The following is a 144,179-nucleotide window of genomic DNA, read 5'->3' as shown; positions in this document are numbered from 1 at the left end:
GGAATGAGATCATAAAACTATCTCCTTTTGCAAATAATATGATGATATAATTGGGAAATCCCAAAGATTCAACTAAAAAGTTAGCTGAAACAATAACTTCGGTAAAATAGCAGGATATAAAATAAATCCACACAAACCATCAGCATTCCTATGTGTCATAGACAAAACTCAGCAAGAAGAGATACTAAGAGATACTCCATTTAAAAAACTAGACAGTATAAAATACCTGGCAACATTTTTTAGCACATGCCAAAAGAAACCCAGGAAGTATATGAGCAAAACTTTAAAATAATACTTTTTCTATAACTAAAATCAGATTTAAATAATTAGAGAAATATTAAGTGTTTATGAGTAGGCAGAATCAATATAATAAAAATGATAATTTTACCCAAACTAATTTATGTATTCAATGCCATCTCAATTAAATTACAAAAAAAAATTACTGAATTAGAAATAATAACAAAATTCACTTGAAAAAACAAAAAGTCAAGAATATCAAAGGAAATAATGGGGGAAAAAAGTAAAGGAAAGAAGTTTAGCAGTACCAGATCTTAAACTATATGTGTAAGGCAATAATTATCGTAACTATTTTAAACTGGATAATAAATATAAAGGTAGATCAATGGAACAAAGTAGACATACAATTTGTGGCAGCAAATAAACATAATAAATGGCTTGACATCCTGCTTGTCATTGCTTATATTTAACAAGAGTAAAAACTTAAGTTTTTTTTTTTTTCAGTTGTTGGAAAAACTGGAAAGCAGTATGATAGAAACTGGGCATAGACCACTATCTTATACCATTTACCAAGATAAGGTCAAAATGTATGCATGACCTAGATATAGAGAGATTTTACAAGAAAATTAGAACATGGAACATATGACATCAGACTTATGGATAGGCAAACAATATATGAATAAACAAGAGATAAAGAGCAAAGTTAGGTATAAAATGGATAATTTTGATTACATTAAATTTAAACATTTTTGTACAAAACAAATGTAACCGAGATCAGAAGGAAAGCAGAAAATTAGGGGGAAATTTTATAGTTTATCAGATAAAAGCCTCATATCAAAAATATATAAAGAACTTTGTCAAATCTATAAAAATATAAGTTATTCCCCAGTTGATAAATGGTCAAAGGATATGAACAGAGAGCTTACAATGAAGAAATCAAAACAATTTATACCTATGAAAAAATTCTCTAAATTGTTATTAAGTGCAAACTAAAACAACCTTGAGATATCATTTTACACCTACCAGATTGGCTAAAATGAATGAAGAAGAAAGTGACAAATGTTGGAGGGGATGTGGAAAAATTGGGACATTAATTCATTGTTGGTGGAATTGTGAACTAATCCAACAATTTTGGAGAGCAATCTGGAATTACGCCCAAAGAGTTACTAAACTGCCTATACACTTTGACCCAGTAATATCAATACTAGATCTGTTTCCCAAGATGATTAGGGAAAAGGAGAAAGAAGCTATATGTTCTAAAATATTTACAGAACCTCTGTGGTAGCAAAGAACTTGAAATTGCAGGGATGCCCATCAACCAGAGAATGAGTGAACTAGTTGTGGTATGATTGTGATGGAATACTACCATGCTACCATAAGAAATTATGAGGGGACAGCTAGGTGGCATAATGGATAAAGCACTGGCCCTGGATTCAGGAGAACCTGAGTTCAAATCCAGCCACAGACACTTGACACTAGCTGTGTGACCCTGGACAAGTCACTTAACCCTCACTGCCCTGCCCCCCCCAAAATGAGCTCAATAACTTTAGAAAAACATGGAAAGATTTGCACAAAATAATAAAAACGAAATGAGCAAAAAAACAAGAGAATATTGTATACAGTAAAAGCAATTTTCTTTTGAGAAAGACTTTGAACAAATAATTCATTTTGACTATTTTAAATATCCAAATTAACTCTGAAGGACATATGAAGATGCTATCTCCATCCAGAGAAAAAATAGAAATATGTGTCTATTGAGACACCTATTTGTGTCTAATAGAATGTGGAGAGGTGAGCAGAAAAAAGAAAATTACATGATAATTTTGTTTTATATTTAAAAGGAATAGCAACTTGTGCATAGCAGATTTGCAGTTTCATGTGTAATTTCCTTTTTTTATAGTACTGTTATGGAAATGCTTGTTTTATTCCACAAATTAAAAATTAAATGAAAAAAAACAGAGGGATTACCTCACACCTATCAGATTGACTAATATAACTGAAAAGGAAAATGATCAATATTGGAAAAGATGTGGGAAAACTGGGCCACTACTGTACTGTTGGTGGAGTTGTGAACTGATCCAACAATTCTTGGGAGCAATTTAGAACCATGACCAAAGAAAGGGCAATCAAACTGCACTGCCCTTTGATCCAGTATTACCACTACCAGGACTGTACCCCAAAGAGATCATAAAAAGGAGGAAAGTACCCACATGTACAAAATATTTATAGCAGCTCTTTTTGTGGTAGCAAAGAATTGGAATTAAGGGGATACACATCAATTAGGGAATGGCTGAACAAGTTGTGGTATGTGTAATGGAATATTAATGTGCCATAAGAAATGATGCGTGGGCAGATTTCAGAAAAACTTTAAAAGGTTTACATAAACTGATACTGAGCAAAGTGAGCAGAACCAGGAGAACATTATACACATTAACAGCAACAGTGTGTGATGATCAATTATGAATGACTTGGCTCTTTTCTGCAATAGTGATCCAAAACAATGCCAAAAGACTCATGATGGAAAATGCTCTCCACATCCAGAAAAAGAACTCTGGAGTTTGAATGCAGATCAAAGCAGACTATTTTCACTTTCTTTGTGTTGTTGTTGTTTTTTAAGTGGGTTTTTTTTCCCTTTTGTTCTTTTTCTACTTTTACAACATGATTAACGTGGACATTTCACATGATTACACATATATAACTTATATCAGATTGTCACCTTGGGGAGAGGAGAGAAGAGAGAGAAAGAAAAATTTAGAACTCAAAACCTTATGGAAAATAAATGAAAATTGCCTTTACATGTAATTGGAAAAAATAAAATACTATTTTTTTAAAAATGAGGATGGGGGCAGCTAGGTGGCACAGTGGATAGAGCACCGGCCCTGGAGTCAGGAGTACCTGAGTTCAAATCCGGCCTCAGAAATTTGACACTTACTAGCTGTGTGACCCTGGGCAAGTCACTTAACCCCAACTACCTCACTAAAAAAAAAAAAAAAATGAGGATGACAGGAGCACCTACCTACCCCCACCTCCAAGGGCTGTTATGAGTTTCAAATTAGATCACTTACCACAGTGCCTGGTACATAGGAAGTGCAATGTAAAGAGCAGTTACTACTACTACTACTACTACTACCTTAAAGCCATGACCAGAATAAGAGCCTAAATTTCAAGAAACCATTTTTTTTTTAAAAAGTCATCTCCTCCAACATTTGTCACAAGCAGAATGTATCAAATATCACATGAAAAAAATCACCAAGAAGAGTCATTTAAATCCAGGATATGGAGAGAACTGATAGCTATGTGTATCCAGAGCCATTCATTGCCAATAGATGACTGCAAAAAGGATAGGAAGTTTTCCAAAGTCCTGACACATAAATGACAATAAATTATACATGAAAACATGCTCCAAAGCACTGATAAGAGAAAGTCATATTAAGATAATTTTGCCATCTCTTGGCATGTCTTAAAAATTGATGAAAATGACAAAAAGGAAACCATCAGTATTTGACCTTTTTAATTTTGAAATTCACAAACATGAACTAAAATGAACATTTTTATATACACCATCCCAACAGAAAAAGAGGACTATGAATAAAAACAATTTCTAATATGGATAGCTTGATTTGCCAATTGAGTGATTTAAAAATTCAACATGATCCTTTCAAAACTGTCCTCATTCCTTCTGGTCTTCCTACTGTTCCATTATGTATTATTGAAATCCATATCTATTTTCTGCCAGACTACCTTCCAGTGTTTCTAGCATTTTGTAGTGGTTGGTAAATACTAGGACCATAATGGAGGTCTTTGACTGAACACAAGGTTACTATACCCATTTTCTTTTGTATATTACACATTTGATCAGTTTCTCAAGATCTTTATTTTTAAGTAGGACAAAAGAGTTCAGATGACAACTGCTTTCCTGTGTAGTTTCAGATTTGGTCCTGCTAGGCCTCCTTCCTGGAATAGAGGCTATGGGAAAGAGACATATGAATGTAGTTGTGATGAAAACATATTTAGAGTTGAAAGAGACCATCAAAGTCATTGAGCCCAACCTCCTTATTTTAGAGGGGAACAAAGTGAGGCACAGAGAGGTTTTTCCTTGCCCAGAGTTATACAGATAGGGAGGATCTGATTCTAAACCTAGTGTCCTATGCATTACAATTAATCCTTCCTTTGCTCTGTTCTGAATATTGATTTGCCTGAAAGGAAGAGTGACTAAACTGTCCATGTTATAGCCCACTGACTTTACTATGGGACTTAAAACCCAAGTATCATAATCATTAGAAAGCTAGTATTTCCATAGTAATTTGTCTTGCAAAAGCATTTTTAAAACAGTGTCTCATTTAATTCTCCCATCAACCTTAGGAGGTAGGTACTCTTAATACTGCCACTGCACAGATGGAGAAATTCAGGCAGGAATAGGCTAAGTGACTTGCACAAGTTTACATGACTACTAAGTCCCAGAGAATGAATATGAAATCAGGACTAGTGGCTCCAGACACAGTACTCTATCTACCGCACCACCTAGTTGCTTAAAGCAAGCATTACAGAAATAAACGGCCAACAGACACCAAAATACTTACATAAGGACTTTTTGTGCCATCAAACAGGAAACATAGTGAGTACCAATTAGTTAGGAAATGGTTGAAAAAGTTGTAGTATATGAATGCCATAAACTATTGAGAAGTGACAAACATTGGGATTTCAGAGACAAATTCCATTTATAGGACTTTATGCACAATACGAAGTTGGAGGTGTTTAATGGGATCTTTTATTTGAGGAGGTCTGATGAAGTCTGTGCTGTAGCAAATCTTCTCTTGGTAATTAGATATAGAAACTTTATCTCTAGCATGATTTTTCTAAAGTACAATCAAGTATGAACTCTAGGTGAAGAAATAAGATTTTTCCACAATTAGCGCTTTTACACGCCTTCATTCCAATATGAATATTCTGTTGCCTACTTACTACTGATCTCTGTCCTCCAGAGAAAAGCCTGCCCCATTTAACAACATTCAGAGTCATCTTCTCTGTTAGGAATCCTCTTATGTAAAGTAAGAGATGATCTCTGGTCTGACTCCATATAGAACTTCTTGTCAGAATTATTGTTCTAATGTTGAATAAGCTCTGTATTTCATTTCAATGCCTATTCTCATTCATTGCTGTGATAAGATTTCTATCTACTATTAACTCACTGATGGGAAATATAGCATAACTGTTGCCTGAAGGCTTTACAACATTGATTATATTCCTACAACTTCTCTTCAATGTGGATTCACTGATGCTAAGCAAGACGAGCTCAGTGTAAAAGCCTTTTCATAATGATTACATTAATAAGATTTCTCTCTAGTGTGGATTCTCTGATGGACAGCAAGACCAGAGCGGTATCTGAAAGCTTTTCCACATTGATTACATTTATAAGGTTTCTCTCCAGTGTGGATTCTCAGATGGGCAGCAAGATTGGAGTTACACTGGAAAGCCTTTCCACATTGATTACATTCATAAGGCTTCTCTCCTGTGTGGATTCTCTGATGTATAGTAAGACTGGAACTGCTTTGGAAAGCCTTTCCACAATAACTACATTCATAAGGTTTCTCTCCTGTGTGGATTCTCTGATGGGCAGCAAGATGGGAGGTGTATTTAAAAGATTTTCCACATTGATCACATTCATAAGGTTTCTCTCCGGTGTGGATTCTCTGATGGATAGCAAGCTTGGAACTCTTTCTGAAAGCCTTTCCACATTGACTACATTCATAAGGTTTTGCTATAGTGTGGATTCTCTGATGTGCAGCAAGACTGGAGCTGCATCTGAAAGCCTTTCCACATTGATTACACTTATAAGGTCTCTCTCCAGTGTGAATTCTCAGGTGTTTAGCAAGACTGGAGCTGCACTGGAAAGCCTTTACACACTGATTACATTTATAAGGTTTCTCTCCAGTGTGCATTCTCTGATGTGTAGCAAGACCAGAACGGAATCTGAAAGCCTTTCCACATTGATTGCATTCATAAGGTTTCTCTCCACTGTGAATTCTCAGGTGGGTACCAAGATGGGAACTCTGTGTAAAAGCCTTTCCACATTGATTACATTCATAAGGTTTCTCTCCAGTGTGAATTCTCTGATGGGAAGCAAGACGGGAGCTACTTTGGAAAGCTTTTCCACACTGATTACATTCAAAAGGTTTTTCTCCAGTGTGAATTCTCTGATGGGAAGCAAGACCAGAACAGAATCTGAAAGCCTTTCTACATTGAGTACATTCATACGGTTTCTCTCCAGTGTGGATTCTCTGATGTGCACCAAGATGAGAGCTCTGTGTGAATGCCTTTCCACACTGATTACATTCATATGGTTTCTCTCCAGTGTGGATTCGCTGATGGGAAGAAAGACGGGAGCTACTTTGGAAAGCTTTTCCACAATAAATACACTTATAGGGTCTCTCTCCACTGTGAATTCTCAGGTGGCCAATGAGGAGTGATCTGTAGCAGAACGCCTTCTCACATTGATTACATTCATAAGGTTTCTCTCCAGTATGAATTCTCTGATGGCCAATAAGGAGGGATCTATAGCAGAAGCCTTTCCCACATTCATTACATTTATAAGGTTTCTCTTCATTATGAACCTTCTGATGTCTAACAAGATCTGGGTTCCAGTAAAAGGTCTTCCTACACTGGTTACATGCATATGTTTTCATTCCAGTATGAAATTTAGGGTGGTGAGGAAGAGATGAGAAGGTTGCTGCGTCATCATTACATGGTTTCTTCCGAACATGAACTTTCTGGTGGCTAATAATCTTAGAGTTCTGGCTGAAGGCCTTTCTTCCTTCATTACTTGTATGAAGCTTTTTGCCAGTGTAACTTTTCTGATGTTTAATAAGGTCTGAACTCAAGCTCAAGGGCTTTTTCTGTTGACTACCTTGATCTATTTGCATTTCAGGACAATTCTCATGGGACTGAATAAGCTCTGCCTGTTCAGTAAAGCATTCTCCACAGTTACTGTACTGAAAACAGTCATTCCTTGGGGTCATTGCCTTACAGTGATTTAGGACTGAATATTGTGTCAAGCTCTTTCCAACTTCATCAAATTCACAGGGATTCTTGGGGTTTTTATCTACCTTGATATCAGAGTCACAGAATTCTATAAAGTTGAAGTCACAGGAACCAACATTCATGAATTTCTGCTGGCAAGATTCTTCCACAGAAATGCTGGGGTTTGCAGAAACCTCTTTCACTTCAAAACTGGTAACCGAATCTGATGGAAAAAAGCAAACAAATATATATGGAGACACACACAAATATAATTAAGTCATCTTTCCTCAGATGGCAAAAAGGAAATTGATTTTTCTTCTTTTTCCCCAGTCAAAAAAACAGAGTTTTAAAACTTGAATAGGCATTTGAAGATGCCATTAGTGATGTCATCTTCAGCATGATTTAAGTTGCAAAGAGCTTCAGATACAATAACACTAAGCTTTCACAACAGATTTATCTACAATACAGACAGGGCAGGAGTCTTATAACTTCACAGCTCAGTCCATGAGCTCAGGATAGCTGACTGGCAGGCCCTAGATCACTGAAACAAAGGAACAAGGAGGAAATTCCTTATCTTCCTTGCAGCAGTCACCAGTTCTCCTGGAAAGTCTCTGGTGTCATTAGGAGCTGCAGATCCTGACTTCACATCACAGGCCATGAGCTGGGCATGGCTGAATGACCTGACCCAAATCCCTGCAGCTGAGACTAGAATTCAAACCCCATGATGAGGTATCATCCTTCCATGGCATCATATGGATTTTCTCTATTGCACTTTAAATGCTTTTTTCAAATGCCTTTTTAAAAAATCTTACTTTTTATTTTGCCAATCTCAGGTAATCTTCCTGCTTTTCCGTACTGATCAATTTTGATGCACTATTATAAAGTAATTCTTTATTATTACATACTTAACTAAGAAATAAGTCTACTCTTTAACTGCCATTAATAATATTCAGTTATACCTGACTTTTCTTATAATTTATTAAGACCAACAGCTATTTTGCATTTGCTGCACATATACTAAATGTTTCCATTATATCATTATCTTTCTTTCTTTTTTTTTTTTTTTTGCAGGCAATGGGGGTTAAGTGACTTGCCCAGGGTCACACAGCTAGTAAGTGTCAAGTGTCTGAGGCTGGACCTGAACTCAGGTACTCCTGAATCCAGGGCCAGTGCTTTAACCACTGCGCCATCTAGCTGCCCCCATTATATCATTATCTATTAAATCATTAAGCATAATAATTAACCTGGTAAACCTTTTAAATGAGATTTTTCTGCTTCCATGTCTGGGACCACAATATGTCTGCCAACCATTTTTTTTTTCCTATTCCCAGAGGTATAAAGGATTCTATTTTGGCCCGTCATTCTTTAGGATAACCATTATCCACATACTTTTTTTTTTTAATTTACCTTCAGATTCCAAAATGTCACATTTAGGCATACAATGGTTTTGGTGTCCATCAAACTCTGTCTACTTCTAAGTGCAACAATTTTTTTTTTGATGTGCACATGCTTCATTTGCTTTCTCTAGACTGTACCAAAGTTGTTGCCTCATCCCATGGTTAGCTTGTAATCTCATCAGTGCCATAATTACTGAATCAATATGGTACCAATGTTTGCATTCTTCCAGTATGAATGGCAGGCTCTTTTACGTCCATGATCACTAGGAATGCACATTACAAACCATCTTGAAACCATCATGGACCATCACACACATTTTACAAAAACAAACCTTACATTGCTACTCATTGCAATGTTAAGGTTACTTTCTGATTTGAACTTACTTTCTGCTTATGTTACTATTCTTCTTTCTAGAGGATTTTCAAGGAAACTAGTTAGCAACATAGGTCGTTCATTCCATAGAGTTTCTGAGAGAGTGTAGCCATTATGCCAATAGTAGAAAGAAGAAAATTAAGTCTGAAGAGGTCTTTCCTTACAAAAGTTGTTTATCCACTCAATACACTCCCTGACATCAGACAATAGAAAAACACAACTTTATATAGCAGCCAGCCATTCATTTTATTGACTAGTTTGAGGACTTGAAAGACTGTAAAATTCTCCTGTCATTTTCTGCCTTATCCACGTGTGAGGGAGAGCATTTTCACTATATTGGATAAAGAATTGGACTTAGCAGTCAGGAAGGCTTGCATTCAAGTTCCAACTCAGACACTTGTGAGCACTGTTACCTTAAGCAAATCACAGCCTCTGACTCCCTGTTTCCTCTGCTGTAAAACAGAGATAATAATTTTACCTACCTTTAAGCATTGTTGTGAAGATCAAATGAGATAATGTCTACAAAGCACTTAGCCCAGGAAATGGCATGTAGGAGAAATACTCAAGTGGCTTGTCATTTCCTTCTCCAACTCATTTTACAGATAAGGAAACTGAGGTAAACTAGGTGAGCTGACTTACCCAGTGTCACATAGCTCATAAATGTCTGAGGCCAGATTTGAACTCAGAAAGAATGAGTGTTCCTAACTCCAGGCCTAGTACTCTATCCACTGAGCCACCCAGCGGCCCCACGATCTTTGCAACAACCCAAAACAGCTATAATTCTATATTCTGAAAATGTATCATTTTCCTCTTTCTGTGATCCCTTAAGTTTATCGGTCAAGTGGTAATCATTGAGTCAAAAAGCATACAGTGGGGTGAGTTTAAGGCCATATTTCAAAGCCTTGTGTCAAGTGTCTTTCTTACATATAACATGCTGTTGATTTCTGCTTTCTAATGCATTCTGCTACCCTCTTCTGTTTTTATAGGTAAATTCATTCCATTCACATTTTATTATGAGAATTAACCATGTTACCAGTGTGACACTGGGCAAGTACCAGTGTTGCCTCCATCTGACTCAGACTTCTTACCTAAAGGATAAGGAACATAATAATAGCACCTACCTCCTAGGCTTGTTGTGAGGATCAAATGAGACATTTGTAAATTGATTGGCACTTAGCAGGCACCATATAAATGTGAGCTATTATCATTCTTATTGTGTTTAATATTTCCTCACCAACTCAACTCCCCTTCTTAAACTGCTAGTCTCCACTCTCTTTCTATTGACTGATTTCTCTCTTGAACTTAATTTATTTCCATTACAAAACATCCACTTTTTCCTGGCTCAGCTAAGAGTAAGGTTCATGAGCTGTTGCTTCCTCTCAAACTATTTCCATGTTTGTATGGATGGTTGGCTCCTGAATAGCAAGATACTATCTTTTACCTTTCTTTCTATCACCAGAGGTTAATACAGTCCCTAGAACAAAGTAGGTAATTTTTCAATGTTTACTAACTGACTGGGCCCAGGGCTAATACAAGACCCAAACACTACCTCATTCCCTGGATTCTCGTTTCTTTCCTAGTCTGAAAAGGCAGGTTCTGGCTTTAGTCCTGTTTCTGTCTCTTTCTTATACCTTATCACTGACAAACAATTACCTTTTTCCATTTCTAACCAGAATAAGCCTAGACTAGACCAAATATTAGAGATCACAGAAAAGCTTCTAGGCTTACAGTGGGTCTGGTTCTCTAAGATGCCTGAGAATCTCCACCTCCCAGCTCCCTAGCCTTAAGATGGCTATCTACAATAATTGGGTGATTTATTTTCTGAGACTAGAGAGAGACTGGAACATAAATATCAGGAAAGGGAACAAGAATTGAAGACTTTTGCAAGGCTTAGTCTTTTATTCCTACTTCCAAGTAAGTCAGTGGCCTTCATTCCTACCCACATGATGCTAAATTGAAACAGAAAAAATTGTGAAATTGGACAGTTTGGGACAACTACAAAATCTCAGCTAGGTCTTCACTGTGCCAAAGGAATCCACTTATATTCCCTTAACTGACTCCCTATCCCATTCACCACAGCAGGTTTTCCAGATCTTTTCATTCCTCCCAAACTCTCTCACTTGGTTTTTCTGCCCCCAACCCATTCAGCTAAAACCTTGGCCTCCTACTTTGCTGAAAAAATTGGACGCTGACCAAAAATTTTCTCATCTCTTCCTCATCTCATATTAGTCAGATGTCTTCTTTTCCTTCATTACCCGGGTCTCCCATGAAGAGGTGGCCATTGTGGTTGACCCGTCAAACACCTTTACATGCGTAAATGACCTCCATCTATTCCAGCTTATTCCCTCCTGTGTAATCCCCATTTTTCTCTCGTTTTTTATCTCTCCTTGTTTACTGGATCCTGCCCTACTGACAGAAATAAAAGCAATGCCTCCCTGATCCTCAAAAAAGCTTTGCTCAGTCTATTTATCTTGACTAGATATTGCCTTTGATCTTTCCTTCCATTCATGGCTAAATACCTAGAGAGAGTTTTCCACAAGGGATGTTTTCAACTCCTTTCCTCTTACTCTCTTCAAAACTCTGCACTCCAGCTTCCAACCTCATTGTCCAACTTAAACTGCTTTCTGCAAAGTAACCAATACTCCTCTAACTTCTTTGTCTGATTGTTTTTTCTCAATTCTCACACTTCTTAACCTCTGCAGTCTTTGACACAATCACTCCCTTTCTGTTGATATTCTCTTCTCTCTAGGTTTTGTTGACAATACTTTCTTCTGATTCTGCCCTTGCAATGTTCAAAACTATCTTTTCCCCAACCTTCCCATCTTCTTGTTCTCTTTCCTATTACTATCCAGGGTACCACCTTTCCCATTGTCCAGACTCATAACCCAGATGCCATCCACTCCTCATCATCTCTCACACACTCAAATCCACCTCTTTCATATTCAACCTCATGGAAAGTACTGTTGAATCTACCCTTGTAAGATCTAATACATCATCTTTCCCAACATTGCCACTTTCTTGGTTCAGTCTCCAGTCACTGCACTCATGAGGTATTGCAAGTCTTCCGGTTGGCCTCACTGTGTCCGGTTTGTCCCTCATCCACTCAATCCTCCACCTAGCTGTCAAATTCATCTTCCTAAAATGCTCTTCTCTTCATGTCACTTCCTATTCAATAAACTCCCTTGGCTGTCTATCACCAGGATCAAAAATAGAATCCTGCTTACCTCTTAAAGCTCTTTATCATCTGTCTGTCTCCTACCTCCCCAGTCTTCTTTCACCTGACTCCCGCTCCATATGTACAATAATCAGTGGTACAGGCCTCCTCTTTATTCCTTGACCAGGACACTTTATCTCCTGACTCCATGTTTTCTCTGGCTTCCCCTCCTACCTAGAATGTTCCTGCTGACTTTCCTTAAGTCTCTCCAAACATCTCATATACAATGACTTCTGCAGTCCTCCTTACCCTTAGTGCCTTCCCTCTTTTGATTGGCTCCAATTTATCCCAGATGTAGTGGGTTCCTACATAGTTGTTTGTACATTGTCTTCCCCACTAGACTAAACTCCGTGAGAGCAGGGCTTGTCCCCTGACTTTCTCTGTATTCCAGGTACTTAGCATAGAGTCTGTCACATGGTAGGCACTTAATAAATGCTTATTGACTCGAAGAAAATCTAGGAAGGTGTTCATATTGGAGACCCTCAGCCCTTTTTGAATAATTTCAGGAGAGTTCTATGCCCCAAAGTTTCAAACAATGACTTTTTATAGGATCATAGACTTATCACTGGAAGGAAACTGAAAGGCCATGGAGTCTAAACACCTCATTTTACAGATGGGGAAACTGAGGCTCAGAGATTCAGTGACTTTCCCAGGATCATGTTGCTTAAGAGTATCTAAAAAGGGGCGGCTAGATGGCGCAGCAGATAGAGCACCGGCCCTGGAGTCAGAAGTACCTGAGTTCAAATCCGGCCTCAGACATTTAATACTTACTAGCTGTGTGACCCTGGGCAAGTCACTTAACCCCAACTGCCTCACTAAAAAAAAAAAAAAAAGTATCTAAAAAGGAATTTCAAGCCGGGTCTTCCTGTCCCCAGGGCTAGCACTCCCTTCACTATAACACATCAGTGCATCATGATGATAGCCCTCACACATGTGCTTTCATCTCACTCACCTGGACAAAGGTGCCTTGGGCCTTTTGGCTCCAGAAGCCATGGCGCTCCCCCTTCCTGAGAAGAAGAGGTCAGGTCTTCTCTGGAAACTGGAAGCCCTAGGCATGGGGAATGAGGAAAGGATGAGGATGGGGAGAAATGTGGAATGTGGGCCTCTTCAGGCAGTGGGGAGGGGCAAGCAAGGACCACAGGACGGTTCCCAGAACTCAAGGACGGTTTCCATGGTATTGATTTGTTGGGATCTTTGAAGAGGGGATCATGGGATCTTGCAGCCAATTAGGAATCAGAAAATTCTGGCTTTGTTCCTCTCTTTCACAGAAGGATGGGCACGCTCCATAGCTTCCATTATTCAGGAATTAGAGGCAAATGGTAGTGCAGTGGTTAGAGTCCTGGACCTGGAGTCAGAACACTTGATTCCAAACCCAGCCCCAGCCACTTACTAGCTGTTCAATCCTAGGCAATTACATCATCTCTCTTTGCCTCAGTTTCTTTGACTATAAAATAGAGATAATGAGAGTACCAAACTAGATGGTGCATGGATCAAATGAGAAAATATTTATAAATTACTTAGTATAGTGCCTGACACACAACAGGCCTATATAAATGCTTATTCTCTTCCCTTCCTTTACCACCATCTGGCTTGGAATTTGAGGGAAGAATAAAGGAAGAAAAAAAATTGCCATACTAGGCAGGGTTAGGAGCAAGGAGCTACCAATTTACACTTGTTAACAAGAAGACCTTTCAAATGTCTAGACCAATGCCAGAGAGGAAGGGATAGCCTTGGCAGGCCCGTCTTCATGGAAAAGTTGAATGAGTAGTTTCCAGAAATTTTGTGGACAAAATTCAGGCCCAGCTAGAGGTTAAACTAGATGACCTCTGAGATGAACTACAAGACCAAGAATGTTTACATTGGGATTAGACCTGAAACTACCTAAAATAGGAAAGAGACAACTTCAGGAGCCACGGAGAAAAGTCCCAGCTTCCCATCACATAATTGAAAGACCTTTCATAGGAAAACCAGGCAGCAGGAGGACCCTGTGGAAAGATGAGCACTTTTGCCTTTGGAGCAATTGACAGAAGCTCACACCCTGCACACTAAGGAGGAAATGAAGATATTCCTTTGACAGCAGATTCAGTCACCAGAGGCAAAGGTCCTTACCCAGGGAGAGCAGGTTCTGGACATTCTCCAGCATGACCTCCTTGTACAGTTCTCTCTGAGAATGGTCCAAGAGGCACCACTCGTCCTTGGTGAAATCCACAGCCACATCCTTAAATGTCACCAACTCCTAAACCATCAAACGTCACAGTATTTAGAGCTGAAAGAGAGGTTCCAGAATTCATCCAGTACAACCCTCATCAACTTACAGGAGGAAACTGAAGCACAGAAGAGATTTGCCTAAAACTCATATAACCTTTATGAGTGTCAGAGCCAACACTTAAAAACCACAGTCATTGAGGACCCAGTGGGATATTGAGAAACGCATTTCATATTTGAAGTGAAAATCGTGTTGGTATTATAAAAGTTGGAGAAATATCTTACTATGGAATACTCCATGCCATGGATTTGAAAAGGTATGTGCTCTGTCACTGAGGTATATGAATCTGCGGAGGAGAAAGAAAGGTGATGTGAAATTCCGCCTCATCAGAAGTGTGATAAGTGAAATATTAAGAAAATTTTAGGAAGAGTTTGTGAGAATCTCACAAATAGGGTATATTCGAGGGAGAGAATGGTATTTGTGATCGCTGGAGAGCAAAGTAAAAGCAATTATCTAGCTAATTTCCTTCAAGGCTGAAATAGTCTCATCTAAATGAAAGCATAAAGAGGATTCTTAAGAGATAGTACTCACATTCTGGCTGAACTGAGTGGTGTGGGACTGTTTGCAACCAAATGAAGAAGAGTTGTCTGTTATTTTACTGACGTGTCAAGGTGACACTAAGTACGACGCATCACAGCCAAAACATCTTCTATCTTTGTTTTAGAATTGCTTTCACTTGTTAATGGCATTTATTCCTTAATTTTCACATTTAGTTATATAGTTCTATAAATGAGGACCTGTGATAGGGACGGGATATTTATGAGGAATAAGTTAGCTAAGTAGACCCCTAGACCTCTAGAACATTGGGGATCAAGAGCCAAGAGAATGAGTTAAGACTCATGGTCACGGGAGTGGACACATCAGCAAAGCCTAATTCATTTTTCCAAACTGCTACATTTAAGCAAAGAGTTCAGCTCATCCATCTCCTCATTTCTCACCTGGCTCCTCTACCTTGGAACTTCACTGTCAGACTTCTCCATCATGCCCCAAGAAACTTATTGCTAGTATAGCCTCTTAAACCTCTAACATCTCTTCAGCCTTGGGACTCTACTGCATCTCTCCACTCTAATTCTCTGATGAGAGCACTACTTTGGGACTTCTGACCCAATGCTCCACCATGACCCAGGGTCTGACGTTTTCTCTCTCCCCTGCCCCCATTCCCATCCCAGCCCCTTTTCAGCTTCCTATGCTGTGCTGTCTCCCTCGTTTACAATGTAAGCTCCCGGAAGGCAGGGACTGTCTTTTTCTGTATTTGAATTCCCAGTGTTTAGGAAAATGCCTGGCACACATTTGGTGCTTAAATGCTTATTGACCATTGACTCCGCCAAACACTTTCTTACTTAGTTTTAAAAATTGACACCCGGGGCAGCTAGGTGGAGCAGTAGATAAAACACTGGCCCTGGAGTCAGGAGGACCTGAGTTCAAATCCGGCCTCAGACACTTAACATTTACTAGCTGTGTGACCCTGGGCAAGTCACTTAACCCCAATTGCCTCACTTTAATTAAAAAAAAAAATTGACACCCGGGGCAGCTAGGTGGCGCAGTAGAGCACCGGCCCTGGATTCAGGAGGGCCTGAGTTCAAATCCGGCCTCAGACACTTAACACTTACTAGCAGTGTGACCCTGAGCAAGTCACTTAACCCCAATTGACTCACACCAAAAAAAAAAAAAAAATTGACACCCTTCAAATTATACTACCTCTCCTCCCTATTTCCTTCCAGACATCTTGACAGGACGTCTAATAGAGCTCTTAAACTGAATATATCCAAGAGAACTCATTATCTTTCCCCCTAACGCCTACTCTACCCATCTTCCCCGTTTCCTGTAATGGGCAACACCATCCTCCCCATCCCTCAAACTCATGACCAAGGTGTCATCCTTGACTCCTCTCTCTCACCCCCTTATCCAGTCTGTTACCAATACTTTAGTTGTCACTTTTACTATTCCAATCAGACTACTACAGCAGCCTGCTGGTGGGTCAGTCTGCTTCAAGATACTCCCCACTCTGTGCTATAGGAAATGACAAACAGGATGATCCCAGAAAAACCTGGAAAGACTCATATGAACTGATGTAGAGTGAAATGAGCAGAACCAGGAGGACACTGTGTATAGTGACAGCACTAGTGTTCGATGAGCAATTGTGAATGACTAACTCTCAGCAATACAACCCCAAGGGACTCATGATGAAGCATACTATCCACTCCCATAGAAAGAACTGATAAAAAGAGCACTTGTGGATTGAACATATATAACCTATACCAGATTGGTTGCTGTCTTATGGAAGGGGGAGGAAGGGAGGGAGGCAGAAAAATTTGGAACTCTAAATCTTATGAAAATGAATGTTGAAATCTACCCTTACATGTAACTGGAAAAAATAAAATAAATGTTTGTTGTATTAAAAAATAAAATAATGGGGCAGCTAGGTGGTGCAGTGGATAAAGCACCGGCCCTAGATTCAGGAGTACCTGAGTTCAAATCTGGCCTCAGACACCTGACACTTAGTAGCTGTGTGACCCTGGGCAAGTCACTTAACCCCCACTGCCCTGCAAAAAAACAAAAATAAATAAAATAAAATAGAATACTCCCCACTCCAATGCATCCTCCATTTAGCCAACAGTGAGATGCCCAAATTGCTGAGCCAACCACGTTTCTTGAGTAACTCCAAGAAAGCACTCCAGTTACTGCAGTATACCCCACTGGCTCCCTATCACCTCCAGGGTCAGATACCAAATTCTGCATTCAAGGCCCATCAGGACCTGGACAACACCTGCTCGGATCCCCTCCCAACACTGGGTCTCTTTGATCCAATGCCACTGGCCTCCTGGTGATGCCAGCAAAGACACTCCCCACCTCCAGGCTCCAGACATTTTCTCTGGATTCCCAGCTTCGCTGGAACTCTCTCCCTCCTCCATGTCTGCAAGTCACAACTAAAATCTCACCTTCCACAGGAAGCCTTCCCCACTCCTTTTTAATTCTCCTTTCTTCCTGCAGTTAATGATTTCCCATTTATCCTATACATTCATTCCTTTGTATAGATTTGTTTATATGTTGTCAACGTGGGGCAGCTAGGTGGTGCAGTGGATAAAGCACCGGCTCTGCATTCAGGAGGACCTGAGTTCAAATGTGGCCTCAGACAATGACTAGCTGTGTCATTCTGAGGAAGATGCTTAACCCTAGTTTGCCTCAGTTTCCTTGACTGTGAAATAAAGATCATAGGAGCACCGACCCCAGAGGGTGGTTGGGAAGTGTCCATAGTAGATTCTGGGGAACACAAAACTGATTCCATTTTGTCTCCTGGTAATTCTAGGCCTTGAAGCCTCATGGACAGGCACTGAATGTCTCCTTCAGTACCTCCCCCAGCCCCATATTACAAAAATAGAATTCAGAGGATTTGGAAGAAATCCAGAACTCACTTCCTCTTTACCCTATCAAAGGAGGCTGGGAGCAGCAGCTTAACAAATGCTAATCAACCAAATGATTGATAAAGAAGATACGGTTTTCTTTGGCCAGGTGCAAATAGATATGCTAAAGGCCTCAGAAGAGTGGAAACACCTTCCTTTTCCTTTTTTCCAAAAACCCCAAAACCAGACATCCCTTTTCCAACCCTTTTCTTGTTTAAGGACCCTACCTAGGGGCAGCTAGGTGGTGCAGTGGATAGAGCACCGGCCCTGGATTCAGGAGGACCTGAGTTCAAATCCAGCCTCAGACACTTAACACTTACTAGCTGTGTGACCCTGGACAAGTCACTTAACCCCAATTGCCTCACTAAAAAAAAAAAAAAAAAAAGGACCCTACCTGATGTTCCCTAAAACTCTGCTTACTCTTTCTGGCTTAATGAGCTCAAGAAGAAAGAGTATACACACACACACACACACACACACACACACACACACACACACACACACACACACACACACACACACACACACGAGCTCTAGAACTGTAATTAATGTCCATCACTTACTGATGGATGATGTGAGTCACCCCCGTGAACGTATCCAAAACAGGGCCAGGCACCCATTTGTGTCTTGTCTTGTCTCATTCTGGCCGACCTTGGCAAGGACCCTAGCCATTCTGGCGACAATATTTCTAAGGCTCCCTGCAGACAGGACCAGTCCCAAGCCCCTTTCCAGTTTCCTTGCACCTCCCTCCCTCCGCCTCCTCTCTGGCCCAAGGACACTGGCCTCCTGGCTTCCTTCCCATCTCAGCTCACATCTCACCTTCTGAACACAAGCTTTTCCTGGTCCCTGACCCCGCTAGAGCCTTCCCTCTGAGGCTGCCTCCCATCCATACTGTAGAGAGGTAGTCTGGACACAGTTGCTCACATGTTTTCTCCCCATTAGACTGTGAGCTCCTTTGAGAGCAGGGACTGATTTTCCCACCTTCCTTTGCATCCCCAGTAGATTGACACAGTGCTTGGCACAGAGGAGCCACAACCTAAGAAATGGCAAATGAGAGGGATTCAGAGAGAGCTGGGAAGAATTGTGTGAGCTGAGGAAGAAGGAAATGGGCAGAACCGGGAGGACCATGTCTGCTCTGCTGACAGCAGGGCACAGGACAATGTACATCTAACAGGATAAAGCTTCCTTGGCTCTGCTGGATTCCACCTTAGCTGATGCCAGTCAGGCCTGTGGGTGGGCTGCACTCACCTGGGATGAGGGTCTCTGGGTCCCCGGGGTCATTCTCTCTGGCTTCGGGCTTTTGTCCTCTGCAGACTGAACTGGGGAGGGACAAGACAAGGATGGCAGAGGAGGGAACTTAATCTTTGCTTTCTCTTCCTGGCTGGATGCTGACCTGCCTAGAATTAGGGGGTGAGGTCTCAGAGGAGTTACCAGCCCTTGCCCTGAGGGGAGAGATGCCCCCAGAGGAGCTGGGCAGCAGGGAGGGTCAGGCTTGGAAATGAACTTGGTCTGAACACGTAGATGCTCTCTAACTCTTCTCATCCGCTCAGTTCTCCCCCTCCATCCTCCTACAGAAGGTGAGAGGCAGAAGGGCTTGGGATCCCATGTGGGATGAGAGCAGTCAGTGCCCTCCCTCCCTCTGAAGCTTGGACACCTGTGGCCCAAAGGTAAAGGTGGGGATGGCGCCCCAGGACCTTTGGGGTGATGGGGAACCTTGAGGAGAAGCAGAGCTGGGGAGCGGCCTCTGGAGGCAGGCCTGGGAGGGAGGTCTGCTCGCAGCATACCTGGCTGACACACTCACGAAGAGAGGAAGATGAGGCCTGATGGAAAAGGGAGCCGGCAGAAGCTGGGGACGGGGGGGGGGGGACTTTGTCACTCAGACCTACCTGGGTCCTGAACGTGCAGAGCTGGCTTCCACAAGACAGAGAGGTCTCAGCTCCAAGAGAAGGCAGAGTGATCTTACTTCCAAAGGAAGGAGAGAGAGAGAGAGAGAGAGAGAGAGAGAGAGAGAGAGAGAGAGAGAGAGAGAGAGAGAGAGAGAGAGAGAGAGAGAGAGAGAGAGATCTCTGCCCCAAAGGAAGAAGGCAGAGAGATCTCCGCTGCAGATAATGAAGAGAGATCAGACTCCAAGGAAAGAAGGCAGCGTGAGCTCTGGTCCAAGAATTCCTGCTTCCAGCCAGCACAGTCTGGGAGGGTCCCAGGAGCCCCCCTCCCCAGCACTTTGGCCCCCCAGGCTGGGCCCTTTCCTCCAATCACACCCAGGGCCAGGAGCGCAGGATCCTGTCTACCTCTCCTCCCCAAGCCCGGCCCTCCATCACGTGGAATGCCTTGGCCACTGGAATGACCCCTCTTCCCCTCTGCCCTCCCCCCAGGCTTCCAAACTCCACCCCAGGGCTCATATTCCAGCTGGGCCACGGCTCCTCCTCCCCAATCCCTCCACCACCTCTCCCCCTCCTTCCCTTACCCTGCTCTGGGACTCAGACCCTCTTCCTTCTCAGCAGAACTGCCTGGCTTTTTTCCAGCACAGCTCCTGATACACTCATCTTCCTCACAAGGTTATGCCCTCCCTACATCCATCCTGCTTCTCCCAGGCAACCCCCTTCCCTGCTACCCTCACCCCATCAGGTAAATGTCCCTGACCTCCCTACAGCCTGGACCCCAGACTTGTCCACCCCAACCGAACTCTCCAACCTAGAAACATTTACCAACTTGGCCTGTCGCCACTCTTGACTTGCCATGTTTTTGTTGTTCAGTCATGTTCCCATTTGGGGTTTTCTTGGCAAAGATACTGGAGTAGTTTGCCATTTCCTTTTCCAGATCATTTTATGGATGAGGAAACTGAGGCAAGGATGGCTAAGTGACTTGCACAGCTAAGAAGTGTCTGAGGCTGGATTTGAACTCAGAAAGATGAGTCTTCCTGAGTTCAGGTCTGGTGCTCTAGCCACTGCAGCAACCTCACTGCCCTGACTTGTCATACCCCATCCCTGACACTAAAGGGGCCTTTCCCTCTATCTTGTTACTCTTCCCTAAGAGACATAATCTTGCTGGAAGACAGGTGGATCCTAGGGAAATGCTGAAGCCAGGGAGTCAGGACACCTGGGTCCCACAGCAATGTTATAAACCTCTCCTCTACTCCCTTGGACAAACCTTACCCCTCCCTCCAAGAGCAGGGGCTTAGCTGCTCCCTGATGGAGCCACTGAAGTCCTTCCCCTGGGCAGTCCCACTATTTCCTTCTTCACCCCTTAAAACCTGGGTTCTAATGGAAAGAGGAGAGGTACAGAAATCTAGGCATCTTGATCCTGGGGCACTATGAAGTAGACAATTTCCCAATTGGTTAACACTAGAAGCAGAGAAAACTCTAAGATTGGTGGAGGGGCATGTCCATCAATTATAACCAGTTTCTCAGCCCACTTTTGAGTTATCAACTGAAAAAGGCACCTGGAAAAGGCATTTCACCTGCCACCTCTGTAGAGGTTCTCATAAGAAATCAAACATATGGTATTTCAATGAGTAGTTATCCCGGGAAATAAGGAAGTGGTAGGCATAAGGAAAGGTCACAATGGAGCAGTGAGCACTCATAAGGATGAGGGGTGTTGATGTTGCAAAGAGCAAACTTCAGGGTTAAATGTATTGTGCTCTTCTGTAATAACAGTTATAGGATTTTATGCTATAATCTACAATGATACCATTAATACAGAATAGCAATATCAGTAATACGTAAGTGATTATATGGTCTTAACATATTTAACTCTTATCCTAAAAGCATTAACATACATAATTTAAACTGAATCCTATTCTGCTTAATTCACTAATACAATCACTAATACCCATCAAATCACAATGAACTGAAAGACCACAGTGCTTCATGGATCACTAAGATGCACAGAGGACAGTCTGCTATGGGCCCTACAAACGACCAGAATAGGCAGTGCCCTACTGAGTTGCAAGGATGACAAAAATCCACTGGGGTCAGTTCCCTTCAGTAAGTTATCCAGGTAATACCATGATCAAGTGACTTTGTATTCTAGTAGCCCACTCCCACTGGCCACTTAATGTTCAGTTGAGCTTTGGAAGTCAGATGTCTCCAGTATCTGTGTGGTCACCGTAAACAACTTCTCGTGGAGTGGCTCTGGGTTGTTCACAATTCTAAAGGTAGATTGTCATAGAAGGGCTGGCTACCTGCAGAACCTATTCCACTATAACCTTTATACAAAGCAGATCTTGATACAATTGAGTATTAAATAAGTTCATATGGCCTTGTTATTTTCTCAAGAAATCTTCCCCCCAGGTATTCACTGGAGTTTGAGTACTAGGGAGCTAATCTTATTCACAGCACTGTGTGTCTGTCAATAGATAACTTCTTTGCCTAAATTTAATGGCTACACAGATGAATTCATCTTAGAAATGCTTATCTTACTCCAAGTGCGACAAGAGACCCTAAGTTACTTTCCTCTAAGATAACTGCTTGTTCCTAAATTCTTTTCTTTAACAGAAAAATGTTTGTTTTATCCTCACTAAATAAGAGATGTATACCTTGGTAGCACAGATTGCTGAAACACTGTCTAATTGTTCCCATAACACTCTGAGATACTTCAAGGACATTACTGTATACATGACAGATTAGGTCTTACATATCTCTATCTTCTTATAGTAACTAAAATGTATTTGCCTGAGATAAAGATTTAATCTCCTGACTTTAAACTACTTGCCACGATCATAGAAATCTGCTGTATTAAGAAAAAGGATATAGCTGCAGTAAGCTGAAAATACTTCTCTAACTTAATGTCAATTTCAGGAAACTGTCATATAGAGAGCTAAGTGTACTGACAAAGTGTCACAGCAGGCTTAGAATTTTAGCCAAGTGGGAAAATTTCCCATTCAAGAGGAAATGCTAGACTGAGGAAATCAAGCCAGGAGAGACCTACCTCAGCCCATGTCTAAAGTCACTCTCCACACCTTTCCCTCAGACAAAACTCCACCTGAAGTAGTTTGCAGATGCCTTTTTATTGGCTGGCGGCCATATAGATCACCGGCTCAATAATATTTCTCAATGAGGGTGGAAACAGACTCAGTCCTCAGACCTCTTATTAAATCACATAAGAATTCTACATTTTAAGGCAAAAGGCACTTCATCATTACAACTTAAGTTTAACATGCTTATTAACTGATGGAGAAAAGATTATTTCTTTGCTATGGCTTAAATAGTTATGCTAATCTTTTTTTTTTTTTTTTTCACGGCAATGAGGGTTAAGTGACTTGCTCAGAGTCACACAGCTAGTATACGGCAGTGTCAAGGTCAGATTTGAACTCAGGTCCTCCTGAATCCAGGACCCATGTTTTATCTACTGTGCCACCTAGCTGTCCCTAGTTAGGCTAATTTTGGTATCACTCCTAAGTTCCACACCCCATATCATCCTAAAGTTCTTAAGACTATGGTTGGTAAATTATGCTTTGAAACCCATTTGAAATGGTCTGATGTTCTCCCTTTGGCTTTATCCTATTTGTGTAGCAGACCAAAGAATATGACTAGATGAAATTTGAGGTTTGATTCTACTATGTGAAATTTTTTTTAAATTATCCTTATTCAGTTATTAAAATAAATCTGATAGTCTTTGAAAATTGTCAATTGCCACTAGAACAACCCATGTGTGTTTAATTTAGTCTATCACAGACTTGGCTCTTCTCAGCAGTGCAATGATCCAAAACAGTTTCAAAGAACTCGTGATAGAAAATGTTCTCAACATCTAGAAAAAAGAACTGTGAATTATGAATGCAGATTGAACCATACTGTTTCTACTTTGGGACTCTTTCTTTTTCTTTTTCTTTTTTGAGGTTTCTCCCTTGTGCTCTGATTCTTCTTTCATAAGATGACTAATGTAGAAATATGTTTAATGTGATTGTACATATACAACCTATATCAGACTGCTTTCTGTCTTGGGGAGGAGGGAGGAAAGGGAGGGTGGGAGAAAAAAAAATGGAACTAAAAGTCCTGTAAAAACAAATGTTGAAAACTACCCTTACATATAACTGGAAAATAATAAAATACTTTAAAAAAAATTTAGTCTTTCACCCCTTGTGTGCCACCACAGCACCCTTTAAGAAGGCAGATGTGGTGACAGAAACTCTGGGGGAGGAGTGAATTATTTTCTTCAGTCACCCAGAACCAAGAGACCTTGTACTGCTGTTTCTGCTTCTTCACCTCAGTATCAGAGCAGAGAACAGGATGCTATTATTGTCTTGATAGATATCAGGACCTGTACCCATACGTACTAAACAAGTTGACACACACACTGAACAATTAGGTTCAAAGACTAGTTTCCTGATTTTCCAAATAATCTTTTCTTTTCTTTTTCTTTCTTTCTTTTCTTTTCTTTTTTTTTTAGTGAGATTGGGGCTAAGTGACTTGCCCAGGGTCACAAAGCTAGTAAGTGTTAAGTGTCTGAGGCTGGATTTGAGCTCAGGTACATGAAATTCACTTATTATTTAAAGTTTAACTTGTGCATTTCTCCACTTTGGTTGGGAGAGGTCCTAGTTCCTCAAAGGGCAGTGCTACAGAGTTTTCCAATACCCTGTTCGGGAGGGTTGTTAAAATCTCATGATTCACAAAGACCTTTGAAAGGGACTCTGCCACTCTCTTCTCCCAGTGGTGTTACTCTAATTTTTAAAACAAAATATACCATATTAGACAAGTAGCAGTTTTTAAAGATATAGTTATATTATATAATAGACATATTTATAATGTAACAGTATTCAGTTTTAAAGGAGGAAGTAGTTTGCCTTAAAAGATTTTCCTAGCCTTCATAATACAAGAGAAAATTTTGCATATGAGATATCATGTATTTAAAACTTATCACCAATCAGGTGATAGTAACTTAGTCAAATGCATTACAAATTTCTCAATTCATAGAAAAGTCACATCTTATCCCTGGCATTTTCATCCTAGTCACATTTTAGTAGTCTATACAGTATTTACAATATTTCTAGGTCTTAAAAATTGCTGTAAGGGGGGCAGCTAGGTGGCACAGTGGATAGAGCACCGGCCCTGGAGTCAGGAGTACCTGAGTTCAAATCCGGCCTCAGACACTTAACACTCCCTAGCTGTGTGACCTTGGCAAGTCACTTAACCCCAATTGCCTCACCCCCCAAAAAAAATTGCTATAAGGAATTTCAAAGGCCGGTTTTCATTAGTATTTTAAAATGTTTAGTCTATGATTTTTCAGTTACAATTTGAATTTCTGAAATATATCAGTAAATTTGTTATGCCGATTAGGAAAAGTACCTTTAAGTGGGAGAGCATTTTTTGTCCCATTGAATTTCTATAAGGTCTGACCATTAGAATTCATCCCCTATGCATGCCAGGCAATGTATTAAGCACTTCACAATGTGTTTCTCCCAATAAGCCTGGGAAGTAAGTGCAAATATTTATTATCCTCTTGTATATACAAAGACTGATTATATTCTCTCATTTACTACAATTACAAAATTTTCAGCCCAATCAATTCTCGGTTTATATTTACTAATGGTAATAACTACACCTAATTTTTCACATTGTCCATTGTTTTTAGTTGGCTTATATTCAAAAAATTCATGGTAACACTCCTAGCTCCCATTACTGCTTCTTTGTTTCTTTGAAATCACTCAAAAAGCAAAATTAATTTCCTTAATTTTTCTAAATTACTGATAATTTAACATAACTATTTAAACCAGAGTAAAGAAATAATATTTTCTCTATCAATCAGTTTATATGCATTTGTTAAACTCCAGAGTCTGGCTGGTTTTACTAATGTAATGCTGATCTCCCAAGATTCTCTCCAGGAGCATGAGATGTTGCTCCACTTCTAAAAAAGATTCTCTCATTTGAAGAAAAAATAGTTCTCCTTCTTCATCTAAAAGGAACAGTACTATTTGCACTGATTTCCCTCCAAGTTGTCTAAGGGACTGCTTTGTATGAGACAAAACATCTTCCCCTATCTTTTTGGACTCTCCCATTAAAAAAAAATCAGAGTCGGGGCAGCTAGGTGCCACAGTGGTTAGAGCACTGCCCCTGGAGTCAGGAGGACCTGAGTTCAAATCCAGCCTCAGACACTTGATACTTACTAGCTGTGTGACCCTGGGCAAGTCACTTAACCCCAATTGCCTCACAAAAACAAAACACAACACACAAAAAAACATCAGAGCTAATTTGGGAGCTTTGGCAGTCTCTGGGAACTCAGTGAAAATTCTAACCTCTCTTCTAATCCCTTCTAGTTTTTGTAAAGGTTAGGAGTTAGGAGTCCCTGTTCAAAAAGTCAAGTAGTTCAACCTCTGGTCTCTGCCCTTTAGGTGTAGTCCTGGGAACCTAATGGGCTACCCTATGATCAGACCAGTTTAATAAATCTCTCCAGTAATCTTGCTAACCTCTAATGGGTTATGGTAGTCACAATCGATTTGTGGCCAAGCCATTTTCCTCCTATAGTTGCAGAGATACCTCTGGAAGTCTGGTCATGGACTTTGGCTCATAAATCTAAAAAGATCCCAGGTGTCCTTAACAGGTGTTCCTTACCATGGATAGTAATTTGGCTTAAACATAGTCATTGGTCTTGGCTTATAGATCTAAATGAAACCTATCATTATAACAGGTGTTTCCTACAGACAGCTTGAGGTGTCCTAGTTAGCAGCCCTTGCTTTCGAGATTGCATTCACTGCTAACCACTTTTAACAACCTCAAAGCGGCTGACACCAGCCTTTCACTCAGAAGCATCAGTTTATGGAGCTAGGGAGCCTCCTGAAGGGGCACACAGGATTCCCCAACCAGTAACTAGGGTGAGCAGCAGTTTAGGTCTAGTCCTGGTACCTCAGTCATGCCTAAAAGGCTAAAGTAGTGTTTTTATACACAGAGAGACCAGAGACAAATTCTGAATTAAGGAAGATAATATTATATTTGGAGGGGGGGGGGAGCTTCAGATTTGAATCAGTTTTTTAGTAAATCCCTACAGCTAACCCTGTAACAAAACAAAAAGGAAGTCCTGCAGATAGCTGGAGCTGGCAGGCTTCCCAGTCTGGCTGGCTTCCCGGACCTTGCTATCAGTCAACTGAGATGTTTAACTGGAAGAAAAGGGAAGTGAAACTATTATTGGAAAACCAATCCCTAAATTTTTTCAGACCCTCTTTTCCAAAGAGAAAAAAGGCAGGAAACATCCATTTGATGCACACTTTAAAATTGATGGCTGTTTTCTACAGCTTTGCAATTTTTCCTGATTACAAATTCACCCAACTACTCAATAACTTTTCTAATAAAAGAATCTAGCATGGCAATACCAAATTTGAAGACAAATGATTGCTAGTCACTTTTCTCAGGCTAAATAAGAGACCCCCCCCCCTTTTTTTTTAAGTGAGGCAATTGGGGTTAAGTGACTTGCCCAGGGTCACACAGCTAGTAAGTGTTAAGTGTCTGAGGCCGGATTTGAACTCAGGCACTCCTGACTCCAGGGCCAGTGCTCTATCCACTGCACCACCTAGCTGCCTCAGAGACCCCTTTCAAAATGAAAGTGGAAAGATAAATAAATATCCAAATTCCCTTTGGATCTTCACTCACCAAAAAAAGAGAAACCATATATGGCTGCTAGAAATGAATCTAAAATACATTTTTAGAAGCAATTTTTCTTCAACTTGCTTAATAGTCTATGGCTAAAGCAGATCACCTTACCAGCCTGGACCTTTATACCTGCAGCATATAAATGAGGCTTGTGCAAGCAGCAGTCTCCAGGACGGGTTCAGCTCCTCAGATGGAAGCTTTGCTGACTAAGTCCCTGGAGACTCAGAGAATTTGGGAAGTGGAAGATCAAGGGGAAGTCCAGCTTCCCAGGGCAGTCCTCTTCAGGAGAGCCAGTGGTGAACATTCATCTGGGTGGGAGGGGGCAAGGTCCTTTAATGCATCCATCAGGGTACCTTGAGTCCCATCTGAGTGGTTGGAATATGACCCCAAAATTCTTAACTGATGTGCAACAAAAAGATACCAAGGCACTCAAAGCATCTACAATTTATTAAGGAATACAGGGGTCCCAATTAATTGATACCAAGACTTTCCTAAGGATCAAGGACCCCTTCCCTTGGTGCTCACCATTTTTATATATTTAGGAGAGCACTAAAAATAGAATGGGGCTTGCAATTTCCAGATTGGTTAACAGAAACAGGGAAAACTTTATAACTGGTTGAAGGGCATGTTCATCAATTATAACCACTTTCTCAGCAGGCTTTTGAGTCATTAACTACACCTTTATGTACAGCATGTCCTGAAGTGCAGACAATTTACATACACAGCTTGCTTTAGATATGCATTGTTTTCTGTATATGATTTGGAATTAAATACTTAGTATATTTACACATCCTATCTCTGGATTTCTGTTACATTTAAAGTGGAATTAGCAACTTTTCAGTGAATTCATTTGTGTAACAGGGACCATCTACTTACAAAGACTGCTGTTATCTATGTTTTCATGTAAGGATTGGATCTTTATTAGTTTCTACTTGTCCAAAGGGGAAGAATTGGAAATAATTGGATGTCAGTACAATTATTAACTTATATCACAGGAAAGTAAATGAGAATGGCATTAATGCCAGTTTAGAAGAGCATTCTTAACCTGAATACTGAATCTTTAGATTCTTGGATTAGATTCTTTATTCAGCCTGTTATTGGCAGTATCTATAGCAAGTACAGAATTTAGATAAAGATAGGAACCACAAGGGGCATGTAAAAACTTAAATTCTCTTAAGTTTCAAGTGAACTATGGATTCCTAATTTAATGCTGATTTTCTTATAGTTCAATTGTTAATAAGATCAGAACAAGGTTTGAGCTGGTTCTCACTACATGAACTAGTTATTGGAGAAGTAAAATTTAATAGGTTGTATTAAATTATATTGAGATCTATTTTGCAAAACATTTTAGCAATAACATCTGAGACTCTCTGTAAGTGATATGGAGCCAGAGAAGCCAATATATCAAAAAGAAGGCCCCTTCAGAGCTGCCCTGAGAATGAGACCTAGTCCAGAATGTCCAAGAAAAGATGCTTCCAAAGATCATATGACTACATGGGATATTTGGGATCCAAGATGAAATGTGCTGATTAAATGAATATTAGGAGTAGATCACTGAGATGCTGGGAGACCTGATTAGTTAATGTTGGTGATCATTCTTGTGTTACTTTGGCCTTTTGTTTCATGATATGTTTGCTGAGCTTTTGTGCTTATCTTGATGACATGTGAATCTTGTAAGAAATACTTATTAATATTTGGGAGCAACCAGTGACCTCTCCTCAATTCTGAGTCTTTTCTGCCCTCCCCCACTCCAAAAAGTTGACTTCTGTTTGAGAGATTCCATCAAATCTCTCCATCTGGGTCAAGCCCAAGCCAAAGTCCCAAAAGAAGCCTTGGATAGAGACAGATTCTTTTATTCAAATAAACTGAAGGATTTTACTGATGAGATTTGACCTTTAGGAACCAGTTCTAGGTGGGAACCATCAGCTTGGGGGGGGGGTCTCTACATGTTCCCTTGATGTCATCTTTATTTCATTTTAATATAACCCACCTCCAATTATGTCAACCCATTAGATTTGATTGATGTGTAATGGACCTACTACAGCTGGAAGGGTATATGAACTGAGACTCTGAGCCTCTACCCCAAGGAAAGGGTCTTTGATCTGTGAGAGGCACCAAAACCTAATTTTATTAATAACCTGCTGGCCATATTAATAAAATGATTAAGTTACCAAGAAACTATGTCTCTCATATTTTTAATCATCAAAATCTCCCCTCTAAACTTAACCCAAGGTTTTAGATATCTCACCATGTTCTTACATTAACCAGTCAGTAGAAAATGTGACAAGGCTACATAAAATCCAACAAGTTATAGCTAAAATACAGCTACCTCCCTCAGGTGACCCAGGTGGAATCTCTCTACTTAGTTCACTTGATTGTAGTCCTTGGTAAATGGGCCCTTATTGCCTCTATCCTATCATTCCTTTTAACCTTTGTATTAGTTGTTGTATTAAATAAAGCCTGTTCTGAAATTGTACCATATACCCCACTGGTAATGACTATATTAAAACTTTATAGACTTAGACTATAGATAAATGATCCACAAGAGACATATATGTTTCTCATTGATTGAAGGGGAAAATTGAGAAGAATTAATTGATTCTGTTTTACTTTCTTTTTCTTCAGGGCAATGAGGGTTAAGTGACTTGCCCAGGGTCACACAGCTAGTAAGTGTCAAGTATCTGAGGTCAAATTTGAACTCAGGTCCTCCTGAATCTAGAGCCAGTGCTTTATCCACTGTGCCACTAGCTGCCTCACTTTTTTTTATTATTGAACCTATTTATAATGACCAAGTTATGGTTCTTTGTCTCTGAATTTGGTTTAGAAATCCAGCAGTCCTGCAGGGAATTAAATTTAGAAATTCAGTTTTCCTGCTAATCTCTATTCTATTATTGCCTCAAGAAAATCTGCTATCCTTGAGGGATGCGGGGAGTCTGTTCTATTATCTTTATACCACCGAGCTGTCCTTCAAGGATGACTAATTTGCTCTCCCAAAAAATCTGTCCCATTATCTCTAAGGTTGCTATTACAATGAACTTCTAAGTCACAGGAGGAAGAGGGTAACTATTGCTAGCCCTCATTCCCAGCTTCTCACCAATCATATGGTTCCCCTCACTTCAGCTATATATCCATGTTTTCCTTATGTCCATGATGTCACCTACCTGTTCTGTTCTTTGCTATTACCTTATACAAATGAGGTAAGTTTTCATCTAGCATTCTTTGACCTGAGGCAACCATTTGACCTATTTTACCAACACCTATATGTCACAGAACTTTTTATTGCAACATTCAAACTTAAATTGAAGAAAGTAGGGAAAACCATGAGACCATGTAGGTATGACCTAAATAACATCCCTTATGAATATGCAGGGGAGGTGATTAATAGTTTTAAGGGATTAGATCTGGTAGACAGAGTACCAGAAAAACTATGGACAGAAGTTCACAATATTGTACAAAAGGCAACACCAACAATATTCAGAAGAAAAAGAGCAAGAAAACAAAATGGCAATCTGAGGAGGCTTTACAAATAGCTGATGAAAGAAGGAAAGCTAAAGGTAAAGGAGAAATGAGAAAATATACCCAACTGAATGCAGAATTCAAAAGAATAGCAAGGATAAATAAGGTTCTCTTAAATGAGCAATGCAAAAAAAAATAAATAAAACAATAAAACGGGAAAGACAAGATCTCTTCAAGAAAATCAGAGCTATCAAGGGAATGTTTCAAGCAAAAAAGATTAAAATGGTAGGGATTTAAAATAAGGAGAGATTAAGAAGAGGTAGCAAGAACACACAAAAGAACTATTCAAAAAAGATCTTTAATATCAATGATAACTACAATAGTGTCATTACTGATCTAGAGTCAGACATCCTGGAGAATGAAGTCAAATGGGCCTTAGGAAGCATTGCTAAGAATAAGGCTAACGGAAGTGATGGAATTCCAGCTGATATATTAAAAATACTAAAAGAAAAAAAATAAACAATGCTGTTATAATGCTGCAATCAATGTGCCAGCAAATTTGGAAAAGAACAGTGGCCACTGAATTGAGAAAGATCAGTTTAGATCCCAATCCTAAAGAAGGGCAATGCCAAGGAATGTTCAAATTACTGAACAATTGTGCTCATTTCACATGGCAGCAAGATTACGCTTAAGATTCTGCAAGCTAGTTTTCAGCAGTATGGGAACTGAGAATTACCAGAAGAGCAGGAAGATTTTCAAAGAGGCAGAGGAACTAGAGACCAAATTGCCAACATTTGCTGGTTTATGGAGAAAGCAAGGGAGTTCCAGAAAATTATCTACTTCTATGCTATACTAAAGCCTTTGATTTAGTATAGATCACAACAAAATGTGGCAAATGCTCAAAGAGATGAGAATACCAGATCACCTTACTTGTCTCCTGAGGAACCTGTAAGTAGGCCAAGAAGCAATAGTTAGAAACAAACATGATTGGTTTAAGATTGGAAAAGGAGTATGACAAGGCTATATGCTGTCATCTTATTTATTTAACTTATAAGCAGAGTACATCATGCAAAATGCCAGAATGGATGAATCAAAAGCTGGGATTAAGGCTGCCAATGCAATTCTGATGGCAGAAAGTGAAGAATTAAGAAGCCTCTTGATGAGGGTGAAAGAGACAAGTGTAAATGCTGGCCTGAAGCTCAACATCAAAAAACATAAAATCTTGGCAAGTGGTCCCATCACTTTTTGGCAAATAGAGGGAGAAGAAATGAAAGCAGGTTCAGATTTTGTATTTTGGGGCTCAAAGATCACTGCAGACAGTGACTGCAGACATGAAATAAAAAGGTCTTTGCTCCTTGTAAAGAAAGCCATGGCAAATCTGGACAGTAGACTAAAAAGCAGAGACATCACCTTGCCCACAAAAGTCTGTATACTCAAAGCCATAATTTTTCTAGTAGCAATGTATGGCTGTGAGAGTTGGTCTATTAGGAAAGCTGAATGGTGAAGAATTGATGCTTTTAAATTGTGGTGCTGGAGGAGACTTTTGAAAGTCCCTTGAACAGCAAGGAGATTAAATCAGTCAATACTTAAAGAAATTAATTCAAGCTGTTGACTAGAAGGTCAAATACTGAAGCTAAAGTTTAAATACTTTGGCCACAAAATGAGTAGGCAGGATTCAGTGGAAAAGACCCTGATGTTGGGAAAGATTGATGACAAAAGGAAAACAGGATGGCAGAGAATGAGATGGATAGATAGTCTCATGGAAACAATGAACATGAACTTGGACAGACTTTGGGAGGTAGTAGTCGATAGAAGGGCCTGGCATGTTATGGGCTCACAAAAAGTTGTTCATGACCAAACAATTGAGCAACAACAACATACACATCACTGTAAGGAAACTATTTTCTCATTCAGAGAAGTGTGCCTCAGTTCACCTTTGTTGAATTTTTCTCAAGACAATGCCAAATATCAAGTGTATATTGCTTTAAGGTATGATATACGCATAGGTTAGATATAACAATTATCCTAACAGGAGAATGCATCTCATTTTATGTGAAACCACAATATAATTTAATTTTTAAAATAAACTCAATCAAATCAAATCTGGATTTATGCTTATAAACGGTATCTTTCAAAAATCTCAATTTTACCAAGAGCCACCAGCTGCCAACCCCTCAAATCAGAGGGCCCACACCTTTCAGTTAGCTCACTTCCAAAGATTCATGGTGGCAGGTTCACATTTTCATCCTTACCTTTTTGGGGCCCATGAGGCTCTACTAAAAAATGGAAATTGTAAACATAATGATAGTATGACTGAATATCCATCCTCCAAATAAGGAGCACACCCTTCTAATACCCCTTCAATGACAGAATTTTTGTATGTTATACTCAAATAATTCCATGCTGCACATTTATTTCTATAGTTTCCATTGGTAAATAGTGTGACATGATAGAATACTGTCCAAACTGTCATTCTTCAACAAGTGTCCACAATTTTACATGCTTATCTCAGAAAGTCAAAACCCACCTCAAACCTCTTTCCAAAGCTCCAAACCCTTTGACTTTCAAATCCTCCATTCAAGATCAAGACAGACTCCAACTTCCTTTCACTTTGCACCCAATCTCCTCTTATCTCTACTTGCTTAAACCTTTTCTCTCCTTTCTCTTCCAGTGAACTCAGATTTAAGCTCTGCAAACTTCAAAACAACCCCTTTCCTGTTACATTCTGATTGAATCCTTTGCTTTACCTTTACTTCTTTCCTTTATTTCTATTGCATCCTTAGTTCTCAACCATATATCTTGGTCTAACACTCCACTGAATCTTTCCTATATGAATTTTTTAATCTTTTCTATTTTGTTACATAGTCTTTTTCAATTTCTTTTTAGTGACTTTGTTTCTAATTTGCCTAATTAAGTTCTGTTAAATCATTCATGGAAGAAAATACAATGGTAATGTATTAATCTGATAAGACCTATTGGGAGGTAGACTGAAAAAAATTTTTTTTAGTATTCTCCAAGTGGTAAAATCACATTCTAACAAAGCAAGGAATCTATCACCTTCCAAGGAAAAGAGTGAAAAAAAAAATCTTGAGCATTAATTTTACAAACTACGCCCCCCCACCCCCCACCCCCGACACTGCAAAAAAATCTGGGAAAATATTTCATTATTTTAAAAACATTCAAATCACAATTTAGAAATTTACAGTAAAGCCATTACATTTCAATTACAGATTAGTTTCCAATCAGTTTACAATGCCATAAATTCTCCTTTCTCTGTTGTTTGGCCATATCTCTGCACCTCATCCTGGCCAGGGTTAAGACCTAGAAGAGATTATCTTGCAGTTTTTCCTTATCTCCCACTGAAAATCTAATCAAAGTGTCAGTGCAAGGAAGTCCCTGTGTCAAGGGAAGGAGAGCTTAGTATCAGAAGTCCAGTGCATCAGAGATCAGGGAGAGCTGTTCAGGACATAAAGTTTTATTAATTAAAGTCATGCAAGACTTCCGTTTTTAAATTTACTATTGCCTATGATGCAGGCAAATTAGAAGGAGGATGAGAGAATAGTACTTTTAGATCTCAAACTATATTATAAAGCATCCATCTACATCTATCCTTCTCTGGCTCCTTTCACACTCCTTGCCAACCTTCTTGTGGCCCAGGACCAAGATGCCCAGCTTTCTACAGCTCTCCCTTTCCCATTAGGACTCTGGTTTTTGGGGGTGAAGAGAGAAATAGCGGGGCCTCCCAGGGGAAGGACTTCACTTGCTCCATCGGGTACCCGGCAAGCCTATGCTCTTAGAGGGAGGGGTAAAAGTTTGCCTAAGTGGGAAGAGGAGAGGTATGTAACATATGCCATATGTACCCTGGGACCCAGGTGTCCTGACTTCCTGGCTTCAGCACCCCCATAAGATCCAGCTGTCTTCCAGGGAAGCATAATGAGATGGAAGGTCCTCACACGCCGTAGTGTGAGGGGTATGGCAAGGGAAGAATGGAGATAGGCCAAGATAGTAAATGGATCCACACTGGAGGAGAGTTAAATTGGGGTGGGCAAATCTGGGGTCCAGGCTGCAGGGAGGACGGAGACACCCGCCTGAGGAGGTGAGGGTGGCCGGGGGGACAGTCGGGAATGTCTAGGAGAATCAGGAGAGAGGTAGGATGGCTATGTCCTTATGAGGAAGAAGATGAGCGTAGCAGGGGGAGGGCTGGAAGGCCAGGAGGTTCTGTTGAGGAGGGTCTCAGTCCCTGAGAGGGGAAGAGGGGGCGGAGGGAGAGGGAAAGGCTCAGGGAGGAGCAGCCTGGGGGTGTGGCCCGGGTGGAATACGAGCCCTGGGGTGGAGTCTGGAAGCCTGGGAGGAGACGAGAGGGATAAGGGGCCATCCCATTGGCCGAGGTGTTCCACGTGACGGAGGGCAGGGCTTGGGGAGGAGAGGCAGCCCGGGGCCAGAGATCCTGGCCCTGGGTCTGATTGGAGGAAAGGGCCCAGCCGGGGCCCCGGGGGCGGGGCAGAGGGCGGGGCTCTGGGGACTAGGAGGAGCCTCCCAGCGTGGGCGGGCTGTAGACAGGAACTTCTGACAGTTCTGCCTTCAGCCCTCAGACCTGAGACCTCTGGGCAAGCAGGTCCCAGGTGAGTTGGAGAAAGGACCCCGGGTCTGCTGGCTGCCCTGTCCACTGGGACTCATCTTCCCCATCTGAGGTCTCGGAGGGTGTCAGGCAGCTCTGCCAGGGGCAGGGGCTGGCCCCGGGGCTGCTGCCTTCTGCTGCTTCCTGCCGAGGCGCCCCTGTACCCCACAGGTCCCGGGGTGCCGTCCCCAGCTTTACCCATAGTATCACGGAGAGGGAGAGCTCTGGGTCAGCTATCATTGAGGCTCTACCTGGTCTCACCCCATCTGGGGTCCCAAGCCCCCTTTGCCTCAGGTCTCTGTAAGAGGATGGAGGAGGGGTATAAAACCAAAGATGAGGAGTTAAGAGGTGCAAGTTCACGTCCAAGCCTGATCATCCCTACTGCCCCCTTCTGCTGGTTGGAGTCTCTGCCCTGAGGGCAGAGCCAGGTAACTCCTCTGAGACCTCACCTTCTCTAACCTGGAACAGGTCAGCATCCAGCCTAGGAAGAGAAAGCAAAGACAAAGCCGCGGCTCCCCCACCCCACTCCCATTTTTGTCCCTCCCCAGCTCAGACTGCAGAGAACCAAAGTCTGGAGCCAGAGGGAATGACCCCGGGGACCCAGAGTTCCTCATCCCAGGTGAGTGCAGCCCATCCACAGAGCTGACCAGCATCAGCTAAGGTGGGATCCAGCAGAGCCCAGGAAGCTTTATCCTGCCAGACGGAAGTTGTCCTGTGCCGTGCTGTCAGCAGAGCAGACATGGTCCCCCTGGTTCTGCTCATTTCCTTCTGCCTCAGACCACCCCAGTCTTCCCTGGTCTCTCTGAATCCCTCTCACTTGTCATTCTTAGGTCGAGCCAATGAGCATTTAGACAGGGGCTCCTGTGCCAAGCACCGGTGCCAAACTACTGGGGATGCAAAGGAAGGTTCCAACAATAACAGGCCCTGCCCACGAGGGGCTCCCAGTCTAATTGGGCCACAACATGGCAGCAGCTGGGTCCACACAAGTGCACTATAGTATCACGGGGAGGCCCTCTGAGAGGGAAGGTTCTAGCAATTCCAAGCTAATTTTCAGCTGAGAATCAAAGGAAGCCAGGAGGCCCAGGTGAGGAGGGAGGACTTTCCAAGCATGGGATGGAGGATCTTGGTCAAGGATCAGCCAGGAGGCCGGTCAGTGTCCCTGAGTCAGAGAGGAGGAGGAAGGGAGTGAGGCAGAAGACAAGCAACAGAGTCGGGGCCATGGTCTATATGAAAAATAGGTGACCCCTCCCAAACCTCAAAGGATTTTGTAGCTGCCAGTCTGCCTCTTGACTCGATTTCCAGTGTTCTAGGGGTCTGGAGGCCTATTTAGATTATTTATTCCTCATAAACATTTCCTCATTCTTGTGAACTGTCTCAATGTCCAGCCCCAGTCGATAAAATGATAGGCATTCCCATCACAGTTCCTCATTTCTATTGGACTAACTATGGAATTAAGCAATAGGTACCAATAACAAAGGGAAGCAATCAGAAAACAAAGACAGAAGCTGTTTTGGCTATGACATATCATACCTTGTATCACCTCATGCCCTCAATAGAACAAGAGAGTTCTTCACTTGTCTGAAAACAGTCCTGTACCACTCAGTTCAGCCCAAACTGCGAGGACTGTTTCTTTAAGAATCCTCTTCATGTTTTCATTTAGACAAGACTTTATTTCAGCCTTTTCGGGAATTAGCTTGATAGATAGCTCTTCTTTGCCAGCTTCTCACAAACTCTTCATAGAACTTTCATAACCTAACCCTTGGGACACTTCTAGGGAGGAGGAATTTAGTATCCCCACCTCTCTCTCCCCCACAGACTCTCACAGCTCAGTGACAGAGATGATTTCACAAGGAGAAACATTCCCCAGGAAGACATTTCTCCAACTTTTATTATTCCAACATGGTTCTCACTTCAAATGTAATATGCTTTTCTCCATATGCCATTGGGCCTTAATGATGGCAGTTTCCCATGTTGGCTCTGACACTCATAGAGGTAATATGAATTTCAAGCAAATCCCTTCTGTGCTTCATTTTCTTCCTGTAAATTGATGACGGGTGGACCAGATGGATTCTGAAATCTCTTTCAGCTGTAAATCCTGTGACTTTTGATGGTTAAGGAGTCAGAGACATTAAAGGATGTAGCTGTGGACTTCACTGAGCAGGAGTGGGGCCTCTTGGACCATTCCCTACTTGGTGTGCAGGGTTTGAGCCTTCATCAGTTATTCAAAAGGCAAAAGGGCCGGTCTCTCTCCACAGGGTCCTCCAGCTGCCTGACTTTCTTATCCAAGGTCATCGAATTTTAAAATGGGAAGCTGGGACTTTCCTTTGTTGCTCCTGAAGTTCCTATTTTAGGTCAAAAATCAATCCAATATTAGAGAATCTCAGAACTGCCAATCTTAGAGGTTCTAACCTCAAAGTGGAGGTGAATTTTGTTGGCAAAATCTCTGAATCTCTTAAAACTGCTCATGCAGCTTTTCCTTGAAGATGGACAGTGAAGGGAAACCCTCTAGATACAAAGGCATCTTCTTCCTCTCTAGGATGGGTCTAGAATTTAGAAAGGTCTTCTGGTTAACAATCATCAATTTGTAGCTCATTGCTCCTAATTCTGCCCAGTGTCACATGGGGAATTGAACAATAAGGGAAAATAAGGCAATTTTATGAGCAGGATAACATCTATTAGCAGAGGCATGCTGCCTGCCAGTAAAAGGGTCCATGGCTCAGCCACTGGCCCACATTCCTGAGCAGCTCCCCTTTCATAGGTTTTGGGGAGTACAGGAAAAAGAATGGAACAGGGAGGTGACATCATAGGATTAAGAACCACATGACTGGATACAGAGCTGAGGTGCAGGGAACAAAAGTTTGGTTGGAATCTTGGTAATGCGAGGCTAACAAAAATCCATTTCTTCTTTCCTGTGACTTAAGAACTGGTTGTTGTTTTAGAGCACATGCAAGGTCTTAGAGATAACAGACCAGATATTTTAGACTGCCTTGAAGGATGCCCTAAACAAACAAGGCCCCACACCTTGGCATTCACATGCATCCCTTAAGAACAGCTACATTCTTGGAGCCAAGAATGGATCAATGATTAGCAGGAGAGCTGGGTTTGGAAAGAGAACCCATTACAAACCAGCAGAATTCTGAACCAAGTTCAGAAAGAAAGAACCACGACTTAAGCAATTACACGACAAAAGTAGTTACAGGACAAAATCAATTGTCCATAGGATAAATAAATAAATGACATTGAATCAATTTAATTTTCTCCCTAGTGTAGCAAGTTTGTCTTTATTCTTCCTTCATCATTTCCTCAAATTCCATACAGGTGGTGGAAAAGAAGGAAAAGAAATAATCATTTGTATAGACCTACTATGTGCCAGGCACTGTACTAAGTCATTTGTATGTATTTTTTCATTTGATCCTCACAACATCTCTGATTTTAGTACTGTCATCCCCATTCTATAGCTGAGGAAACTGAGGCAAACAAAAGTGAAGTCATTTGCCCAGAGGCACACAGCTCCTAAGTGTCTGAGGCTGGACTTGAAATCAAGTCTTCCTGATTCCAGGCCCAGGGCTCTTACCACTGCATTTCCAGCTGCCTCAAAGCTCTACATAATTGGAAACTATGGAGCACCTGTGAAAGAGGTGGCCAGAGATGGGATTTTCTGATTGCCAACTGGCTGCATGATCCCATGAGATGCCTCCAAAGATCCCGACAATCATTACCATGGAAACCCTCCTTGAAGAATCCTGGGAACCGTCCTGTGGTCCTTGCTTGCCCCTCCCCACTGCCTGAAGAGGCCCACATTCCACATTTCTCCCCATCCTCATCCTTTCCTCATTCCCCATGCCTAGGGCTTCCAGTTTCCAGAGAAGACCTGACCTCTTCTCAGGAAGGGGGAGCACCATGGCTTCTGGAGCCAAAAGGCCCAAGGCACCTTTGTCCAGGTGAGTGAGGTGATAGCAGATTGTGAGGGCTGTCGTTACAATGCACTGATGTGAGGGGCGGGGGGTGCTAGCCTTGGGGACAGGCAGACCTGTCCTGGAACTCCTTTTTACATACTTTTTAGCAACATGATCCCAAGCAAATCACTAACCTCTGAGCCTCAGTTTCCCCATCTGTAAAACAAAGTGTTCAGACTCCATGGCCTTTCGGTTCCCTTCCAATGATAATTCTATGATCCTATAAGAAGTCATTGTTTGAAACTTTGGGGCATAGAACTCTCCTGAAATCATCCAAAAGGGCTGAGGGTCTCCAGTATGGACACCTTCCTAGATTTTCTTCGAGTCAACAAGTATTTATTAAGCACCTGCCTCATTCCAGCACCAAGGACACAAAGAAAGGCAGGGGACAAGCCTTGCTCTCCAGGACTTCACAGTCTAGCGGGGAAGACAACACACAAACAACTATGAACAGCCCATTATGTGATGGATCAACTGGAGCTCAGCAAGAGAGGGAAGGCACTAAGACCAAGGAGGACCAGAGGAGACTTATGTAGAAGAAGGGGTTTTACATGGGACTTCAGGAAAGCCAGAGCAAGCATGAGGGGCAGCCAGAGAGAACATGGAGTCAGGAGAGGGAGTGTCCTGGTCAAGAAACAAAGAGGAGGCCCGTACCACTGATCATCGCACATGTGGAGGGCACGTCAGGTGAGAGAGAGGAGCAGATGATGAAGGGCTTTAAGGGCCAAGCAGAGGATGCTGTATTTGATCCTGGTGCTAGGGAGCCAAGGGAGTTTATGGAGTAGAAGAAAAGAGCATTTTAGCAAGATGAAGGTGACAGCTGGGTGGAGGACTGAGTGGATGGGGGAAAGACTCGACATGGGGAGGCCAACCAGAGGACTCTTGCAATAATACCCCAGGTGTGAGATGATTGGGCCCTGATTAAAGAAGGTGGCAGCTCAGAGATGAGGTGTTGTAGGAGAAAGAGGTTACAAAGGCAGAATGAAAAGGACTTTCCACGAGCTTGATTTGGAGGTGTGAGGAGTGAGTGCATGAGAGACGATGAAGAGTATACAGCTTCTAGGTTATGGGCCTGGGCAATGGGGAGACTGGTGCTTTGGACAGTCGTAGGAAAGTAAGAAGAAGAGAAGGCTGGGGGAAAGACGGTGAGTTTGGTTTAGGGCATCTTAGGAGAGGAACCAGTAAAAAGGATTGTCACCAAATCCTAGAGAAAAGAGAATATCAAGGAAAAGGGTGTGACTGACTGTCAAAGGCTGCAGAAATGCCAAGAGGGATGAAGAGGGATGAGAAAAGGTCACTGAATTTAACACTTAGAAAATTATTGGTAACTTTATACTAAGCACTTTCAGCTGAACGATGAAGTTGGAACCTGGAGTGCAAAGAGTTTGGAAGAAAGTAAGAGGAAGGGAGTTGGAAACAGCACTTGTAGACGACCTTCTCTAGGTATTTGGCCATCAATGGTGTCCAATGGGGATGAATGGACCGCATGAGGCTTTTCTTCAGGATTGAAAAGACATAGTTTTATTTATGGGAACAGGGAAGGAGCCAGTAAACAAGGAGACTGAAAATTAGAGATAAAATGGGGATGATACAGGAAGGAATTTGCTGAAGGAGAAGACAGAATAGACTGGGCTCATGTCTACATGTAAAGGGGTTCACCTTGGCAACCAGGGCAAAGGAGGAAAAGAAGATTTCTGATTTACCTGAGATTAAGAGGGGAGGAGAGAACTCTTGCTAAGTGTCCGATTTTTTGAGTAAAATATGAGGCTAAGTGGTAGGAAAAGCTAACCAAATGAGAGAGTTGGGGAGGAATAAAAAGACCTGGAAAAGTTGCAGTGGTGAGTGGGGTAGGGAGTCAGTTAGGGAGATGTCAAAGGATTTCATTCTTACAGTGAGGGCCCAGAGGAAATCCTGTAACCTAACTTTGCACTGAACACTGACAGCCCAGATTCATGATTTTCTCTGTCTCCATTCAGCACCATGTGAGTAGGAATGAAGGCCACTGCCCTAAGTGGAAGTCATAATCCAAGGCTGAGCCTTGCACAGGTCATCAACCCAAGGTCCCTCTCCTGATCTCTCTGGCTCCATCCTCGTCTCCATTCTCAGAAAACTGTTGGCCATGTCTGTGGGTGATCACCCCAAGGTTAGGCAGTTGGGAGGTAGAGACTCCCAGGCATCCCACAGAACCAGACCCTGTGGAAGCCTAGATGGCTTTGTGATCTCCAGTATTTTGTTTGGTCACATCTACTTGGGGTTGGGACTGGACAAAGGTTGTAGTTGATTAGATTTAAGACAGGTAAATACAAGGCTGAAGCCAGAACCTAGACTTGAAAACTAGGAGAACCAGAATCCAGGGAGTGAGACAGTGTTGGGGACCTCAGCCCTGGGCCCAATCACTCAGTCAATAAACACTGATCAATGCCTACTATGTTCTAGGTGCTGTATAAGCCTGGGATACAAAGGAAGGCAAAAGAGAGACCGCGCTGTCCAGGAGCTCACCGTCTTGTATACAAACATGGAGGTGGTTTGAGAAGGAGTCACGGATCATGAGCCAGACAAAAGAGAGTATTGTGCTACAGAAATACATCCAGTTCAAGAGGGAAATAAGTGAATAAAAGGAGAAAGGAGAATAGTAGTTGAAGAAGAGTAGAGTTGGTGAAGAAATAGTCAAAATCACAATAATAATTAATAGCTAACGTTCATACAAGGCTTACTCTGTTCCAAGCAATTTGCAAATATTCTCTCATCTGATCCTCATAACAAGCCTGGGAAGTAGGTGCTATTATTATCCTCATTTTATATATAAGGAAACTGGAGTAAACAGAGGTGCTGTGACTTGCTCCATGTCTCACAAGTAACAAATGTCTGAGTCTGGATTTGAACTTGTCTTCCTGACTCCTGGCATAGTGCTCCAGCTACTTTGTGTGCCACTTATCTGGATCATGGTGGACCATACATGAAGCTTCAAATAGAAGGGCTAAGAGACTTTTAGGATAGTGTTCCAGCCAGTCATCTGGGATGGGATGGATGGAAGACAAGGTGGGGTAAGGGTGGGGATCATGCCATTTCAATTATTAATTACTGGTATGGATCCTATTCCCTTCTCCCACCTAGTTTTCTTTCAAAGGAATGAGTCAGGGGCAAAGAGGATCAAGGATATCATAGAAAAAACGTCACTAATTCCCATCATAAAATATGCATGGGATAAATTTACCTGTGAAAACAGAGGGGGCAGCAGAAGGCATTAGAAAGCAGAACCATATAAGAAACACCTTGGACACAAAGGTTCACCCAATATTAAAATGAAAGGAGGACATTGTGTAATACCTTTTGTTACTATCTCCCTAAACTCACCCCACTCTCTGCCCTCTGACCCCATAATAACCATGAGATCTAAAAGCTAAAGGGATTACCTAAAGAGGAAGAAAATCCATTTATACAACATGAAATTATAGCTGCTGTTTATTGTTGTTGTCAGAATAATGTATGAAGAACTGTCTGAACTGATGTAGAGAGAAGTGAGCAGAGCCAGAGTTTAATCTGTAGCAACCCTGATCGATACATTGAGCAATCATAACTCCAGAGTAGTAGTTTCAGAAATATTTTGTTCTGAGAACTTCTTTCAAGAAGAAAAATAAGGTGTGTTTGAACCCCATGTCATTTAATCTTCTACTCTTAATATTTTTTCAAATTTAATGCATTTTTCTTTTATGCATTTGGTATTTATTTAATTAGAATGTTTTTATTATCTGCAAGACTGCAATGTAAATTTCTTTATTTTATATATTTTGTTGAATAGGAATAGCATTTTAATTTAATTTTTTTTTTTTGCAGGGCAATGGGGGTTAAGTGACTTGCCCAGGGTCACACAGCTAGTAAGTATCTGAGGCTGGATTTGAACTCAGGTACTCCTGAATCCAGGGCTGATGCTTTATCCACTGTGATGGCTAGCTGCCCCAGAATAGCATTTTAAATCAAATAATGTACAACTTGGAATATGTTGATCAAAACCTTGATATGTGAAATTCATTTCAAAGTTAAAATGTTATCTCTGAACAACAGTTTGCATCATTTGGTTCATCACCTGAATCAGCTTGGTTCTGTGTTGAGTTGATTTAATAATAATAGCAACACCAGGCAGCTAGGTGGCACTGGCCCTGGAGTCAGGAGGACCTGAGTTCAGATCTGGTCTCAGACACTTAACACTTACTAGCTGTGTGATCCTGGGCAAGTCACTTAATCCCAGTTGCCTCACAATAGCCATCTCTGGGGTGGGGGCAAAGGGTAGAGAAGAAAAAAGTTGGCAAAAAACAGTTGTATGATAACTTTATTATATATTTAAAAGGAATAAAAATTGTACATAACAGATTTGCAGCTTCATGTACAATCATCTTTTTTTCTAATCTACTATATAATGGAAATGCCTAAGTTCAGGATAAAATAAAATTTTTTTAAATACTAGCAAGTAGATCACAATAATGAATCAGGTATTCCATATCAACAAAACTACCAAAAAATTATTTTGTTAAGCTAACAAAAAAAACTTCTAAAGTCATCTAGAAGAACAAAAGGGTCAAGAATACCAAGGGAATCAATGAAACAAAATGTGAAGGAAAGTAGTTGAGTACCAGATTTCAAACTATATTGCAACACAAATTCAAAACAATCTGGTACTGCCTAAGAAGAAATAGAGTGGTGGATCAGAGAGACAGATTAAGTACACAATACATGGTACTAAATGGTTATAGTAATCTATTGTTTGATAAACCGAAAGATTCAACCAGCTTTTGGGACAAGAACTCAAAATTACTGGAAAAATTGGAAAGTAGTTTGGCAGAAACTTGATTTAGAGCAACATTTCAAACCACATACCAAGTTAAAGTCAAAAAGGATACAAGATTTAGACATAAATGGTAATGTCATAAGCAACATGGATAATTTTGATTTTGCAAAAACAAAGTGAATGCAGCCAAGATTAGAAAGAAAGCAGGAAACTGGGGGGAAAGTTTACAGCCTGTTTCTCTGATAAAGGCTTCATTTCTCAAATATATAAGGAACTGTATCACAATATGCATCATTCTTCAATTGATAAATGGTCAGAGAATATAAACAGGTAGTTTTCAGATGAAGAAATCAAAGCTATCTATAATCATATGAAAACATGCTCTAAATCACTATCGATTAGAGAAATGCAAATTAAAACAACTCTGATTGGTTATGTCAGAAAAAGAAAACCACAAATGTTGGTGGGGGTGCAGAAAATTGAGACACTAATGCACTGTTCATAGAGTTGTGAACTGATCCAACCATTTTGAGGAAAAATTTGGAAGTATGCCCAAAGGGCTATCAAACTGTAAGGACCCTTTTATCCATCAATACAATTACTAGGTCTATATCCCAAAGAGATCAAAGACAAAGGAAAGGGGTTTATATGTACAAATATTTATAGCAGCAATTTTGTAGTGGCAAAGAATTAGAAATTAAGATGTCCATCAAGTGGGGAATGGCTGAACAAGTTGTGGTATGTGCTTGTGATAGAATATTATTGTGTTGTAAAAAATGAGAAACAGGATGGTTTTAGAAAAATCTGGGCAAACGCATATGAAATGATGCCATGTGAGGTGAGCAAAACCAGAAGAATATTGTACACAGCAACAGCAATTTTGAATGATGTTCAACAGTGAAGGACTTAACAATTTTCATCAATATAATCCAAGATAATTTCAAAGAATATATGATGGAAAACACCTCCAGAGAAAGAAGTGATAGACTATGAATGCAGATTGAAGTATAATTTTTCACTTTATTTTCCTTGCTTTGTTTTTTTCAACATGACTAATATGCAAATAGGGTTTTCATGATTTCACATTTATAATTGATATTCACATTTCTTGCCTTATCAATGGATGGGCATGGGATGACAGGGAAGAAAAGAATTCAGAATTCAACATTCTTTTTTTTTGTTTGTTTGTTTTTTTGGTTTTGGTTTTTTTTAGTGAGGCAATTGGGGTTAAGTGACTTGCCCAGGGTCACACAGCTAGTAAGTGTCAAGTGTCTGAGGCCGGATTTGAACTCAGGTCCTCCTGACTCCAGGGCCGGTGCTCTATCCACTGCGCCACCTAGCTGCCCCTGAATTCAACATTCTTAAAAGAAAAAAAATGCATAGACTGTAGACCTCAAGACACATATTGGTTTAATGTAACGATTCCACTGACAAGAAACAAATTCTGCAAGTGACCAGAACAAATATCATTAAGTATAAAGGAAAAGAAACTCAAACACAAGGTTATTTTGCACCCAACAGAAACCACAGGAGGGAATAAAATAATGTATTCTAAAGAGAAAAAGAGTAGTTCCAGGCATCTGTAATGGAAGCTGCACTTTCCACTTTATAGCTAGAGGGGACTCCCATTGACCAGCCCTCCATCACTCTGTGAATGTTTGAGATCTGTCCTTTACTAGACAGATGTACACAATGAGAAAAGGTTTATCACAACTGGCAGCATATATTCAATGTGGGTCAGACATTGTTTATCTTGGTAATGACAGGAAGACTGAAGAAAGATTTTACTGATCTGGAAGCCTTTGCTATGATTGCAACTGATTTCTGCCATGATATTGATGACAGAGGCACCAACAATTTGTATCAGATGAAATCAGGATTCCCCTTAACCAAGTTTCATGGATGTTACATTTTAAAGAGATACCACCTGGAGTTCAGTAACTCTGCTGCACAATAAGTTTAAATATCTTTCAGAATCTAAATAAGCACCAGTTTGACACTGTTACTTATTTATCTGAAGTGGCCATAACAGCCATGAACCTGACTTTATATTAAAAAGAAAAAGAACCATGTTTCAGAAGATTATTGACATGTGAAAAAAAAATGGAAACTGAAGAGGAAGTCATTAAGCATCTATCTGCTGACTCAACCAAAAAGAATATTATCATGGCAATGATGATTACATGTTATGACCTCTTTGCTATACTAAACCTTGAAAAATTCAAAGCCAGGTGGCCTGCATGGCTGCGAATTAATTTTGGGAACAAGGATAACAATAACAACCAATTTCTATGATGGACAGACATAAAGATGAACTTCCCAAGCTCCAAGTTGGCTTCATCAATTTTGTGTGTACTTTTGTATATAAGGAATTCTCTTGGTCTCACAAATAAATTACACCAACGTCAGAAGATTTTCAAAACAACAAGGTGGAGTGAAAATGCTTATTTGGTGACTATGATGTGAGGATGAAAGTGATGGAAGAAGGGAAGAAAAAGCAGCAAGAAGCCAACACAGCCCCAAGTGGGACAATAACCTACTAACATAGTGATCCACAGCTTTCAAATCTGAAGATTTAGAAAACACTGGTGATGACAGAAAGTCCAAAATGTGTCAAAACGTGTCAACCCATTGTAATCCAAAGGGACTGAGTCACAAAGATTTTCTCCTGATGAAGAAAAACTGAGAATTACTAACCTGAAGGACTCTTTCTTTATTCTTAGAAATATATGTAAATATATTCTACTCTGTACAAAGATAGTTTCATTTCAAATAAAGTTTTATTGAAAAATAAAGTTTTATTCACAAATTTCCATCTTCATACTCTTAATATGGGAATCATTAAGGACAGGTATGACTGGTTAGGGAAGCAGGCCATATATAGAGGAGGGAATAGACTCAGTTCACCAATATTCATCTTCTTCAAATTGGGTAGATTCTCATGGAAGATTTATACAAAGACTTGGATAAAGATGAAGAGTGGTGGCAAAATGCACTGATGTAATAGGATATACCCATACCATTGAGACCAGGGTTCCCTTAAAATACTAAAGTACAAGTAATTAACACCCTGAAATTGGGGTTTTTCCCCATTTACTCAATGGCACATCTAAATCTAAATAAAAAAATATATTATATATAACATAAAACAATTTAAATAAATAAAAAGAGAAAAGGAGCTTCTGGTGAATCCCAAGATGATCAACCCTACAAATGTAAGCCTAACTACAAATGAAAAAAAAGATGGACATTCAATTAGAAAGGGGTATTCAGAAACATTTCTAAAAAGAAAATCAGACCGAAAGAAATTATTTACTTCTCAAACCACTGAGGTAACAGAACTACACAACACAAAGCAATCAAGGACAACAAAAACAACAAAATAACCACAAAGTAATGATGAGAGGGCAGCTAGATCATGCAGTGGATAAAGCATTGGCCCTGGATTCAGGAGGACCTGAGTATAAATCCAGTCTCAGACCCTTGACACTTACTAGCTGTGTGACCCTGGGCAAGTCACTTAACCTTCACTGTGCCGCCAAAAAAAAAAAAAAAAAAAGAGGGAAAGAAATTCATAGATGGGAATGTGTGATGTACCTTAATCAAGTCAAAGGCTAATGACAAAAGGAAATTTACTCCTATCATCTCCCAAGAATAATAGCGCCTAGAGGAGAATGGGTGAAGAGAAAAAGGGACGGAATGAAAATGGGAGAAGAGAGGGGGGATGGGGAATCGTTTCAGTGTTTGGAGGGGATACCAATGATAAATGCACCTCTAGGATAAGTGACATCTTTTTTTTTGTTTTGTTTTGTTTTGTTTTGGAGGGGCAATGAGGGCTAAGTGACTTGCCCAGGGTCACACAGCTAGTAACTGTCAAGTGCTGAGGCTGCATTTGAACTCAGGTATTCCTGAATCCAAGGCCAGTGCTTCATCCACTGCGCCACCTAGCTGCCCCTAAGTGATATCTTCTAAAGGGAGACTGGGAACTTAAAATAGCTATTCTCCTAAGGGATTTGCTGCTTAGAGAGATCACTCTTCTTGCCTAAGGAAAGGGGAAATCAGAGCTTCTGGGAGAGGCAAGGACCCAGGGAAGAGATATGAAGGCAAATGGGAAAGATGACCACGAGGAAGGAGATAGCCAATAATGAACTGGACGATCAAGGCACAGGAAGATCCCAACAAGTGGGATGTTCTCATCAAGAATTCATATTTCTAAGAGGGAGACAACGGGAAAAGTGGGGAGGGGCAGGGCAAGGAAAACATTTCCAAGGCAGCAGCAGAATCTCTTTAGAAGGGGGAACTAAAAAATTATTGGTGCCATCCATGAGGAATAAAAGAGAATAAAGAAGGACCAACTCAGTGTAAGTATCATGAATCCAAAAATGAAAGGGTAGAATAGTTCAAAAAGATAAACAAAAGAAATAGGGGGAAATTCTTTCAAGGAAAATACACAGAAAATGAAAATAATTTTTAAAAATTAAATTATGTGAAGGGGGAATTCTACTTGACAATTAAGTAAGAACAAAACAGGAAGAATGAAATACCTAGATAAAAGTAAGCAATAAAAAGGGACGAATGAGCAAAAATCTGAATCTAGGGAAAGGTTTAACAAGTGGAGGGTGGGAGGGAGATATAAACCTAACTCATTACTTTATATTAAGTAAAATGAAAAAAAGTGATAGATTAAATTACAAAACTCTATAGTCTGCTGCTTTCATGAAACTTTTTTTTTAAAGACATGCAGAATAAAAATGATGGTCAAGGGAGACGGGTAGGGGAAAGTGTACTACTAGTTAAGTGAATCCAAAAGAGCAGTACAATCGTACTATCAGACTAAACAGAAACAATCATTAAAAACATGGAAAGAGATAAAGCAAGGAAATTACATCACTGAAAGGTATCACAGATAAACAATGAATAATAGCACTACTAAAACATTTTAACATTTCATTTTATAAAAGAAATGTTAATTGTACTATAAGAAGGCTTAGTAGCAAAATGACAATATTTCAATGTCCTATCACAATTTTAGCGGTGTCACAGAAAGATAGGCAAAAAGAAAACTAGACTAGTAGACAATACTCCAGCAAGACTAGAGTGAAAACTTACGGCATCTTCTAAATGGAAACTGCTCAAGAATATACATATTTCTCAACACCACATAGGAATTTTAAAGATTTTTGGGGGGAGAGGACAATGCAGAAATGTTGTTCTTGACTGTACATATTTGTAATGAAAGTTGTGGGTGGGAAAGGCAGATGGAATTTTTCCTGATTGGAAAAAAAAAACCTACTTAAAATACTTCTAACAACTGGTTAGAAGAATTACTGATCAAAGATTTTTTTTTAAATGGATCATTCTAACTACATAAAATGTAAATGTCTGAATAAAATAGATGGTCAAATTAGAAAATAAAGTGGAGAATATATAAAATGTTACATGAAAAATGAACCAAAAAAGTCATTTATATTCAAGATATGGAGAAAACTGACACTCAAGTGTACCAGGAGTCATTGGTGATAGGGCTGGAAGTTTTCCAAAGTCCTGATAACCATAAATAACACATGTGCCAAAGCACTGATAAAAAGAGAAAGTCATATGAAAATAATTTTGCCATTTCATGTCATGCCTTCAAAATTGGTGGAAAAGGGAAACCATCAATATTTTGGTTTTTTTTTTAATTTTGAAATTCATGAATGTGAAATAAAATGAGTATCTTATATACACCATAAAATTGGGGGGGGGGGTGTTGTACATAAAATAAGTTCTAACATGCATAGCTTGACTTAATTTTTGAGTAATACATAATGTAACATGGTACTTTCAAATCTGTTCTCACTCCTTCTGGCCTTCCTTCTGTTCTACAGTATATATTGCAATCTATCGATTTTCTTCTTTATTATTTTGGTGTGGGGAAGGTGAAGGAAAGGCAAGCCTATTTCTAGTTCCTCTCATGCTGCTATCCTCTCCTACCCAAAACCGAAAAAAAATTAATAATCAAAATATTTCCAATGAAATCACACAGAGAAGGAACAGAAATTGCCACACTGTCCGTTTCCCAAAATGAACTTTTATTCTACATCTTGTATCCTTCCCCTCTTGGTGAGGGGGCAGCTTGCACACATCCTGCTAAGTCCCGGTATAGCCTATGACAAGAGTGACATCTTGCCAATGTCACTTTTGTCAATCGTTTCCTATGGTATGCCTTAATCCATACTCATCTTCCACAGATTTCACAGAAATTGCCTGTTTTACAAATTACTGCTCCATAACATTCACCTACCAAAATGTGTTCAGCAGTTGCCCTATTATAGCAAGTCACATCATACTTTCCGGGCCTTTGCCATAACATAAGGAGCTTGAGTCCTTTTTTTTTTTTTCTTTAAGGGAATATGCCCTAATGGTATCAATGAGTCAAAGAGCATACCCAATTTCATGATGGGAGGGAGGGGGAGACTTCACAGCTTTATTAACAGCTAAATGAATTAATGTGTTTATTTTCCCACAGCCTTTCCAAGACTTCTAATTCTTTTTCCCTTGTCATCTTTGTCAACTGCATGCAGGTGAGGTAGAACCTGAGTTGATTTAATTTGCATTTATCTAATTACTGATTTGGAGCATTTTTGCTTGTTTATTTTTTTTTTATTACATTTATTTTCTCCCTCACTGATCTGCCCTCTCCCAGGTGAAAAAGGAAAAAAAAATGACAAACCTCTTGTAAACAAATACACAATTGAGGAAAACAAATTCCCTCTAATACTTGTGTGTGGTGCTCATTTTCTAATCACCTTTAACAATCTGAAAATCCTTCTTTTCTTTCTTTCTTTTTTTTTGAGGCAATTGGGGTTAAGTGGTTTGCACAAAGGCACGCAGCTAGTGTCTGAGGCCAGATTTGAACTCAGGACCTCCTAACTCTAGGGACAGTGCTCTATCCACTCAGCTACCTGGCTGCCCCTAAATCTTTCTAATTATGAGTGATTTGGATTAGGGATTATAAATTGAGAATGTTTTTTCCATACACTGGTTGATAATTTGCATTTCCTCCTTTGAAAAATGTCTGTTCATAGCTTTTCACCATATGTTTCTTATGAAGAACTATGAAATCAATTGCATGACATGGTAGGTGCTGGCACAGGACCACCCACCATGGTGTGCCCACATCAAGAAGGCACTGTGTTCTATGAGCAAAGCAGAGGTGCAGTAGCTCAAAAGAAACGTGAGATGCACAAATTTAGAAACATCTCCACCCTAAATATCTGTGCCTGACCTGTGGTAGATCAGCCACCACGGAACACAATGTAATTTGCCTCCAACATGGTGATGTCACTTTGATCCTCTTCCAGAACAAAGACCAACCACCAACCAACCAATGTTTATTATATCTGTTCTTTATATGCCTGTATATAATCAATACCTTGGATAGGAGGCCTTTATAAGGGAAACTTGCTACAAATCCAAATGCTTGTTTGTACATTTTTATGCATATTTTATGTGATGAAAACAGCCCGTTTTATTTTCTGGGATCCTCTCTGTCCCTTGTTTGAAGATGAACTCTTCTACTATCCATAACTGTATCTCCCTCAAGGTTCCTCTCATTTGTTTGAAGGGATTTTTTTCTACCTAAGTTGGGTCTGAGACGGGGTCTGGGGGAAGATGTTGGTCCATATTTCTTCTCCGCCAAATGATTTTCCAGTGCCTCTAGTGTTGCATAGTAGTTGGCAAGTGCCAGCCCCTTCCCATCGCGGAGGCCTTTGATTCGACTGAACACAAGGCAACTATACTCATTTTCTTTTTGTCTATTACACACCCGATCTCTTCGGTTTCTCAGGATCTTCCTTTTTAAGTAGGACCATTTATTTCTGATGACTATTGCTTTCTGGGAGTTTCAGATTTGGTCCTGCAAGATCTCCTTCCTGGAGTGTTGGAAGAGGTTGTGGGAAAGACACATATGAATGTAGTTTTATGAGAAGACACATTTAGAGTTTCAAGGGACCAAAGAAGCCACTGAATCCAACCTCTTCATTTTAGAGATAAGTAAAATGAGGTACGAAGAGGTGGTTCTTTGCCACAGAGCTAGGGAGCATCTGAGTCAGGATTTGAACCCATCTTCCCAAGTTCTAAACCAAATGCTCTATCCATTACAATGAATGTCTTCTTCTACTCCGTTCTCAATGGCTATCTGAATTAAAAGTGACCAAACTGTCCACATGTTTTAGCCTACAGACTTTACTATGAGTCTTAGGATCTAGGAAATGATCATCATAAAAACAGTATTTCAAAGTGATTTAATGCTTGTAAAACCTTTAGAAATATTCACTCATTTAATCCTTAATAAACCCTGCGAGGTAGATGCTCTTATTATCTCTATTCTACAGATGGGGAAACTCAGGCAGGAAAAGGTTACGTGACCTGCCCAAGGACATACCACTAGTAAGTGTCAGAGACCAAGATGGAATGCAGGTCTTGTGGATCAAAGCACAGCACTTCATCCACTGGGCCACCTAGTTGCTGAAAGAAAGCATGCCAAAAAGAAATGTCCAACAGTTACCAAAATATTAATACAAGGACTTTTCATGCCAGCAAACAATAGGAAACAAAGTGAGTAACTGGGTAATGGCTAAAGAAATCACAGTATATGAAGGCCAGGAAATATTGAGGAGTAATGACAAATATTAGGATTTCAGAGAAAAATGCATTATGTTTTTAGGGTTCTATGTACAGTATGAAATCTGTTATATTTGATGAGGTCTCTTGTGTTGAGAAGTCTAATTAAGTTTGTTCTTCAGCAAGAGGCTTTCCTTGTTAATTAGATCCATGAGTTTTATGTCTAGCATGCTTTCCCCAACGTATAGTCAAGTATGAGCTCTAGGTGAAGCCCTTCCCAAAACCACTGCTTTTATACAATGTCATTCCATTATGAATATTGTCTACTGATCACCCTCCTGCAGAGAAAAACACATCCCCCTTGAGCACATTCATAAGGCTTCTCTCCACAATGACTCCTAGGATATAAAATTAGAGACGTTCTCAGGATAAAAGCCTTCCCACATGGAATTCATATGTAGCTGCTCATCAGAATGAATTTTCTAAAATTGAACAAGCTTTGAATCCATTTGAATGTCATTCCTCATTCATGACAGTGATATTTCTATCCAATATTAATTCTCAAATGGCAAATTAGAGATGATTATTACCATATTAATTATAATCCTAAGGTTTCTGACCAGAGTGGATTCTTTGATGTGCAGCAAGACTGGAGTTCTTGGCAAAAGCCTTTCCACACAGAACGCATCGATAGGGTTTCTCTCCAGTGTGAATTATTTTATGTATAGCAAGACTGGAGCTCTTTGTGAAAGCCTTTCCACATTGATTACATTCATAAGGTTTCTCTCCAGTGTGAATTCTCTGATGTTTAGCAAAATTGGCCCTCTGTGTGAAAGCCTTTCCACATTGGTCACATTCATAAGGTTTCTCCCCAGTATGGATTCTCTGATGTTTAGCAAGACTGCAGCTGATTCTGAATGCCTTTCCACACTGATTACATTCATAAGGTTTCTCTCCAGTGTGGATTCTCTGATGTACTGAAAGATGGTTCCTCTGTGTGAAAGCCTTTCCACACTGATTACATTCATAAGGCTTTTCTCCAGTGTGGATTCGCTGATGTACAGCAAGACTGGAACTCTTTGTGAAAGGCTTCCCACACTGATTACATTCATAAAGTTTGTCCCTATTATGTATTTTTTGATGATCAGTAAGACTGGAGTTGCATCTGAAAGTCTTTCCACACTGATTACATTGAAAAGGTTTCTCTCCGGTGTGAATTCTCTGATGTGCAGCAAGATGTGAGTTTTGTGTGAAAGCCTTTCCACACTTATTACATTCATAAACTTTCTCTCCAGTGTGGATTCTCTGATGCTTAGCAAGACTAGAACCGATTCTGAAAGCCTTTCCACAATGATTACATGCATAAGGTTTCTCTCCAGTGTGGATTCTCTGATGGGTAGCAAGACTGGAGCTGATTCTGAAAGCCTTTCCACATTGATGACATTCATGAGGTTTCTCTCCAGTGTGGATTCCCTGATGTTTAGCAAGACTGGAACTGTATCTGAAAGCCTTTCCACATTGTTTACATTCAAAAGGCTTCTCTCCAGTGTGGATTCTCTGATGTACAGCAAGATTGGAGCTCTGCGTGAAAGCCTTTCCACACTGATTACATTCATAAGGTTTCTCTCCAGTGTGGGTTTTCTCATGATCAGTAAGACGGGAGCGGCATCTAAAAGCCTTTCCACATTGTTTACATTCATAAAGTTTCTCTCCAGTGTGTATCCTTTTATGTAAAGAAGTATGGGCCCTTGGTGCAAGGAATTTTTCAAGTTGATCACGTTCATAAGGTTTCTCTCCAATGTGGATTCTCTGATGTAAAGTAAGATGGCCCTTATGTGAGAAAGCATTTCCACATTGATTACACTTAAAAGGTTCCTCTCCAGTGTGAATTTTCTGATGTTTAGCAAGACTGGCCCTCTCCTTGAAAGTCTTTCCACACTGCTTACATTCAAAAGGTTTCTCTCCATTATGGATTATCTCATGTAAAACAAGACTAGAGCTATATCTGAAAGCCTTTCCACAATGATTACATTTATGAGTTTTCTCTCCACTGTGGATTCTCTGATGTACAGCTGAATCAGGAGCCTTTGCACATTCATTACATTCAGAAGGTTTCTCTCCAGTGCATGTTTTCTGATGGCCAGGAAGGAGAGATCTGTCGCAGAAACCCTTCCCATATTCATTACATTTATGCAACTTCTCTCCACTATGAATCTTCTGGGATATAAGATCTGAGTTCCAACATGCATACGTTTTCAGTTCAGTAGGAAATCTAGAATCATAAGGAAGAGATGAGTGATGGGATAAGGTTGCTTCACACTTACTATTTTCAGAAGGCATCTTTGTAATGTAAATTTTCTGATGATCAATGAGCTTAGAGTTCTGCTTGAAGGCCTTCCCACTTTCCTTACTTACATAAGGCATTTCTCCAGCAACACTTTTTTGATGTCTGATGAGGTCTGAACTCCAGCTCATGGCCATTTCCTGTTGATTGGCTTGAAACCTTAGCATTTCAGGAGGCTCCTCTTGGGACAGAGAAAGCTCTCCTTGTTCAGTAAGACATTTGCTAGATTCACTATCCTGAAAACAGTCATTCCCTGAGGTCATTTTCTTGTAGTGATTTAGGGCTGAAGACTCTCTGAATCTCTTTCCACCAAATTCACAGTCACTCTTTGGATTTTTATCTTCTATGATATTAGAACCACAGAGTTCTCCCAAATTGAAGTCACAGGGACCATCATTCATGAATCTTTGCTGACGAGATTCTTCCACAAAATTTCTCAGCTTTGAAGACATCTCATTCACTTCAAACCTGGTCTCTACATCTAAAGAAAACAAACAATCATATATACAGAAAGACATACACACATAAATATATGTTCTTTTCTCTGATGGCAGAAAATAAACTGATTTATATTCTATTTCCCCAATCAAAAAAAAAAAGTTTTAAAACATAAACAGGCCGACTCAACCTGCAGAAATGCCATTTGGTCACAAAGATCTTCAAATACGATAACAGTGGATCCTTACAACAAACCTGTGATATAAGCAGGCCCGGCATTCTCTTTTACCCTTCACAATTCAGGCAATGAACTCATAACGGCTGAGCGACCTGACCAACATCCCTGCAGCTGAGAGTGGGACTCAAATTCTGTGACTGAGCATGCATGCTCTGTCCACAGTACTAGATGGCCCTCCTCCATTGCACTTTCTACCTTTTCTTCAAATGCCCATTGTTGATTATACTTATAATTTTGTCAATCTCAGGTCATCTTCCCGCTATTCTGCATGGATCAGTTTGGAAGCACTATCACATGGTCATTCTTGGTAAATTTCATATGCTAATCTGAGAAACCGGTTTACTCTTCTTAATTGCCAAGCAGTAATTTTCAGTGTTACATCCAACTTTTCTTGTTTTCTATTCAGATGCAAAGATAGTATGCCATTGACCACACATATACTAAGTATTTATATTAGTTCATTATCTATCATAAATTATGTCTTATATTGTATCTCTCCTCCATCCCTCTTCTGTCAGGAAGTGAACAGAAAGATTCACTATTGATCTTCTAGCGCCACAGCCCATTTGGGGTTCATGAAAACTTTAGAGGTTCACGATGATATCCAAAAGGTTTTAGCTAAAAATGCTTTGATGGTACCTTATGCAGCAAAGAACTGCCCAGTTTGGTTATCAATATATTTTCCCCTGGGACGACAAGCATGTTGGAGGCATGATAGGTTTCTTTGTGCAGTCATTCCAAATCATCAAGATTAAGTATAAAATGATTTTGGTCTTCATGCAGTGATGACATCAATCACTGACCACTTCTAACTACGGGCAACATATTGTTTTGGTTTCTTAACCTGTCTTCAAATTGTTTCACACTGCCATAAAAGTCTGACACACAAGCATGCATCAACTCCCAGCAGATGTCACAGGTAGGCACACACCCTCGTTTGCTTTCTGTCCTCTCTGCACCAGAGTAGCTGCCTCATTCCAAGGTGACCTTGCAATCTCATCACATCAGCGCTGTCAGCACCACATCAAGAAGTTACAAACGTTTACATTCTTCCGATGAAGCTTACATATCCCACACCATTTTGGAACTGGCATGGACCATCACACACATTCTACAGAAACATTCCTTGCATCACCTCTCATTGCAATGGAAGGCTACTTTCTGATTTGAACTTATCGCCTGCTTAAGTTGCTGTTCTTCTGTCTGGAAGGTTTTCAAGGGCAACCCAGGTCGGTCAATCCATAGAGTTTCTGTGAGAGTATAACCAGTGTACCAGTGGTAGAAAGAAGAAAGTTATATCTGAAAAGTTCTTTCCAAACAAAGGGCATAAGTGTGTACATGTATGTATATAAACATGGTATATTTTAAAAGAAAGAAAAAGAAAAAGAAAACCAGGGGGCAGTTAGGTGGCACAATAGATAAAGTGCCAGGCCTAGAATTAGGAAGACTCTTATTTTCCTGAGTTCAAATCTGACCTCAAACATTTAGTACCTGTGTGACACACCCTGGACAAGTCACTTAACCCTATTTGCTTCAATTTCCTCACCTGTAAAATGAGCTGGAGAAGGAAATGGCAAACCACTCTAGAACATTTGCCAAGAAAACCACAAATGGGGTCATAAAGAATCAGAAATGACTGACACAACCGAATAACAACAAAAACCAAAGCAACTACATTTACCACTTAGCACACTACTTGTCATTAGCCAAGAGAGAATTATCTTTTTATAAAGTCACTAGCCATTCATTTTGCTGGCTGTTGGGGGGGCTCAGTACAAAACAAAACAAAAAATGAATTTCTATCTCTCAACAGGAGAGGATATAAAATTCTCCAACCATTTTCCAGCTCATTTATGTGTAAGGGAACACATATTATAATTTGGTTATAAATAACAATGTAGCCAGCTCCCACTCAAATGAAGTGGACTCTTCTGCAAGCCTTCCCCTCCCCTTAAGGGACTCTGTAGCTATGTGGCCCCAGCAGCTGAGGTGGCTTCAATGCCTGGAGCAGAGAACCTGTCATTGCCACCCTGGCCTGAGCCAACAAGGGGTCCTGCAACCCCAGTGAAGTCAAATTAGAACAATGTGAATTTCTGTAAAGCAAGGATGGTCTGTACATCTGGTAACAAAGTGGATACAGAGCGGGGCCTAGCAGTCTGAAAGAGGAAAGTTCAAATCCCGCCTCAGACACTTACTAACACTGTGACCTTGGACAAGTCACTTAACCTCTGACTGCCTATTTCCTCAATTGTAAAATGGAAAGAACAGTATCTTCTACCACCCAACACATTTGTGATGATCAAATGAGATAATCTCTATAAAGCACTTAACACAGTAACCAGTTGCTAATATATGAATATTAGTTATAATTGTTTTTCTTTTTGTTGTTGCTATTATTAATCAACTTAACACAGAAACAAATTGAAGGTTTGGTTCATCAGGTGTTGAATCAAATACTGCTAACTTTTGTTCAAAGAAAAAGTCCAACTTTGAAATTAATTTCATATATTAAGCTATGTTCAACATTTTCCAAGTTGTAACATTGGATTTAAAATGCTATTCCTATTCAACAAAATTTATTAAATTAATCTGAATTGAAGTCTTACAGAATTAAAACAAAAATTCTTACAGAAAGCCCCACAATAAATTTCCATAATTTAAAGTAGAATAAAACTTTATGTTTCATAATTACAAAGTGGAATGAAATTACTAATTTGGATGTTTGTGGGGTAAAAGTCATCCAAGTCACCATGGTAAGCACCTGATGTATAAATTTGAAATATTAAGCATAGAATAAATGGGGGGGGCAGAGGAACATCACGACACACTCTGTGTTCTTGAAACAAGTTCTAACAACAAAAGGTTTGGGGAACTACTACTCTGGAGTCGTGGTTGTTCATTGCATTGATCAGTGTCACTTTAGTATAAACCCTTCTCTTGGTTCTGCTCATTTCTCCCTACATCGGTTCAGAAAACTTCTCCCAGGTTTCTCTGACACTGTGCCTCTCATCACTTCCTATAGCTCCATAATCTTCCATTATATCCTTAGACCGTCATTTGTTCAGTCATTTCACAATGTATGGGCACCATCTGTTTCCAGATTTTACAACAATAAAAAATAGCCCTCATTTTGTGTTGTCTAATTGGGGCTTTTTCCTCTTTCTTTAGCGGTCTAGTGGTTATCACTGGGTCAAAGGGAAGACAGGGGAGTGAGTTTAGGGGCAAGGTCCCAAAAGGTGTTACTGAATGCCGTCCTTTCATTCTAATGCTTTGTGAATCCTTCTGCCAAGGTTCTCTCTTACACACAAAATGGCCCAGATGACCGGCTGTACACGCCCTTAAAAGTCTCTTACCCTTTCAGCTCTCCTACTTGAAGCTTCCTCTTTGGTGTAAAGTTATTTCCCACCATGAGGCAGCTGGACGACACGATGGACAGAACACTAAGCCTGGAGTCAGGAGGACTTAAATTCAAATCAAGACTCATTTTCTACATGCCACATGACATCCTTTTCCCTCAGCTTACTTATCTATAAAAGGAGGAGAATAATAGTATCTACCTCCCAGGCTTGTTGTAAGGATTAAATGAGATGCTATTTATAAATCACCTGGCCATGAGCAGACTCTATATAAATGTTACATATTATTACTATTATCATTATTACGGTAATTTTGACCATTTCCTCATCAATTTCCCCCTCCTTCGTAAACCACTATTCTCTCCTCTTCACTGATTTCCCTCTTGAGCTTAATTCACTTCCACTCAAAAACACTCTCTTTCACCTGGCTCCGCTAAGAGGGAGCGTCATGATCCTTCTCAAACCATCTCCATGTCTGTGCACTAGGAGCTCCTGGACAGCAGGGACTCTCTTTTACCTTCCTTTGTATCCCAGGGCTTAGCGAAGTGCCTAGTACGTAGAGGGTATTTATCAGTGTACACTGATAGAGTGACTGGGCCCAGGGCTGACGCTGACACCAGGGACCAGCGTCTACCTCATCCCCTGGGTTCCAGTCTTTCCCCTAGTCTTCCAATCCAGGTTTTGGCCTAAACTCTATTTGCGGCTCTTTCTTATCCCTTATCACCTACAGGAAATTACCTCTGTCTGCTTCTGAACCTGATGGGACCTGACCAGACCAAACACTGGAGATCATGGAGACATCTAAGGTCCTATGGGATGCCTGAGAGTCTCTACCTCCCAACTCCTTCACCTTAGGGTGGTCACCTACATATCTTGCCATTTAATTTCTGAGAATGGAGACAAAGATGGGGCCACAGAGATCAGGAAAGGAACCTTGAGTTGACAGCATGTGCAAGTCTCAGCCTCTTATTAGGACTGTGGTTCCCACTGTAACCACAAGATGCTGTGTGGAGACAGAGAAAATCACAGACCTGGGCTGTGTGGCTCCATTATAAATCTAAGTTCCATCAGTCCAGCTGGGCCCACACTGGGCCAAGGCTAAATCCTCCGACACCCCCTGACTGACTGCCCATCCCACACACCACACAAGCCTTCCCACATCTTCCTGATCCTGCCCAATTCTCTCACTGGGTTTGCTTCCCCAGGACTCTCAGCTGAACACCTGGCCTCAATTTTACTAAAAATAAACTGGACACTTATCAAGGGCTCTCTCCACTCCTCATCTCACATAAACCAGACGTCTTCTTTTCCTCCATTGCCCTGCTCTCCCATGAGTAGGTGGCCATTACGGTTTCCAAGGCAAATCCCAGTCTGTCTCATCTCCCAGCCAGCAAATTCCCTCCTGGGTCATCCTGCTTCTTTCAGGAATGCTCAGTCTCTTTCTACTGGCTCCCTAGTGCCAAAAATAAAACGTGTGCCCAATCCTGAAACGAAGCTTCACATGGCCCATTCATCCCCATTAGACATTGGCCGATATCCTTCCTTCTTTTCAGGGCTAAAGACCTAGACAGGGAGGTCAACCACTGGTGCTTCCAACTCCTTTCGTCATCTTCTCTTCAAACTCTCTGCATTCTAGATTTCTACTTCATTGCTCAACTGAAACTGCTAAATCCGATGTTTTTTTCTCAATCCTCATCCTTCTGGACCTCTCTGGAGCCTGGGACACAGTCAATCTTCCCCTTTCCTTCTCTAGGTTTTAGTGACAATACTTCTCCTGGTTTCCCTCTGTGAGATTTAAAATTGGATACTAGAGCATTAATCTCCCCTCTTTAACCTTTCCCTTAATTTATCTCCCAGACTAGTAAATGGAAGAAGCCTCTGGTCTCTAGTTAGAGCTTTTATTGTTTGGTAGTTACAAGGTGATATTGATTAGAGGGATAGGAAAGTAGAAACACAAAACAAATAGTCTTAAGTCTAAGCTTATTCTATATTCTGTATAAAACTCACCAAAAGGCCAAGGCCACCTTTGGGGGGGTGGGGGAGAGCCCCGTCAGCTCCTTGGTGGCAGGGACTGCATTCAGATGGAAGAGACAACACGTAACCTACGGGTCTATAGCAAATATAGCAGGTACTTTATAGAGTGCTGAGGACACCTAAGACAATGCTTGCCCCCGAGGAGTTTACTATCTCTCATAGTGTTCTTCTTGACTCTCATAGGATCATAGTTGGAAGGAGCCTGAGAAACCATAATATTCAAACTTTTTATTTTTACAGCTAAGGGTCCAGGTCAGCCGTTTGTATTTAAGTCTTGCACGGAGGATGAGAAATTCAAGTACTTTGGGGTTTTGCCTGAGGGCAGAAGAAACTTTTTGAGTCTTTCCCAAACTTTTGAAATCTTTCTAAAGGAAACAACCATGAAAACAGGACAGAGAGAAATAAAGGCACTGTACTAAGCTCTGGGGATAACAAGAAAGGCAAGTGCTCTAGTATCCAATTTTAAATCTCACACCTCTGACAAAGTTCAAAACTAACCTCATTATCTTTCCCCCAACCCTCCTGTCTTCTCACTTTCTTACTGCCTATCAGAAGCTTGTTAATTCTTATTCTCATGTCTTATCCAGGCCACCCCCCTCCAATCATCCATGTCACCCACTCCTCAGCATCTCTCAAACCCTCACATGCCCCCACATTCAACATTATGGGAAGGCCTGTTGATTCTTCTTTTTTAACATCTCTCCCATACATCCCCTTGTCTCCCATCATTGCCACTTTCTTGGATCAGGCTCCAATCACCTCCCACTGGCAGTATTATGAGAGCCTGATGCTTGGCCTCCCCTCCTCAAGTCCCTCCCCACTCAATCCTCCCTCCAGCTGTCAAATTCATCTTCCTAGAATGCTCTTGTCTTCATGTCACTGCCTACTCCATAAACTCCCTTGGCTCCCTGGCACCAGGATCAAATATAGCATCCTCTGCTTGGCCCTTAAAGCCCTTCATCATCTGCTCCTCACTCTCACCTGACGAGCCCTCCACATGTGTGATGATCAGTGGTACAGGCCTCCTCTTTGTTCCTTGAGCAGGACACTCTCTCTCCTGACTCCATGTTCTCTCTGGCTGCCCCTCATGCTTGCTCTGACTTCCCTGAAGTCCCCCCTACAAGCCTATTTTACAATAAGTCTCCAGTGCTCCTTAGTGCCTTCCCTCTCTTGCTGAGCTCCAATTGATGCTGGACACAGTGGGTTGTTCATAGTTCTTTGTATGTTGTCTTCCCCACTAGACTGTGAAGTCTTTGAGAGCTGGGCTTGTCCACTGCCTTTCTCCGTATTCCTGGTGCTTAACATGGGGTCTGGAACCCAGGAGGTGCTTAAGAAATACTGACCAGAATAAAGCCTAGGAAGGAGTTCCTATAGGATGCCTGCAGCCCCTAGTAGGTGCTTTCAGGAAAGGACCATGCACCAAAACTTCAGACAGTGACTTCCTGTAGGATCATGGACTTATCACTGGAAGGAAACTGAAAGGCCAAGGACTCTGACCCCCTTGCCTGGAGTACAGAAGGAAACTAGGGCTCAGAGGGGCACTTCCTGGCCCAGGATCCCACTGCAGAAATGTGTCTCAAGACAGATTCCAAATACCACATACAGAGGCCTCTTGTGATAAGAGCCCTCCTACACCTGCTTCCATCTCACTCACCTGGACAGGAGCTCCTTGGGCCTTTTGGCTCCGCCATCCCTGGCTGAAAAGGGAAGGTCAAGTCTTCTCTAAGAACTGGAAGCCCTGGGAATGTAGAATAAGAAAAGGATGAGGATAGAGAGAAATATGCAATTCACTCCCCTCTAGGGACATGAGACAGTTCCCAGGATGCCTCAAGGATGCTCCCCATGGCACTGATTATTGGGGTCCTTGGAGGGGCCAGAGACCTCGCAGCCCATTTGAAATCAGAAAACTCCATTCTTGTTCACCTCTTTCATTGAAGAATGGGCACATTCCATGTGTTCTCTTTTCTAGAAATCTGAGGCAGCTCTTACTGCGATGGTTAGAGATCTAAACCTGGCACCAGAAAGATCCATTTGAACCATCCTCACACATCGCAGCTGTGGGCCCCAGGGAAGGCTACGTAGCCTCTCTGACTCAGTTCTGTCAACTAGGAAATGGGGACAATAATAGTAACAAACAAACATGGGTGTTGTGAGGATCCAAGGAAAATAACTATCAAGTAGTTTGCCCAGCTCAGAACATAAAAGAAATACAAATAAATGCTTATTGCCTTCCCTGCCTTTCCCACTGTCTGGGCTGGAATCTGAGGGAAGAATAAGGCTAAACTTGGTCTATAAGGCAGGACTAGGTGCAATGAGCAGCACACTGATGCTTGTTAATAAGAAGACGTTTCTAAAGACTAGAAGGGGCTGCCTTGGAAGGCAGAGAGTTCCCTTCACTGCCCATCAAGGAAAAGCTGCATGAGCAGTTTGCAGAGATTTTGCTGACACAAATCATGTCCAGTTACAGGTTAAACCAGATAACCACTGAGATTATCTCCACATCTCAGAATCCAAACCACTGGTTTGAGTTTTGACGTGACGCTACTTAAAATAAGAAAGAGACAATTTCAGGAGCAACAAATATAAGTCACAGCTTCCAAGAATGTAACTCAAAGGCCTTTCATAGGAAAACCAGGCAGCAGGAAGACCCTGTGGAGAGACCAGCACTTTTGCCTTTTGAATAATTAATAAAGGCCACACCCCACATAACAGGTAGGGAAGGAAGACATTCCTTTGATGGAAGGTTCTGAGTTACCAGAGGAAATGGTTCTTACCCAGGGACAGCAGGTTCTGGGAGGTCTCCAGCATGACCTCCTTGTACAGTTCTTTCTGAGAATGGTCCAAGAGGCCCCACTCCTCCAGGGTGAAGTCCACAGCCACATCCTGGAATGTCACCAACTCCTAAACCACCAAAAGTCACACAATTTAGAGCCAAAAGAGACTTCAGAATTCATCTAGTCCAACCCTCGTCAATTTACAGGAGGAAATTGACGCACAAAACTCACAACTTTTATGAGCGTCAGAGCCAACACATGAAACCACAGTCATTAAGAGCTCAGTGGAATGTTGAGAAAAGCATTTGATATTTGAAGTGAGAATCATGTTGGAATAATAACAGTCGGAGAAGAAGCGTCTTACTCTGAAATGCTTTTCCCTTTGGAATCAGGGAGGAGGTATGTGCTCTGACACTGACGTATGAGAATCTGTGAAAGAGATAGAGAGGGGGGCAGCTAGGTGGCGCAGTGGATAGAGCACCGGCCCTGGAGTCAGGAGGACCTGAGTTCAAATCCAGCCTCAGACACTTGACACTTACTAGCTGTATGACCCTGGGCAAGTCACTTAACCCCAAATGCCTCACAGAAAGAAAGAAAGAAAGAAAGAAAGAAAGAAAGAAAGAAAGAAAGAAAGAAAGAAAGAAAGAAAGAAAGGAAGGAAGGAAGGAAGGAAGAAAGAAAGAAAGGAAGTAAGGAAGTAAGAAAGAAAGGGAGAAAGAAAGAAAGAGAGAAAGAAAGAAAGAGAGAGAAAGAAAGAAAGAGAAAGAGAGAAAGAAAGAAAGAAAGAAAGAAAGAAAGAAAGAAAGAAAGAAAGAAAGAAAGAAAGAAAGAAAGAAAGAAAGGGAGAAAGAAAGAAAGAGATAGAGAGAGAAGGTGAGGTGAAATTCCTGCTCATCAGAAGTGTCCTAAGTGATATGTTAAGAAAATTCTATGAAGAGTTTGTGAGAAACCGGCAAGTCCTGTGTATTCCGGGGAAAGAACGTCACCAGCGATCACTGACGAGAGAGCCAAGAAAAAGCAACTATCTGATTCATGTATTCGAAGGCTGAAGTGAAGTCTTACCTAGATGGAAGTGTGAAGAGAATCCCTAAGAGGTGATACTCACCATCTGGCCTGAGCTGAGTGGCGTGGTTCTCTATTCCCAGCCAAGTGAAGAAGAGCTCTCTATTGTTATACTGAGCACATGGGATGATGCCAGATAGGAGGTGTCATAGCCAAAACATCTTAACGTCATGGCTTTATGGTTGCTTTCACTTGTTCATGGAATATATTCATTCATTTTAATATTTAGTTATTTAGAAATAAGAGTCACTAGGATGGAGAAGGGAGGGTTCCCTCATTTATAAAAATGTAATATTTTATTAACCGGGGTTAGAGACTGACCCAATTCTTAAGAAAGATATCGACATTTTATTTATGAAAAATAAAATATGTAAACATATCCATGGGACATTGGGGACCAAGAGTCAAGAGAATTATGGAAACAAGATACCAATAAAAATGAAGTATTTGGGGGAAGCTAGATGGCACAGTGGATAGAGCAACAGCCCTGGAGTCAGGAGTACCTGAGTTCAAATCCGGCCTCAGACACTTAACACTTACTAGCTGTGTGACCCTGGGCAAGTCACTTAACCCCAATTGCCTCACAAAAAAAAAAAAAGAAGAAGAAGTATTTTTAAGAAAAAAAAATTAGTAAAGAGAATGAGCTAAGAAAGAGACTAATGGATAGCATACAAGAGAGTGGTCAGATCTACAAATACCTTGACCCTTGGGAGGGGTCATCTATTTTGCCAACCTGCTATATGAAGAACTTGTGTTTGGCCAATACATCTTGGTATTTCAAGCTCTTCAATTTAGTTTTCTTCCATTGAAATGATTTACTTTTTCAGAGGTTCTATTGTTTTAGAGTAATCCCCTTTTATGTAGATGAAATCTTCGCATTTTTGGCATTCTGACTTCTTCCTTAAAACATTTGATTTATGTTCTATTTGTAATTCAAATGTCACTCTTATTAATTTCCCTTACTCCTATTATTGAATTTCTGAACAATTAAAGAATATATTACTATTTTCCTACTTTTTGAGATTCCCAAGAATTAAAGAACTTTCCTTTTCACTGGAGTGTCCTGAGTCTTGATTCTTCACCACATTATATTTACACAGTGTGAGCAATGACTATAGGAAGGCTGATCTTTTATTGATAATTCATCTATAACTGAATCCCTAACTTGCTCAGAACAGAAGCTCTTCCAAACGTCTTTCCTGCTCCATCATCCCACATTGTTCACCACCATGGGGGTGAGGTCATCTATTCCAAATCCCCATTGAAGGAGAGCTCACCTCAAACATCTTATTTCTCACCTCACTCCACTACCTTGAGACTTCTCTGTCACTCTTCTCCACCACATCAAAGGAAGCTTATTCCTAAGATAATCTCAGAAACATGTAACATCTCATTCACCTTGGTGATCCACCTCATCCCTACCCTCTGCAACTCTGGCTAGACTGTAAGGCCAAGGACTGCACAGGGGGCTTGGCTCCCACATCTCCCCATTTCTCACCCAGCGACACTACTTTGGGTCTTCTGGCTAATTTCACCACGTCTCGGTGTCTGTTCCCCTTCTCAGCTTCCTTTTGTGTTGTTGTCTTCTCCTTGAGGACACAACAGTCCTTCTCTTTTTGTAATTGCCCCAGGCCTTAGCACAGTGCCTAGCACACAGTAGGTGCATAATAAATACTTGTTGACGGGTGACTACACAAACACACTCATCTGAGTATCCGGCCTCCTATTTGACTTCAGACGCCCACCATGACCCAGACATCGCCTATTTTGTCAGTCTTCTTACACCTTTCTTCCCACCACCTACTCTTTGATCCCATGACACAGGCCTCCTTGTTAGGCCAGGAAGACCTTCCATCTCGAGGCTCTGGGCATTTTCTCTGGCTCTCTGAGAAGGCTGGAGTTCTCTGCCTCTTCATTTCAGACTCCTAGGTCCCTTCAAGTCTCAACCCAAATCCGGCCTCTACAACTCCTCCTTCCCAATTCTTCTTTGTTCTAGCACCTTCCTTCTTCCACCTGTCCATGGCTTGTTTGCACATATCTGAGTGCACCAGCCACCACCCAGCACAGAGCCTGACACCGAGGAGGCCCTTAATGAGTGGATATTGATTAAGTGCTTGCATTCACTCCTTCTCAAACCCTCTTCATGGAATCTGACAGTGGCCTCTTTCCTCCATTCTCCAAGACAGTGGGACCCCTTGTCTGTGCAAAGGCCACCCATGTACACAGGCATCTGATGCCCCGACCCCCCTGTCTTCTCCAGTGGTTTTCACCCTAAACCATCCCTATCTCCCTACACACACACATTCTCTCAAACTTTCAACATTCCCCTGTCAGCTGGTCCCTTTCCTACTGGTTCCAAACATACCTGTCTACCCCTTTCGTAAGAAAACTTTCATTATGGGGCAGCTAGGTGGCACAGTGGATAGAGCACCGGCCCTGGATTCAGAAGGACCTGAGTTCAAATCCAGTCTCAGACACTTAACACTTACTAGCTGTGTGACCCTGGGCAAGTCACTTAACCCCAATTGCCTCAACAACAACAACAACAACAACAACAAAAAAAAAAAACAACCAAAAAACAAGAAAACCTTCATTAAATCCCAGTCGGGTGGCACAGTGGATAGAGCACTAGCCTTGGAGTCAGGAGGACCTGAGTTCAAATCCAGCCTCAGACACTAAAACACTTACTAGCTGTATGACCCTGGACAAGCCACTTAACCCCAATTGCCTCACCAAAAAACAAAACAAAACAAAAAATCCCAACTACCCACTCAGCTATCATTCTATCTCACCTCCTTTCCTCACCCAAACTCCTTGAAAAATCTGTCTGAACTCTCTACTGCCCTCTCTCCCTCACTCCTTAACTCCTTATGTATTGGCTTTCCTCCTCACCCTCTTGAAAGTGCTCTCTCTATTTTCACAGTACTTGTAGTGGCCTCAATTATACCGTAAGCTCACTGGAGCAGGGATAATGCCATTATCTGTTGCTTTTTACCTCACAACTAGTACAGTGCGTGGCGACATCCTGCCAGCAGAAACAATGGATGATTGACTGGGTCATTTCCTAGAATTTTCCCTCATTTTTGATTCTTGATTATTCTCAAAAGTTGACCTTGGCCATTCTCTCCTATCATCTCTGCCTTTGCCCCTTCCCCTTTTTGCTTCCACCAGTGGGGCCTCATTACCCTTCTCTCAGTCTTGTCCATGAACTGCCTCCCATTTCCTCTTGCCAGACGGCAAGGGATCGATCAGCAGCTTTTCCAATGACCTCACTTGAGGGAGGAAGGAGACTTGCTGGGATCCCCACAGCACAGAAACACTGGGTAGGTTCCTCTAAAGTAGGAGGAAGGGGGCAGCTCGGTGGCACAGTGGATAAAGCACCGGCCCTGGATTCAGGAGGAATTGAGTTCAAATCCAACCTCAGACACTTGACACTTAACTAGCTGTGTGACCTTGGGCAAGTCACTTAACCCCAATTGCCTCACCAAAAAAAACCACTAAAGTAGGAGGGAGCCAGGCAGGGTGAGCCAGTAAAGGCTGAACCACCAGCTCTGTGAGAAGAAACAGCGGAAGCACAACACACGTTCCAGGCCTGTGTTCGTCATGATCATCACTTTCCGGTGTCTAGAAAACCAACAAAACCATTGGCTGAGCATCGGCTGCTTGTCAGGACCTAGGACAGTGCCAGGCACAGACTGACTTGACCTAAGGAATGGTAAATGAGAAGGATTCAGAGAGACCCGGTAAGACTTGTGTGAGCTGAGGCAGAGTCAGTGCCCAGAACCAGGAGGACGATTTCTGCTCTGACACCAACACAGTCAAGGACAAGAGCTGGGGAAGCCTCGGGCCTCTGCTCCAGGCCTGTCCTGAAAAGACTCAAGTGTGAAGGGGTTTTCCTTGACCTTCAGGTGCTGCCAGGGACAGCTTGGCCCAAAGCAACTGAGAAGTGGGGAGAACTTGCATGTAGGGGGAAGTGCACTAGGCATGAACAAAGAGAGCAAAGACATGACGCCTGGGGTGGCCCAGTGGATAAAGCACTAGCCCTGGATTCAGAAGGACCTGAGTTCAAATCTGGCCTCAGACATTTGACACTTACTAGCTGTGTGACTCTGGGCAAGTCACTTAATCCTCACTGTCCTGCAAAAAAAAAAAAAAAAAAAAAGACAAGAGAAGACATGATGCCTATGGAGTAGGGACTAATGAGGGAGGTGGAGGTGCTTGTCAGTCACTTGTAATGAGGGAGGGCCTAAAAAACACACTCAGAGGATAGCAGTGGGGGTGGGGGGAGTTGGTGCTCCAGATAACAAAGTGTCCCTGATACACTTGAAAACACAGGAGAGAGCAGGGCAGTGTGGTTAGTCCTGGATTCCATTTTATATCGCTTTTTATAAACAATCAGTAGGTCAGAGAGATGGCCAGCCTCAAAGACAATCTTCCACATCAATGGAAATGGCCACATTGGCTGACGCTGGTCAGGTGTGTGGATGTACTGCACTCACCTGGGCTGGGGGTTGCTGGATCCCAGGGGCCATTCCCACTGTCTCTGGGCTGCCTGACCAGGCCAGACCCTGGTCCTCTGCAGGCTGAGCTGGGAAGGAACAAGGATGCCAGAGGAGGAGATGTCTTTCCCTTTTCTTCCCAGGCAGGAGGCTGGCCTAGAAGGAATGATAGAGGGTGAGGTCTCAAAGGAGTCACCAAGCCTCTGGCTTTGCCCTCAGAGAGCAGCAGGAGGGGTCAGGCTAGGAGAAGGTCTCAAAACCATGACTTCCCACCCTCACTTATTCCTTCTCTTCTGTCCCATTCCCCTCCCCCATCCTCCTACAGAAGACCAAGAGGCAGAAGGGGCCTGGGATCCCAGATGGGATGAGAGCAGTTGGGGTCTCGGTGCCTCCCAAATCACTGCTCCCCCTCCATCTGATGCTATGAGTCACTTAGCAGCAACCCCCATAAGAAAGGGGAATAGCACCCCAGGACCTTTGTGGGGTGACAAGGAGCCTGGACAAGTAGCAGGGGCAGGGAGCTGAGAGGGAGGGGTTCACCCAGACCAGAGTGTGGTGACAGAGAACATGAGGCCCACTGGAAATGGTAGCCAGCAGGAGCTGGGGGCAGGGAGGGCTAAGATCTACCTGGGACCTACACAGAAGACAGAGAGATCTCGGCTCCAAAGGAAGAAGGCAGAGACATCTCATCTCCAAGGGAAGGTAGAGTAATCCCTGCTCTCAAGGGATCTCAGGGCCAAGGGCTCCAGTTTTTTGGTTTTTGGTTGGGTTTTTTTGGTGAGGCAATTGGGGTTAAGTGACTTGCCCAGGGTCACACAGCTAATAAGTGTCAAGTGTCTGAGGCTGGATTTGAACTCAGGTCCTCCTGACTCCAGGGCTGGTGCTCTATCCACTGCGCCACCTAGCTGCCCAAGGGCTCTGGTTTTGAGCCAGCATGCTCTGAGTAGGTCCTCCGGGTTCCAAAAGCCCCCGCCCCACCCTGTGTCTAAGCCCCCTTTCCTCCAATGGCACCCAGGGCCAGGACCTCAGGACCCTTCTTGCCTCTCCCCCCTAAGCCCCCTCTATCATCTGGAATACCACTGACCCCTCTTCTACCCTAGACTCATCCCAGGCTCCCAAACTACACCAGCGCTTGACTTCCACCAGGACATGCATGAGAACTCCCCCTTGCCCATTCCACAACCAACTTCCTCTCTTTTATTCCCCTCCATGTTCTCAGGATCCAGTGTCACTGGCCTCCTTGCTGTTCCTCACAGGTGACTCTCCACCTCCTGAGTGCATTTTCACTGGCCCCTCCCCCATGCCGTGAATGCTGCCCCCCACCCCCCACCGCCCCCACCCCCTTGTCTCTGCCTCAGGTTTTAATAGTTTCTCTCCAGTCTTGTCTAAAATCCCATTTTCTACAAAAAGCCCTTCCTGGTCCACCTTCTCCAGTGGATTTCCTGAGGTTGTACCACATATATATTTCACGTGTAGGAAACAAGGAAACAAGCCATTCATTAAGTATCTGCTATGTGCCAGGCAGCAGCGCTTCACAAATATGATCTCATCTGGTCCTAATGACAACTGTGGCATGTGGGTCCTACCGCCATTTTACAGTAGAGAAAACTGAGGCCAACTCTCTAAGAAGTGTCTGGGGCCAGACTGAGCTCAGGCTTTGCTGCCCCCGGGCCTCCCAGCTTCCGACTCCGTATGTAGGTATGGCTGTGGGTCGGGGGGCAGGTAAGTAGCTATTTCCAAATTTTCTCATTTTCTCTTTCCATCCCCGGTATCCCAAGAGCCAGAGTTGTTCGGTTCATGGCAGATGCCATTGTAAAGTGAGCTCCCTGAGGGCAAGGGATGTTTCTTCACCTTGCTTTGTACCCCCAACACTGAGCAGCGCGTCTGGCACACAATCAGTGCTTAATAAATGCTTCTTAAATCCCCATGAGTGAGTCCCCTGATCCTGGGCACTGGAGCCATTCTCTGATTTTCTGCATTCCAAGATCTGACAATAGTTGTAGCAGCTGTTTGTCCTTTCTTCTCAGGAAGGACTGATGACATCAGGGGGTGTCATGACCTGCAAGTGCACTGGATTTAAGTGAGGGAGCCAAGATCTAGATCGGGATGATCTACGGACGCGGTGGGCAGCGCTGGCCTTTGTAAGCTAAGGTCTTTCCCAAGTTGGTTTGTCGGAAGCAATGCCCATTCAGTGATTAAGGCTAGGTAAGCAATGAAGCAAAGAATGGCCTCTTTTACCTAGTAAAAAAAATTTTAAATCAGTCTGGGAGGGGAAAATCCCCAGCATGTCTGGCCAAGACAGAAACAAGTGCTATTTCCACACTTTGAACTATTAGAACCCAAACCATGACCAAGGGAGGCTTGGGCTGGGACCTACTGCTGGCCAATCAATGAGAGGCAGTGATTTGGTCCTCAAAAATTAAATCCAGCCAATAAACCCCAAGATATCTTCCAAGGTTAGTAAGGGTATGATTCTCTATGTGGACAGAGAGAGAAGAGGGAGAGAGGGGAGAAAAGTAGGGAAGGGACTGCGTGAGGAGAAGGAGGGAAGGAGAGAGGGAAGGAGGGAGGGAAGGAGGGAGGAAAGGAGGGAGGGAGAGAGGGAAGGAGAGAGGGAGCACTGCCCAACTAGAACTGGCCAGCTGAGTCCCCAGGGGGACAGCTATTACTATTCACAGATCCGTCATCTATCTTTCTTTCTGGAAGAGGACCAATGACATAAGGACTTGCAGGTGAATTGGATTTAAAAACTACTGTATTCGGGTAGCTAGGTAGTCCAGTGGATAAAGCACCAACCCTGGATTCAGGAGGACCTGAGTTCAAATCTGACCCCAAACACTTGACACTTGCCAGCTGTGCGACCCTGGGCAAGTCATTTATGTTACCCCGCAAAAAAAAAAAAAAATCAACTGTATTCAAGGAAGGGGTCCCATTTTTTTTTCATACATGATATTAGGCGGGGGGGGGGGGGGGGGGGGATTTGAACTCAGGTTCTCCTGAATCCAGGGCCGATGCTTTATCCACTGCGCCACCTAGCTGCCCTTCTAATACATGATATTCTAAGAAGAATTTCATAATTTTTATAAACCACTTCTTTACTTTTTTTCAGCAGCTTCTTTCCCAGTCTGACAAGATGTTATGACTTTGTCCAAAGAGAAGGTATAAAGGCACCTTGTAAGTCCATCCAAAGAACTTCCCAGTTAAGTAGAATTTTCAGTCTTTGGTACTTTTCCCAAACAAAGTTGTTGTTGTTATTCTTTTTTAAAGCAACATAGCTGATTGTATACATAAGTCTTTACACATTGTTACCACATTCTCTAATGGCATTTAAAAACATTTCGGTGAAAAGAAGAGTTAATTTCTTAAGGATACAATGGATCAGCCTCTAAAAATTATTTTTCAAATAAACCTGTTTATCACCTCTCTCATTCATCCTACTCTGGGATGTTATATAATTATATAATGTTTTCTCAAAAATCACAATAAAAGAAAAATTAGAAGCAGAATAATAATATAAACAATGTCAGAGTTTAAACAAATCTTAATGCTTTAAAAAACAGATTTAAAACAAAACTTATTGCCAATCAAATAACATCAATTCAGTTGAATACATTTCTGAATTATCTTACATGGAAAATCACTACATCCATTTATCAATTTGACAGTCTAACCCGATTGCATTGAGATACCAGTGTAATTTTCATCCAATGACACATTTGTCTTTATCATTTCTACATGTATTGCCTTAATGCCAAGTTTTATGTGTACTTTGCATTAAGATATGAGAGTCAAACATCACAATTATCATAAACGGAAAACACCTGGGATTTTAAATGAGCCCACATTATAATTTAGTTTAAGACAAACTCAGTCCCATCAGATCTGGATTTATATTTACAAATTATACTATCTCGGGGGCAGCTAGGTGGCACAGTGGATAAAGCACTGGCCTTGGATTCAGGAGGACCTGAGGTCAAATACAGTCTTCAAGACACTTGACACTAGCTGTGTGACCCTGGGCAAGTCACTTATCCCTCACTGCCCTACAAAAAACAACAACAAAAAACCAAATTATACAATCTCAATTTTTCCCAAGTGTCATTTGCTGCCAGGAGTTCAAATTATAGGGCCCACCACTTTGGGTCAGTCTACTGCCAAATTTTATTAAAGCAGTCTGTCTTTCTGTTCAGATGGGAGAGAGTCTGAGTCCCAGAGCAGGATGAAAGAGAAAGTGAGAGGTGGGATACAGGTGAGGGAGGAGAAGCTCTAAGGGATGACCAGCCTGCTGGGTGATGAGGAATTTGAGCCCTATGCTGGAAGTTGGCGGACTAACAGAAGGCCAAGGCAGAAGAGGGGTCATTTCCATGGCCGTGACATTGCAACTGATGGAGGCCAGGGAATAGGGGCTGAGAGGAAGGCTGAGGCCTGAGTTCCTGACCCTGAGTGTGGAGTAAGAACATGATTCTGGGGCCTCAGGCCACAGGCAGAAAGGGCCTCTTGAGCCCTCTGAGAAATGGCTTGGCCCACTGAGGCTCCTACAGCCTCTTCTGCTTCCCACCTTTCTGGCCAGCTCCTGAGACTCCTCCTTCGGGTATTCCCCCCCTCCCCCCCAGAAGCAGCAGCCCTTTCAGTTGAGATCACTGTCTCCTAGAAATCCTGTGCTTGCAGGTCTCAGGTAGGTCTGAGCCAGGCAGTCAGAGAGGTTAGGTGGCCTCCCTGTGCTCTCACTGACTGACCTTCCAAGAACAAGAAGTGGTCTTTGTGCCACTTTCATGCCATGCTTCCTGCTGCTCTCAGCTCTCCAGTTCCCATCTAGAGGCACTGCTCTCCCGACTGGGGAGAGTCCTCTTCAAACAGCACAAGCTCATCCCCTGACTCCTGCTCTCTGGCTCTCTTGGTGCTACCACCTCCCATTCTCTTTACTCTTTTAACTCTGGGAAGCACAATCACAACTTTTGCACTTGTATCCCCCCCCCCCAACACTTAGCCTTTCATAAAGCAAGTGGGTAAACTGGTTGTGAAAAACAACTTTTTGAGAGAACATAATTGACTCCATTTGATGCTATATTGGCTGTTCTTAAAATATACTGAATGTCCCCTTCAGTACCTCCCTGCTCCCAATCACTTTAAGAAAACGCATGACTCTGTCCCATTATTCAGTCTAATAAGACACAAAGGGCTTAGCAAATATTGATTAACTACCTAACTAATCAAGAAGACACTGTTTTCTTTGGACTGGTACAAAAAGATATGCTTTGTAACAGACCTTTCTAACCCTAACCCTAAAATCGCATCCTTTTTCTTTTGCTGTATGTAACCTGGTCTTACCCAAAACTCCTTTGTAAGCCTGTCCCCAAGACCTAACTGGTCCTCACCGAACTGTCACGTAGCTCTGACAAAAAGACCACCTCCTTGTCATCTGTGGAATTGGGAGATACAGATGTCCACCACCTTCTAATAGAGTGTGTCGAGTGGATAAAGAAACCACTAGGGACCTGTCTGTCTGGAATCTGTTCTAGTTTAGTCATGCAGTGCCTACCAAGGACCTGGAAAATTCATGCAACATGGTGTTTGTGGTATCAGACAGAGCTGACTTGTCATTGAATATTTTTTTTTGCAGGGCAGTGAAGGTTAAGTGACTTGCCCAGGATCACACAGCTAGTGTCAAGAGTCTGAAGCTGGATTTGAACTCAGGTCCTCCTGAATCCAAGGCCAGTGCTTTATCCACTGCGCCACCTAGTTGCCCCTGTCATTTAATATTAATAGCATTTATGGAGCCCTTAAAAGCTTTATGAAAAGAGAGAGGTCACTGGTAACTTTGGTGGGAGGAATTTCAGGCAAACAGAAGGACCAGAAGTCACAAGGGAAGGTTCTCCAAAAGGAGTTCGGGGCCTGCTAGTAAAGGTAGCATGAAGCCCAACCCTCTCCCTGAAGCTCTGCGGTCCTCCCAGTGTGGACTTCTCCTGGACCCTTGGATCAGGATAGCCTCAGCCCCCAAGCATTGCTTCACTTTCCACTCAGGAGTTTTCTTCCACCCAACCTGACCTGACTACCGTTATGTTTGAAAATTAAGGTAAACTGAGAGACAATTGTCTTAGCATAATCAATATATTAATTAGGCTAACAGTAACCAATGAACTGGGCCAATGGACCATGAAGTAGGGTTCATCATCCTTAATATAGTTTTGCAGAATACAGAGTTGCATAGTCAGGGAAGACAATAGGACTGGTTATAGGGGAGAAAGCTAACGGTGGCAGGGATAACATGATTGGTTAAAGAAAGTAGGGTAGCACACCCACACAAGGCTAATGACCAAGCCCTCTGACGATTGAGGAATATTCTTTGCTTCATAGGGCCCATGAGCATCTGACAGACCTACTGTGACTGAGTTAGCAGATTCCCAAGTGCCAAGCAGGATTTGTGAAGGAGATGAGACCCAAGGACAGGCTACAACGGTCCATAGCCCTTTTGGGGATGACAACAAGTTGTGCTGTAACTTTAACTCAGAGGGAAAGGAGACTCAATTATCAAATTAATACAGCATAAAATCAGTTAAATTCATTCTGTAGAAACTCAAAGCAATTATCAGTTTTGATATGTTGACCTTTCATTGTTTCACCTTCATCTGTCCCCCAAACCCTCTAATTCAGCTTACAACCACCAGGAGCCAGTCAACTTTGTACCCTTTCCTGCATGATGCATCAATCTTTGCCCCGAGGACCCCTCCCCAGCCCAGTAACTGTTCCACCCTACGAGCCCCTCCCTGTCCAACATTCTCCTTTGGAAGGGAAGGCCCGGGAGCACAGGGAATATCTACTTCTGTATTTGTGGCCCCTAGGTACTTTCGGCCTCCTTAGCAGCAGACTCCAGCCCAAGGAAATCAGTCATAAATTGTTGCCGTTCAAAAAGAGAGATCCAAACCCCATTCTCCACCCCATGCCCCTGATCCCTCATTCCCATCCTCTCAACCCTACCAGCCCAAAGCTTCATCCCAACCCCACCAGCTCTTCCACCTGGAGCTGAGGTAGAAAGACTCTGGGCCTGGCACTGAAATCCTTGAGGAGGAAAGGAGACAACCACCGAGGTTAGCAGAGAAGAGCCAGAAACGGGATCAGGTGAAAGATGTGGCCTGAAGGAAACTCCTAGTTGGAGAGGCTGCTGGTAAGGGTGGGAGAGGCAGAATCTGGAGGTGGGCATCAAGCTGGGCCTGGGGGGGATGTGTTGGCATTTCTTTTGTGCCCAAGATCTGAGCTAGTGACAAGATGGGGGTGATGGGCACCCCTAAGCCACCTCCTGCCCATCCTCATGGTGGCTGCTTCTGCCATTGGTGAGCGCTGACCTGAATGTGCACTTGGGGAGGGGTCCAGACCAGCCATCCTCCATTCTCTGACTCCACTGACCAGCCTCAGCTGCCTCCTGACTCCAGCCCTGCTGGCCCATTCTTTCATTGTGGGGAAGGGTCCAGCCTAGCCCTCCCTCACTCCCCAGACAGAGCCACCCAGGCCTTACAAGGGCCCTTCCTGGTCCTCCCCTTTACAACTGTCCTTTGAGGTGCTCTCACCCCCTCCTCCCACCCCAGGCTCCACTCCCCCCCAAAATGTTCTGTTCCTCTAGGACAAAGCTGGCACGTGCATCCCTAGTGCTCAGCACTGGGATGGGCACACAGCAAGCACTTAATAAATGCTCAGTGACCAAGACCCACTCACTCCCTTTTGCCCTCCCCAGTGGAGACCTGCAGGAATGTAAAAAGGAGTCACCGTGTTTCTCCACCGGGACCAAAGTCTCTGCCCCCAGGACACAAAGGAAAGGGTCCTAATGATGTCATCCTGAGTACCCTCCTCTGCTCCCAGACTGCAGCTGCGGTTCTGGGGACGTGCCCACTGGGCAAGGTGTCCCCCAGCCGGCCTGGGCCACGTCCCCAAGGGCCTTCCTGTCCTCTCCCCTCAGCCTGCCCCCCACATGTCTATATGTTTGGGAGCCAGCACGGTGCAATGAGAAGCAAAGCCACTGCCCATTGGGCTTAGACTCCCAAGTCCTGCATTCAGATCCTGCCCCAACCACGTAGTGCCTCTGTCACCGTCAGCTGGGCTGGGCAGCAAGGCCCTTCTAGGACCCCAAGCAGGGGACCAGCTTTGCTAACTGAATATTCCTTCACCAACACTTCACATTCACAGTGGGCCAGCTCCTAGGGCCCTGGCAAGACTGGGTTTAAGACTATGGGGCCTTCCTCCACATCCCTGGAAGGGGAACGTGGATGGAGTCAGGGAGACCTGATTCCTCAGACCCTTGCTGGCTGTGTGACCCTGGGCCAGTCACTTCACCTCTGGCTGCCTCAGTTTCCCCATCAGTAAAATGGCTGTTGTGAGAAATCAAACACTGGGCACATCCAAAGGGCACAGAGATGCCAGCTGAAACCCATGGAGGGCAGGGACAGAAAGGGGCTAGGGGAGTCAAAGGAGAGGGAAGACAGCGGGCAGAGCTGGACAAGGCTGCTGGGGACCAGGAGGAAAAGATGCAAAGGGAGTGACCAGCACCTGGGGGGGCAGGAGTGGACGGTATGGGGTGACCTCTGGCTCCCCTCCTGACGCCTCTCAGCAGACATCCCTGTCCTTGCCCTTCTCCTGTCACCCCCCACTCTCCTCCAGCTGATCCCCAGGCCCCTCTGGGGGGGGGGGTCCCTCCTCCACAGGATCCCTGGTTTCTCCTTCCTCCTCCCCCACTCCTTCTCCCAGGGAAATGAGGGGGTTGGATTACATTTGCAGTGAGCGATAACATTTATAGAGCACCTGCTGTATGCGTTACAACCATGATCTCATTGGGCAAGAGGCTGGGGCTGCTGTTATCAACAGAGGAAACTGAGGCAATCAGGGATGACGTCACTGAGCCAGGGTCACATAGCTAGGAAATATTGGAGGCCACATTTGAACTCAGGTCTTCCTGACTCCCGCAGGCCTCGGGGACCCTGTGACATCCCATGACGTCATTATGCCAGGCTCGGGGCTTCTTCCTCCCTCCCCCTCTAAAGATGAAGAAAGCTGGGGGGAGGGGCATCTATGGGGGGGGGTCAGTGGGGGTGAGCAGGGCAGGGGCTCCCTAAGGTGCAGAGTCACCCCACGGGGCAGCCCTGCCCCTCCCCCAGCTCATGCGGAGCAGTCTGGGGACCGGGGAGAAGCCCGCGCCAAAGCGGGGGCTCAGCGCCTGGGGGCCAGCCCGGCTCCCCCACACTCTCGGACCCCAGCAGCGCCCCCTCCCCGTCACACGCAGATGCACCCGCACCAGCCCCTCCCCCATCACAGCCCACGCACCCACGCCCGTGCGAGCACACGCAATTCGGACCCACAACGACATGCCCAAGTCCACCAGCCCAAGAGCCCCTCAGCTGTCACCTCCATTTGCACCCGTGCACGTACCCGGTGCCCCCAGACCCAGCCTCTCTTGCACACGCACGAACACACCCATGCACACGCAATCCCAGGCAGAGAGGCGCGCACAGGCTTGCACGGACGCTCCCACGCTCACTAACCCGGGCCGGGTCCGAGGATGTCTTCGGGCCACCGGGAGAGTAAGGAGGAGGAGGGGCTCCCCTGCGGTGCAGGGAGCCGGGCCGCGCCTGCGCACTGACGGCCTCCCCGCCTCCCTCCCTTCCCCCCGCTCGCCCCCGCGGGGCCCAAGAACAAAGGGCCAAACCACTCCGGGAGCCTCCGGAGCAATTGCGCCTGCGCACCTCGGGACTCCCAGCATGCCCCGGGGCTCTGCGGCGGCCGTGGGGGAGGGGCCAAGACTGGGGGGAGGGGCAACGACGGGATTCTGCGCCGGATGGGGGCGTGGGGGGGGGGGAAACACGCCGAATTCTCTTCTTTGGGAGGAGCAGAGGTGCCCCCCGAGGAGGGGAAAACGTGCCCCCAGTTAGAGGGCAGACTCCTGGATGTGGGGCCGGGAAGAGCTGAGTTCGAATGCGGCCCAGGCGCCTGCGCCGCGGGGTTCGGGCCTCCCCCAGCCAGGCTCTGAGGAGGCCCCGGCCCTCCGCCCTCCCCGCGGCCGGGGATGCCCGCCTCCCATCCCGGCTCCAGTCTGGCCTTCCTGGCCCTGCCCTCCCCCGTGCTGGCGGGGCCCCCCATTAGAGTGGGAGCCCCTCGAGGGCAGGGCCCGCGGCTGTTGGAAGCTCCCCCTGCAGCCCCCGGAGGCTGGCACGGAGCCGGGCACAGGAGCCACCGTCTGAGCGCTCATCATGTGCCCTAAGAGTGACCCCTGAGGGTTCGGGGAGACTGGGGGGGCGCGTCTGCCCTCTAGGCCTGCGGGGGACAAAGCCCACGGGGTTCGCCGGGGGTCCCCCCAGGCTGATGCCGCTCAGCTCTGGCCCCAGACTTCGGTCCTTCCCGGGCTGGACGCCCACCTGCCCAGGATTGGAGGGGGGGGTCACGGAGGAGTTACCTGGCCTGGCCCCGTCGGAGGAGGGCAACCTTCCCTTTGGCCCCGGGCCCTCCCCATCCTCCTGCAGAGGCCCAGGAGGCAGAGGGGGCGGGGGACCCCAGAGGGATGAGACCAGGCAGAGCCTCGGTGACCCCCGAACCACAGCTCTCCCTCCAAATGACCCCGTGGGCCACATGAAGGTGGGGCAGCTGCCCAGTAATAAAGCCAGGGGTGAGGGGACAGCAGAAGGCCTGGAGAGAGGCAACAAGGGGCCTCCCTCAGACCCCCCGGGGACCTGTCCAAGCAAAGCTGGCTTCCGGAAGGGAAGAAGGCCAAGTGACCTCAGATCCAGTCCCCACAGTCAGGGAGGGTTCTCCTAGTCCCCAGAGTCCCACCCTGCCCGGCCCTGAGGTCCCCAGGGTGGGCCCTTTCCTCCAATCACACCCAGACCTGCCCTCCATCATGTGGAATGCCAGGGCCACCCGAATGGCCCCATGTGCCCTTCTGGGACTCTGCCCCAGGGATTGCATTCCACCTGGGCTGTGACCCCTCATGCCAAGCAGCTCTGAGAGCTCCCCTCCCCTGTTGTTCCACCACCTCCCTCACTCCCTTACCCTGCTCTGGGACTCCAAGCCTCCTCAGCAGAAGTTTGTGGTCTGATGCACCCATCTTCTTCCTCACAGGGTCGTGCCCATCCTACATCACTCCTGCTTCTCCCAGGCAGCTCCCTGCCCTGCCACCCTCACTCTCTGGAGCAGGTGTCCCTGTGCCTTCTGCAGCCTGGACCCTGGATTTGCCCACTCCCACTCAACTGTCCTCTAGCCTGGAATCATTTACCATCCTGACCCATTTCCATTCTTGACTTGCCATATTCCATCCCTGATACTAAGGGGGCCTTTTTCTGTATCTTCTTGCTTTTGGTTTTGGTTTTTGTTTTGGGGGGTTTTTTTGCAGGGCAATGAAGGTTAAGTGACCTGCCCAGGGTCACACAGCTAGTAAGTGTCAAGTGTCTAAGGCGCATTTGAACTCAGGTCCTCCTGAATCCAGGGCTGGTGCTTTATCCACTTCGCCACCTAGCAGCTCCTCCTGTATCTTGTTAAAGACAGTCCCCACTCCCTGGACCTTATCTTGCAAAGGGAAGTGGTGGGCAGACAGGGGTGAGATTGAAAAAGTCACTGGGGAGTGAGGCCTTAGGGCAGAGACGAACACTCACCTTCCATCTACAGAAGCAGAGTGGGATTGGATCCTGCTTCTTGGTACCTCAACTGGAGAGGAAAAATGAAGCCAACATAATGAGTGTATACTTATCTCTCCATCTATGTATATATATATATGCATCTGTGTATACATATACATACACAGAAATATGTTTATATATGCATACATGTACACATATACATATATATATTCAGAAACCCAACCCTTTTCAGAAAAATTTGATACAAAAATTTTTTTTTCCAGTTTGACCATCTCCTTTTTCCTCTTAGATCCCTTACTGTTTTCTCTTCAGAAGTTTTTCAGTTTCAAATAACCCAAGTAATCTCTTTTATCTTTTGTAATTGGCTCTATCTCTTGTTTGGTTAAAAGCACATCTCCTTCCCACAGTTGGGAGAAGTTTGGGACCTGTTTCTCTTCTAATGTTTTTTCTAGCATGACCTTTAATATTAAGGTTGCTTATCCATTTTGGATGTATTGTGAAGTGTGCTAAAAGGTCTTGAGGTGGAGCAACCAGGTGCCTCAGTGGATAGAGCACTGGCCCTGAAATCAGGAGGACCTGAATTCAAATCTCGCCTCAGACACCTACTAGCTGTGTGACCCTGGGCAAGTCATTTAACCCCAATTGCCTTAAACATCTGGGGCCATCTCCAGTAGTTGTGTGTGTGTGTGAAAGAGAGAGAGAGAGAGAGAGAGAGAGAGAGAGAGAGAGAGAGAGAGAGATCAGCCTTCCCTCATTTAAATCCAGTTCAGTGCAAGTCATGACATCAGGGTGAGGACACGGTCCTCTTCAAGAATGAAGGACAACTTTGGAATAGACGGCTTTCCCATCAAATTTTACCACGTCAGGGATTTTCCCCTAGGAAATGTATGTTTCCTACCGCATCAAACACTAGGTCTCCCTTCTGAATCTAAGGAGCAGGGGAATGTTCCTGTCCTCCGGGTGTCCGGAGCTACAAAGAAGCTCTTCAGAACTGATTTCTGTTCAAAAGAAGAAAAGCGCCTGTTCTGACACATGCCAAGCCTGGCAGGGGTGCCCAGCTACACCTTCCTAATTCCTGCAGTGGAGGAAGCTCATTCAGTGGAAGCTGTCCAGTCCCAAAGCTCTCTTCCCCTCCTTTTGTCACAGCTCCCAGCCCTATGCACCCACTTACTGCTCTAAAAAGGTGACAGATGCTTCCTTGTCTCTCTCCGCACCCTTGGACTTCCCCCTTCCCTGTGTGGCCATGGGATCCATTTCTCCAAATTACTGTCCTAAGCCTTATGAGGACACCAGCCTCAGGAGCATTTGTCTGCAAACAACTCCAAGGTTCTACTCTCTCTCAAGGGAATGTTTCTGATCCCCCCTTTTTAGAGAAGGGAGTCCCACCCCTTCCGGCCTCCCAGATACTCTTTGAATCCTCCTTGCCTGGAATCTTCACGTCAAACAGGTTAACACTTGCTGGGGGCCCCCAAAGTTCCCACTTCCGGTTGACTCCTTTGGATTGACAGGTTTTGCAAGGTGGAGCCCCTCTGAGAGTTTGGACTTCTACAACAGGAGTCCCAGCTTTGCTTCAAATAGCGGGCAGGGTTCTTTTCCTGTTTCTTTCCAAAAACTTGATGGCATATTCCATAGAGCACCAGGCTTGGAGTCAGGATTTCTGCCTCTGAAGCCTCCTAGCTGGCTGCCCCAAATGAGGAATTTCCTGACTGATTTCTCCACTAGACCCTCCCTCTCTTGTCTCCTGTCTTGGGACACCCATGTCTCCTAGTTCTCCTTCTACCTCTCCGACTACTCCTCAGGCTCCTTTATCGGGTCTTCCCTCCAGGTCCTACAGGCATAGGGGTTCCTCAGGTTTCTGTCCCCAGTCCCTCTTCTTTTCTCTGTTTCACTTAGTTATCTCATCAGCCCCCATGGATTCAATGACCTTGTCTATACTGACGATTCTCAACTTTTCTTACCTTGTCCGAAGCTCTCTGCTGACTTCCAGTCTCACATTTAAGCTGCCTTCCAGATATCTCAGACTGGACATCCAGTATCAAAACTAAGCATGAGAAAAACAAAACTCGCTATCTTTCTGCCTGAACCCTCCCCCCACCTACCACCCCCATGGGCAATACTGTCATCCCAGTCCCTCCCACTCCTGACCGAGGAATCACCCTCCGTTCTCCACCATCTCTCATCCAACCCCCTTATCCGTGTTTTGCCTGATATTTGTGATCAGTGGGTCTCTGAACCGCTTATGGCTGAGGTTATCTATTCCAAGGAAGCTTGAATAAGTTTGATGCATGAATGGCAGAGGCTTTCACTGAATTACAGACTTTGAGGGAATTAGAAGAGACATGAACAACCATCTTGTTCAGTTGATACAAAAGGGGCATCCTCTCTACATTGTTGTTACTACTTGTCCTTCATTCTCAAAGAGAACCAATGACATCAAGAGGGTGATGTCTTGACTACTGGATTTAAGTGATGCAAAACTGCAGTCACCAGCCTCACTCTCTCCTCCAGAGTCAGCAGAGGCCAGCGGCAAAACATAGATCAAGACAACTAGTGATGGCCCCAGATGCAGTGGGAGACCTTGGCCTTCAAACAAGTGGTTGTCCAGTCCCTGCTTGAAGATCCCAGGGGCAGAAAAGCCAATGGCTCCTGAGGAGCCTCTTCTGCTTTTCTATAGCTTCTGTTAAGGGCTATTTTCCCTGACATCAACTCTGAATTTGCCCCTTTGCAACTTCCATTCCTTGCTCCTGGGTCCACTCTCTGGGGCCAAGCAGAACAAATGTAACCCTCCCTCAACCCAACATCCCTTCAAAGACCTAAGGAGAGCTCTCCAAGGTGCCAGAATCTCCTCTTATCCAGCATATATATGTGGAGCTCCTTCCGCTGCTCCCCTGGAGACATGACTAGACTCAAGACACTCTATCTTCCCATTTATCCCACTGATTTGGGTGAGTTTCAGCTTCAATGACCTTTTTTTTTTTTTTTGCAGGGAAATGACGGTTAAGTGACTTGCCCAGGGTCACACAGCTAGTTAAGCGTCAAGTGTCTGGGGAACTCAGGTCCTCCTGCATCCAAGGCCAGTGCTTCATCCACTACGCCACCTAGCTGCCCCTTCAATGACCTTCTTAAACAACGATGCCCAGGAATTGAACACCATGGTTTTCCATGACGCTCCTGATGAGCTCTCATGGTCCAAGGAGAGAAAGAATATCATTTCCCTGTTCCTGGTCGTTTTCTCTCCTTCAAGCTCTGGAAGATCTAGAGAGGCAAGGCATTAAAGAGCTGCCAAGAAAGCAGAGCCTTAGGTCTGAGCCAAGTGACTGTCGCAGGATGATGCTGAAGGCAGCTGTCTCCAGTGGGACCTTCAGCCAATCCAGGGACTTCTTCCACTCTACAAGAGCCACTCAGTCCTTTCTGGGTCAGGCCAGTGTGCAAGCTGTTTTGTGCCTTCTGTTACTTTCAGCTGGGACTTTGTTTACCTTCTATATACCCCGACTAGCCCACAGAAATGCTAGGCTCTATGTAGGCACATGGTCAGGTCTACTCTAACAAGGCGTATGAATTGCAAAAAATCACCATGCTAGACAAAATCAAACAAAAACTCCAGGGCCAATGAGGAAAAAAAATGGGTTTGAGGTATGACACTCAAAAACTTTGTTACAGACAATTCTATTTAAATCTTTTTAAAAGATAATAAAAATGGTTTTATACATGTTAAATGGTTATAAAATACATCAATTCATCAGAAATGATGGTACTCCCCTGCTTAGCTTGTGCCTCAGTTCCATTGCTGGGTTGGAAACATTTCTCGACTGAGAGGGTGGCTCTGGTGGCAGGGTGACAAGGGTGTGGGTGGATGGTATAGGAATGTGTACCACACCTCCTCCCCCCTCTCTCCACCCCCAGCCCACCCTCAGTTCCTACTGCACCAGGAGATAGCCAATAGGTGGCCCTTTTTCTTGACAAAGACCTGAAGCATGCTTGTGGAAGTGGGCACAGGAACAGCAAAGGCATCAGGTTTGGCAACTTATTTGATGTGGGGTGAAGTAAATATCTAGGTTTTAAAAAAGAGAAGAAAAAGAATGGTGTTAAGGGCTAAAATTCTAGCTAGTCTGTCTAAAATATTTAATGAGTGGTCGCCAATAAATTATAAGCTTTAGCAAGAGTTAGACTTTTAAGCATTTATTAAGGAGAATAAGAATTTGGTAAAGAGAGAGAGAAAGGTCTAGATTCCTATCTATTAAAGGGAGAGCGCATTTCTCGCTCCGCTCTCCACCAGAGTCCAGAGGAAAGAGCCCCAGAGTCAGCGCCAGTCTCTTCCTTCCTCCTCCCACTAGTCCGCGTCACTTCCTCCCGCCAAAGAAAAGGCTCCTGGTCTTGCCCTCAAAGACCTTCGCTTCATGGGCAGAACTCTTCTACAGTAAGTATCCAGCAGGTGGCATCATTCCAATCGTTACAATGGAAACAGAACATATGAATGGTGTCTGAAAGTGTATGCAATATCCCATAACCCTAATCCTCCATGTCTGCAAAGAGGTACATTTTCTCAACTATTATTCAGGGCAAGATTTGGTCATTTTAGTAAACAACATTCAATTGCATGTTTTTCTTTTTTTCAATTTATATCGTTATAGTCATTGTGTTGTTGTTATTCATTCCCGATCAACTCTGTGTGACCCCTTTTGGGGTTTTCTTGGCCAAGATACTGGGGTAGTTTGCCACTTCCTTCTCCCACTCATTTTGCAGTTGAAGAAACTGAGGCAAACAGGGTTAAGTGACTTGCTCAGGGTCACACAGCTAGTAAGTGTCTGAGGCCAGATTTGAACTCAGGAACATAAGTCTTTCTGACTTCAGGCCCAGACTCTAAACAGTGCAGCACCTAGCTGTCCATCCACAATGTAGCAGACCCATTTGCTGGTTTAACCCTCTCTTTTGACATAGGAAGGAACTTAGACACAAGGAGGCCAAGCTACTTGCCCAAGGAGACTCAAGTTAGGAAGAGTCTGGATTCAAACCCAGGCCTCTGACTCCCTGCCCAGTGCTCTTCCCCTGGACTGTTCTGGGGACTGAGGTCTGTAGAAAGATTGTAGTATGAATTGATGGATGGGGATAAGTAACACGCAGACACTTTCTGTGCTAGAAAAGGGCAGCGAGAGAAGAGTTTTTCCCAGATTAAAGATCTGGTCTTCTTCAATTCTTAACCGTTCTGTGATGTCACATGGCAGAACACCGATAGATCAGATACAAGGCATAGCCATATTGAAGAGGCTGACATGTACTGTGCGGATCACCCACCTCCTCTTCACTGAACTTCCTGGGACAGGACCATGAAAGCTAAACTCAGAGACTATCATACAATCAGCTGGATGCCTTTGTCTCTGCCTCTGATCCCTAGCACAATTCCCTGCCTCCTGAATGAATAAATGAATGAGGAATGCCTTGTGCCACCTGCCCCCACTAAAGGCCCACTCCAACCCTGCCAGGAAGAGGAGGCCTCCCCAGCTAGGTTCAGAGAGGCTCCTCTCTGGAAGGCTGCACAGCCCCAGGTTCTGTCGGCCGCAGCGGTTCCCTCAATAGTCATCGCAGACACAGGAGCCATGTGACCCGTGCTGCCGCAGTCCACGTCCAGCACTAAAGGCCCAGACTCTGGCAGCACCATTTCCTTACCACTGCTTCAGCCGGGAAAGAGCACACATAATCCTGTGTGCACTGGACCCTCCCCTGGAATGTTCCACCCTCTCTAATAGTGCTTCTCCTGGAAGACCCTTCAGCCTCTTCTCCAGCCTGTCCTCTGAGCTCCCTAGACTTCTCTCTGCACCATACCCCAGACTTCTATTTTTTTTTTTAAGTGAGGCAATTGGGGTTAAGTGACTTGCCCAGGGTCACACAGCTAGTAAGTGTTAAATGTCTGAGGCCGGATTTGAACTCAGGTACTCCTGACTCCAGGGCCGGTGCTCTATCCACTGCGCCATCTAGCTGCCCCCATACCCCAGACTTCTTGATCCACTTTCCCCATCAGCCTTCTCAGCCAGGTCACACTCCCCCTTGGCAGTGCTCCCATGGGCCACTTGCTCCCAGAACGTCCATTTTAAGGAAAGGCTCTGGCCAGACACGTTCCCTCTCCTTCCTCACTCTTTGGGCAGCTGTATCCACCACGCTCCAGCATGGACACTTTCGCTCCCTCCATCTTCCCCCTCACCTAAAGTCCAAGCACCTTTCTCTGCTTTGTAGGTATAACCCTTCACTGATGGACTCCAGCCAGGCCTTCTAGACTGGCTACTGTCCTCTACGGTCCAGGCAGACTGGTCTGTCCCCACCCCTACACAGGACATGCCAGCCCCCTGTGTGCCCTGCTTTTGCATGAGCTGTCAGTCCTGACTAAATGCATTCCTTCCTCACCTCCCCTGCTCAGAACCCCAAGGTCCATCAAAGCTCAGCTCCGCTGTCCTTTCCTGGTTTCCCCATGGTGAGTGTTTTACCACCGGGACTGTGATTACTGATCCTCTACATGTTACACTTAGTTGGGTAAGGGGTAGAGCTGAAGTCCCCCTTCTCTCCCCAGCTCTGTATAAAGTCATAGGCTATAATCAGGTATGAGAAGGTGGTGATGCTCCCTTTACAAAGTATGAACACTTTCCTGGAATTAGAATGAGGCTGACCATTGGCTGGGCTAAACATTGGACACAACCCTGGAGGCTCTGAAATAGTCAGAGGTGTGGACAAGTGGGGAGAATGCCCAGCCATCCAGCTGCTGGGACCAGAGGTGCAGAAAGATGCAGATCCCTGCCAATAAACAGCTCTTACCAGGGAAGATGGGGTCCCTCTGTCCTCTCCCATCCTGGGCCATGTAGACTCAGTGATGTGAAGCACAGCCAGAAACACCACAGTCAGGAAAAGGCTCCACACACCTACGCCATCGAGAGCCAGAGCCAGCCTAGAGAGGCAGTTCAGCAGCCCCAAGGAGAAGGACCTCTGGCAGCAGAGAAGAGAGCCCACGGTGGACTCAGAGGACAAGCCCCAGCAGCCAGGAGTCAAGGCCTGGAGAGCTGAGGCCCCTGGGACACTGCACCTGGTGCGGGGAAAGAGCGGGCGCGGGGCTCGCTTTAAGAACTTCCCCTGACCAGGACGGACTGGATGGAGTTTGGGCTGGCACCGAGGAGAGCCTAGGGGCAGGCAGCTGTTGCCATGGTGATGTGGTGACGTGAGACAGGAGGAGAGCCCGCACGGGGTCGGCCTGGGTGTGCAGGAGGAGGAGGGGGGCGTGCCTCGGGCGCATCAGGTGTGAGGCCAGAACAGAGCAGGGCTGATGGATCGCAAGTGTAGGAGGCCGGGAGGCGCCAGTGCCGGTGCCAGGACAGCTGGCGTTTATGCGGCAGGTGGGGCAGCACCCCTGGGCCCTCGGGGGAGCGCTTAGCGCTTTCTTAAAGGAATGAGCCTCAAGGCGAGGCACGTGGTCGCCAGATCTGGACGGGACTCCATTTCCCAGAATGCCTCACGGTGACGTCCCTCACACCTCAGCGCTTCCTCCTGTGGCCCTAGCGGAGCCCCGGGGCATGCTGGGAATCTTGAGGTGCGCAGGCGCAGCTTCCCCAAGAGAACTTTAACGCTTGAACAGCTCTTTGTTCTTGGGTCCCTGCGGGTGAGTGTGGGCGGGGGAGCGGAGTGCGAGGGAGTCAGTGCGCAGGCGCGTCCTAGGCTCTCAGAGGGGCCGAGGAGCCCCTCCTCCTCCTCCTTACCCCACCCCTGGGGGCGCCCGAAGACTCGCGGACCCCGCTTGGGTTAGTGAGCGTGGGAGTGTCCTTACCAGCCTTTGCTGGCGTCAGTGTGGAATTGCGTGTGCGTGGGTGTCAGCGTGCGTGTGCAAAGGAGAGGGGGTGGGACAAGCGCCGGCGTGCCCGGGTGCGAATGCGTGTGGCGGGGGAGGCCGGGTGGGTGTCCGAGTCTGCGTGCCCGGAGAAGCGTGGGGGAAGGGCGGGGGTGTCTGGGGGTGCGCGCACGTGTGCGTGACCGTGGGGCGTGTGCACGCGTGGCTGTTTGGGGGGGGATGGCTGGATTGCAGGTGCGTGGGTGCAGATGCGGGCGCTGGGGAGTGGCTGCGGGGTCACTGCACGTGCCAGTGGTGCCAGTGTACCTGACGGCGGGAGGGGCCGGGGCTAGTGCTGCATGCGCGGACCTGCGTGTCCGGATTGCGAGTGGTCGCACTGCGTGGATGGGCCGTGACAGGGTAGGGTCTAGTGTTTGTGCGCCTGTGTTTCACAGGGGGCTGCTAGTGTCCCACGGGGTGGGAGGCAGCACTTGAGGGGAGGGGCCCTTTCCTTCTCTGGCTAAGCCCAGCATCTGGGCCAGACCCCCAGAGTGGGCAGAGGAAGGGGCTGGGCTGCCCCGTGGGGTGACTGCCCCCTTCCCTCTCCCCTATCGTGCCCCAAGAAACCAAACCAAACCCCCCCCCAGCTCCTAGCTTTCTTCATCGTGAGAGGGGGGAAGAGAAGCCCCAAGCCTGGCATGGTGTTGTTGTGGGATGTCACAGGGCCCTGGAAGTCCTGCCTAGTCAGGATGAGTTCAAACCTAGCTCAGATATTTCCTAGCTGGGTGACCCTGGGCAAGTCACTTCTCTGCCTCATTTTCCTCTCGGTCCTCAGCTGGGCTGGGCAGCAAGGCTCTTCTAGGACCCCAAGCAGGGGACCAGCTTTGCTAATTGAATATTTCTTCACTAACACTTCTTCCACATTCACGGTGGGCCAGCCCCTGAGGCCCTAGCAAGACTGGGTTCAAGACCATGGGGCCTTCCTCCGAATCCCTAGAAGGATTCAGAAAGGCTCCAGTGTCTGCAGACATGCGGGCGCAGGCTGAGGGGAAGGGCCCAACCTCTCTGGGAGGGGGGAGGACAGGAGGTTCTTGAGGCCTAAAGGTACCTTTGTCTCAGGAAGACCCTTGGAGAGGAGCACCCCCAGGCCGGCTGGGGGACACCCTGGGCTATGGGCCTCCGCCTTGCCCAGTGGGCACATGAAGATGAAGAGGCCAGTGGGGAAAGAGTTCCCCAGAACCCCAGCTGCAGTCTGGGAGCAGAGAAGGGTACTCAGGATGACATCATTAGGACCCTTATCTTTGTGCCTTGGGGACAGAGGCTTTGGTCCTGGTGCAGATCTCCACTAGGGAGGGCAAAAGGGAGTGACGTGGATCTCAGTCCCTGAGCATTTATTAAGTGCTTGCTGTGTGCCCATCACGGGGCTGAACACTAGGGATGCATATGCCAACCAAAAGAAATAGTCTCTGCAGTGGATAAAGCTCCAGGAGCCCTGGAGTCAGGAGGACCTGAGTTCAAATGTAGCCTCAGACACTTGACACTTACTAGCTGTGTGACCTTGGGCAAGTCACTTGAACCTCACCAAAAAAACAACGGAAAAAAAGAAATAGTCTCTGTCCTGGAGGAATATAACATTCTGGGGGTGGGGGGAGCACCTCAAAGGACAGTTGGAAAGAGGAGGACAAGGAAGGGCCCTTGTAAGGCCTGGGTGGCTCTGTCTGGGGAGTGAGGGAGGGCTAGCCTGGACCCTTCCCCAGAATGAAAGAATGGGCCAGCAGGGCTGGAGTCAGGAGGCAGCTGAGGCCGGACAGTGGAGTCAGGGAATGGAGGATGGCTGGTCTGGACCCCTCCCCAATTGCACGTTCAGGTCAGTGCTCACCAATGGCAGAAGCAGCCACCATGAGGATGGGCAGGAGGCGGCTGAGGGGTGCCCATCACCCCCATCTTGTCACTAGCTCAGATCTTGGACACAAAAGAAATGCCAACACATTCCCCCCCAGGCCCAGCTTGATGCCCACCTCCAGATTCTGCCTCTCCCACCTTTACCAGCAGCCTCTCCAACTAGGAGTTTCATTCAGTCCACATCTTTCACCTGATCCCGTTTCTGGCCGGTGCTCTATCCACTGCTCCACCTAGCTGCCCCTCTTGTTTTAACTCTTCCAACTGGCTACAGCCCTCATCATTCACCTGAAAGTTCTTTCTGCCAATATACCAGTGATCTTGTAATGGCCAAATCCAATGGTGTCCTCATCATTCTTGGCTGCTCTGTAGCCTTTGATGATGTCTCTCACTTCTTCCGTATCCTTTTCTCTCTAGTATTTTGTGGCACTGCTCTCCCCCTTCCCATATGACCTCTCCATCTCAGTGTCCTTTGCTGATCTTCACATAGGTCAGCCTGTTCACCATGGCTTAGCCAAGGCTCTGTCCTAGGCCCTCTTCAGAAATCATAAAGATGGACAAAATAAGAGGATCCGGCACAGAGCCCGATAAGGTCCTCATAGTGGCATTGACCTAGATGAAGATCCACCAAAGGAATCTGAGAAGTGTCTGTCAGATATAAAAGAGGAGAAATGAGAGTAGTGTGCAGAGAAACTGGAGAGAAGAGTCTCGAGGAGAATGATCGACAGTGGCAGAGCCTGCAGAAAGTTCAAGGAGGAGGATGCTTGAGAAAAAGCCATTGTATATAGATCATTGGTCTCTTTGGAGAGAACAGATTTGGTGGAATGGTGAGATCAGAAGCCAGATTATGGAGAGCAAGTGGACAGAGTTATCTTAGACAGTCTTCTCAAGGTCTTTAGCCACAAAAGGCAGGAGAGATGGGATGATCAAAAGTCTGGATGCATGTATCAAGTTGGGGTATTTGAGGATGAGGGAGATATGCAGCTGAGACTAGGATTCAAACCCTCTGGGGGTGGTCTTTCTCCATTGCACCTTCATTTCTTCAGATTCTTTTATGGTTTTGTCCTTTTAATTTTGCCAATCTCAGGCCCATTTCTTGCTGTTCTATACTGACTTCTTTTCATGCACTATCTCCTTGTAATTCTTCATAAATTTCACATGTTAAACTGAGAAATAGGTTTGTCCCTTCAGTTGTCCTGGAGTCATTCTTCAGTGTTGTGCCAACCTTTTCTTCTTTTCTATTCAGTTCCCCAGATATTGTGCCATTTCCTGTACATATACTGAAAATTCATGTTATTATTGAGCAATGGAGGAAGGGGGAGAACCTGGGAAGAGAGGAGTAGTCCAGCTCCCCTGTCTTGACTTTGACTTGACTAGTGAGATGGGGAGAACAAGTGAAGATGTATCCAGCACTGAAGACAGTAGCTAGGAGGCTGTGGGCAGGGGAAGCCAGGATTCCATGAGAGCTACTTTGATATATGGAATGGGAAAGGAATTGATTTAAGATGACGGGACGCTCCTTGCCTACAGAACCACCATTTCAGGATGCACACTGCAAGGCCTGGGTGTGGTTAGGTTGGAACTTTGGGGTAAGAGGTATCCAGTTCAGTTTCCAGTGGGGTAAGAGGTATCCAGGAAGGGGATGAGGAATCCAGTGGTTATTTATTATGGAATTGAGTTTGAATCTCTGGGGTTTTTCTGGGTTTTGGGGGGGGTTTTTTGGTTGGGCAATGCGGGTTAAGTGACAGCTAGTAAGTGTCTGAGGCTGGATTTGAACTCAGGTCCTCCTGACTCCAGGGCCAGTGCTCTATCCACTGCACCACCTAAGCTGCCCCCGAATCTCTTGGTTTTTTTTATGGAAATCTCTGAAGTGCTTCTGACTCAGTGCTAAGGAAGATAGAAATACCCAGCGATACAAAACAAAATTAAAGATATTCCCTATGCTCCTGGAGCTTAACTTCCAAAGGAGACTGTCACATTCACATTTGAAACTGAGGGGGCAGCTAAGTGGTGCAGTGGATAAAGCACCGGCCCTAGATTCAAGAGGTCCTGAGTTCAAATCCGACCTCAGACACTTTACACTTACTAGCTGTGTGACCTTGGGCAAGTCACTTAACCCTCATTGCCCCCACACACAAAAAAAAGAAAGAAACTGAACTAAACTTGGAGGTAGTTCCAAGCAAGATCAGTTTACTAATAGTGATTTCCATAACTATTAACAATGCAAGTTACAGTAGCCACCTCAACAAAGCCAGAAACCCCAGTCAGGAAAAGACCCTCTGTATTGACAAATGAGATAGAAGGGTCTTGGTAGTCCTGGAACATTGCAATTGGCTATACTGAGAAAGGTGGGTTGGCCTTCAGGTGAGACTAATCACACCTCTCTCTCACAACTAAGGAATGTTCATTGTTTTAATATTGTCTCCATTGTTTTATGGAACCCATCTGTATCCTGAGGCTATTGATAGCAGACTCCCTAGAACTTGGAAGGGAAATAAGACCCTACTTAATTGTACAAGGACCGGCAGGGATGGACCATATGTCTTATGGAAATATACCAGGTCATCTTCTAGGTCATAAGAGATAGCAAATCAATGTCCTGGAATTTTCCCAGGAGCTAATTATATGATAGATAACAGGTGTAGTTTTTTTTTTCCCTCCTTTAATTATAACTAATTATAACTTATAATTATAATTATAACTCAGAGGGAAAGATAAATTCCTGAGCTCAACTCAAGGACATAGATAAATGTGTTAGATGCAGACTCAATTATCAAAATCAATACAGCATTGGGGCGGCTAGGTGGCGCAGTGGATAAAGAACTGGCCCTGGATTCAGGAGTACCTGAGTTCAAATCCAGCCTCAGACACTTGACACTTACTAGCTGTGTGACCCTGGGCAAGTCACTTACCCCCCATTGCCCCGCAAAAAAAAAAGAAAAGAAAAATCAATACAGCATAAAATAAATTATCGTATCAGTATGGTAGGGACTTGAGGCAGTATTCATTTGGCTCTTTTCAGTGGGTGTGGAGGGATCCTTTTGTTAGGAAAACTACAGGCTGGGGAGTGGGTCCCCAGGGCCTAGATGGACACACACACATCGGCTATGAACAGGATCAGAGTGGATTTGCTCTTAAGCTGAAGTGGAGAGGGAATGGAAATGTTTGAGGTGACAAACGAAGCCAAAACAGTGAATGGACAAGTCAGGTTGGATGGGAGAAATCTCCTGAGAGTGGAAATTAAAGTAATGCTTAGGGCCTGAGGCTTTCCTAAGCCAGTGGTTCAGGAGAAGTCAACATCAGGAGGATTGCAGAGACTCGGGAAGGGAAGGGCACAAGCAGGGCTTTACTGTCTCCCCTTATTGGCTGACCCCAGCTCCTTTTGCAGCACCTTCCCATGTGACTTCTTTGTTTTTTTGTTTTTTTGTGTGGCAATTGGGGTTAAGTGACTTGCCCAGGGTCACACAGCTAGTAAGTGTTAAGTGTCTGAGGCCGGATTTGAACTCAGGTACTCCTGACTCCAGGGCCGGTGCTCTATCCGCTGCGCCATCTAGCTGCCCCTATTTTTGTTTTTTTGTTTTTTTTCCCATGTGACTTCTTGATCCTATGTGTGGCTGAAATTCCTCCCACCAAATTTACCAGTGACCTCTCTTTTCATAAAACCTTTAAGGAGGGGAAGCTAGGTAGCACAGTGGATAAAACACAGGCCCTGCATTCAGGAGTACCTGAGTTCAAATCCAGCCTCAGACACTTGACACTTACTGGCTCTGTGACCCTGGGCAAGTCACTTAACCCTCATTGCCCCACCCCACCCCCAAAAAAAAACACTTTAAGGGCTACATAAATGCTATTAATATTAAATGACAAAGTCAACATTTTCTGATACTATATATACCACGTTTCATGAATTTTCCAGATCTTTGTTAGCCACAGCACTAATTACCACAGATAGATGTCTTGGGGGCTGAGAATAGATTCCTCAATGAAAATATACTGGGAGACCTTTTTAATAGAAAAGGGAATACTACAAATTAATAATCAAATGATACAGCATTAAAAGTAATTTTCTTCATACAGGTTGCAGACAGGTCCTTAGTGCTTTATCCACTCAACAATGTGACACACTGTCAGTAGATAATGGACATGTGTGTTTCACAATTCCACAGATGACAAAAAAAAAATCTCTTCCTGAACTACATGACATAGAGTTTGCATAGGATCAGTTAGGTCTTGTAGGCAGGCTTACAAAGAAGTTTGGGGTAAGATCAGGTTAGGGAACATAAAAGAGAGAGGATGTGAATTTAGGGTTAGGTTTAGAAAGGTCTGTTAAAAAGGTCTTTAACGTAGCTACTTATGCCAGCCCAAAGAAAATAGCATTTGCTTGATCAACATTTGCTAACCTCTTTGTGCGTTATTAGACAAAATAACAGGACAGTGAGTCACTTGAAGTTTTGTTTTGTTTTGTTTTGTTTTGTTTTGCGGGGCAATGGGGGTTAAGTAACTTGCCCAGGGTCACACAGCTAGTAAGTGTCAAGTGTCTGAGGCCAGATTTGAACTCAGGTACTCCTAAATCCAGGGTCGGTGCCTTATCCACTGCACCACCTAGCTGCCCCCCACTTGAGTTTTTTTAAAGCAATTGGGAAGGGAGGTACTGAAGGGGAACATTGAGTATATTAATATAAGAACAGCCAATATAGCATTAAATGGAGTCAGATCTTTTTTCAAAAATTCACTTGACAACCATTATCCACGTGCTACATGAAAGCCCCAGCAATAACTGTTAAGGAATCTAAATGCAAATTTAGATTGCCAGAGTTAAAGAATGAACAAGATTAGAATGTGGGCATAAAGATGGGTAGAAAGCAGCAGTCGGGGGTTAAGGGTTGGGCTGCTTGAGAAGGACTCTCCAATCAGGAGGGCAGGGTTGGATGAGAGCTAGAGAGCTGAGAGCAGCAGGAAGCATGGCATGAAAGTGGCACAAAGACCACTTCTTGTTCTTAGAAGGTCAGTCAGTGAGAGCACAGGGAGGCCATCTAACCTCTCTGACTGCCTGGCTCAGACCTACCTGAGACCTGCAAGCACAGGATTTCTAGGAGACAGTGATCTCAACTGAAAGGGCTGCTGCTTCCAGCAGCAGGTCTGCCCGGAGGAGTATTCTAAGGAGCTGGCCTAGAAGGGTGGCCCATGTGGGAAGCAGAAGAGGCTGTAGGAGCCTCAGTGGGCCAAGCCATTTCTCAGAGGGCTCAAGAGGCCCTTTCTGCCTGTGGCCTGAGGCCCCAGAATCATGTTCTTACTCCACACTCAGGGTCAGGAACTCAGGCCTCAGCCTTCCTCTCAGCCCCTATTCCCTGGCCTCCATCAGTTGCAATGTCACGGCCATGGAAATGACCCCTCTTCTGCCTTGGCCTTCTGTTAGTCCGCCAACTTCCAGCATAGGGCTCAAATTCCTCATCACCCAGCAGGCTGGTCATCCCTTAGAGCTTCTCCTCCCTCACCTGTATCCCACCTCTCACTTTCTCTTTCATCCTGCTCTGGGACTCAGACTCTCTCCCATCTGAACAGAAAGACAGACTGCTTTAATAAAATTTGGCAGTAGACTGACCCAAAGTGGTGGGCCCTATAATTTGAACTCCTGGCAGCAAATGACTCTTTGAAAAATTGAGATTCTGTATGATAACATTTGTAAATGTAAAACCAGTTCTGATGGGACTGAGTTTGTCCTAAACTAAATTATAATGTGGTCTCATTTAAAGTCATATGTGTTCTCCTTTTAGGATAATTGTGATGTTTGACCCTCTATAGATGGGTCATACCTTAATGCAAAATATACTTAAAATTTGACATTAAAGCACGATGTTTAGGAATGACAAGGACAAGAATTAGAAGCATCACTGGATCAAAATTATACTGGTGTATCTAAGCAATCAGTCTAGAGTGTCAAATTGATAAATGGATGTAGTGATTTTCCATGTAAGATAATTCAGAAATGTATTCAACTGAATTGATGTTGTTTGATTGGCAATAAGTTTTGTTTCAAGTCTGTTTTGTCAAAGCATTAAGATTTGTTTTAAATGCGTAACATTGTTTATATTATTATTATTATGCTTCTAATTTTTCTTGTGGTTTTTGAGAAACCATTGTATAAGAAATACTGTCCATTTGAAAAATAATTGCTAGAGATTGATCCAATTGAATCATTAAGAAATTAACTTCTTTTAACCTGTGTTTTGAAATGCTGAATTAGACTGTTAGAGAATGTTTATCAATGTTTAAAAACTGTTATGTATGCAACTAATTATAAATAACTTTGGGAGAAGTGCAAAAGACCTTGTAAATTCAACATATGTGGGAAGTTCTTTGGAGACTTACCAGTTGTCTTGAGACCTTCTCTTTGATCATAAAATCTTGTCAGCCTGGGAAGGAAGTTTCTGAAAAAAGTAGTGAAGTGGTTTATGAAAATTCTAAAATTCCACTTAGAATATGTGTTTTGTAGTTATCCATTTGAGCCAACTTAGTCTCAACAGACCCCAGCCTTGATTCAGAATGAGATCCATTTCTTGAATAGTTGATTATGTCAGATCTTGGAATGCAGAAAATAAGAGAATGGCTCCAATCCCCATGATCAGGGGACTCGCTGATGTTAATTCAACAAGCAATGTAATGGACCAAGCAACTCACTGACTCTTGGGATTCCAAGAATGGAAAAAGAGAACAGAAGACAATATGCAAATAACTACATACATATATACATAATCATAAGCTAGGATGTATAGTGGATAGAGCTCCGAACCTGGAGGCAGGAAAACCCGAGTTCAAATCTGGCCTCAGACTCTTCTTAGAGATTTGGTCTTAGTTTTCTCTCCTGTAAAATGATGACCCTAGATCCTACGTGACAGAGTTATTGTTAGGGTCAGATGAGATAATATTTGTAAAGCAGTTGTGCCTGGCACATAGACATTTAATAAATGTTTGTTACCTACATATAAGTATATACACATACACACGCATATGCATATGTATATATACATACATTTATATGTATATGTGAGTATATACATGTGTGTGTGTGTGTATATATATATATATATATATATATATATATATATATATATATATATATATATATATATATGATAAATTGCAGGAAGTCAAACACAGAAGGTACATCAAGAAAGGCCTCTTGCAGATGATGGGATTTTAGTTGAACCTTGAAGCACCCATGCAGAGCAGGCTGGCTCAAAACAGGAACCCTTAGAGCTGAGATTTTTATGCCTTTTTTTTTGGAGCTGAGATATCTCTCTGCCTTTAGAAACTGAGATCTCTCTGCCTTCTCTTGGAGCTGAGAGCTCTTTGCCTTTCCTCAGAACCAAGCACTCTCTGCCATTTGGAAGTCAGCTCTCTAAACATGTAAATCCCAGGTAGGTCTGTGTAAGGACTCCTCATTGCCCTCAGATCCTGCTGGCTGCCCTTTGTATTGGGCTTTATCTTTCCCATCTGACCTCTTGGTGAGTGTCCAGGTAGGCCAGGAGCTGACCTCCCAACCAGGCTTGGCTCCCAAGTTTGCTCCCTATCCCTGCTATTTTTTGAGGCTCTCCATGACATCCCAAAGTCTTGGGGTGCCATCTTCAGCTTTACCATTGGGTCACAGTTGCCCGACCTTCATATCTCACGCATAAATAGCATCAGATGGAGGGAGAGCTCTGATTCTGGAATCACTGAAGCTCTGATTGGTCTCATCTCATCTGGGATCCCAAGCCCTTCTGCTTTTTGGGTCTCTCTAGGAGGCTGGGGGAAGGAGGGGGTAACAGAAGGGAAGAAATAAGTGAGGGTGGAAAATTGTCTTCATCTTCAGACCTTTTTTCCTAGCCTGACACTACCTGCTGACCTCCTCTTTTGGTTGGAGTCTGTCCCCTGAGGTTAGGGGCAGGGACTTGGTAACCCCTTTGGATTTCACCCTCTTTAAATCCCTTTGGGCCAGCCTCCTGCCTTGGAAGAGATCAGTGATCCTTCTTTTTTCACAGATCAGCCTGCAGAGGATCAAGGTTTGGCCCAAGCAGAGAGCCTGGAGCCAGAGAGAATGGCCCCTGGCACCCAGAGACCACCCCCCCAGGTGAGTGCAGTCCATCTCCACACCTGACCATCATCAGCCAATGTGGACACTGAGCTCAGTCCAAGTTGTGATTATTATTTGTTAAGAATCTCCCAAGTGCTTTCATCCAGATAAGACTTTCAGCTTTTTAGGAAGTTACATAGATAATGCCTTTTCTTCTGTTCTTTTCTCAGTGATAACTGGTCATTTCTCGCCACCCCCAAAATACACAGAACTTGCCAGTTTCTCACAAATTCTTCAGAGAATTTTCTTACCATTTCACTTAATGACACTTCCAATGAGGAGGAATTTCACATCAACTTCTCTTCTTTTCCTCCGCAGACTCTCATACCTCACTGATAGGGCACATACCTTCCTCCTGATTTCATAGGAACACACTTCTCTAACTTTGATTATTCCAGCATGATTCTCCCTTCCAATATACAACATTCCATCGGCCTCTTAATGACTGTGGTTTCAAGGGTTGGCTCTGATATCCTTAAAGGTGATAGGAGTTTGGAATAAATTTATTCTGTGCTTCAGTTTCCTCCTCGAAGTTGATGAGGGTTGAACTAGATGAATTCTGGAGGCTCCTTCAGCTCTAAGTCATGTGACTTTCAATGGTTTAGGAGTGGGTGACTTTCAAGGATGTGGCTGTGGATTTCACCCAGGAGGAGTGGCGCCTCTTGGACCATTCTCAGAAGGAGCTGTACAAGGAGGTCATGCTGGAGAATGCCCAGAACCTGCTTTCCCTGGGTAAGGACCATTTATCTGATAACCGAATCTTCCATCAAAGGAATGTTTTCATTTCCTCTTTAGTGTGCCAGGTTTGAGGATTTGTCAGCTATTCAAAAGACAAAAGTGCTTGTCTCTCCACAGGGTCCTCCTGCTGCCTGGTCACCCGGAGTCACAGAGGTTATAGGTAAAAAGCCTTGCTTATTCCCTTTGAAGAGGGAAACTAAACATGAGTGCTAGGGTCTCTTCTAGGAGGAGATCCAAGGAAGTGAGGCCAAACACCGATATGTATCATTGTGGCTAGACAAAGAATCAAGCAGTGTAGTGTAGCAGTAGTAATGAGGCATAATAGCAACAGTGAGGCAAGGCTGTCTAGTTACAAAAAGTCCGTTTATAGCAGGGCTCCACATCTGGGCCTGCCGGTGCTTGCCTGAGCTTAGGAACCACCAGTTCTGTGATTGAGTTGCAGGAGAGTTCATCTAGAGGGTGAACACAAAGGATTGTTCTTATGCCAAGTTCAGGGCACAGCTTGCTGGGCCTTAGCTCTGAAGAACAGAGTAACCCCTAATAGTAAAAAGAGAGGAGTGAGAGGGGGCGGTCTTGGCATGGGGATCCTGACATCTATGAATTATACGATGGGACGTTGGGACTTTTCTTTGTCACTTCTAAATGTGCCTCTTTCCTATTTTACATAGCTTCAGATCAAATTCAAAGCTATGTTGTAAAATCTCCGACTTAGATGTAATCTCAGACGTTATTTAGTCTAACCTCCAGTTGGATGTGAATTTTGTCTAGAAATCTCTGAAAACCACTTAGGCCGCTTTCCCTTGAAAACAGACGGAACCTTCTGCCTTCCAAGGCAATCCCTTCATCTTTAGGATGGCTCTAGACTTCAGAACGTTCTCCTTGTTAACAGGCCTCAATTTGTACTTACTGCCTCTAATGCTGCCTGGTATAGCAAGTTCATCCTTATTCCTCTTCATTCTTCCCTCAGATTCCAGCCGAGATGGTGAGAATGGAAGGGAATGGAATAAGCATTTCTAGATACCCCTTCGATGTTCTGAACGGGGATCATTTGATCCTCACCGTGGCCCTGAAAGTTGGGTACTATTATTATCTCCATCTCATAGTCAACAGAACTGAGGCAAACAGAGGTCACGTAACCTTCTCAGGGGTGCACAGCTAGTGTGCGCCTGACACTGGTTTAATGTTCTCTTTCTGACTCTGAAGTAAGGGCTGCCTCTGGTGTCCAAGTAATAGAAGCTGTGGAATGTGTCTGCCCTTTTAGGAAAGAGGTGAAAAGGGATGGAGGGCAGCTAGATGGTGCAGTGGTAAAGCACCAGTCCTGGATTCAGGAGTACCTGAGTTCAAATCCGGTCTCAGACACTTGACACTTACTAGCTGTGTGACCCTGGGCAAGTCACTTAACCCCCATTGCCTCACCGAAAAAAAAAAAAAAGGGATGGAGTTTTCTGATTCCAAATGGCCTGCGAGATCTCTGCCCCCTCCAAAGATCCCAGCAGTCAGTGCCATGGGAACCATCCTTGAGGCATCCTGGGAACCATCCTGTCTTTCCTCGCCTGTCTCCTTTCCCTTAAAGAGGACTAAATTGCATTCTTCTCTCTATCTTCATCCCTTCCTGATTCTATATTCACAGGACTTCCAGTTCCTAGAAAAGAGTTGATTTCCCCTTTTCAGCCAGGGGAAGCACCAGGGATGGCAGAGCAAAAAGGCCCAAGGAGCTCCTGTCCAGGTGAGTGAGATGGAAGCAGGTGTAGGAGGGCTCTTATCACAAGAGGCCTGTGTGTGGTATTTGGAATTGGTTTTTAGACACATTTCTGCAGTGGGATCCTGGGCCAGGAAGTGCCCCTCTGAGCCCCAGTTTCCTTCTGTACTCCAGGCAAGGGGGTCAGAGTCCTTGGCCTTTCAGTTTCCTTCCAGTGATAAGTCCATGATCCTACAGGAAGTCACTGTCTGAAGTTTTGGTGCATGGTCCTTTCCTGAAAGCACCTACTAGGGGCTGCAGGCATCCTCTTTCCTGGGCTTTATTCTGGTCAGTATTTCTTAAGTATCTCCTTTGTTCCAGACCCCATGTTAAGCACCAGGAATACGGAGAAAGGCAGTGGACAAGCCCAGCTCTCAAAGACTTCACAGTCTAGTGGGGTAGACAACATACAAACAACTATGAACAACCCACTGTGTCCAGCATCAATTGGAGCTCAGCAAGAGAGGGAAGGCACTAAGGCTAAGGAGCACTAGAGAATGATTGTAAAATGGGTGTTGTAGGGGGGCAACTAGGTGGTAAATTGGATAAAGCACTCGCCCTGGACTCAGAAGGACCTGAGTTCAAATCTGGCCTCAAACACTTGACAATAGCTGTGTGATCCTAGGAAAGTCACTTAACCCTCATTGCCCTGCAAAAAAAAACCAAAAAAATCAAAAAATGCATGTTGTAGGGGGGACTTCAGGGAAGTCAGAGCAAGCATGAGGGGCAGCCAGAGAGAACACGGAGTCAAGAGAGGGAGTGTCCTGCTCAAGGAACAAAGAGGAGGCCCATACCACTGATCATCACACATGTGGAGGGCTCGTCAGGTGAGAGTGAGGAGCAGATGATGAAGGGCTTTAAGGGCCAAGCAGAGGATGCTATATTTGATCCTGGTGCCAGGGAGCCAAGGGAGTTTATGGAGTAGGCAGTGACATGAAGACAAGAGCATTCTAGGAAGATGAATTTGACAGCTGGAGGGAGGATTGAGTGGGGAGGGCTTGAGGAGGGGAGGCCAAGCAGCAGGCTCTCATAATACTGCCAGTGGGAGGTGATTGGAGCCTGATCCAAGAAAGTGGCAATGATGGGAGACAAGGGGATGTATGGGAGACATGTTAAAAAAGAAGAATCAACAGGCCTTCCCATAATGTTGAATGTGGGGGCATGTGAGGGTTTGAGAGATGCTGAGGAGTGGGTGACATGGATGATTGGAGGGAGGTGGCCTGGATAAGACATGAGAATAAGAATTAACAAGCTTCTGATAAGCAGTAAGAAAGTGAGAAGACGGGGGCAGCTAGGTGGCGCAGTGGATAAAGCACCGGCCCTGGATGGCCCTGGATTCGGGAGTTCCTGAGTTCAAATCCGGCCTCAGACACTTGACACTTACTAGCTGTGTGACCTTGGGCAAATCACTTAACCCCCATTACCCCACAAAAAAAAACAAAAACAAAAAAGAAAGTGAGAAGACAGGAGGGTTGGGGGAAAGATAACGAGTTTAGTTTTGAACTTTGTCAGAGGGAAACCAGGAGAAGTATTGTCACTAAAACCTAGAGAAGGAAAGGGGAAGATTGACTGTGTCACAGGCTCCAGAGAGGTCCAGAAGGATGAGGATTGAGAAAAAAATCATTGGATTTAGCAATGAGATTATTGGTAACTTTTCAGAGAGCAGTCTCAGTTGAGCAATGAATTAGAAATCTGGAATGCAGAGAGTTTGAAGAGAAGATGACGAAAGGAGTTGGAAGCACCAGTGGTTGACCTCCCTGTCTAGGTCTTTGGCCCTGAAAAGAAGGAAGGATATCGGCCAATGTCTAATGGGGATGAATGGGCCATGTGAGGCTTTGTTTCAGGATTGGGCACACGTTTTATTTTTGGCACTAGGGAGCCAGTAGAAAGAGACTGAGCATTCCTGAAAGAAGCAGGATGACCCAGGAGGGAATTTGCTGGCTGGGAGATGAGACAGACTGGGATTTGCCTTGGAAACCGTAATGGCCACCTACTCATGGGAGAGCAGGGCAATGGAGGAAAAGAAGACGTCTGGTTTATGTGAGATGAGGAGTGGAGAGAGCCCTTGATAAGTGTCCAGTTTATTTTTAGTAAAATTGAGGCCAGGCATTCAGCTGAGAGTCCTGGGGAAGCAAACCCAGTGAGAGAATTGGGCAGGATCAGGAAGATGTGGGAAGGCTTGTGTGGTGTGTGGGATGGGCAGTCAGTCAGGGGGTGTCAGAAGATTGCCTTGGCCCAGTGTGGGCCCAGCTGGACTGATGGAACTTAGATTTATAATGGAGCCACACAGCCCAGGTCCGTGATTTTCTCCGTCTCCACGCAGCATCTTGTGGTTACAGTGGGAACCACAGTCCTAATAAAAGTCTGAAGCTTGTACACGCTGTCAACTCAAGGTTCCTTTCCTGATCTCTGTGGCCCCATCTTTGTCTCCATTCTCAGAAATTAAATGGCAAGATCTGTAGGCGAACACCCCAAGGTGAAGGAGTTGGGAGGTAGAGACTCTCAGGCATCCCATAGGACCTCAGACGTCTCCATGATCTCCAGTGTTTGGTCTGGTCAGGTCCCATCAGGTTCAGAAGCAGACAGAGGTAATTTCCTGTAGGTGATAAGGGATAAGAAAGAGCCGCAAATAAGAGTTTAGGCCAAAACCTGGATTGGAAGACTAGGGGAAAGACTGGAACCCAGGGGATGAGGTAGACGCTGGTCCCTGGTGTCAGCGTCAGCCCTGGGCCCAGTCACTCTATCAGTGTACACTGATAAATACCCTCTATGTACTAGGCACTTCGCTAAGCCCTGGAATACAAAGGAAGGTAAAAGAGAGTCCCTGCTGTCCAGGAGCTCCTAGTGCACAGACATGGAGATGGTTTGAGAAGGATCATGACGCTCCCTCTTAGCGGAGCCAGGTGAAAGAGAGTGTTTTTGAGTGGAAGTGAATTAAGTTCAAGAGGGAAATCAGTGAAGAGGAGAGAGAAGAATAGCGGTTTACAAAGGAGGGGAAAGTTGATGAGGAAATGGTCAAAATCATAATAAAGAAGAAGAAGAACTAAGATTTATCCAGGGCCTGGCCAGAAAATTCCAAAATATAACAAAAGTCACTTCTAACTCCAAGCATGATTAATCAATTTATTAGGGAGTACCAAAGTCCCTAACTAATTGGGTCCAAGATCTTCCTCATGATCAGGGACTCCTACTACTTGAGGGTGACCGGTATTGGTACAGATTGAGAGCACACTGAAAATAGAATGAGGTAATAAGTTTCATGATTCTTTAACACAAGAAGCGGGGAAAACTATGAAAAGTTGAGGAGCATGTCCATCAATCGTAACCACTTTGTCAACAGGACTTTCACAGGTCATGAGGCCTTCCACAGGTCATCCACTCCAGATTATCTCAGCTGGAGCTTTCCAGAGGTCATAAGAACCTTTCAACAACATCTCCAAGTCCTAAGACCCTAGTGTTTGACCAGTAGTATCCTAGGGTCCAAGGAAGTTGTGGTTTTGAAGCAAAGGTCACTAGGAAATGGATGGCATTGAATCACAGTGGTAAGGGGTTATTGTACCAGCAAATGAACCTTGTTACAGCATGCTATAGAGTCGGGGTGGAGGATGGGGAGGTGGCATAGCAATTCCTCTCGTATTACATTTCTAACTAACAATGAGAATGTAGCTGATAAATATAACTAATATAATCATCATGGCGGGTTAATCATCTACATGTCTTATCCTAACAGCATTAACCTACAGAACTAACTTAAACTTAATCTTGTTCTGCTTACTTTACTAATACAATCACAGATACCTATAAAATCACAATGAACTGAATAAATACTGATTCATTTGCATAGGGGGTATCAGAGTGATTGTCATATAAATGCCAAGAGATGTACAAATATTATTTGATCCTCACAATAATCCTGGGAGGTAGGTGTTATTCTTATCATTCTTTTATACATAAGGAAACTGAGGCAAAGAGAAGTACGTAACTTACCCTGTGTCATACAGGTAGAAAGTGTATCAGTCTGGATTTGAACTCAGGTCTTCCTGATTCCAGGCATAATGTTCTGTCCATTGGGCCACCCAGCTGCCTCATGGTGGAAAATAGCTGCACCAGAAAGGATGTTTCAAGTAGGGAAGAGAAAAAAGTTAACTTCCTTTTAATGTAGTGTTGCAGCCAGTCATCTGGAACTGGGATGGATAGAAGACAGGAGGTATGAGCAGTGGGGATCAAGCCATTTCAATGATCACTTACTAGTGTTGATCCCATTCTCTTCCCCTACCTAATTTTTTTTTTAAAGAAATGAGGATGAAGTAAAGAAGAAAAAAAGTTAGAGGCCATCCGGGAGAAAACATAATGAATTGTCATAACAAAATGCGCATGAGATGAATTCACCCACAAAAACAGAGGAGGGTAGGAGAATGCATTAGAAAACAGAAGCAGACAGCATTTTGTGTGTAAGAGAGAGCCTTGGCAGAAGGATTCACAAAGCATTAGAATGAAAGGACGGCGTTCAGTAACACCTTTTGGGACCATGCCCCTAAACTCACTCCCTTGTCTGCCCTTTGACCCAGTGATAACCACTAGACCACTAAAGTAATCACAGAAAAAATTCCATTTACACAACACAAAATGAGGACTTTTTTTTTAATTGTTGCAAAATCTGGAAACAGACAGTTCCCATATATTGTGAAATGACTGAACAAATGACGGTCTAAGGATATAATGGAAGATTATGAAGCTATAGGAAGTGATGAAAGGCACAGTGTCAGAGAAACCTGGGAAAAGTTGTCTTAACTGATGTAGGGAGAAATGAGCAGAACCAAGAAAAGAGTTTATACTAAAGTAACACTGATCAATGCAATGAACAACCATGTCTCCAGAGTAGTAGTTCCCCAAACCTTTTGTTATTAGAACTTGTTTCATAAACACAAATAAAGTGAGTTGTGAAGCTCTCCACCCTAATCATTTATTCTACACATCATAATGGGTTTTTTGTTGTTGTGTTTTGGTTTTTTTTTGGGTGTGTGTGTGTGTGTGTGTGTGGCAGTTGGGGTTAAGTGACTTGCCCAGGGTCACACAGCTAGTATCAAGTGTCTGAGGCCAGATTTGAACTCAGGTCCTCCTGAATCCAGGGCCAGTGCTCTATCCACTGTACCACCTAGCTGCCCCACATCATAATGTTTTAAATTTATACATCAAGTGCTTATTCTAATGACTTGGATGAGTTTTATTCCACAAAGATCCAAATGAATGCTTTCAGTACTGTGTAATTATAAAATATAAAATTTTATTCTACCTCAAATTATGGAAATTTACTGTGGAGCTTTCCATAAGAATTTCTTCTTGAATCCTATAAGACCTCATGTTTAATATTACCTTCAAGATTTCAATTTCAGTTTATTTTACAGATTGTTTTTTGAATAGAAATAGCATTTTTTAATCAAATAACTTACAACCTTGAAAATGTTGAACATAACATACTCTATGAAATAAATTCCTGAGTTGAACTTTTTTCTCTGAACAAAAGTTGCAGTATTTGGTTCAATACCTGACAAACTCAGTCTTCCATTTGGTTCTGCATCAAGATGATTTAATAATAATAATGACAACAACAAAAAGGACAACTATAACTAGCATTTATATACTACTTGCTATGCACCAGCTCCTGTGCTAAGTGCTCTACTAAGATTACCTCTTTTGATCCTCATAACAAATCTGGAAGATGGATACTGTATTTATCTTCATTTTACAATTGAGGAAACAGAGGCAGAGGTTAAATGACTTTCCTGGGGTCACAGTGCTAGTAACTGTCTGAGGCAGGATTTGAACCTGGCTCTTCCAGATTGCTAGACCCACCCTTGTATCCACTGTGTTACTAAATGTACAGAAAGTCCTTGCTTTACATAAATTTACATTATGTAAATTCAGCTCATTCAGGGTAGCACCAGGGGTCCTATGCTACAGGCACTGAAGCTGCTTTGGCTGTTGGGTCCCAGGCACTAAAGCCCCTCAATTTGTAAGAACCACAGAGCCATGGAGGTGGCAGGTGGTGAGGGGAAAGTCTGTGAACCAGTCAACTTACATTATATAACAACTGGCTACATTTTGACTTATAACCAAAATATAGTGGAAAAAGTTCCCTCACATGTGGATGAAGTAGAAAATGGTTGGAGAATTTTACAAATTCTTATGAGGAGAGATAGAAATTCATTTTTTGGAAGCAAAATAAATGACTTAGTTATTATATGAAAATTTTATTTTTTAATTGGCTAATGACAAGTAGCATATTAAATGATAAATGTAGTTGAAGTTGAATTGCATATATTGTTTTGGGTATTTTTAAAACTAATTTTATATGTAAAATAAACTTTAAATGAGGAAAGAGGGGCAGCTAGGTGGCACAGTGGATAGAGCACCGGCCCTGGAATCAGGAGGACCTGAATTCAAATCCAGCCTCAGACACTTAACACTTACTAGCTGTGTGACCCTGGGCAAGTCACTTAACCCCAATTGCCTCAGTAAAAAAATTTTAAAATAAATAAATAAATAAATAATAAGGAAAGAACTCTTCAGACCTAACTTTCTTCTTTCTACCACTGGCATACTAGCTGTACTATCAGAAATTTTATGGAATGACTGACCTGGGTGCCAAACAGTTCCTTAGAAAATTTTCTAGGTAGAAGAATAACAACATAAACAGGACATAAAATTAGAAAGTACCGTTAACACTGCAATAAGAGACAATATATAAAAAGTGTGTGATGGTCCCTGATGGTTCACAATGGCTTGTAATGCATATGCCTAATGATTTTGCTTTTCAAAGTGTCTGCCATCTTCACTGAAAGAATGCAAACATTTGTAATTTCTTGATGTGGTGATTACAGCACTGATATGATGAGATTACAAGGTAATTTTGGATTGAAGCAACTATTCTGGTGCAGTGTACAGAATGCAAATGAGGATATGTGCATCCTAGTCACAGTAGATTTATACTTGTATGTCAGAGTGGAAACAATATGAACACAGGTTGAGAAACCAAAACAATATGTTGTACTTACTTAGAAGTGGTCAGAGTTTGATGTAATCACTGCATGAACATCAAAATCATTTTATGCCTAATTATGATGGTTTAGAATCACTGCACAAAGCTATTATCATGCTCAAATACACACATGCATGTTGGACTCAAGACACAGTTTGAGACAATGTATTTTTTTTAAAAAATGGATAATGGCTATCCCAAAAAAGTGATGTGCCAGAACAGAATCTATTATTCCTTAAGGGAATAAAGAAATCAGGGTTGGCAACAGAGAAAATAAAATTCAAAGGGATGACCAGGGATGTTACATTATGCTTCAACAGATGATAGATAACAATGTAATATGAATATTTAGTACATGTATAGCAAATAGCATAATATCTTTGGATCTAAATGGAAAAGAAGAAAAGTTGGATGTAACACTGAAAATTATTATGTGACAGTTAAAAAGAGTAAACCTATTTCTCAGCATATGAAATTTAGCAAGAATGACCATGTGATAGTGCATCCAAACTAATCAGTACAGAATAGCAGGAAGATGACCTGAGATTGACCAAATTATAAGTATAATCAACAATAGGTATTTGAAAAAAAGATAGAAAGTGCAGATGGAAGTAGAGAAAGGCTGTCAAATACTATTGACTGTATTCTCAGTCCCAGGGTTTGAGTTCTAGTCTCATATGCAAGGTTGTTGCTCAGGTAACTCAGAGATTATGAGCTCACGGCCTGAGTTGTGGAGGGTAATAATACTGGGCCTGCATGTGAAACAGGTTTGTTGTGAGGATCCAATGTTGTATTAAAGCTCTTTCTAAAATAAACATCCGGTGGATGTGACCAAATGGTGTTTCCAAAGATTAATTCTGCCTGTTTAAAGTTTGAAAGTTTTTCTTTTTGACAGATAATAAAATATAAATATAAATCAGTTTACTTTCTGCCATCAGACAAATGAACATATTTATGTTGTGTCTTTCTGTGTATATATGATTCTTCTCTTCAGGTGCAGAGACCAGGTTTGAAGTGAGTGAGACTACTACAAAGCTGAACATTTTTGTGGAAGAATCTGGCCAGCAAAGATTCCTGACTGACAATCCCTGTAACTTCAATTGGAGAGAAATTGAAGAGAAGTTTTATAAATGTAAGGAATGTGGGAAGGCTTTCTGCTATAGATCACTCCTTATTTGCCATCAAAGTATCCACACTGGAGAGAAATCTTTTGAATTTAATCAATGTGGAAAGGCTGCAGATAGAGCTGTACTTCAGAGAATCCACACTAGGGAGAAAATCTATAAATGTAATCAATGTGCAAAGGCTTTCAGATACAGCTCCAGTCTTACTAAACATCAGAGACTCCACAATGGAGAGAAATCTTATGAATGTGAACAGTGTAGAAAGACTTTCCGAAAGAACTCCCATCTTGCAGCCCATCGGAGAATCCATACTGGAAAGAAACCCTTTGAATGTAATCAGTGTGGAAAGGCTTCAGATAAAGCTTTACGTCGGAAAATCCACACTGGGGAGAAAACGTATAAATGTAATCAATGTGGAAAAGCTTTCACACAGAGAGCTAATCTTGCTTTACATCACAGAATCCACACTGGAGAGAAACCTTATGAATGTAATCAATGTGGAAAGGCTTTCACAAAGAGTTCAAATCTTGGTGTACATCAGAGAATGCACACTGGAGAGAAACCTTATGAATGTAATCAGTGTGGGAAAGCTTTCAGATATAGCTCCAGTCTTACTGAGCATGAGAAAATCCACACTGGAGAGAAACCTTATGAATGTAATCAGTGTGGAAAGGCTTTCACACGGAACTCCCGTCTTGTTTTACATCAGAGAATCCACACTGGGGAGAAACTTTTTGAATGTAATCAATGTGGAAAGGCTTTTACACAAAGCTCCAGTCTTACAGTACATCGGAGAATCCACACTGGAGAGAAACCTTTTGAATGTAATCAGTGCGGAAAGGCTTTCAGAGAGAGTTCTCATCTTGGTGCCCATCAGAGAATCCATACTGGAGAGAAACCTTATGAATGTAATCAATGTGGAAAGGCTTTCACAGAGAGCTCTCATCTTAGTGCCCATCAGAGAATCCACACTGGAGCAAAACCTTATGAATGCAATCAATGTGGAAAGGCTTTCACAAAGAGCTCCAGTCTTACTGTACATCAAAGAATGCACTCTGGAAAGAAACCTTTTGAATGTAATCAGTGTGGAAAGGCTTTCACACGGAAGTCCCGTCTTGCTGCACACCAGAGAATCCACAGTGAGGAGAAACTTTTTGAATGTAATCAATGTGGAAAGGCTTTTACACAGAGCTCTAGTCTTGCTGTACATCAAACAATCCACACTGGAGAGAAACCTTATCAGTGTAACCAGTGTGGAAAAGCTTTTACACGACGGGGCAATCTTGCTGCACATCAGAAAATCCACACTGGAGAGAAACCTTTTGAATGTATACAATGTGGAAAGACTTTCAGAATTCGCTCTAGTCTTGCTAAACATCAGAGGACCCACACTGGAGAAAAATCTCATGAATGTAATTAATGTGGAAAGGCTTTAAAAAAAGCTCCAGGCTTGCTGCACTTAGAGAATCCACACTGGAAAGAAATTTCATGAGTGTCATAAATGTGACAGAGCTTTTAGTCACCACTCTTAGCTTATTTAACAGAAGAGTGTCCACAATGGCAAGAAACCTGAAGAGAAACCTTATGAATATAATCAATGTGGAAAGGCTTTCAGAACCATCTGCAGTCTTGATGTGCATAAGAATATCCACACTGAGGAGAAAACTTATGAATGTAATCAGTGTAGCAAGGCTTTCACAAAGAGCTTTGGTCTTAGTGGCCATCAGAGAATCCACACTGGAGAGAAGCTTTATAAATGTTATCAATGTGGGAAGATTTTCAGAATCAGATCCAGTGTTAAACATCAGAGAATCCACACTCAGAAGAAATTTTATTAATGTGATCATTGTAGAAATGGTTTAACAAAGAGTTCCAATCTTGCTAGACATAAAACAGTCCACACTAGAGAGCAACATTTTGAATGTAATCAATGTGGGAAGACTTACACACAACTCCCATCTTGCTGCACATCAGGGAATCCATACTGGAGAGAAACCTTATGAATGTAAACAATGTAGTATGGTGGGTGAAAGATGAAATTACTGAAGAAACAAAGGTTCGAGCTTCTGAGCATTTTGACTTATTAAGCAACGCATGCCAGTTGCCTAACAAATTGGTATCAGACATCTTCAGCATAGGCCTGGATCCCCAAAACAGAAACAGACTTAATTGAATTCAGCCAATTAATTAAAAGAGAAAAATACAATATTAAGTGGTCTTATTTCTAATTGAGTGAAAGATTAGGGACTTTTCCAAGTTGGGAGGGGGAAAATGAACAGGTGCAATTCCCTGAAATCAGAAAAGAAAGTGTTCTAATTCCTTTACCCCCAATTGTCTGTGAACAATTAAAGAAACATAGAAACAATAAAATGTTGGATCAGTATAAGGCAGTTTCCGGTAAGATATATAGGTTGCTTACAATGTATAATTGTGAGAAAAATCCTTGCATTAATCTTTATATTTAACCAAGCTTCTTATATTAACCTTGGTCTTTAGTTAAGGGTCTCTAAGCAATAGGCATGGGTAGTCTAGCTTCCCAGCCATGCAAGGTTAGGTTCAAATACAATAAGGTTTTCTCACAATTCCCACAATTGAATAACATTTGCTAATAGGACAGAAGTTACACTAAACCCAAAATTGAATAGAAAGGGAACTGAGCTAGCTACAGAATTAGGTAACGAGATAGTGTGTTTTACTCAATTCCTACTATCACTTGCTGTCCTAACCTCGATTTCCTCCGTTCCCCCTTTCAATTTTGAGGGGAAAGGGCAGCCCACTCCTCCCATAAGTCACTACAATCCAAATCTATAAGGTTTTTCATATGTTGATAACCAGAAGTACATAGGTTACAAATCAAATTATGTAGCGGGCTCACAGTTGACATTTTTGAGGAGATTCCCATATCATGAAGGTAATTAAGAAAACATAAATACTATGAAACAAAAGACCAAAGCAATACAATAATTACAACTAAGATTGATTAACATCAAATCTTCTTATATCTTAGTAACCTCCCAATGTCCATTTAATCAACACAATTTGAGTCCCAGGTAACTCATAGTCATTTGGTCTCTGGATTCCTTCTTTTGGACATGCTCAGGGCAACTCTGAAGCTCTGCTTCTCTGATTCCAAATCACTTATAGAGATCCCTAGATAATTCTGTTAAAAATTGGCCTATGGTAAAACTAAATACAATTTAATACAATCTCTTAAATTTGGTTCTTCAATCCTTAAACTTAGAGAATTTCGAGGGTTTTTTTATATACTACTTACTCTTTCTACCTTTACCTAAATTGTATACCTAATATAAGATTCTAAAAAAAGTTTTATGAAGGTCTTACTCTAAAATGAACTCTTCTGTCTTAAAAATTATGAGACATACTTCAAAATAGGGAAATAATTTCACTTTCTTTACAATTATCAATACAATTTTATATGTAAATATAAATCCTTTTTTTTTTTTTTTTTTTTTTTTTGCTGGGCTATGGGGGTTAAGTGACTTGCCCAGGGTCACACAGCTAGTAAGTGTCTGAGGCCAGATTTGAACTCAGGTACTCCTGAATCCAAGGCTGGTGCTTTATCCACTGCGCCATCTAGCTGCCCCCTGTAAATATAAATCCTTAATCCAATCTTGGCGATTTATTACTAAAACATACTCAAAGCCTAAACGTCCTTGCTCAAAACACTTTGAAGCCAATCACATACATGTATAATTCTTACAGAATACAATATAATCCTGTTGCTTTCTCAAAATTTACTACTCCATTTAATTAGAAAACTTTGAGAATACATTTTTGTCTTATTACTTTAATTCTCCCACTTTAGAAGATATTCCTATATTATACCTTATCCACAAATTCAGATTAAAATTGTAATATTTTGCATCCTATTATAGTTAATCAGAGATGTTCCAGTATCCATATGTTAATAGATGTAGTGTTTTTACTTAGAAAACTTCTATTGCTCACCTACCATGATTATAGAAATTTACTATGAAAGGTAAAGAAGGGACATAGTTATGACAGTGTCAACGCTTCTCCCCTCAAAGGCACAGACTAACCTGATAAATACCATAATGGGGGGAACTTCCTTAGCTGTTTGATCGCAGGAATGAGTTATCTGACTGCCAATGACATAGTCACAGGGTACCAAAAGCCAGGCTCAGGATTAGTCATTTGGGGAAATTTCCTTTTCGGAAAGGAAATAGCACAATGAGAAAACTGAGTCAAAAGGCTCTTACCATAGGCTATGCTAAGCTTTTTCCAGGGATAGAATTTCACCATGGAGTTCTCAGACTGCAGCACATGCCATTTTCAACTACTAGCCATATTCTACTATTCTACTCATGACCATCTAGACAACCATCCCTGTAATCAAAATTCAAAATAATAGTAAATTATAGTCCCAAAACTTTTTACCTTAAATAGCAAAATTACAGTAATCACAATTTAGGGTTTGAGTACTATTAACTTCTTCATGTTTCCCTAACAGTTATTCATTCTTTATTACACTAAACATTATTATCTATTTTAAAACAAAATATAGGAATGACCACATCCAACTAAAAAATAACAATGGTAATCATTTATATAGTGCTTACCATAAGCCAGTCACTGTGTTAAGCAGTTTTTAATCATACTATTTGATCGTAATGATTCTAGGAGGTGGCAACCATTATTATTTTCCTCTTTACAGATCAGGAAACTGAGGCAAACAAGATAACTTCCTTAAGATCACAAAGCTAATAAATTTTTGAAACCAGAATGTACCTCATTTCCCTGCATATTTCCAGCATTTTTTTTAGCCATTTTTTGGGGAACCTGATCTGAGATGAGAAGTGTTAATAGGGTCAGAGAGGGCAGGGTCACTGAGCTTAGAAGTCAGAGGGAAATCTGTGAGTTGGGATGAGGGGCTCAGGAGGTCACTTATCTGGGATAGACGTCAGAAAGGGTATCTCAACAATTTCTTTTCATGGTCAAGGAAGGGTCAATGTGAGCCAGCTATAAAATGCAAACAACATACTTTTCCCCCCTTCACTCTGGGATTACTTTTAAACTAGCTGCCTATTTTCACTACACTAAAAACCATAAGGCTATCAATCTTGGGGGGGGGGCATTTAAAAATCTAAGTTGTGTTTTACCCCTGAAACTTGCACATGGGGGCAGCTAGATGGCACAGTGGATAGAGCACTGGCCCCAGAGTCAGGAGTACCTGAGTTCAAATCTGGCCTCAGACACTTAACACTTACTGACTGTGTGACCCTGGGCAAGTCACTTAACCCCAATTGCCTCACAACCCCCCCCCCCAAAAAAAGAAACTTGCACAGAATATCATTCTTATTTTTCCTTAAAACAAATTCTACTGAGTGGTAGCCCAACCTCGCTAAGATATTTCAGAAGGGGATGAACTCCTGAAATTACCCAAAGTCCCAGAAATTCTCCTTTGCTATCTCAAATGATTAATCTCCAAAACTAAAATCCATTAAAATGTTTTTAGCAATTTTTATTTTTGCAAGGCAATGGGGATTAAGTGACTTGCCCAGGGTCACACAGCTAGTAAGTGTCAAGTGTCTGAGGCCAGATTAGAACTCAGGTACTCCTGAATCCAGGGCTTGTGTTTTATCCACTGCACCACCTAGCTGCCCTTTGGCAGTTTTTTAAACTTTATCTCCCATTCAAAGGCTAAAGTGGGAGTAAGCCCTGCTTACTGGGACAACTGATTCAAGTATGAAACTTCATTAATCTTTCCCAGGGTACTAAAATCTTTGGTTGGAACTTTTTTAGCCATTTGATCTGCCTGGCTGCATTTTCCCTTTAGAAATCTCTAGGTAACAAAATCTATAGACAACACTAAACATGACATGAGACAAAGATATACAGTTTACAAAACAAAAAGAAAACAATAAGACAAACACAAACTAACAATTTTTTCCAATTTCCTCTTGAATTTCTTGCAGATTTATATCAGATGTCACATAAATCAATAATGAACTGTTTAGCCATTCTCTTAACTATCAGGTTAAGATAGTTGGTCCCACACCACTAAAAGCCTTTTTTAAGGGGGAACCCACTACCAGAACTCATAATCCTTGACAATACCTAAAATAAAATGTAAAAAGGAAAAGAAGACAATCCTAATCCACCCCAATCATGTGGGGCAAGTTTACTCAAACTAAAATACCTCAATTCCTGGAACAAACTTCATTTCAAACTAAACCTTACCCTAGCTCAAAAGAAATAGGCATTGAGAACACAAGTCTAACTTGGAGAGGCAATTATCCATGAAGAGGTCCCTTGGTGAAAGGGAAGTTTTTCTGGAAGGCTGTCAGCCTGAGGGTTGAAGATCTGATTAGACCTGACTGGCCTCACCAAAAAATGTGATGAGTATATAAAGAATGGATACAATAGACATGGTCAAAAGCTATGAGCAAGCAAAAAAAATTTACCACTCTAATCCAAATCAATAATAATTATAAATATTTTCAGATTAGTAAAGGTGATAAGAAAATGAGCATCAAAATATTGTCAGGAAGTTGTTTTCCTCAACTGTGTATTTCTTAGAAGAGTTTTATTTTATTTTTTTCTTCTTTATTTTCTTTTTCTTTTCTTTCTTTTTCATTTTTAAAAATACATTTAAGCAAGAATGCTCTAAATGAATGATTAGAAATGCAAATTAAATCAGCTCTCAGACTCTACCTCACCCCCATACAATTGACAAAGCTGACAAGGGGGAAAAAGTGTAGGAAGGGCTGTTGGAAAATAGGTGCATTAATTAATTTACTATTGATGAAGCTGTGAAGTCCCCACCAAACCAGGAAATTGGGTATATTCTTTGACTCAATGATACCACTAGAGGGCAAATTCTCTCTCTCTTTGGTTTTGTTTTGTTTTTTGTTTTTTTTCTTGGTGAGGCAATTGGGGTTAAGTGACTTGCCCAGGGCCACACAGCTAGTAAGTGTTAAGTGTCTGAGGCCAGATTTAAACTCAGGTCCTCCTGAATCCAGGGCTAGTGCTCTATCCACGGTGTCACCTAGCTGCCTCAGGGCAAATTCTCTTAAAGAAAGGAAAAAGACCCAAATGTAAAAACTATTGATACCAGCTCCTTTTGATATGTCAAAGAACTGGAAAGTAAGATATGATGTCCTACAATAGGGCAACGGCTGAACAAATTTTGGTATGTGAATGTTATGGAGCAATAATATGCCACAAAACAGACAATTTTGTGAAACCTGGGAAGATTAGTATGGATTAATGCAGACTATAGGGAGTAATTAATAACAATAACATCGTGAAGGGCAACAACTTGGCAAGATGTCACACCTCTTATTATTATCAACCACTATATCGGGATCTCTGCAACCTGCCTCCTTACTGAGAGGTGATAGATACAAGATGCAGAACAAAAAGAACATTTTGGGAAATGGAAAATGTGGCAATTTCTTTTCCTTGAATATGGACTTTCACTACAGATATTTTTTTTGTTGATTTTTTCTCAATTTGGGCAAGAGAGGATAGCAATAGGAGGTAGACTAAAAATATAGTTTCCCTTCCCTCGCCCTCCAAACCCCAAAGTAATAAAGAAATTGATAGATTGTAATAATATGCAATAGAATAGAAGGAAGGCCAGGAAGAATGAGAACAGATTTGAAAGTGCCATGTTGAATTTTTTATTATTCAAGAAAAAAAAAGCTAAGCTATGCATATTAGAACTTGTTCCACGTATAAAATTCTCCATTTTTGTTTTATGATGTATATAAAATTTCATTTTATTTCACACTTGTGAGTTTCAAAATTAATCAAATATTGATAGGGTTTTTTTGTCATTTTTACCAAATTGTGAAGATATGACAAGACATGCCAAAATTATTTTCATATGATTTTCTTTTATTATCAGTGCTTTGGATCTTGTTTTTATGTGTCATTTATTATTGTCAGGACTTTGAAAAACATCCTATCCCCTCAACACTCACTATAAATTCTCTTAATGTCTTGGATACTTGCTCCCTGCCTTAACTCTACTACCAATAGCTTTCAAAATGAGGATTTTTACCTGCCATTCCTGTCACTGGTACCACATTCAGAATCATACTGGAATTGAGTTGTTCAGGGCTTTAGAAGCAACCCAGCACAGCTTGGTGTTCCAACAGAAACCTGCCTACAACATTCCAAAAATGAAAGTGTTGGTAGGTGGGGCAGCAGTGAGAGAACCTCATTAAATGGAAGGTTTTCCACCCCAAAGCTCTATTATCCTTTCCTTATATTTTGTTTTGGGTTTTTGTTTGTTTGTTTGTTTTTTCAGGGCAATGAGAGTTGAGTGACTTGCCCAGGGTCACACAGCTAGTAAGTATCAAGTTCCTTAGGCCAGATTTGAACTCAGGTCCTCCTGAATCCAGGGCCAGTGCTTTATCCACTGTGCCACCTAGCTGCCCACTTTCCTTATATTTTTGTCAGAGCTCCCACCACTGTGAACTTGCTGCTCTAAAAAGGTTCCCTCTCTATGCACCCTTGAACTTTCCCTTCCCTCTGTGGCTATGGCATCTAATTCTCCAAATTAATGTCAGATGTCCTAAGATGACACTTACCTCCACCTACGTCTCTCTGGATCTTCTCTATTTTTTAATTTAAAATATTATATGGGGCAGCTAGGTGGCGCAGTGGATAAAGCACCGGCCCTAGAGTCAGGAGTACCTGAGTTCAAATCTGACCTCAGACACTTAACACTTACTAGCTGTGTGACCCTGGGCAAGTCACTTAACCCCAATTGCCTCACTAAAAAACAAAAATAAATAAAATATTATATGTTTGGGTGCAGCTAGGTGACACAGTGGATAAGGCATCGGCTCTGGATTCAGGAGGACCTGACTTCAAATCCGGCCTCAGACACTTGACACTATCTGTGTGACCCTGGGCAAGTCACTTAACCCTCATTGCCCCACAAACACACACACACACACACACACACACACACACACACACATTATATGCTTATTTAAAATTTAATTCTCAGGGCAGCTAGGTGGCACAGTGGATAGAGCACCGACCCTGGATTCAGGAGGACCTGAGTTCAAATCCGGCCTCAGACACTTAACACTTGCTAGGTGTGTGACCCTGGGCAAGTCACTTAACCCCAAATGCCTCACTAAAAATAAAAAAAATTTAATTCTCAACTTGAATATGAAAATACAAACTCCAACAAAAATATTCATTTTGGGGCAGCTAGGTGGTGCAGTGGATAGAGCACTGGCCCTGGATTCAGGAGTACCTGAGTTCAAATCCGGCCTCAGACACTTGACACTTACTAGCTATGTGACCCTGGGCAAGTCACTTAACCCCAATTGCCTCACTTAAAAAAAAATATTCATTTTACTTTGTAGTATATAAATATACAAAATAGAAGTTTGCTTAAATTTATATAATATATTTATTTTGTAAGGAACTATAGGGAAAAAAAATGTGTATATTTGGGCATAAGCCATTATACATTGAAACCATAGTGGATTATAGACTGCATAATTCTTTCAAAGACATAAATGAGGTTTATTTACCTGACAGGTTATAAATGTAGATTGGAAGACATAAATATGTTTCTGTATCATATATGCAGCAATTTGACCACTTGGACTTCCTTCTTTTTTTTGGTCCCTTTAGAACCATCAGTCACTAAGCATCATCAATTAGGCTTTCAAAACATTTTTCTGTACCTTAAATTCTTCCTCTTCTAACATAATAATGGCTTCAAAAGTACAAGATGATCTTTATACCTGTATGGCATTAAAAAACAATCCAAGGGAATGCAATCTTCCCTTCCCTATACACATGGTGCTTTCCATGACTTCCAGTCAGCCCTTGGCATCTTGTAATTCAGGCATATCAACCTGGATTCAGAAATAGAATGATAAGATTCAGTCACAGAACAAAATCTACCCTTTGATTAAGTTCCTCATTTTCCTTAATTATTCATTTACTTTTGACTCTTTGGAAGACTTTTTATAAATCCTAATTTCTTGTATTTAGTGCTTTATATGGGTTCCTCCTCCATCAGGAAGACAGTCATGTGAAAAGTAATCATTTATATAATAAAAAATATTTCAAAGACAAACAATTTTTAAAGACTTAAGAATTCTGATCAATCCAGTGAGCAATAACAATTGTAGAGGTCTCATGAAGAGGTCACATGCCATACAGATACACAGGTGTTGCACTCAAGAGTGCAATGTGGCTAATCGAAGAATTTGTTTTGCTTCACAATGTACATTTGTAACATTCTTTTTCTTGACTTTAATGGGTTTGGGAGGGGTACATGGAAGGAAGATAATTCCAAAATGGAAATAAAATAAAATTAATCTTTAGAAGGTGAGTGTTGCATATTATACAGAACACGAATGGCTCAAAAGAAGATATATGAGAAGACAATGCCATGCTACCTTCTTGCAGAGATGAAAGGTCCACACTTGTTGCCCAATAAAGATATTTTCAGACTTTTTCAGTGTACTCATAACTTATGTCTTTTTTTACTCTTACATTTCACTATATGTAAACAGAGAGAGAGAGAGAGAGAGAGAGACTATATGTTACATAAGATGCCTCTTTGGGAAGAGAAAAGATAGTGAGGAAAATTACAATGATGTAAATAACAAAGACATCAATAAAATATATTTAAATAAAAAAGACAATTCCTGAACAGATGGAATGGATGCCATGAAAAACTGACATGCAATCAAAATTATCTGGATAAGATCATGGAGTTAGACTTGTATTACAATGGTGAAGAAAATCACTTATCTGTTGATCTATTATCTGAAAGAGAAAGAGTCTAAGGCTCAGTTCTGAGCTCAGTGATTTATTTTCAAAGCTATCAGTTGCCAACAAATCAGGTCATCTGATTCCTCAGTAGTCAAAAACAAAGGAATAATTTACAGAGCTTATTTTTTATAGTGGAAAACATGAATTATAAATTACAGGTGTCATAGGTGATGGAGAGAAGCCAGATAGTTGCCTGAGCTCTCCTGAGTTTCACTCAGAAATATTCAATCAAAAATCTAAATGAATTCTGAAGCTACAGAAGCTACAAAAAGATGGAGTGGAATAATCTTCCAGCTTAAGATAATTTAGAAGGACTTTAGGAAAAGTCTGTCTCACTTTGGTAAAAGGGGAGTACAATGCAGCACAGATGGGGTCCAGGAAAGCCAGCAAGAGGCTCTTAGCCACAGCACATATCAGCAACTAAAGCCCCTTTGTCCTGGCTCAGCAGGCCAGCTGTGAAGCCTCCAGCCCCAACACAGAAGTCAAATTGTCAGCCAGGGAACCTCACATAACAGGCATGACTAGGCTTGACCACCCCAGTGCAGTGAGCAAGCTGCAAGCACCTGACCCCTAGCACTAGTATCTTGAAACAATGCCCCCTGTGCCCCCGGAGCAGAGCTCAACTTTAAAAGTCACAAAATTGGCTAAAATATGAGTATTAAATAGAAAAGAACTCTCATCATAGATATGGAAGGCCAAAACACAAACTCAGAAGAGGACAACACTGGTAAAAAAAAAAAAAAAGAGTCAACAGTCTGGAAAAGGAAGCACAAAAATTGACTGAAGAAAACAATTCCTTAAAAAAACAATTGGCCAAATGGGGGGGGGAAATCCACTGAAGCAAACAACTCCTTAAAAAGTAGAAGGGAGATCACTATTGATCAGAGAAATGCAAATTAAAACAAGTCTGAGGTATTACTTCACACCTATCAGAGTGGCAAATATAAAAAAAACAGAAGATATTGGATTGTGATAAAATAATGGAATTTGGGAGACACCCAGGGGTCCTGCCTGATTGATTTAGTATTGTTTGAGAAACCCACCAAGTACCTACTTGGGATGATTAGATATAGGCCACACCTGGCCTGCCCTGAGTGACGAATACTGCTGATGTCAGCAGGGGGACCAATCTCAGCCTTGCAGCTTGAAGGACCTCCCTTTTGGGGAAGGGAGAGAAAAGGTAGAAAAGAGAATGCTGAGGCTGGGAGCTCTCTCCTTTCCTGTTGGTGAGCTTCCGAGAATGTACTGGAGAGGGGCTGCACAGCTGACTCCCATAGAAACTATCCCCCCACCCCCACCCCAGGTGGTGAGTTAATAGAAACGAGGACAGCTCTTCGAATTAGCTGAGCTGGAAGCAAGGTTGGGGATTGAGTCAATCTTTGCTAGAGCCAGGGAGGTTATCCATTTTTCTCTTTCCCTATTCCCTTGTCACTGGCTTTATTAACTTCACCTTTGTTATATATTTTATTCCCATTAATAAAACCTGACTTGTTTGTGGAAAAGAGGCTGTTAATCTCCTTTCTTATTGACCTGGGAGAAATAACTAAAAAAGGCAGTTTGGAAGGAAGGAAACTTTGGAAGTAGAGGTCCATTATTATTTTCTGAACCCTAATATTACAGCAAACCACCCAATTAACTCTCCTCATATTAAATTTGGCCCTTGCAGGATGTTGAAGAGGATGTGGGAAAGCTGAAACATTAATCCACTGTTGCTGGAGTTGTGAAAAGATCCAGCCATTCTGGAGAGCAATTTGGAACTATGCCAAAAGGGCTATAGAACTGTGCATACCCTTTGATCCAGTAATATCACTGCTAAGTTTATTTTTATTATTTTTTTTTTAGTGAGGCAATTGAGGTTAAGTGACTTGCCCAGGGTCCCACAGCTAGTAAGTGTTAAATGTCTGAGGCTGGATTTGAACTCAGGTACTCCTGACTCCAGGGCTGGTGCTCTATCCACTGCACCACCTAGCTGCCCCCCACTACTAGGTTTATAACCCAAAGACATCCCCAAAAAGAGAAAAAGACCTATTTGTACAAAAATATTTATAGCAGCTCTTTTGGTGGTGGCTAAAAATTGGAAATCAAAGGAATGTCCATCAGTTGGGAAATAGCTAAATAAACTGTGGTATATGTTGGTGATGGAATATCATTGTGCTATAAAAAATGACAAATAGGATGACTTCAGAAAGGCCTGGAAAGACATGTATGAAATGATGTATTGTAAAGTGAGCAGAACCAAGAGAACATTGTGCACAGAGACAGGAATATTGTTTGATGAAGAACTGTGAATGACTTGACTTTTCTCAACAATACAATGATCCAAGAGAATCCCAAAGAGCTATTGATGAAACATACTATCCACCTGCAAAGAAAGAACTGATATTGATAGAACAGACTGAAGCATGCTATTTTTCACTTTCATTTTTTTCTTTTAATCAAGTTTTCTTCTACAAAATGACAAATATTATAATACTTTGCATAATCAAAAAAAAAGTAGAAGTGGCCAACTTTAAAAGAAGGTACAAAAGCTAAGTGAAGAAAATAATAACTTAAAAATTAGAATTGGGCAGGTGAAAGCTAGTGACCCTATGAGACATCAAGAATCTGTCCCGGGGCAGCGAGATGGCGCAGTGGATAGAGCACCAGCCCTGGAATCAGGAGTACCTGAGTTCAAAACCGGCCTCAGACACTTAACACTTACTAGCTGTGTGACCCTGGGCAAGTCACTTAACCCCAATTGCCTCACTAAAAAAAAAAAAAAAAAGAATCTGTCCCAAAAAATCAAAAGAATGAAAAAATAGAAGAAAATGTAAAATACCTCATTGGAAAAACAACTGGCCTGGAAAATAGATCTGGGAGAGATAATTTAAAAATTATTAGACTACCTGAAAGCCATTATCAAAAAAAGGAGCCTGAACAGAATCTTTCTTTCTTTTTTTTTAATAATAAAAATTTTTATTTAAAGTTTTGAGTTCCAAATTCTATCTCTCCTTCAATCCCCCTCCTGTAGGAAATAAGCAAATATAGGCTATACGTGTGCAATTATTTAACCATGTTAGTCATTTTATATAAGAAAACTTGAAAAAAGACAAAAATGAAAAAAGAAAGTGAAAAATAGCATGTTTCAGTCTGTTCAATCAATATAATTCTTTCTTTGGAGGTAGTGTGCTTTATCATTATTCCTTCAGGGTGGTCTTGGATCATTGTATTGCTGAGCATAGTTATGCCATTCACAATCCTTCATCAAACAATATTGCTGTCTCCATGCACAATGTTCTTAGTTCTGCTCACTTTACTATACATCATTTCATACAAATATTTCCAGGTCTTTCTGAAATCATGCCAGAATATAAAATAAACCCACATAAATCATCAGCATTTCTATATATGACCAACAAAGTCCAGCAGCAAGAAATAGAAAGAGAAATTCCATTTAAAATAACTATAGACAATATAAAATACTTGGGAGCATACCTACCAAGGCAAATCCAGGAACTATATGAACACAATTACAAAACACTTTTCACACAAATAAAATCAGATCTAAACAAATGAGAAAATATAAATTACTCATGGGTAGGCTGTGCTAATATAATAAAAATTACAATTCTACCTAAATTAATTTACTTATTCAGTGCCATACCAATCAAACTACCAAAAAATTATTTCATAGAGCAAGAAAAAGTAATAACAAAATTCATCCGGAAGAACAAAAGGTCAAGAATATCAAGGGAATTAATAGAAAAAATGCAAAGGAAGGTGGCCTAGCTGTACCAGATCTAAAATTATATTATATAAAGCAGCAATCATCAATACTATTTGGTAATGGCTAAGAAATAGTTGTGGATCAGTGGAATAAGTTAGGCACACAAAGTACAGCAGTGATGAATATAGCAATCCTCCTGTTTGAGAAACCCAAAGACTCCAGCTTCTGGGGGGGGGGGGGAACTCACTATTTGACAAAAACTTCTGGGAGAACTGGAAAACAGTATGGAAGAAAGTAGACATAGACCAACATCTTACATCGTACACCAAAGGCAAGTCAAAATGGGTACAAGATCTAGATATGAAGGGTGATACCATAGGCAAATTGGAAAAGGAAGGAATAATTTACCTATCAGATCTATGAAGAGGTGAAGAATTTATGACCAAAGATGAGAGAGAACATTACAAAATGTATTGTGAATCATTTTGACCACATTAAGTTAAAAAGTTTTTTTCACAAACAAAAACAATTCAAACAAGATCAAAAGGAAAGCAGAAAGCTGGGAAACAATTTTTAAAGACAGTGTTTCTGTTAAAGGCCTCATATCTAAAATATATAGAAAACTGAATCAAATATGTAAGAATACAAGTCATTCCCCAATTGAGAAATGGTCAAAGGATATGTACAGGTGATTTTCAGATAAAGAAAGTAAAGCTATCTACAGCCATATAAAAAAAATGTTCTCAATCACTACTGATTAGAGAAACTAATTAGAGATTACTCACACCTATCCAATTAGATAATATGACAAAAAGGGAAATGATAAATGTTGGAGAAGATAGGGGGAAACTAGAACACCAATGCACTGCTAATGGAGCTGTGGACTGATCCAACCACTTTGGAGAACAATTTGGAACCATGCCTAAAAGGCTATAAAAATGTACATACCCTTTGGCCCAGCAATACCACTACTAGGTCTATATCCCAAAGAAATCATAAAAGAGGGAAAAGGGGGGCATCTAGGTGGCACAGTGGATAAATCACTGGCCCTAGATTCAGGACGACCTGAGTTCAAATCTGGCCTCAGACACTTGCCACTAACTGTGTAACCCCGGGCAAGTTACTTAACCCTCTTTGCCTCACCAAAAAAAATAAAAAGAAAAAAGATTCTATTTAGGGCAGCCAGGTGGCACAGTAGATAAAGCACCAGCCATGGATTCAGGAGGACCTGAGTTCAAATCTAGCCTCAGATACTTAATACTTACTAGCTGTGTGACCCTGGGCAAGTCACTTAACCCTCGTTGCCCTGCCCAGAAAAAAAAGAAGAAAAAGGGAAAAGGACCCACATGTACAAAAATATTTATAGTTGCTCTTTCTGTGGTAGCAAAGAATTGGAAATTGAGTGGATACCCATTAATTGGGGAACGGATAAACAAGTTGTGGAATACTATTGTGCTGTAAGAAATGATAAGCTGGTAGATTTCAGAAAAACCTGGAAAGACTTACATTAATTGATGCTGAGTGAAATGAGGAGAACCAAGAAAACATTGTACACAGTATCAACAACATTGTGTGATGATGAACTGTGATAGACTTGACTCTTCTCAGCAATGCAATGATCCAAGACAACGCCAAAAGACTTATGGTGGAAAATGCTCTCCACATTCAGAAAAAGAACTATGGAGCCTGAATGCAGATTGAAGCATCCTATTTTCCCTTTTGTTGTTACTTTTTTGTTATTGTTCTTGTTTATTCTTTCTTACACTTCTTTCTTTTGTTCTGATTCCTCACTTACAATATGACTAATGTGGAAATGTGGTTTTTTTTAATGTATGAGGTATTTTATTTTTTTCCATTACATGTAAAGATAGTTCTCAACTTTTGTTTATACATGCTTTACAATTTCAGATTTTTCTCCCTCCCACCCCTCCCTCCCCCCTCCCCTAGACAGCAGGTAATCTGATATAGGTTATATCTATATATCTCTCTACATATACATATATATATATATACACATAACATTAATCCTATTTCTGCATTAATCCTGTTACAAGAGAAAGAATCAGAGCAGTGATGCAAAACCTCAAAATAGAAAGAAAAAAAAAACCAACAGCACCCAAAACAAAAGAAATAATATGGTTCAATCAGCATCTATACTCCACAGTTCTTTCTTTCTTTTTTTTTTTCTTGGATTTGGAGATCCTCTTCTATCATGAGTTCCCTGGAACTCTTCTGTACCATTGCATTGGTGAGAAGAATCTAGTCCATCACAGTAAGTCAACACTCAATGTTGATGATACTGTGTACAATGTTCTTCTGGTTCTGCTCATCTCACTCATCATCAGCTCACGTAAGACCCTCCAGGTTTCTCTGAACTCTTCCTGCTCATCATTTCTTACAGCACAATAGTATTCCATTGTATTCATATACCACAACTTGTCCAGCCATTCCCCAATTGATGGGCACCCCCTCAACTTCCAATTCCTTGCTACCACGTAAAGAGCAGCTATAAATATTTTTGTACATGTGGGTCCCTTTCCCCCTTCCATGATTTCTTTGGGCAAAAGACCTAAAAGTGGGATTGCTGGGTCAAAGGGTATGCACAGCTTTATCGCCCTTTGGGCATAATTCCAAATTGCTCTCCAGAATGGTTGGATCAGCTCACAGCTCCACCAACAATGCATTAGTGTTCCAATTTTCCCACAGCCTCTCCAACATTTATTATCTTCCTTTTTTGTCATTTTAGCCAATCTGATAGGTGTCAGGTGGTACCTCAGAGTTGTTTTAATTTGCATCTCTCTAATCATTAGAGATTTAGAGCATTTTTTCATATGGGAATAGATAGCTTTGGTTTCTTCATCAGAAAACTGCCTGTTCATATCCTTTGACCATTTCTTAATTGGGGAATGACTTGGATTCTTATAAATTTGATTTAATTCCCTATATATTTTAGAGATGAGGCCTTTATCAGAAGCACTGGCCTCAAAAATTGTTTCCCAGCTTTCTGCCTCCCTTCCAATTTTGGATGCATTGCTTCTGTTTGTACAAAAATTTTTTAATTTAATATAATCAAAATCATCCATTTTGCATTTTATAATATACTCTATCTCTTGTTTGGTCAAAAACTGTTTTCCTTTCCAAAGATCTGATAGGTACACTATTCCTTTCTCTCCTAATTTACCTATGGTATCACCTCTTATGTCTAAATCATGTATCCATTTTGACCTTATTTTAGTATAAGGTGTAAGATGTTGGTCTATGCCTAATTTCTGCCATACTATCTTCCAGTTTTCCCAGCAGTTTTTGTCAAATACTGAGTTCCTATTCCAGAAGCTGGAGTCTTTGGGTTTATCAAACACTACATTACTAGTGTCATTTACTACTGCATTTCCTGAGCCTAGCCTATTCCATTGATCTACCACTCTATTTTTTAGCCAGTACCAGATAGTTTTGATGACTGCCGCTTTATAGTAAAGCTCCAGGTTTGGTACCGCTAACCCACCTTCCTGTGAATTTTTTTTCATTATTTCCCTGGATATTCTTGATTTTTTGTTTTTCCAGATGAATTTTGTTATTATTTTTTCTAGCTGTATAAAATAATTTTTAGGTAGTCTGATTGGTATGGCACTGAATAAGTAAATTAATTTAGGCAGTATCGTCATTTTTACTATATTAGCTCTGCCTATCCATGAGCAATTGATATCTTTCCAATTATTTAGATCTGATTTGATTTGTGTGAAGAGTGTTTGGTAGTTGTGTTCATAGAGTTCCTGGGTTTGTCTTGGCAAGTAGACTCCCAAGTATTTTATATTATCTACCGTTACTTTAAATGGAATTTCTCTTTCTATCTCTTGCTGCTGGACTTTGTTGGTCATGTATAGAAATGCTGATGATTTATGTGGATTTATTTTATATCCTGCTACTTTGCTAAAGTTGTTAATTGTTTCAAGTAATTTTTGAGTTGATTCTCGAGGATTCCTTAAGTATACCATCATATCATCTGCAAAGAGTGATAGTTTTGTTTCCTCCTTGCCTATTCTAATTCCTTTAATTCCCTTCTCTTCTCTGATTGCTAAAGCTAACATTTCTAGAACAATATTAAATAATAGGGGTGATAATGGACATCCCTGTTTCACCCCTGATCTTATTGGGAAGGCCTCTAATTTATCTCCATTGCATATAATACTTGCTGATGGCTTTAGGTAGATACTGTTTATTATTCTAAGGAAAGCTCCCCCTATTCCTAAACTCTCTAGTGTTTTTATTAGGAATGGGTGCTGTACTTTGTCAAAAGCTTTCTCTGCATCTATTGAGATAATCATATGATTTTGGTTGGTTTTCTTATTGATGTGGTTGATTATGTTAATAGTTTTCCTAATGTTGAACCAGCCCTGCATTCCTGGTATAAATCCCACCTGGTCATAGTGTATTATCCTGGTGATCACTTGCTGTAATCTCCTTGCTAATATCTTATTTAAGATTTTAGCATCAATATTCATTAGGGAGATTGGTCTATAATTTTCTTTCTCTGTTTTTGCTTTGCCTGGTTTTGGTATCACCACCATATTTGTGTCATAAAACGAATTTGGTAGAACTCCTTCTTCACCTATTTTTCCAAATAATTTGTATAATATTGGAATTAATTGTTCTTTAAATGTTTGGTAAAATTCACCCGTAAACCCATCTGGCCCTGGGGATTTTTTCTTAGGGAGTTCATTAATAGCTTGTTCAATTTCTTTTTCTAATATGGGTTTATTTAAGGATTTTATTTCCTCTTCAGTTAACCTGGGCAGTTTGTATCTTTGTAAATATTCATCCATTTCATTTAGATTGTCAAATTTATTGGCATACAGTTGGGCAAAATATTTCCTAATTATTGCTTTAATTTCCACTTCATTGGTGGTAACATCACCCTTTTCATTTTTGATACTGGTAATTTGGTTTTCTTCTTTCTTTTTTTTTAATCAAATTAACCAATATTTTATCTATTTTATTGGTTTTTTCATAAAACCAGCTCTTAGTTTTATTGATTAATTCTATAGTTTTTTTGCTTTCAATTTTATTAATTTCTCCTTTAATTTTCAGGATCTCTAATTTAGTGTCTAATTGGGGATTTCTAATTTGTTCTTTTTCTAACTTTTTAAGTTGCATGCCCAATTCATTAATCTCCTCTTTCTCTTTTTTATTCATGTAAGCATTTAGAACTATAAATTTTCCCCTAAGCACTGCTTTGGCTGCATCCCATAGATTTTGGTATGTTGTCTCATTATTGTCATTCTCTTGGATAAAGTTATTGATTGTTTCTATGATTTCTTGTTTGGCCCATTCATTCTTTAGAATGAAATTATTTAGTTTCCAATTGATTTTCATTCTACTTTTCCCTGGCTCTTTCTTACATGTAATTTTTATTGCATCATGATCTGAGAAGGATGCATTTACTATTTCTGCCTTTCTACATTTGACTATGATGTTTTTGTGCCCTAATACATGGTCAATTTTTGAAAATGTGCCATGTACTGCTGAGAAAAAGGTATATTCCTTTCTATCCCCATTCAATTTTCTCCAGACATCTATCATGTCTAAATTTTCTAGTAATCTATTCACCTCTTTCACTTCTTTCTTATTTATTTTTTGGCTAGATTTATCTAATTCTGAGAGGGGGAGATTCAGATCCCCCACTAGTATAGTATTACTGTCTAATTCCTCTTGTAACTCATTTAACTTCTCCTCTAAGAACTTGGATGCTATACCACTTGGCGCATACATATTTAATATTGATATTACTTCATTATCTATAGTACCTTTAAGTAAGATGTAATTTCCTTCCTTATCTCTTTTAATGAGATCTATTTTTGCCTGCACTTTGTCTGAGATAAGGATTGCTACCCCTGCCTTTTTTACTTTAGCTGAGGCATAATATATTCTGCTCCAGCCTTTTACCTTTACTCTGTGTGTATCTCTCTGCTTCAAATGTGTTTCTTTTAAACAGCATATTGTAGGGGTCTGGTTTTTAATCCACTCTGCAATTCGCTTCCGTTTTATAGCAGAGTTCATCCCATTCACATTCACAGTTATTATTACTGACTGTCTATTCCCCTCAATTCTATTTACCCCCTTTGTACTTTTCCCCCCTTCTTTCACCCTATTCCTCCTCACCGACGTTTTACTTCTTACCCCTGCCTCCCCCGATCTGCCCTCCCTTTTTATCACCCCCCTCTCTTTTCTTTACCCTTTTCTCCCTTGCTTTTGTCCTCCCTTCTATCAGTCCCCCCCTTTCCCTTCCCCTTTTGTTTCCCTAAAGAATGAGTTAAGTTTCTTTATCCCAATGAACGTATATGTTATTCCCTCTTTGAGTCAAATCTAATGAGAATAGGGTTGAAACCATGTTCCCCCCTCCTTTCTTTCCCTCTATTGTAATAGGTTTTTTTCCACCTCTTCATATGATATAATTCATCCCATTCCACCTCCCCTTTCCTCTCCTCCCCATAGACTCCCTTTTTATCCCCTTAATTCTTTTGTATCATCACATCAAAGACAATTTATATTTATACCCTCTATATAAAGTCCTTCTCTCTGCCCAAATACATTTACAGTTCTTAAGAGCTATGAGTATTATCTTCCTGTGTAGAGATATAAACAGTTTAACCTAATAGGGTAACTTTTTTTTCCCCTCTGTTTACCTTTTTAAACTTCTCTTGAGTCTTGTATGTTGAGATCAAATTTTCTATTCAGTTCTGGTCTTTTCACCAGGAAAGATTGAAAGTCCCCAATGTCATTAAATGTCCATCTTTTCCCCTGAAAGAAAATGCACATTTTAGCTGGGTAATAGATTCTCGGCTGAAATCCAAGCTCCTTTGCTTTCCGGAATATCATATTCCAAGCCTTGCGGTCCTTTAATGTTGAAGCTGCCAGGTCCTGAGCAATCCTGACTGTGGCTCCATGATATTTAAATTGCTTCTTTCTGGCTGCTTGGAGTATTTTCTCCTTCACCTGATAATTGTGGAATTTGGCTACAATATTCCTTGGAGTTTTCCTTTTGGGGTCTCTTTCAGGAGGTGATCGGTGGATTCTTTCAATGATGATTTTATCCTCTGATTCTATGATATCAGGGCAGTTCTCCTTAATAATTTCCTGGAATATGGTGTCTAGATTCTTTTTCTGGTCATGGCTTTCAGGCAGTCCAATGATTCTCAAATTGTCTCTCCTCGATCTGTTTTCCAGATCAGTTGTCTTTCCAATGAGGTATTTCACATTTTCTTCTATTTTTTCATTTTTTTTATTCTGCTTGACTGATTCTTGGTGTCTCATGGATTCCTTATCTTCCAACTGTCCCACTTTAATTTTTAAGGCATTGTTTTCTTCAGTGAGATTATGCACCTTTTTTTCCATTTGGCTAAATGAATTTTTTAAGGTATTGTTTTCTTCAGTGAGATTATGCAGCTTTTTTTCCATTTGGCCAAATGAATTTTTTAAGTCTTTGTTTTCTTCGGCTTCCTTTTCCAAGCTGCTGATTCTTTTTTCATAGTTTTTTTGTTTTGCTTTCATTTCTCTCCCCATTTTTTCTTCTACCTCTTGCAATTGATTTTTAAAATCCTTTTTGAGCTCTTCCAGGAAGGCCTTTTGTTCTTGGGACCAATTCACCTTCCCTTGTGAGGCTTCAGATGTAGCCAATTTGAGGCTATTGTCCTCATCTGAGTTTGTGTTGGCTTCTTCCCTATTGATACAGAAGCTCTCAATGGAGAGGGCTCTTTTTTGCTTCTTACTCATTATTGCAGCCTATTTATTTATTCTTTAAGTTGAGGTCTGCTCTGGGGGCACCAGGGTCCCTGTTTTGGGCTTCTTGTGCAGGTGTATAGGTGCTGTGTGACCGGGCTTTTACTCTGAGGCCTTTATGGTGTGTGGAGATCCCCCGCCCTGCACTTCCTGTCTGATTGTGCTCGGCCAGCCAGGCGCCAGACCCCGGCGTCTGATCCCGCAGTTCGTGGCCCTCTCGGCCGATGCAGATAGGTTTTTCCACTGTCCTTCTTGGCCACCAGATTTTTGAACCAGGTTCCGGGAGCCTCAGTTGTTCCGCTGTGGCCCGCAGCTCCTGCTGACTTGCCCCGACCCCCTCGGCGCTGGGTTGCTGCCCTGTGCTGGGCCTCCCTTTTGCCCGAGTCAGACCGACCTTTTCCTGAAGTCTTCTAAATTATCTCTGGTTGGAGGACTGTGTCTCTCTGTCTCTTTGCAGGTTCTGTAGTTTCAGAATCCGTCCAGAGGCTTGATTTAATGTTCGTTTTGAGGGAACAGAAGGAGAGCTCAGGCAGCTTGCTGCTTCCTCTCCACCATCTTGGCTCCGCCCCCGGAAATGTTTTTTTAAAAATTCTCTCCATTCCACCCCTCCCCACTCATTGAAAAGGCAAGCCATTTGACATAGGTTATATGTGTGCAGACATGCAAAATATATTTCCATATTAGTTATGTTGTGAAAGAAGAAACAGACCCCTCCAAAAAGAGCAGAACAAGCTAAGGTCAGAGTTCAGAGAACACACCCCCTGAGGACCAGGCCTTCAGGAAGGTGTGGCTCCAATCAAGTTAACTCCAAATGAGTCAATCAGTAAAGTCAATCCAATCAATCTTAATATAATCCCCTGGAGCAGGGGCCTCTGAGCATCCCAAAACCCATTATTTTCTCCCAAGTGTCTCAATTTTCCCACCTTCCCTCCAACATTTGTCATTTTCCTTTTTTGTCTAATGTGTGGAGTGGTAGCTAAGAGTTGTTATAATTTGCATTCCCTAATCAATAGTGATTTAGAGCATTTTTTCATGACTAGAGACAGCTTCAGTTTCTTTGTCTGAAAACTCCCTGTTCATATGCTTTGACCATTGATCAATTGGGGAATGGCTTATTTTTAAAAATTTGACTCAGTTCTCCATACATCTGAGAAATGAGGCCATTATTGGAGAAACTTGCTATAACAATTTTTTTCACAATTATGATTACTATTTCCCTTCATATTTCTCTATTTATCCTACACTCTTTCCTTTCCACCTGTCCTCCTCAAAAGTGGTTTTTTGGGGGGCAGCTAGGTGGTTCATTGGATAAAGTACTGGCCCTGGATTCAGGAGGACCTGAGTTCAAATCTGGCCTCAGACACTTGACACTTACTAGCTGTGTGACCCTGGGCAAGTCACTTAACCTTCATTGCCTGACCAAAAACAAAGTGGTTTGCTACTGACTAGTGATTCCCACAATCCATCCATCCTGCCATAAATAACTTCACCTTTCCTTATCTCCTTCCCCTCTTGCTTTCCTGTAGGGTAAGATAAACTTCTATACCAAACTGAATGTATATGTTGCTCCTTCTTTGAGCCAATTCTGATGAGACTAAGGCTTTGAATGTAGTAGCTGTGACTTAGTTGTCTTCTGAGTTTGTTTTGATCTTCCCTGTCACCATAAAAACTTTCTATGGTCAGGATCTTTTTTGTTTGCTCATTTTTCCAACCATTTCTTGGCTTTTAACTTTCCATTAAAGTTGGACTCTGGGGCAGCTAGGTGGTGCAGTGGATAGAGCACCAACCCTGGAGTCAGGAGTATCTGAGTTCAAATCTGGCCTCAGACACTTAACACTTAACTAGCTGTGTGACCCTGGGCAAGTCACTTAACCCCAATTGCCTCACTAAAAAAAAAAAAAAGTTGGGCTCTGCATCTGGGGTGGAGGGTGTGCTGTCTCAAGCATCAGGGTTTTTGTGCAGCTGTTTACAGAACTAGTCTTGTGGATCACTAAGTTTTTAGTTTTTCCAAAGTGCTATGATCTAAAGAAAGATGTACTTACTACTCTCCTGGACTCTGAGCAACCACAAGCCTTTTCTGTCCTGTGGTTCTCACTCCCCTACAGCTGTAAGCTCTCATGTGCTATTGCTCCTCCTTGCCCTATGACTGTGACCCAGGACTACAACTCAAATGTACATATGGTCATTGCAACAAGAGTCCTGCACCCAGTGCCAGCAAAGAGATCCCTGTGATCTTCTCATCTGTTGTCCAATCCCCTTACTATCTGTGTGTTGAGAGCTCCAGAAGCCACCACTGCTGATTCAGTCACCCTCAAGTCCTGTTCTTACTTTCCTGTGGTGCAAAATGTACCAGCACATCCTGAACTGGAGTGTGCTCCACTCTCACCCCAGTGTGACAGAACTTTCCTACAAACCTTCTAAGTTATCTTGGGCTGGAAAATTGCTTCACCTTGTCCTTTTGTCCATTCTGCCCCTCCAGAATTCATTTTGTGGTGTTAAAGTTGCTTGGAGGAGAATTTGGGGGAACTCAGGGGAGTTAGGAGTTTTGGTGACACATCAAAAGAATAAACCAAATCTAAATACAAAGAGAAAAGAAGCTCTTGATGAATCCCAAGATGACCTACTCTAAAAATGTAAGCCTAACCATAAATGAACATTCAATAACAAAGGGACATTCAAAACATCCCTAAAAAGAAAAACAGGCTAGGATAGATTATTTGCTTTTCTTTCTTTTTTTTTTTAAGTGAGGCAATTGGGGTTAAGTGACTTGCCCAGGGTCACACAGCTAGTAAGTGTTAAGTGTCTGAGCCTGGATTTGAACTCAGGTACTACTGACTCCAGGGCCGGTGCTCCATCCACTGTGCCACCTAGCTGCCCCCGATTATTTGCTTTTCAAACCACTGATGCAATAGAAGTATACCACACAGAACAACCAAAGACAATAAAATAACAAGAGTAATGATTAAGAGAATTGGTCCTTAATGTACATGTGGGGAGAAAGATGAAAGCAAAAGTAAAAGTGATAGGAGGAAAAATAAGTGTGAAAAATCATGGACTAGTCCTCACACCATCCTCCAGATGAATTGATGTTTTTTGTGAGACTAAATTACAGAATGAGAGGAGGATTAAAAAGGAGGCAAAGAAATGTATAGAGGGGAATATGTAATGTACCTTAATCAAGCTAAAGGCTAATAATGAAAGAAAATTTACTCCTGTAGTCTCCCAAGAATGAGAGCCTACAGGAGAATGGGTAAAGAGAGGGACTGAAAATAGGAGAAAAAAAAAAGGGGGGAATTCTTGTTTCAATATCTGGAGGGGAGCTATTCTTTTCAGGGATTTTATGCTTAGAGGTCACTTATATCATCTGAAGGGCAAGGAAGCTAGAGCTTCTGGGAGCAATTGACACCCAGAAAAGTAGAAGGACATGGACACAGGGAAGAAATGTCAAAGCAAATGGGAAAGATGACCATAAAGAGAAATACAGTCAATAATGAACTGAAAAATCAGGACAAAGGAAGATCCTAACAATGGAGTGGTATCTTCTGTATTCTGAGGGTGAAGAATAACAGAAAATGGGGGGGAGGATATCCAAGAAAATATCAAGAAGAAGAAGGAGGAGGAGGAGGAGAAGGAGGAGGAGGAGAAGGAGGAGGAGGAGGAGAAGGAGGAGGAGGAGGAGGAGGAGGAGAAGGAGGAGGAGAAGGAGAAGGAGGAGGAGAAGAAGAAGGAGGAGGAGGAGAAGAAGAAGAAGAAGAAGAAGAAGAAGAAGAAGAAGGTCAAAATAAGTACTTCAAAATTATTATTGCATTAAGGAATACAGAAAATAAAGGACCAACTCAGTGTAAGTGTCATGAATTCAAAAATAAAAGGGTAGTCAACAATAAAAGATAAAAAAGACAAATGGGGGAAATCCTTTCAAGGAAAAAGCAAAGAAACTGAAATAAATGAAAAACAAACAACAAAATAATTTAAAGGGAAAAAAAGGGTAATTCTACTTGATAATTAGCTGAAGAGAACAAAAGGGCAAGAATTAAATACCTAGCTAAAAGTAAACAATAAAAAGGGATAAGTAAATAAAAATCTAAATCTAGGGAAAGGTCAAACAAGCAGGAATAGGAGGAAGATATATACCTAATTCATAACCTTAAATGAAAGTAAAATTTAAAAGATTATATATGAAAACAAAACCCTATCATCTATTGCTTACATGAAACCCTTTTTTATAAGATACACAGGATAAAAATGATAGTCTGGAGGGAAAAGGTATACTGCTTATTAGGTGAATCCAAAAAAGCAGAAGTTGCAATCATGCTATCAAACTAAACAAAAATAATCATTAAAAACACAGAAAAAGATAAGGAAATTACATCCTACTGAAAAGAACCACTGATAGCCAACCAACATCACTACTAAAATTCTATGCTCTAAATGTCTTAACATTTAAATTTCTAAAGGAGGGGCAGCTAGGTGGCGCAGTGGCTAAAGCACCAGCCCTGGATTTGGGGGGACCTGAATTCAAATCTGGCCTCAGACACTTGACACTGACTAGCTATGTGACCCTGGGCAAGTCACAACCTTCATTGCCCTGCACCAAAAACAATAAATAAATAAATTTCTAAAGAAAACTGAGCTATAAGAAGAGCTAGCAAAACAAAAGTGACAATATTTCAATGTCCCTATTAAAATTTGGAGAACTCACAGAAAGATAAGCAAAAAGAGGGGGCAACTAGGTGGTACAGTGGATAAAGCACCGGCCCTGGAATCAGGAGGACCTGAGTTCAAGTCCAGCCTCAGGCACTTAACACTTTCTAGCTGTGTGACCCTAGGCAAGTCACTTAACCCTCATTGCCCACAAAAAAAAAGAAAAGAAAAAGAAAAAAAGAAAGAGACCTAACAGTATGGCAGAAGCTAGAGCTAAAAGACCTATGGCATCTTCTCAATGGGAATTGTTCAAATACATATTTCTCAAAGAACTTTTACAAATATATTTTCTAGGACAGGGCAATGAAGGAATGTTGTCCTTGATCATACATATTTGTATGGAGGGTATGTGTGTAGGGGTTAGTTATGTGTTCTTTTCCTTTCTTTTTTATTTTCCTTTCCTTCTTAGTTTGAGGTGGTTGGGAGAAGCAGATGGAATTTTTCCTGATTAGGGAAAAAAAATTTAAATATCCAGGTGTTTTTCACAACTGTAGCTACAAGAATTCTTGATCAGAGTACCTGAGTTCAAATCCGGCCTCAGAAACTTGAAACTTACTAGCCATGTGACCCTGGGCAAGTCACTTAACCCCCATTGCCCCTCCAAAAAAACCCAAACAAACAAACAAAAAAATAATTCTTGATCAAGGATATAAATGGAAAAAATAGATAACTCTAACTAAATAAAATGTAAATGTTTGACTAAAATAAATGAAGGTCAAATCTGAAGCAAAATTATAGAATGGGGAACATATGAAATGATACATGAAAAATTACCAGTGTAAAGTTGCTATCTGTATGGTGGCTAAGATTCTAGCTATACTGTCTAAAAATCTAATGAGTGGTCACCAATAAATTAGAAGCTTTAGCAAGAGTTTAGACTTTTAAGCATTTATTAAGGAGCATAAGAATTTGGTGAAGAGGAGCAGCTAGGTGGTACAGTGCATAGAGCACCGACCCTGGAGTCAGGACCTGAGTTCAAATCCGGCCTCAGACACTTAACACTTACTAGCTGTGTGACCCCAATTGTCTCACTCAAAAAAAAAAAAAAAGAATTTGGTGAAGAGAGAAAGAGGCCTAGATTCAGCTGTCTACCCCAGGGAGCCAGCATCTTCTGCTCCACTACCCCTGAGATCCTGGCAAAAAAGAGAGTGAACCTCGCCCCTTCTTCATCCCACAAGCCTCCTGTGAAAGTGGGAACATCCCATCCACACGCACACACAGCTCCAAGCTAATTGGCTGGTAGCTTTGATTGACAGTACCCACTAGCAAATGTCACTTCCTGATGCCAAGGAACTGACCTTCCAAGCCACATGGCTTGCCCTCCAATGCCTTCTCCTCATGGCGGAGCTTTCCTACAGTAACTCTCCAGCAGGTAGCATCACTCCAATTGTCACACCAGGAAAAATCATTTACATCCAAGCTATGGAGAGAACTGATACCCATGTATATCCAGAGCCACTGTTAATAGATAGATGTGTGCTAAAAGAATGGAAAGTTTTCCAAAGTCCTCACAATAAATAATACATGAGGGGGCAGCTAGGTGGCGCAGTGGATAAAGCACCAGCCCTGGATTCAGGAGGACCTAAGTTCAAATCCAGCCTCAGATACTTGACATTTACTAGCTGTGTGACCCTGGGCAAGTCACTTAACCCTCATTGCCCTGTGCCTCCCCCGCCCCAATAAATAAATAAATAGTACATATAATACATGAAAACATGTCCCCAAAAAACTGATAAAAGAAACTCAAGTGAAAATAATTCTGGCATTTCTTGTAATGATTTAATAATTGGTGAAAATGACAAAAAGAAAACCATCCATTTTTTACAATTTTGAAATTCACAAATGTGAAATAAAATGAACATTTTATATATACCATAAAAATAGAAAAAGAGGATTGTATATAAAACAAGTTCTAAATGCATAGTTTGACTTTCTTTTGGGGTAATAAAAATTTAAGATGGCATTTTTAAATCTGTTCTCGTTCCTTCTGTTCTATTGTGTTATTACAATCTATCAACTTCCTTCATTATTATTCTGGGTTTAGGAAGCTGATGGGAGAGAAATTCGATTTCTAGTCCACCTCTCACTGCTCTCCTCTCCTACCCAAAAGTGAAAAAAATCAACAAAATATTTGTCATGAAATCACAGTCAAGAAATTGTCGTACAATCCATTTCCCCAAATACACTTTTTATTGTACATCTTGTACCTATCACCTTCAGTCAGAAGACAAATTGCACAGATCCAGATAATTTCCTACTACAGTGCTTGATTATTACAATAAGAGGTGTGACATCTTGCCAAGTTGGTGGCCTACACAATATTGTTACTGTTATTATTTCCTGTACACTGCATTAGTCCATATAACTTCAGGCTTCAAGGAAATTGACTGTTTCATGGCATATTATTGCTCACATACCAAAATTTGTTCAGCTGTTGCCCTATTGTAGGACATCACATCTTATTTTCCAGTGCTTTGACATAATAAAAGGAGCCAGTATTATTATTTTTCACACTTGGGTCCTTTTCCTTTAAGGGAATAAGTCCACTAGTGATATCACTGACTCAAACAGTATGCCCAATCTTTTTTCTTTTTTTATTTTTTTTTTAGTGAGGCAATTGGGGTTAAGGGTCACACAGCTAGTAAGTGTTAAGTGTCTGAGGCTGGATTGTAATTCAGGTACTCCTGACTCCAGGGCTGGTGCTCTATCCACCAGTATGCCCAATCTTGTGATTGATGTGTGTGTGTGTGTGTGTGTGGGGGTGGTACTTAACAGTTTTACTAATAGCAAAATTAATATGTCTATTTTCCCACAGCCCTTTCAACTCTGTTTTTTTTTGGGGGGGGGGGTTGTTTTTGTTTGTTTGTTTTTTATCAAATGCATGGGAGAGAAGTGGTGCTTGAGAATTTAACTTGTATATATCTAATTATTGATTTGGAGAATTCTTGCTTAAGTTTTTTTTTTCTTAATTCTATTTTCTCCCTCACTAATCTGCCCTTTCCCAGGTGAAAAAATATAACTCATAAGAAATACACAATCAAGAAAAACAAATTCCCTACAATATTTGTGATTCTCATTTTATCACCTTTACCAATCTGAAAATTGTTATAATTATTGATTTGGATTAGAAATTAGATGTATTTTTTCATATACTGATTGATAATTTTCAGTACTCCCTTTCAAAATTGCCTGTATATAGCTTATGCACATAGCTTATTGCATCACTTCTTTATATTATTATATATAATCAGTATGTGTTCTTTGCATATCTTACATAAGTCTTTATGAGGGAAACTAACCAGAAATCTGTTTACCAGTTAATTGCTTCCCTTTAAATTTCAGATTTTTTTTTAAATGTGCTGAAAAGTGCCCATGTTATTTTGTGTTCCTATCTATGCCATGGTTCCTCTAACTTGAAATGATCTTTGATATCAAAGACATATATTAATTAGGAACTAATCTTATTTGACAGTGTGAGGTGATGGTCCGTATCTATTTTCATCCAAACTAATTTCCAGTGTTTTTAGCACTTTGTGGTAGTTAGTAAATACTGGTCTTGTAGTTGAGGTCTTTGGATTGATTGAAAACAAGGTTGTTATACCCTTTTTCTTTTGTATACTACACCCCTAACAAGTTTCTCAAGATCTTTTAAAGTGATGTCACTACTTTCTGGTATGGTTTAAGATTTAGTCCTGCTACACCTACTTCCTACAGTATTAAAAGAGAGAGGCTATGGGAAAGAGACGTATGAATGGTTGTTTGTGTTTTTTGCAGGCAATGGGGGTTAAGTGACTTGCCCAGGGTCACACAGCTAGTAAGTGTCAAGTGTCTGAGGCCGGATTTGAACTCAGGTCCTCCTGACTCCAGGGCCGGTGCTCTCTCCACTGCGACACCTAACTGCCCCCATATGACTGTATTTTTGATGAGAAGAGTATGAAGGAACCATGGAAGCCACCGAGTCCAACCTCCTCATTTTGGAGATGGGTAGAGTGAGGCACAGAGAGGTCGTTCTTTGCCCAGACTCACAGGGCTAGAGAGTATCTAAGCCAGGGTTTGAACTTGTTCTCCCCTATTCTAAGCCCAGTGCCCTACGCATTACAATTAGTGCCCTCCTCTAGTGTTCTGAATATCCATTAGAGTTTAAATACAAGAGACAGAATTGTCCACAAGCTTCATTTTGATCCAAGGAATACTAATCACAAGAGATGGTATTTCCATAGCGATTTAATATTTCCAAAGCATTTTACAAATACTGTCTCATTGAATTTTCATTTCAAGCCTGGGAGAGGCAGGTGCTCTTATTAGCCCCATTCTACAGATGGAAAAACTCGGGCAGGAATAGGTTACATGACTTACCCAGGGACATCCAGCTAGTAAGTGCCAGAGAATGAATTTAAAGTTCATTCTTGTGGCTCCAAAGCACAGCACTGTGCCACCTAGCTGCTTAAAGAAAGCATTACAGGGGCAGCTAGGTGGTGCAGTGGATAAAGCACTGGCCCTGGATTCAGGAGGACCTGAGTTCAAATTCGGCCTCACACTTGACACTTACTAGCTGTGTGACCCTGGGCAAGTCACTTAACCCCCATTGCCCCGCAAAAAACAAAACAAAACAAACAAAAAAACAAAAGTAAGTGACCTCTGAAAGTCTTCCATATTGAGTCTACACAGAGCTGGGTAATCAGAATGAATTTTTTAATGTTGAACAAGCTCTGAACTCCATTGGAATACCATTCCTCATTCATGACAGTGATACTTCCATGTAATGTGAAGTTTCTGATGAGAAATGAGAGATGAAGGCTCAAGTACATTGCTTATTTTCCTTAGATTTCTTTCCACTGTGAATTCTACATTAAATAAGCTGAGTAGTAACCAAAAGCTATAATATACATGACACCCATCAGGTTTCCCTCCAGTGTGGAGTCTCTGATGTGCAGAAAGCCTAGAGCTCTTTGAAAAAGCCTTTCCATGTTGATGACATTCATAATATTTCTCTTGGGGGCAGCTAGGTGGTGCAATGGATAAAGCACCGGCCCTGGATTCAGGAGTACCTGAGTTCAAATCTGGCCTCAGACACTTGACACTTACTAGCTGTGTGACTCTGGGCAAGTCACTTAACCCCCATTGCCCCACCAAAAAAAAAAAATCTCTCTAGTGTGGATTCTGATTGCATCAAGATTGCCCTTCCCAGTGAAATCCTTTCAACACTGATAGTATTGAAAGAAATGATTATTACTAAACAATGATTTGGAGAGATCCAGACTTCCCCTTTACTCTAAAGTCCTTATTTCAAAGCTTACTCTCTAAGATTGAATTTTCTCCTCAATCATGGTCAGACCTTTCCAACCTTAAAAGGAATTCAAGGTTGAGAAGTGCTTTATGGAGATGAATTCTCAGATTCGATTGCCCAAGGCTGGAAAACTTAGAAGTAAATGATTTAATCAAAGTTACATTTAGCCAGCCTCTCCCTGCAATATTCATTCTCTCATTACTTGTTAACCAATTAGAGTTGATTGCCACCCTCAGGAATGCCTACTCTTCCAAGGGCATATAAACTGTGATCACATTGCCATGAAAGGTCTTTGGCATTTGAGAGTGTCACCAACCCCCTTTTTAATAAAATGCTAGTATCATTTAAAAAATGATCAATTACCCAGAAACTATGTATCTCATACCTTTTAAATGTTATAATTCACAAAGTTTCTCTCCAGTGTGGATTCTCTCCTGTTTAGCAAAGTTGGCCCTATGTGTAAAAGCCTGTCCACACTGATTACATTCATAAGGTTTCTCCACATTGTGGATATTTTCATGGCCAGTAAGATGGGAATTTTTTGTGAAACCCTTTCCACACTGATTACATTCATAAACTTTCTCCACATTGTTGTTTTTCTCATGTTCACTAAGACTGGAATTATACTTTAAATCCTTTCTACATTGATTACATTCATAAGCTTTCTCTCCAATGTGGATTCTCTCAGATTTTGCAAAAGTGGCTCTCTGTATGACAGGCTTTCCACACTGATTACATTCAAAATGCTTCTCTACACTGTGGATTCTCTGATGCTTACCAAGACTGGAGTTGTATCTGAAAGTCTTTCCACACTGCTTACATTCAAAAGGTTTCTCTCCAGTATGAATTCTTTGATGGCTAGCAAGACTAGGGCTATATTTGAAAGTCTTTCCACATTGATTACATTCAAAAGGTTTCTCTCCAGTGTGGATTTTCTGATGTGCAGCAAGATTGCCCCTCACTGTGAAAGCCTTTCCACACTGATTACATTCATAAGGTTTCTCTCCAGAGTGGATTCTCTGATGTGTAGCAAAATTGGCCCTCTGTGTGAAAGCCTTTCCACATTGATTACATTCATAAGGTTTCTCACCAGTGTGTATTCTCTGATGTGTAACAAGACTGGAGCTCTTTGTGAAAGCCTTTCCACACTGATTACATTCATAAGGTTTCTCTACAGTGTGGATTCTCTTATGTAAAGCAAGATGGGAGTTTGTTCGGAAAGTCTTCCCACATTGATTACATTCATAAGGTTTCTCCCCAGTGTGAATTCTCTGATGAACAGCAAGATGGGACTTTGTTCGGAAAGCCTTTTCACACTGATTACATTCATAAGGTTTCTCTCCAGTGTGAATTCTCTGATGGACAGTGAGATTGCAGCTCTGTTTGAAAGTCTTTCCACATTGATTACATTCAAAAGGTTTCTCTCCAGTGTGATTTCTCTGATGGGCATCAAGATGACACTTCTTGTGGAAAGTCTTTCCACATTGATTGCATTCATGAGGTTTCTCTCCAGCACAGATTCTCTGATGTACAACAAGATTGGAACTCTTTGGAGTTCCAATTGGAGCCTTTCCATTTTGATTATGCTTACAGTTTTTCTTACCAGTGCAGATTCTCTGAGGTGAAGTCATATTTGAAGCTATATCTGAAACCTTTCCACATGGATTATATTCATAAGGTTTCTCTCCGGTGTGGCTTCTCTGATGTCCAATAAGGAGTGTTCTATAGCAGAAGCCTTGCCCACATTCATTACATTTATGAAACTTCTCTCCAGTATGAATCTCCTGATGTCTAATAAGATCTGAGTTCCAACCAAAGACCTTCCCACACTGACTACAGGTATATGTTTTTTTAATTCCAGTACGAAATCTAGGATAAGGAAGAGATGAGTGATGAGAAATGGCTACTTCACATTCATTACATTCATCAGGCTCCTTTTCAATGTGAATTTTCTCATGAGTAGTAAGATTAGAGTTCTGCTTGAAGGTCTTTCCACTTTTATCACTTACATAAAGCAATTCTCTAGTATTTTTTTGATGTCTGATGAGGTCTGAACTCCAGCTAAGGGCCATTTCCTGTTGCTTACCATGATAAATCTGCATTTCAGGAGGTTTCTCATGAGGCTTAAAAAGCTCTACTTGTTCAGGAAAACATTTGCTAGATTCACTGTCCTGAAAACAGTCCTTTCCCAAAGTCATTTTCTTAC

The 144,179-nt window shown here is 42.2% G+C and overlaps 4 protein-coding genes across 6 annotated transcripts in view; 1 reads left to right on the top strand and 3 right to left on the bottom strand.

Annotated features, from left to right (window-relative positions):
• Positions 1–3,604: 3,604 nt before the first annotated feature.
• LOC122748815 (zinc finger protein 2 homolog) lies at positions 3,605–14,427 on the bottom strand. Its single transcript, XM_043994794.1, has 3 exons — positions 14,348–14,427; positions 13,191–13,286; positions 3,605–7,477 (listed from the first exon to the last, which is right to left on the bottom strand). The coding sequence occupies exons 1-3, from the start codon at positions 14,379–14,381 to the stop codon at positions 5,562–5,564; spliced, it is 2,046 nt and encodes a 681-aa protein (XP_043850729.1). The 5' UTR covers positions 14,382–14,427; the 3' UTR covers positions 3,605–5,561.
• A 33,340-nt stretch (positions 14,428–47,767) lies between these two features.
• Positions 47,768–79,273, bottom strand: LOC122748814 (zinc finger protein 665-like). Of its 3 annotated transcripts, none has more exons than XM_043994793.1 (5): positions 79,167–79,227; positions 69,643–69,793; positions 64,082–64,208; positions 62,962–63,045; positions 47,768–55,722 (listed from the first exon to the last, which is right to left on the bottom strand). In XM_043994793.1, the coding sequence occupies exons 2-5, from the start codon at positions 69,673–69,675 to the stop codon at positions 53,504–53,506; spliced, it is 2,463 nt and encodes an 820-aa protein (XP_043850728.1). In that variant the 5' UTR covers positions 69,676–69,793; positions 79,167–79,227; the 3' UTR covers positions 47,768–53,503. The 3 variants fall into 3 exon arrangements, with proteins under 3 accessions (XP_043850728.1, XP_043850727.1, XP_043850725.1); XM_043994792.1 differs by having other exon boundaries at positions 47,769–55,722; positions 69,643–69,798; positions 79,167–79,273; XM_043994790.1 differs by having other exon boundaries at positions 47,769–55,722; positions 69,643–69,798; positions 79,054–79,241.
• A 9,404-nt stretch (positions 79,274–88,677) lies between these two features.
• On the top strand, positions 88,678–112,086 carry LOC122748416 (zinc finger protein 2 homolog). Its single transcript, XM_043994054.1, has 6 exons — positions 88,678–88,745; positions 88,788–89,026; positions 98,973–99,061; positions 99,670–99,796; positions 101,433–101,528; positions 109,574–112,086. The coding sequence occupies exons 1-6, from the start codon at positions 88,678–88,680 to the stop codon at positions 111,121–111,123; spliced, it is 2,169 nt and encodes a 722-aa protein (XP_043849989.1). The 3' UTR covers positions 111,124–112,086.
• A 29,185-nt stretch (positions 112,087–141,271) lies between these two features.
• LOC122750061 (zinc finger protein 2 homolog) overlaps positions 141,272–144,179 on the bottom strand; it is a 19,357-nt gene continuing 16,449 nt past the window's right edge. Inside the window, exons 5-6 of the mRNA XM_043996709.1 lie at positions 142,729–144,179; positions 141,272–142,572 (exon numbers count right to left, since the gene is read on the bottom strand). The exon at positions 142,729–144,179 is cut by the window's right edge and continues 216 nt beyond it. Coding sequence (XP_043852644.1) covers positions 142,369–142,572; positions 142,729–144,179 — 1,655 coding nt within the window. The 3' untranslated portion in view covers positions 141,272–142,368. The remainder of the gene's footprint in view (positions 142,573–142,728) is intronic.

This window comes from Dromiciops gliroides, chromosome 3, assembly GCF_019393635.1.
Source record: "Dromiciops gliroides isolate mDroGli1 chromosome 3, mDroGli1.pri, whole genome shotgun sequence".
NCBI classification, from domain to species: Eukaryota; Metazoa; Chordata; class Mammalia; order Microbiotheria; family Microbiotheriidae; genus Dromiciops; species Dromiciops gliroides.
This window is presented reverse-complemented; position numbering and strand designations above follow the sequence as displayed.

Excerpts from the sequence above, each read along its gene's own strand:
- LOC122748815 (XM_043994794.1), bottom strand. The coding sequence starts at position 14,381 with ATGCTGGAGAATGTCCAGAACCTGCTCTCCCTGG. Across the intron at positions 13,287-14,347 it reads CCAGAACCTGCTCTCCCTGG|GGCTTCCAGTTTCCAGAGAA; the intron begins GTAAGGACCTTT and ends CCCCATGCCTAG. Across the intron at positions 7,478-13,190 it reads CCCAAGGCACCTTTGTCCAG|ATTCGGTTACCAGTTTTGAA; the intron begins GTGAGTGAGATG and ends TTTTTCCATCAG.
- LOC122748814 (XM_043994792.1), bottom strand. The coding sequence starts at position 69,675 with ATGGCCCCTGGGATCCAGCAACCCCCAGCCCAG. Across the intron at positions 64,209-69,642 it reads TCCAGCAACCCCCAGCCCAG|GAGTTGGTGACATTCCAGGA; the intron begins GTGAGTGCAGTA and ends TTGGTGGTTTAG. Across the intron at positions 55,723-62,961 it reads CCCAAGGAGCTCCTGTCCAG|ATGTAGAGACCAGGTTTGAA; the intron begins GTGAGTGAGATG and ends TGTTTTCTTTAG.
- LOC122748416 (XM_043994054.1), top strand. The coding sequence starts at position 88,678 with ATGAGCCTCAAGGCGAGGCACGTGGTCGCCAGATCTGGACGGGACTCC. Across the intron at positions 99,062-99,669 it reads CCCAGAGACCACCCCCCCAG|GAGTGGGTGACTTTCAAGGA; the intron begins GTGAGTGCAGTC and ends TCAATGGTTTAG. Across the intron at positions 99,797-101,432 it reads CCAGAACCTGCTTTCCCTGG|GACTTCCAGTTCCTAGAAAA; the intron begins GTAAGGACCATT and ends CTATATTCACAG.